Genomic DNA, 144,179 nt, shown 5'->3' with positions numbered 1-144,179 from the left:
TCTTACACCCATCAGTAGAATATATTTTAATCAGAAAAAAAAAGATAAGCACTGTGTACCGATAGGAAATAATCTCAAATATATTTTGAGGTAAAGGAATTAAAATGCAGAACAGAATGTATGGAATTGTGCCATTAGGTAGAAGGGGGAGATATACAGCTACCTGCATGTGGATAAAATGTCTCTGACCCAGGAAGCTGGTAACACTGGCTGTCTTTAGGAAGAGAATGAATGGCTGAGAAGCAGGCAGGCAGGACAATTCTCCCAGCTCCCCTTCCCTAGCTTTTGAATGTTGAGCCATGTAAATGCATGACCTACTCACAAAATTCCTAAATCATTTTGTAAAGACCTTCGTTGAAATTGACTTCCAGCATCCCCTACTCCTGCAGGAACTTGGGCACACACACACCCCATGAGCACAGCCCGGCTCTATGAGAAGCTCCGGGCTGCCATCTCATGCCTCTGTGGGTCGCATGTGAAGCCACCACGTCACAGCTGCCAGTAGCCCCCCTAAGGAGGTCACTTTCCTCTGAGCCTCTTCCCCACGTGGTCACTGCTCACGTGCCCTGCCCTCTGGCCTTGGGGTGGAGCTGCTGCCTTGATTCCATCTGACACAGCTGATTCCAGGCTTTCGGCTATTTCAAGATGTCGGGGAAGCCTTTGGCGTAACAGAGAGAACTGAGCATCTGCTTCTAGATTTGGGGGCCTCGGGGACCACAGACGCTGCCGAATGCTGCTCCCACCTCCACACCCAGGAGCCGCTCAGCCCACACCATGGGGGTGCACCCTGCACCATTGCACCACCAAGTCCAGGCCTGGCCTCCGAGGAAGCCCAGAGAGGGAACTCCTCAGTGGGAAGCCCACCTCTCCAGCCCTCACTTCCTCCCCAAGGTGGGCCTCTCCGTGGAGTAGTTACCACGGGTTTAGCCACTCCCTCTGGTGGCCTTGCCCCCTGGTCCCAGTAGGCCAGGAGCCCTGAAACCATCCAACAGCTGTGTGTCTGGCCGGTGTGCAAATGCACGAAGACTTACCTAGGAGGCTCTCTCCGACTCAGAGGAAGTGCAGCAAGGAGCGGGCAGACGCACCTGACAGACCAGGGCAGCAGGAGAAACCTTGGGACTCTTGCTGTAGGCTTGCCAAACCCAGCCTTGGCAGGGGTGAGACTCCCACTGAGAGAGAGTCTCTCGAAGACTCTGGTCCACCAAATTAATTTCAAGTGTTTGGGGAAATCAGAGAAAATTTGCTGAAGACAAATCCCAGACCTCCCATTGGGCAACTGCTCCCCTTACTCATTTCTCCCTTAAGTCTAGTTCTGATGCAGATGCACCCCCTGCCAGCCCCTCTCCTCCTGCCAGCCACTCCCCAACCCCGTGCTCAATCTCCCCTCCCTGCCAGGAGCATCCCCTGGAGGAGGTCTCCCCTGCCAGGCCTCAGACATGAAAAGCATGGCGGCCCCAGGCTGCCACCCTCCCCACGGGCAACAAGTGAGTTCCCGTATTTCCGTGGTGTGACCAGGTGTGGGATGGGTCTCCTTGGCCTGTGTGACTGCAGGGGTCCCAGCTAGGGGAGGCAAATACTGACTGCGTGCTGGGCACTGGGAAAAGGGCAGTGAACAGGACAAAATCCTCCCTTGTCATGAGACTGGAAGAGGAGACACACCACAGAAAACAAGTAAACAAGCAAGACTGATGAAGAGAATAATGACAAACTGTAATTCACTGAACCCTGGAGTCGCTCAAGAGGAGGCAGTGGAGGGAGTGGGCCAGAGCCGGGTCAGGTGGTGTGAGCAGAGGGCTGTTCCTGGGAGGAGATGACCTGAGGGCAGAGTGAAGGGAGGGTATACACAGGTCAGAGATGAAAATGAGCTGGAATGTTCCAGAAACTGGAACAACCCAGAGTACCTGAGGCAGAGTGAGCCAGGAGAGGAGCCCAAGAGGCTGGAGAGGTAGGGAGGGGCCAGGGTGGGATTGCGCTCTGATGGCAGTGGGGAGCCTGTGCAGGGGGGTTAGCCCAGGGACAACCTGGCCATCGGGGCAAGTGTGGGTGGAGGGAACCCAAACGGCATTCGAACTTAAAATTTCCAGTCATCAAAAATGTGAAAAGACAGGGCTTCCCTGGTGGCACAGTGGTTGAGAGTCCTCCTGCCGATGCAGGGGACACGGGTTCCTGCCCCGGTCCGGGAAGATCCCACATGCCGCGGAGCGGCTGGGCCCCGTGAGCCATGGCCGCTGGGCCTGCGCGTCCGGAGCCTGTGCTCCGCAACGGGAGAGGCCACAACAGTGAGAGGTCCGCGTACCGCAAAAAAAAAAAAAAAAGTGAAAAGACAGACCACAGATATCTGCATGCACATAACCAGCCAAGGCAGGGAATGATATACAAAAAGGTCTACAAGTCAGTCAAAAACAAGAGAAAACAAAACAACAGAAACAATCCGAAGAAAAGACTGTGAACAGGCTTTTCACAGAGGAAGAGACACCAGGAGACCACAAACATATACAAAGATGTTCTGCCTTGCAAATAACTGGGAGATGCAAATTTGATGCCCATGGGTTCCAGAAGTTGTGCAGGGCCTAAAGGAAGCACACATCCCATTAGCAATCAATTGCGGTTATTTAAGAATAAAATCAGAATATATTTTTTCAATTTGTATGTATTATTTCTTTCAGATGGCTACTAAGACGTTAGGACATAAATATGCATTAGGTCGTCTGGTCCTAATACTTAATGAACAGAAGTGTGAGGTGTTTCTTTTGGTTGAGAGGTGTGTGAGAAATTCCTGAGACACTAAGGGTGCCCTGAGCTGAGAAAGTACAGGGGGCTCTGGGTTAGAGAAGGTGGACCTTCCTGGAAAAAGGCCACGAGGCTGTCCCCCCAGGTAAAGAGAAGGCAGGACTCTGTGAGTCAGGAAGAGGGTTCTGCTAGGGGGTGTGATGCGAAAATTCCTTGGGGGCCATAATAGTTCCTGTAATGATTCCTGCAAATGGCATCCCACCCGTTCTTCAGGAAGGTGCAGGCACAGTGTGACTGGAGGTGTGACAGGCTCAGAGGCAATGGTCCAAGTCCTGTGTAGTGAGTTGAACGAAGTCCCCCCAAAAGATATGTTCCAGTCCTAACTTCCAGAACCTATGAATGGGACCTTACTTAGAATTAGGGGGCTTCACAGATAGAATTAAGTTGAGAATCTCCATATAAGGTCATCCTGGGTTTAGGGTGGGCCCCAAAAGGCAGAAGGAGATCGAAGGCCCAGAGAGGCCCAGAGGAGACAGATGACGTGCAAACCGAGATTAGAGTGATGCTGCCACAAGCCAAGGAATGCCAGGAGCCGCCATTCACTGGAAGAGCCAAGGAAGGTCCTCCCCGAGAGCCTTCTGAGGCAACACAGCCTCGATGACACCTTGATTTAGGACCTCTGGCCCCCCAGAACTGGGGGAAAACAAATTCCCATTGTTTTAAGCCGCCCAGCTGGTGGTAAGTTACTGTGGCAGCCCCGGGGAAATTAACACACCCTGTTGGGACACTGCAGAGGGTCAGCCAACACAGGACCCACCTACCAGCCAAAACTGGGGCATTCAGGATGGGGCTGTTGCATCATAACTACCAGCAAACCAACCAACCGGGTCCAGCCACGTCTCACGTACCATTAGCAACTCCGGCCTTGGCATAGCGGCCTTCCAATGTGGGCTCACTTATTATTATTATTATTATTACACACAGCCTTCCTAGGTATAAGGAGACAAAGAGCAGCAGGAGGGAGCCCTGTGCTGGTTCCCATCCTACCTTCACCATTCTGGGCTGTGTGGTCACTGATCTGTTGCTTCCCTCTCTGGGGGCCCATTGGCCCATGTGCCGGTGGCCTTGCAGAGAAATGAGTTAGCAATTAGACCCTTAAAATCCATCTGCGAAGGACCCTCGTATGTGCCTGTTAGCCACAGACCACCCTGAGTCTTGTTGCCATGGTGATGGCATCTCATCCCTGGGGGAGGCAGGGTGTTTTCAGCGTGTATCAGTCAGCTAGGGCTATTGCGTTGGCCAAAAAGTTCGTTTGGGTTTTTCCATAAGATGTTATACCAAAAGCCAAATGAACTTTTTGGCCAACCCAATACCACTCATTGAAGTAAACCAAGATGCATTGTCTCACAGCTCTGGAGGCCAGGGTCTTGTTTCCTTCCAAGGATGTGAGGGAAAATCTGTTTCTGCTTCTCTCCCAGCTTCTGGAAGCTTCAAGTGTTCCTTGGATTGTAGATGGTTTTCTCCCTGGGTCTTCACATCGTTTTCCTTCTATGGGTGTCTCTGTGTCCAGATTTCCCCCTTTATATCAGGATGAGGGGACCACCCTAAGGACCTCATTTTAACTCAGTTACCTCTGTAATGACTATCTCCGAAGAAGGTCACACTCTGAGATACTGGGGGTTAGGACTTCAACATGTCTTTTTAGGGGTGGGGGGAGAACATGAGTCAACCTATAACCCTGGGACAGCAACAACAACAATGTTAAAATGTGTTGATCTAGCTCCTCCTTACATCTAACCAACTAGAGGGTGCGGATCCTTCCAGAGGTCAGCCCACCATTTACCATGGGGGGTGGGACCGGAGTAAAGAGGAATCAAGGGTGGTATTTTCGGATCATCATGATGAGTGGTCAAGTGCACAGCCACACTGCCTGGGTTTGAATTCCAAGCTTCGTCCTTAAATAGCTCAGCGAACACAGGCAACTTTCCTAAATCCTGTGAGCCTCGGTTCCTTCCTCTGCCACATGAGAATTAGAGTTGTGGTCTCCGTCCTATAGGGTGACTATGAGAATCTAGAGGATGCTCTAAGCGCTCAGTGCTGTGCCAGCACATGCGGCCCCCTGGATGAACCGGAACTGTTACTACTGTTTGTGTCCCCAGTTTCTGGCATACTGGGGGGTTCCATTCGTGTGTGGGGAGTGCAAGAATCAGAGAATATATAAGTGTAAACCAATACATTGGCATAATTGTTTAAATTAATTTTTATTGGAGTATAGTTGCTTTACAATGTTGTGTTAGTTTCTGCTATCCAGCAAAGTGAATCGAAGCAGCTATACGTATACATATATCCCCTCTTGCAGAGACATGGATGGACCTAGAGACTGTCATACAGAGTGAAGTCAGAAAGAGAAAAACAAATATCGTATAACGTTGCTTATATGTGGAATCTAGAAAAATGATACAGATGAACTTATTTCCAAAGCAGAAATAGAGACATCGGCATAATTTTTACAGGCTTAGAAATGACCACTCACCTTGCTGATGGAAATAACAAATGTGCCTGGTGAGCTGGAAAGATCGCCAGTTGCCGGTGTGGGTTTCCACCAGGGGAGTCTTCCGAGGGAGACGCAGCTCCACGTTTCTCCCACTGTAGAGACTGGTAAATGTTTTATACTTATTTACAAGGCAGAGCAATTATGTATAATTATTCCATAATGCAAACACATTATGAATACTTACAGCGCCCCTTTCCCCCCTCCTCCTAAGGAATCTGGCTGAACTATGTGTGAAAGATATTTTGCGTAATTGAAATTTGGAACAGGTGTAGGAAGGAAAAAAGAGCCTTCCTGATGGAGGTGAAGGGAACTGCAATAAGATCTCTCGTTAAAATTAGAAAGCTATAGTAGGAAGGACTGGGGAGGGGCTCTGTCATGGAGGAATCCCACATATGAGAGCATCAAACACGATGGGCAGAGAAGTCGAGAGCTCCAAGGAAGATGTCTCATGGCCCCAGGCACAGCATGGTCACTCCTGAAAGTATCTTCATTTGCTCCCTTGTCCGTGGCCAACCTGCCCCACTGGAAGGGGAGAATTAGGGGTCTTGTTCACCAGTGTGTCCCTATAGCCACGGCACCCCAAAGAGGGCCGGGTACACAGTAGGCACTCAATAAATGCCTGTTAAATAAGCAAGGAAGCCATGAATACATCACTCGCTGGAGGGAAGCGGAAGGGGGAAGGAATTAGCATTAAATGAGCACTTACTGTGTGGGGCAGTTGCATGATTGGGTTCGTTCCTCACACACACTCTTGGGGTTTGGGGTTTGACTCCCAGTGCACAGGGGAGGATCCTGGGGCTGGAAAACACTAAGATCACACAGGTACAAAGCCGTGGAGACAAGAGCCTCCCTAAGGCCTGGGCTCCGTCCGCTGCACCCCGGACCCGTCTCCTACAGCTAATACCAACACCCTGAATAAAGGGGGCGTGATGTCTGGGCGCCCGGAACATCATAAACCCCCCAAATGAACAGCACCGCCATGATCAAAGGAGCAGTCAGAAACAAAAGCTGTTTTCAAAAAAGAAAAGGGGATCCGAGTAGCCAGGGGAGGCCGTTCGTCAGGGGAGCTCATTTTCCCGACAGCTGCATGGAAACTTGAACTTTGGCCTCTCAACCTGAACTTCGACTTGGCCTAATTCTATATCAAGCAACAACAGTTTGCCATCTGTCCTGGGTCTGGCCGGCAGAGGACCTCAAAGGGCAGATTTCATCTCACCTCGCTTGGCCTTGACATTCAAATCCTGTCTGTTCTTACTTAAGAAACAATAACGGCATTTATGTCCCAGCCCCTCACAGATGGCTGGACAGCCACCTGCTCCCTCATCTGCCCCTCCATCTGAGAGAGTCAGGAAGGGACGGTCACTTTCAACTGAGGATGAAGCCGACAAAAGCCCTCGTAGACAGAGAGCATTTTAATTAGGACGTGACAGATGAAACTCATGCACCTTTGCCCTAAGCGTCAACTGGAAAAGCCCCATGGAGAGAACATGGACTTGGGAATCAGGCTATTGTTGGACCCTGGCTCCCTCCATACTAGCTGTGTGACCCTAGACAAGATAATTTACTTCTCTGTTCAGCTGTCTTAGCTACAAAAATAACTCCTTCCCTGGAGTTACTGAAGATTTAATTTAATGGGATAATGTATGTAAATCACCTCAGATCAGACACAGAAGGAGCTTCTTAAACAGTAGGTATTATTGTTAGATTACTTAGGCTCTCAGCAAATGTGTCTTAAGCCAAAGAGGTCTCCAGGAACGCAGCTGCAAATCTTTTTCTTTGTTGAACTAAGCTCTTCCCAGAACTTGTCCAGAAAGTCAGTTCATCACAGGGTTGTGAGAGACCTTAGAAGCCAGTTGATATGCCCACTTTACAGACAGGGAAACCAAGGACCAGAGAAAAGTGTTGGCCAGGACCACCCAGTGAGACAATGGCAGAGCCAGGAGTGGAACCCCAGATCCCTGAGTTTTCCATCTTCACTTCCCCAGCTCTTTACATTCTGTATCAGTTACTGTTGCTGCATAACAAATATCTCCCAAATTTAGTGACATAAAACAACAACTGTGTTCTTATCTGTATTCATTTGCTGGGCTGCCAAAGCAAAATGCCACAGACTGGGTGGCTTAAACGACAGAGATTTATTTTCTCATAGTTCTGGAGGATGGAAGTCCAAGATCAAGGTGTCAACAAGTTTGTTTTCTCCTGAGGCCTCTCTCCTTGTCTTGCAGATGGCCACCTTCTCGCTGTGTCCCCTTGTGTTCTTTCCTCTGTGCACACACAGCCCTGGTGTCTCTTCCTCTTCTTATTAGGACACCAGTCATACTGGAATTAGGGCCCCACCCTTATGACCTCATTTAACCTTAATCACCTCTTTAAAGGCCTGATCTCCAAATACAATCGCATTCTAAGGTACTGGGGGTTAGGACTGTAGCATATAATTTGGAGGAGGTGGACACCGTTTAGCCCATGGCAGTATCTCTCACTGTTTCTTCAAGTCAGGAGTTTGGGAGGGCCCAGAGGGCAGTTCTGCTAAGGGTTTCTCATGCTATAGCGGTCAGATGGTGGCTGAGATAGAATGTTGGGGACTGGAGTATGTGAGGACTGGCGGGCATTTCTTTCTCTTCACATAGTCTCAGGGATTCTCCAGGGGGTCTCTCCAGGGGGATTAGTTTGGGTTTCCCCAGGCAGCAGGATGGTTTACATCGCAGCACAGGGCTCTGACTCAAGTGACCAGCCAACAAGCTGGCAGGTGTGCAGTCAGGCAGGGCATCACTTTCGCCCCCTTCTGTGGGTCACACGTCATGAGCTGTACCGGGTTGGAGAGTGTCCCCTCAAATCCATGTATGCCCAGAACCTCAGCATGTCACTTTATTTGGACATAGGGTCTGTGCAGGTGGTTAAAATGAGGTCCTACTGGAGTAGGGTGGGCTGTCAGTCCAGTATGATGGGTGTCTTTACAAGGAGAGGGGGATTCAGATCCAGAAACACGGAGGAGACTCAAGGGGAAAAGACCACGTGAAGACAGAGGCAGAGACTGGAAGAATACAGCCCCAAGGAACTCCAAGGATGGCCGGCCGCCACCAGAAACTAGGAAGAGGCAAAGAAGGAGTCTCCCCTAGAGCCTTCAGCGGGAGCATGGCCCTGCCAACACCTTGAGCCGTTGATGTTCCTGAATAACCAACAGGGGAATAAATTCTTGTTGTTTTAAGCCACCCAGTTTGGGTAATTTGTTACAGCAGCCCGAGGAAACCAAAGACACAAGCCCACCCAGATTCAAAGGGAAGGGAATCCGACTCCACCTCTGGAGGGAAAGTGGTGAAGTTCTAGAAGATCACAGAACTTGTAGTGATCACCTCTCAACAGTACAATCTGCCCCAGACTCTGAGTCGATTAGATGACTGTGACTTAAGTCACAGGCCTCCAGACCCACCTGAGCCAATCCAAGCTCTCTGGGGTGGACCACTCCCAGCCTAAGGAGCTCCTGAACCATTAACATGGTGGCAAGAATAGAGGCTGGCTCAGGTGGGCAGAGAAGCTGGGGAGGAATGGCCTCTGGACCAGCATGAAACAAGCCAACTCCCCTTGAAGCCTGAAAAGGGAGAGTTACCAGGCGATGCCAGGAGCTTAAGGAAGATCTCATCTTTCCAGGGCTGGCTGGGGCTAAAGAGGAGGGTCTTTCTGATTCTAGAGGTGCTCTGCCCACCTGGAGCTGTTCCAGGCTGCCAGCCCAAGCTGCTGTCCTGCCCTCTTACCACCACGCCCTTCACTGGGTCCAGCAGGACCTGCATTTTGATCTCAAATGCCAACCTTTAGGTTTCGGTGACGAGGGAGACCTCCAGCTTCCTAAGGCTATGTGCTGGGACCAGTGCCCAGCGGTCTCAGCAGTAAATCCTAACCATTCAATCAGCTGGGATGCTGAGGGCTGCAATAAACCAAAGCTCTCCCTTGAGCTGCCTCGATCTCAAAGGAAATGTTTCACTTCCTAAACGTGTAAGACCAGAAGTGGGGCAAACTTCAGGCATACTGTATTCGTTAAGGAAACCCTAGTGCAAGCAAAAGCAAACTCACAAGTGATTAATGGCTCCAGGTACCATAGAGGTTTATTTCTTATTCATGTAAAGCCCAAAGCAGGATTCTGACTGGCAGGTGTCTCTTCTTCAAGGTGTGATTCAGGGACCCAGGGTCCTTCCATCCCCTGGCTTCTGTATCTTTAACATGTGGCCTCCATTATCACCACGCTCGACTGCATAACTCTTGCAGAAAGGGAAAAAGTCATAAATGATAAATGATGAGCTCAAGGGTAGGGAGTTGCTTGCTTCCTGTCTCCCCAACAAGAATACAGGCTCCATGAGGGCAGAAAGTTGAGTCTGTTTTATGCTCTAATGTATCACCAGTGCCATGCAGTGCTTGGAACATTGCAGACCATCAATAAGTCTGTGTTGGACAAATGAATAAAAGGGCTACTAGGGCAATCAGGACTGCATGTCTCCTGACTCACACCCAGCAGGACAAGGAGAAGGGATTTTAAAAATAATGTCCCTCCAGCCATGGAATATAGGTTTTCCTTTTCTGGCTCTTGAATCTGGCCAGGCCAGTTTAGGAGGCATGCTGCCCCAAGACTAGGATCCACCACCCTCAGTGAGTGGGCTCTTGTTTTCAAGCTGATCCCTCATGGTTGCAAGATGGCTGCCACAGCCCCAAGCATTACAACTTCACACTATAGCATCCAAAGAAAGAAATAAAAAGGAGGATTCTAGCAAAAGGAGCTCCCCATATATACCTCTCTCTTCTTGCCAGAGAAGAAAATCTTTCCCAGAAGCTCTCCTGTGCACCTCATAATCCAGAATAGGAAGACGTGACCTTCCCTAGCTGCAAGGGAGCTGGGCAAAGGGAATATCAGGATTTTTGAGCCTCCAGCATGGAATGTGGGCAAGGGTGAGGGGTAGACATCCAGTAGGGTTTGCCACACAGCCTTAACTCAAGACCAGCTCAAAGTGTGGCCCTGTAGAAGCTGCATGGAGGAGGTATCCAGGCTATCCTGGGACAGGTGTCAGGCAAGGTCAGAACCAGCACAAGCCACACAATATTCCTAGTTAATTAACTGGGAAAGAGATGGGTTCTGTGCCCGAGTCTCCACCGCCCAGCCCAGCATCCTCCCCCTAGCTCCAGTAAGCCCCACTCACTCCATGGGAAGTGAGCAGGAAGGTCCTGGGAACAGCCCATGAGCAGGCTCAGAGGTACACCCCTCCCATAAGAAGAAGCACAAGAATGGAGATAAAACACTTTGCTGCTTTTGATCAAACCCTGCACACTGTAATGGCTCCAAGGCAGAAACGCCAAACATCACTGTTCACACACCTCATGGTATCCCTATGTCCTCCTGAAGCTGTTTTCCTCCTATTTAATTTCTCCCTCTTGGGGCCACTATAATATACAGTACAATATATTTCTTCCTGGAAAGGACAGCTATTCTGTCAGCATTACAAAGGCACCTTCAATTCGAATTCAACTTGTAACCACAGCTGAGGACGATCTCACTTTTAGTCACTATTATGTGGAATGTTATTCATTACTTCTTCTTACTTCCAGCAATATATTTTCTATTAATGTATATCTTTTGTGACTCTTTTTCTTTTAACACGATTGAATTCTTCTCTACCGCACTATTACGTGAGGAGAACACACGGGCTGAACTCCAGAGTGTCTTTGACTTCTTGGGAAAGAAAAAGCAAAACGTAATTGAATTGAGGCTCTTTTCCCAGGGCCCGTCCTCAGGACTGCCGAGACCCCGCTTCCTTCACCCCCTGACCTGCCTAATGAGTGTGGGGCTCCGAGGGGCCACAGGGCAGGGTTGGTCTTCCTGAGCGTCCCGAGCTTTGGGGCTCAGTGGGCCATGCAAGTACAAGTCTAAGACAGAGAGGAGTTTGGTGACCCTGGACACACCCCCATGGGAGGGATAGCCTGCTCTGGCCAAGGGAGCAGTTACAAGTGATGACAAGTGGAAGCTGCCTTGGCATGTGGGAGAGTCAGGCTGGGAGCAGAGCAGGAAAGCCACTGAGCCCAGGGAGCCCCCATGAGCCTCAGTGCTGGTCTCCTCAACGTGGGTTCATCCCCCAGGGCAGTGGGAAGGTCACAGTCTCCCCTGGTCACCGTGCATGGCCACCTCTGAAGGGCAGGGCTCTCTACCTGGGAGTCTTGGCTGGTCTTCAGAAGAAGCAGAACCTGCCAACAGGGGACGCTGCTCTCAGGACCTGATAGTTTGGGAAGGAAGAAAGGCAAGAAATGCCTCCTAACCTCAAGGCCTGGCCAATGCCACCTCCTCCAGGAAGCCTTCCTGATCCCTCCACCCCATCCCTGTTGCTCCTCTTACACTATGCACTGGGGGTCTGTGCGTCTCTGCCACACCCAAGCTTTTCTCATTCATCAGTGAAAGCCCAGAGCCTAATTTCTACCCAATGCTCAGAAAATACTAGCTGACTTGATTGAGACAGCCAGGGACGCAGACACAGGTAAACGTAAAGTTCAACAGCGCTGGCCTTGGCAGCAGCAAGTGGGTCTGGTGAGGGCTCCTTCAATACACAGCTCCTTGAAGAACTGATTTAGTGATTTAGAGGAAGGCAAGGCACATCAAGGGCCAGGTCATGGCCAAGTGGTCATTTGGAAAGCTGAATCCCATCATTTCCGCATCACATGGAGAGTCTGTAATTAACCAGCTCCTGGAAGGCACCTTGCCATTTACAAAGAGCTCTGGGGGACAGGAAGGAAAAATACATTTGAAATGCTTGTGCTAGCATTGGGTTAGTATCTAGAATGGGCACGAAACTCCTGCAAATCAGTAAGAAAAGGAGAGCAGACCTAATAGAAAAACGGACAAAAGAAACGAAACTGCAACATACAGAGGAAGAAAACCAAAGAACCAACAAGTAGGTGAAGAGGTGCCCAGGCACGTGAGTTTCAGGGAGATGCTACTTAAAACGAATCTCGCACCGCACACACAGTAGACTGGAAACAGCCAGAAAGCCGAGTTATGCCAAGTGTTGGCAATGATGTGGGCAATGGCAACAATTATTCAATTTAGATTTCTGAGACTCAAACAATCCCACTTCTGGGTTTACAGCCCCAAGGAATTCTTACCCTGACCCAGAAGGGACCTTGAGGGCGTTCACTGCAGCATTACAATGTTATTACAATGTTTCACTGAAACAAAGGCTCACTGAACCTTGAGAAGGACCAGTGTTTTATGTACATCCAAGAAAGGGAAAAAGATCTGCCAGTTAAACAAGGACAAAATGCTTTCTTAGCACTTAGAATTTTTATACTCATGAAAAGGGCTCTTTTTAGACTTGTTTAGATATAACTCTTCTTAAAAATTATTTTTCACTCTTAGGCACACGTAAAAAGGAAAACATACATGAAACTAATTGAATGAAGTCTTCCTAGCCTCCTTCGTGTCCAGAGCTCACCTATGACTCAGAGTTCTCGGTACCTGTCTCTTTCCAAACTGCGTTGCTTTCAGAGAACTGATCACCAAGCGTTTCTTAAATGAGTGCTCTGCTATTTTCTCCAGACTCTCTTCAGGCTTCAGTCACCCTTGCACGAGCTCCAGCTCTGGTCCTGAGGATGTTTGTGAGAGGCGAGCAGTGGCAACTACATCACACTGGCCAATAGCGAGTGCAAGAGACCACCCGATTTCAGAGACTTTAACTAAAAACGTGCATCTGAGAATCCCTGAAACTTGGTATCTGTGGACTTGGCAGTCATCTGGGAATGATGGGAGAGATGAGGTGGAGACTAGGCAGTGGCTAGAAGCACCGGGCAGGATGCACACACATGACTGTTTGTGTAAATCAAAACAATAATTCTCACTAAACCTATTGGGATGGTTGTCTACTGGAGGGAAAGATAAAGAAAGAGGGGAATGGGGAGAAAGTGGAGGAAGTAACTAAGTAATTAACAACAGGAACAACAGTGACAAAAACAAGAGAGGGGTCTTGAAAATATCAAAGAAAATATCAAATATCACATGTTCTGTTCATTTAATCCTCACAACTCTGACCACCTCCAGTTGGTGAAACTGAGGTTCTCAGAGAGTGGGATGGAGAAACAGGTCCAGGAAGAGGGAAAACTCCCATTTATTGGGCACTTATTGTATGCCAGGTGCTCATTTAGTCTCCTAACCATCTGCCCAGGTAGGCATGAATGTCCACACTCTATAGATGCAGAAACCGAGGTTCAGAGAGGGAAGCTTTCTTGCTTGGGGACATACAGCTCATAGGGACCAGGCTGAGATTTGAGCCTGGAGATGAGACTCCAAAACTTATGTCTCTCCTCAAGTTGCCTATTTCACTGCATGCCCATTAAAGGCTCAGGGCAGGAGAGGGAGGCAGAAAAAATTCTGAGGAATTGGAGCCCAAGGCCACATCTGCAGAGAGTAGAAGAGCTCTGCACATTGGAAGAGGACGGGGATGAGGAGCTCCAGCCAGCGGAGGAGACCAACCGCACATCACACTGTGAGACTACGAGGTCAGATGGCTTCATTCACAGGGGGTTAACCTGCAGACACATATGTGTGGCTGTAGCCACAGAGCAGGCTTGGTGGACAGACCACCGTGGGCGTCTCTGCCACATCCACACTCTGCCCGGAACTCCAGGCAAGTCTCAGAGTATCTGAGCCCCGTGCATCCTTGCTTCCAGCCGCCTTACACACACTTTTGCGCCCAGTCTTGGAGGCAGGTGGGGAGACTGGCACCCAAGGGACAGTTCCGATACAACGGGGTTAGTATTAAATTATGTGCAAGTTGAAAGTCAGGGGGGCTTCTTGGAAGAAGCAATCTTTGAGATGGTGGGAAAGAAGAGTGACAGCAGCTTGCCAAGGGATGTTGACGGAGAGTGAACACCAAACCCAAAGGGCTGTGCCAGCACTGTTCTTGCACAGCCGCCCTGTGCCACAGGGAAGGTGCTGCCTGCATCGCACTGGTGAGAGATTTGAGTCTCAGAGACACACAAGGACTCACTCTGTGTGCCTCTAAACCCTGCGCCCTTCCTGCTGTATCCCAACGCCCTGCAGATAGTCGAGGTAAAATAACCACTGGGGCACAGGTGCCCATCAAAAGGGAAGCAAGCTGGGGGGACCTCAAACAGCTGCCTGTAAGTGGAGCTGAAGGCTCCAATGGAGACAGTGGTCATGAGATGGGTTGGGGGGGTGGCAGGAGGCTTTGTTCAAAGCTCTGACAAGTCCTCCCCGACCCCCGCACATAAAATGCAGCCCCCATCCCCATCCTAGCATCCTCATTCCATTTCCAGCCAGGGAGGGAGACAAATCCCAGCTCACACCATGCAATCACATTCCAGTCAGGCAGCTTCACTGGCCCCTGGCCTTTCTTTCCTTCCAACGTACTAGCTAGTTTACTTATTTACTTGTACTGTTTCTCTCACAGGAGAAGGGATTTGGGTCTGCTCTCTTCTTTGCCACATCTCCTGGATCTAGAACAACGTTTGCATATAGGCAGCCTCAGTAAAAGCTTTATTGAATGAATGAAATCATGCCCGTCTTACACACATGCTAAGGTATTACGTAGTAGCTCCTTTCCCGAGGCCCCAGAGTGGCCAGTGGAGGGTCTGAGCAGGGCTGGGGCATGCTCAGATCTGCAGGAGTGGGCAATGGTTAGCAGCCAGGCTGCCAGGGTGTGACTCTTACCCCTGCAACAGGCCAGCCTTGTAATTTTGTGCAGGTCACTGAATCTTAGCTTCCTCATGTGCAAAATGGGGATGAAAATAATATGTCCTTCAGGGTGTTTTGTGAGCAAGAAATGAGTTAATACACGTGATGTTCACAACAGTGCCTGGCACTTAGTAAATGTTATAGAAGTGTTAGCTATGTACTTAGTAAATGTTATAGAAGTGTTAGCTATGTACTTAGTAAATGTTATAGAAGTGTTAGCTATGTATCAGTTAGTGTTTGCTGTGTAACAAACTACCCAAAGTAGTGACTTAAAACAGCAATCATTTATTTAACGCACAATTCTGTCCTTTGGCAATTTGGATGTTCCTCAACTGCAAGGTCCTTCTGCTGGTCTGACTGGGCTCACTGGTGTGTGTGCTGGCAATCAGTGACCTCACTCACATGTTGTGTAAAGGGTGACCTTGGTGTGTGTCTCACCTTCTGGAAGGCTTTTTCACGTGGTGTCTCAGGCTTTTTCATGTGGTGGCGGCCGTGGTGTTTCCAAGCTCCTGTTTGCATCATTTTGCTAATATCTTATTGGCCAAAGTATAGTCACCCCCATTTCAAGTAGAGGAAGAGACTGTACCTCTTGATGGGAGGGCAGGGATTTGTGGCTGTTCTTGAAATCCACCGCTGCCCTTACTTGTTCAGAAAGGCCAAAGGCATGGACAGGGAACTCAGAAAACCTCTGCCAACGGCCAGATTTGATAGAAGACTGGGAGCCCTCAGGGGTGTGAGAAATGGGAAAGTAGCCTGTCCTACTCCTTAAACTTACCTCCCAGTCCTCCGTCATAAAAACCAGTTATTTTTAGTGGTAAGTGAGCTAATGCCAGAAATTGATTTCTGCTCTGTCTCAAATGGTCCTTAAACTTTGGGGGATGGAGATGGGAATGGGGATGGGGATGGAGTGCAGGCTCAGAGCAGACCCTCTTTCAGGGGTGGTCCGCCTCTGCCTGAGCCATCCTTCTGAGGGCGGCACTCTCATCCTCAGTCTGCACGATCCAGGCTGTAAAAGCCCAATCTCAGTGCCTTCTCAAACAATAATTTGAAATCAATGAATTCTGCTCTAACGTACTCCTCCCCCATGATTACTGAGCTCTAGACATGGGGAAACAGACATTTCTCCACTGAGCCCTCGGTCCGTGATTACCATTATTGCATAATTGGGGACATCAAAGGCAACAGAGGGCTGCAAGCTGCCAGGCCCAAGCTCCCGCTCAAATGACACCCTGAGCTCAGCTGCTGGGAGATGGGGAAATGTTGGTAATTGAGGCTAAAGACTGTTCTGTGTTGCTTTCTAATTTTCTACAGTTAGTTCTTTTTCATTCTGCAGTTGGATCCTTTTGGTAATTGACTTTCATATACTACTGGTTATGTATTGCACTTAAATGGGAGTGTTTCTGGCAGGGCTGAGCTGCATGATGGATCTAGAAGTGAATTTCATTAGGTGAGTCAGCTCTGCAGATCTGGCCACCCCCAACAGTGCCCGCCACACGCCAGTGCTCAAACAACACGAGCCACCAGATACGTTCACACAATTATCAGTGGACAGAAACCATGGCATGATCCACCTGTGCGTATAGCAACCATGCACGTGATCACAGAATCCCCACGTCTTTTCTCTCACTTTACAAGATCTGGTGAGCTTAGAAGGACAAGAGATAAGTGAGGAAACTGAGACTCAGTTTCAAAGTTGGATCAGTCCTTCCCAATGCACTTTCTTGCACACCTACTGTATGTCAAGCAGGAAATACAGCCACGAATAAGGAAAGGTGTTCACAGCATGGGGGTGGGGTGGGGAGAGAGAACAAGCAAACAAATTGTAGTCATGCATTGGGAAAGTCTACATGACAGAGATTTATAGAAATGCAAGATGGGGCAGAGAGGAGAATAACTCTCCACGGGCACTGGGGAGGTAAAAGTCAAGTTAAGTCTTGAAGGATACCTAGGAATCAAGCTGGTGGAGAGGGAGTTAAGGCACCCCAGTTAGAGCAGCAAACAAATGTGCTGCCTATTTCAGGGAAGGGAAGAAATTCCCCAGGATGCATGTGCCACGAGCATGGCAGAGTGGACTGATCTCAAGTCCCTGGCCTTGGCAACATCCTCAGTTTTTGTGGGCGTCTGCTACCCAACTGTTTTGCAACTATGTCACCCACTTCCGTGTTTACATGGAACCTTTCATGACACCCTCTTGGGAAGCCACCTACTCATTTCATTGGGGCTGTCATCACTCCAACCTCATTTGGAGTCTTATTTTAGAATTGCCACTGGAGTCCATTTGTAAGCCATATAACGATTTTGTTTATACAGCAATACAATGTTTTTGATCCCAAGTGCTATATTCCTCAGCTCAACTATCCATTTTTTGCTAGATTTGGCTCCAAAGAATTCGGAACTATCTCCAAACATGAAATCCAGCCTCAAAAGTTGAGCATGGCCTCTGAACTGTGCATGCTCAAAGAAATGGGCAGGGGACCTGGTGCCCAAAGGCTGATGATTATGGGTGTCCATAAGTGTCTACATCATTCTGTGGGATTATTAAGCTGGCCCTGTCCCCACTCCCAACTTATTCACCCTTATCTAAACACACCCACTTTCACTTCCGATTCTTGTAGCTCAAGGTCAGCCAGAGGAACAAAAGACCCCAAGATTTGGATTGGGGGTTAAAGAGCTATAAGAGGTTATGCTTACTTTAGGAGAGAACATACCTATTAAGATACAAATAATACAGAATGTTTGTTTCCAAAAGTCTGATGAGTAATTAAAATCTACACCTCGTATGCAGACAATGCTGGGGAGGGTAGCAAAGCATTTTCCATTAAAAACGCTAGCAAAATCTGTTTCAAGGGCACACAGTCCTGAACCCAGATTCATGAACCCAGAGCCGTTTCCAGACCAACGTGAGAGGTGCAAGATTCCCCTCCTGTTGTCATGCATGGGGGCGCCTCCCCACACCAGGCTGGTGTGTGAGCCCCCAGCCCAGAATCACCACCCCAGGAGCATACTGCAGTTCTAGGACGCCACCTTGGCTCTCGGAATTACATGCTGTGAACTATTGAAAATAAAACCCTGGGACCACACAGAGCATCGGAAAGAAGGACTGGCATTTCCAGGCTGGGAATTCCAGATCGAGGCGCCTGGGTGGGGTCTGTGGTCCCCGCTCCCGAGGGCAACCGGGGCGGCTGGCTGCCCTGCTTTCCACGGGTGCTGACGAGCAGGATGACGCCGTCATTCACCAGGAAAAGTTCACTTCCCAAAATACCACACGCTGCAGGTAAACGGAAGAAAGGTCAGAGTGATGTAGGTGTGCATGTTATAAACCATCTCGTACATAAAAATTGCCTAATTACTGGGAAGATACGGAAGAGCACATACTACTCTGAACAGCGAAGCTTCAGGGCTGTGCAGGAGGGGAGAGCATCTTGGGATGTTGAGAACTTTAGACTTCCTCCAGCCGCAGAGAAGATGCCAAAATTCTTTATGCCCCCACCCCACTCCCACATTATTACATATAAAGCAACCTCTGTACAAATAGCAGGGAAACGTCATGTATATTTGAATCTTTTGTATTCATTTCATACTTAAGTGATGTGACTAATCATTGCTTCTTACTCTTTGCTCCTGGATTTTCATTATGAAGATTCAAAAGGTATAAATTTCATATATTAGGTTTGGAAGCATGTATAGCATGATACTTGGATGAATTACATTTTGTTGACTTCTGTCTATTTCAATCAGATTTTGAAATAAAATGGGTGAACACAGTGTTCCCCATCTCCTTTTATTTTGCTGGGTACCCAATCTCTCTGTGACCCAACTCAGCAAATATGGGTTCTTTACCATTCAATGATCAAATCCCTTCTGAAGCAATACAATTCTTCTTTTAAAAATAACTTCATAATTCATTTATCCCACCAAAAAATCATTTATTAAGTGTCTCTTATGTTCTAGACATTGGGCATCGTTCCAGTATTTCTGTGAGCTTTTTATAAAAAGACAACATATAGATATGTAATTATAAAAATAGTTGTTTATAAATGTAAAGCAGGGAGCAAATAGTAGGGACATCTAAGCCAGGTTGATGGGATCAGGGAAGGCTCCCTGGAGGAAGTGAAGCCAGACTCTTAAAGAATTAATAGGAATCAGTTAATTGCAAAAGACGAGAAAGGGCTTTGGGGGCAGCAGGAGTGTCCCATGCAAAGACACGGAGGTTAATGGTGGAGTAGAAGGACGTGCTCTCACTGCCTCTCGTGAGAACACCAGAATCACAACTAGCTGCTGGACAATCATCAACAGGAAGACACTGGAACTCACCAAAAAAGACACCCCACATCCAAAGACAAAGGGGAAGCCACAATGAGACGGTACGAGGGGCGCAATCACAGTAAAATCAAATCCCATAACTGCTCGGTGGGTGACTCACAGACTGGAGATCAATTATACCACAGAAGTCCACCCACTGGAGTGAAGGTTCTCAGCCCCACGTCAGGCTTCCCAACTTAGGGGTCCGGCAATGGGAGGAGGAATTCCTAGAGAATCAAACTTTGAAGCCTAGTGGGATTTGATTGCAGGACTTTGACAGGACTGGGGGAAACAGAGACTCCACTCTTGGAGGGCACACACGAAGTAGTGTGTGCATCGGGACCCAGGGGAAGGAACAGTGACCCCAGGGGAGACTGAACCAGACCTACCTGTTGGAGGGTCTCCTGCAGAGGCAAGAGGTGGCTGTGGCTCACCATGGGAACAAGGACACTGGCAGCAGAAGTTCTGGGAAGTGCTCCTTGGCATGAGCCCTCCCAGAGTCTGTCATTAGTCCCACCAAAGAGCCCAGGTAGGCTCCAGTGTTGGGTCACCTCAGGCCAAACAACCAACAGGGAGGGTACCCAGCCCCACCCATCAGCAGTCAAACGGATTAAAGTTTTACTGAGCTCTGCCCACCAGAGCAACAGTCAGCTCTACCCACCACCAGTCCCTCCCATCAAGCCTCTTAGATAGCCTCATCCACCAGAGGGCAGACAGCAGAAGCAAGAAGAACTACATTCCTGCAGCCTGTGGAACAAAAACCACATTCACAGAAAGACAGACAAGATGAAAAGGCAGAGGGCTATGTACCAGATGAAGGAACAAGATAAAACCCCAGAAAAACAACTAAATGAAGTGGAGATAGGCAACCTTCCAGAAAAATAATTCAGAATAATGATAGTAAAGATGATCCAGGACCTTGGGAAAAGAATGGAGGCAAAGATCGAGAAGATGCAAGTAATGTTTAACAAACACCTAGAAGAATTAAAGAACAAACAGAGATGAACAATACAATAACTGAAATGAAAACTACACTAGAAGGAATCAATAGCAGAATAACTGAGGCAGAAGAATGCATAAGTGACCTGGAAGACAGAAAGGTGGAATTCACTGCTGCGGAACAGACTAAAGAAAAAAGAATGAAAAGAAATGAGGACAGCCTAAGAGACCTCTGGGACAACATTAAACGCAACAACAGTCACATTATAGGGGTCCCAGAAGGAGAAGAGAGAGAGAAAGGACCCGAAAAAAAATTTGTAGAGATTATAGTTGAAAACTTCCCTAACATGGGAAAGGAAATAGCCACCCAAGTCCAGGAAGCACAGTGAGTCCCATACAGGATAAACCCAAGGAGAAACACGCTGAGACACAAAGTAATCAAACTGACAAAAATTAAAGACAAAGAAAAATTATTGAAAGCAGCAAGGGAAAAACGACAAATAACATACAAGGGAACTCCCATAAGGTTAACAGCTGATTTCTCAGCAGAAACTCTACAAGCCAGAAGGGAGTGGCATGATATACTTAAAGTGATGGAAGGGAAGAACCTACAACCAAGATTACTCTACCCGGCAAGGATCTCATTCAGATTTGATGGAGAAATCAAAAGCTTTACAGACAAGCAAAAGCTAAGAGAATTCAGCACCACCAAACCAGCTCTACAACAAATGCTAAAGGAACTTCTCTAAGTGGGAAACACAAGACAAGAAAAGGACCTACAAAAACAAACACAAAACAATTCAGAAAATGGTCATAGGAACATACATATCAATAATTACCTTAAACGTGAATGGATTAAATGCTCCAACCAAAAGACACAGGCTTGCTGAATGGATACAAAAACAAGACCCATATATATGCCTGTCTACAAGAGACCCACTTCAGACCTAGGGACACATACAGACTGAAAGTGAGGGGATGGAAAAAGATATTCCATGCAAATGGAAATCAAAAGAAAGCTGGAGTAGCAATATTCACATCAGATAAAATAGACTTTAAAATAAAGAATGTTACGAGAGACAAAGAAGGACACTACATAATGATCAAGGGATCAATCCAAGAAAAAGATATAACAATTATAAATATATATGCACCCAACATAGGAGCACCTCAATACATAAGGCAACTACTAACATCTATAAAAGAGGAAATCGATAGTAACACAATAATAGTGGGGGAATTTAACACCTCAATTACACCAATGGACAGATCATCCAAAATGAAAAAAAAATAAGAAAACACAAGTTTTAAATGACAAAATAGACCAGATAGATTTAATTGATATTTATAGGACATTCCATCCAACAACAGCAGATTACACTTTCTTCTCAAGTGCGCACGGAACATTCTCCAGAATAGATCACATCTTGGGTCACAAATCAAGCCTCAGTAAATTTAAGAAAATTAAAATCATATCAAGCATCTTTTCTGACCACAACGATATGAGATTAGAAATGAATTACAGGGAAAAAAACGTAAAAAACACAAACACATGAAGGCTAAACAACACGTTACTAAATAACCAAGAGATCACTGAAGAAATCAAAGAGGAAATCAAAAAATACCTACAGACAAATGACACTGAAAACACGATGATAGCTAGTGGGAAGCAGCCGCATGGCACAGGGATATTGGCTCGGTGCTCTGTGACAGCCTGGAGGGGTGGGATAGGGAGGGTGGGAGGGAGGGAGACGCAAGAGGGAAGACATATGGAACATATGTTTATGTATGACTGATTCACTTTGTTATAAAGCAGAAACTAACACACCATTGTAAAGCAATTATACCCCAATAAAGATGTTAAAAAAAAAAAGAAAACACGATGGTCCAAAACCTATGGGAGCGGCAAAAGCAGTTCTAAGAGGGAAGTTTATAGCTATACAAGCCTACCTCAAGAAACAAGAAAACTCTCAAATAAACAATCTAACCTTACACCTAAAGGAACTAGAGAAAGAAGAACAAACAAAACCCAACGTTAGCAGAAGGAAAGAAATCATAAAGATCAGAGCAGAAATAAATGAAATAGAAACAAAGAAAACAATAGCAAAGATCAATAAAACTAAAAGCTGGTTCTTTGAGAAGATAAACAAAATTGATAAACCATTAGCCAGACTCATCAAGAAAAAGAGGGAGAGGACTCAAATCAATAAAATTAGAAATGAAAAAGGAGAAGTTACAACAGACACTGCAGAAATACAAAGCATCCTAAGAGACTACTACAAGCAACTCTATGCCAATAAAATGGACAACCTGGAAGAAATGGACAAATTCTTAGAAAGGCATAACCTTCCAAGACTGAACCAGGAAGAAATAGAAGATATGAACAGACCAATCACAAGTAATGAAATTGAAACTGTGATTAAAATTCTTCCAACAAACTAAAGTCCAGAACCAGAATTCGCAGGTGAATTCTATCAAACATTTAGAGAAGAGCTAACACCCATCATTCTCAAACTCTTCCAAAAAATTTCAGAGGAAGGAACACTCCCAAACTCATCGTATGAGGCCACCATCACCCTGATACCAAAACCAGACAAAGATACTACAAGAAAGGAAAATTACAGACCAATATCACTGATGAATATAAATGCAAAAATCCTGAACAAAATACTAGCAAACAGAATCCAACAACACATTAAAAGGATCATACACCATGATCAAGTGGGATTTATCCCAGGGATGCAAGGATTCTTCAATATATGCAAATCAATAAATAAAATAATTTAGAATAAAAGCCATATGATCATCTCAATAGATGCAGGAAAAGCTTTTGACAAAATTCACCACCATTTATGATAAAAACTCTCCAGAAAATGGGCATAGAGGGAACCTACCTCAACATAATAAAGGCCATATACTACAAACCCACAGCAAACGTCATTCTCAATGGTGAAAAACTGAAAGCATTTCCTCTAATATCAGGAATAAGACAAGGATGTCCACTCTCACCACTATTATTCAACCTAGTTTTGGAAGTCCTAGCCACGGCAATCAGAGAAGAAAAAGAAATAAAAGGAATACAAATTGGAAAAGAAGAAGTAAAACTGTAACTGTTTGCAGATGACATGATACTATACATAGAGAATCCTAAGGATGCCACCAGAAAACTACTAGAGCTAATCAATGAATAGTAAAGTATCAGGATACAAAATTAATGCACAGAAATCTCTTCATTCCTATAAACTAAGGATGAAAAATCTGAAAGAGAAATTAAGGAAACACTCCCATTTACCATTGCAACAAAAAGAATAAAATACCTAGGAATAAACCTACCTAGGGAGACAAAAGACCTGTATGCAGAAAACTATAAGACACTGATGAAAGAAATTAAAGATGATACCAACAAATGGAGAGATATACCATGTTCTTGGATTGGAAGAATCAATATTGTGAAAATGACTCTACTACCCAAAGCAATCTACAGATTCAATGCAATCCCTATCAAATTACCAATGGCATTTTTTACAGAACTAGAACAAAAAATCTTAAAATTTGTATGGAGACACAAAAGACCCTGAATAGCCAAAGCAGTCTTGAGGGAAAAAAATGGAGTGGGAGGAATCAGACTCCCTGACTTCAGACTATACTACAAAGCTACAGTAATTAAGACAATATGGTACTGGCACAAAAATAGAAACATAGATCAATGGAACAAGATAGAAAGCCCAGAGATAAACCCATGCACCTATGCTGAACTAATCTATGACAAAGGAGGCAAGGATATACAATGTAGAAAAGATAGTCTCTTCAATAAGTGGTGCTGGGGAAACTGGACAGCTACATGTAAAAGAATGAAATTAGAACACTCCCTAACACCATACACAAAAATAAAACATAGGAAGAACACTCTTTGACATAAATCACAGCAAGATCTTTTTTGATCCACCTCCTAGAGTAATGGAAATAAAAACAAAAATAAACAAATGGGACCTAATGAAACTTAAAAGCTTTTGCACAGCAAAGGAAACCATAAACAAGACGAAAAGACAACCCTCAGAATGGGAGAAAATATTTGCAAATGAGTCAACGGACAAAGGATTAATCTCCAAAATATATAAACAGCTCATGCAGCTCAATATTAAAGAAACAAACAACCCAATCCAAAAATTGGTAGAAGACCTAAATAGACATTTCCCCAAAGAAGACATACAGATGGCCAAGAAGCACATGAAAAGCTGCTCAACATCACTAATTATTAGAGAAATGCAAATCAAAACTACAATGAGGTATCACCTCACACAAGTTAGAATGGGAATCATCAGAAAATCTACAAACAACAAATGCTGGAGAGGGTGTGGAGAAAAGGGAACCCTCTTGTACCGTTGGTGGGAATGTAAATTGATACAGCCACTATGGAGAACAGTATGGAGGTTCCTTAAAAAACTAAAAATAGAATGGGCTTCCCTGGTGGCGCAGTGGTTGAGAGTCCGCCTGCCGATGCAGGGGACACGGGTTCGTGCCCCGGTCCAGGAAGATCCCACATGCCGCGGAGCGGCTAGGCCCATGAGCCATGGCCGCTGAGCCTGCACGTCTGGAGCCTGTGCTCCGCAACGGGAGAGGCCACAACAGTGAGAGGCCCGCGTACCGCAAAAAAAAAACAAAAAACAAAAACAAAAAAAACAAAACTAAAAATAGAATTACTATATGATCCAGCAATCCCACTACTGGGCATATACTCAGAGAAAACCATAATTCAAAAGGACACATGCACCCCAATGTTCATTGCAGCACTATTTACAATAGCCAGGTCATGGAAGCAACCTAAATGTCCATCGAGAGATGAATGGATAAAGAAGTTGTGGTACATATATACAATGGAATATTACTCAGCCATAAAAAGGAACAAAATTGGGTCATTTGTTGAGACGTGGATGGATTTAGAGACTGTCATACAAAGTGAAGTAAGTCAGAAAGAGAAAAACAAATATCGTATATTAACGCATGTATGTGGAACCTAGAAAAATGGTACAGATGAACCGGTTTGCAGGGCAGAAGTTGAGACACAGATACAGAGAACAAACGTATGTACACCAAGGGGGGAAAGCCGCGGGGGCATGGGGATGGTGGTATGATGAATTGGGCGATTGGGATTGACATGTATACACTGATGTGTATAAAACTGATGACTAATAAGAACCTGTTGTATAAAAAAATAAAATTAAAAAAATTTTTAAAAAGACACGGAGGTTAGATGGAGCAGCTCATTTGAAGAACTGCTAGCCATTTAAGATGCATGACATCGCCATGAACTATGAGTGGGAAGCCCTTTCTGGTTAGTTTTTCCTATGCAATAAATAGAGCTCCTTCTTGAGTCTTTTTTCTTCTTCCCCTCAGGGTGTGATGATAAATCAGTGTCAAAAGTCTATACCATTTTTTAGGAAATAGCCACTATTAGAGAGAATACATAAGCCAGGGTAACAGAGATTTCTAGGGAGATGGATGGGATTTAGAGGACAAAGGGAAATGGGAAGCTCTTGGAAGAAGGGCTGGTGAAATGAGAATCCAGAGGCCACAGGAAGCGACCCCCTGACCATCACAGGAAAAATGGCAGATGCAAAATCCACCATGAAAAGGGGCTGGGTTCTGCAATCCCATCTCCCCAACATGTGTGAACACACACACACACACACACACACACACACACACATCTAGGGGTCACCTGGGATGGCTCTTGGGTCATTTGTTCAGGTAGAGGGTTGATTAGACCAGCAAAAGTGATTGTGTGCTTGGGGAAGGAACCCCAGAAATGAGGGCTACTCTGTCAGAAAGGAACACTTGCAGAGCAGAGACTGAGTTGTATACATGCCAGGACTCACCAGGATCCTAGTCACAGTATCAAGGGTATCCCCAAGATCCTATCTGTCCACTCAGGAATGAAAGTGTCGTGGCTATGGGTGAAGGGGACAACTTGACCTCTTGAGGACTTCTGGAAATGTTGACTCTATGTGATGCCCACCCACAGACCATGTCTTGCAAATACCATCCAAGGCTTTCCATTCACTGGAACTTCTTAACCTGGTGGTGACTTTGAGCTGTTTTCTTTTTTTTTTAAATATATTTATTTATTTTATTTTTATTTATTTTTGGCTGTGTTGGGTCTTTGTTGCTGCGCATGAGCTTTCTCTAGGTGCGGCAAGTTACTCTTCGTTGCAATGCACAGGCTTCTCATCACGGCGGCTTCTCTTGTTGCAGAGCACGGGCTCTAGAGCGCAGGCTCAGTAGTTGTGGCGCAGGGGCTTAGTTGCTCCGCAGCATGTGGGATCTTCCCGGACTAGGGCTCGAACCCGTGTCCCCTGCATTGGCAGGCGGATTCTTAACCACTGCGCCACCAGGGAAGCCCTGAACTGTTTTCTTAATTTCTAATATTCCCATTTACCCAAAGCAAAGGGAAGTATCACAACCAGAACTCTTCTGAAAGGTCAATCTAGCCAAGGGAAATTCCTTATCAAATGTTATCAATTATGCCCACACCCCACTCAAACCATCTCTCTCAGTGATGAGTGCTGGCGATGCTGCCTGCTGTGCGGATCACAGGAGAAACAGAGGGCCTGGGTCTGGTGCAAATGAACTCATCATCCCGGGTGGGGAAATGGGCTTTCACGTAGGAAACAGCAACACACAACACAATGCAGACAAGAGCCTGAGACGTGTGCTGAACTGGAGCCGTGGTCATCAGACCTTTACTGAAAGTTCACTTGATCACTGGTTCATCCAACTCTCCATTATCTGATGTTTGCCAAGCATCTTCCAGGTGCCAAGAACCATGGGGGATGCAAGGGTGAAGCAGAGTGAACTGCTTTTTGCTGATGAGGGGCAACAAGTGAGAAGACTTGCCCAACCCGCAGGATGGGGGCTTAGGACGGCTGCACCCCCCATGCTGTGGAAACTTAGAGGAAGGAGAGCACCAGCCCGCCCGCACCCCAGGCAACCCACGTATAATGACAGGGTGACACGGGGAAGGGCATACAGGGGAGCACAAAGGTTCGGGCCTCAGCCCGTTTGGGACTACCCTGCAAGGTAGGCCAGCTTCCCGGAGCTGCTGGGGCCTTTGTGTGACCGCAGCATTGTCTAACCTTACCCTCCGCCTCGCCTGGTTCCTTCACTCCCCACGGGCGCTGATGTGCTGGGGCTGATCCTGGGCACCTCTTCCCAAGTCTGCATCCAGTCACGTCAGGGCGACAGCTGGAAATCGGCCATGGGGGTAAATTTACACCATGGGAATTAGCAAGCTGCAGATCAGGATCCCTTCCCACCAGAAAGTTGTGGTTAAACTTGTACCTGCACATGTGCCCGACTGTCAGCCCCCACTCAGTGAACTTCCTGCAGCAAGACCCCGGTTCAGCTCAGGATCCCTTCCCCAGAGACCCGGCTTAAGTCACCAGGTGACCTTAGGTGGGGCAGCTGTGCAACCCAAACCTGACTCAACACAGGGACTTCAGGCATTTCACCTAATCACACCGAGCCTTCTTTCTGCTTCTGCAATGAGAGGCTCGGCCTAGATGGGTGCGTTTTAGGCTGTGTTACATGGAGCACGGGATGCCCAGTGTGTCTGCAAGGCGGTGGAAAGGACACCTAATCCCAGCGAGGCCTACCCCTAAGCCCCAGCGTCCCCATCTAGTAAATGGGGACGAGGCCCTCGGGTTGTTACAACAAATGGAGAAGACCAGCGCCCAGCCCAGGAGCGTCTCTCTGCACAGGAATGAAAGGCTCCCGGACAGTGCTCCCATGAGGATGGAATTCGTTATTCTCCCAGAATCCCGTGGCTCAAAAACATGCCAAGTGAGATGAAATAGCCGAGGCCCCTTCTCTGCAATGCAGCCCACAGCATAGAGAGAAACGGTAACCAACCAACCCAAATGCAAGACTTTCACTCCCAACTTTTTCTTCTCTGTTGCCGCTGTAAACAGAAGACAGAATTCTAGGAGAGGCTTTTAATGGCCAAAGAGGTCAATAAAACCATCCCTTTAGAAGCACTCTGGTTTGCTTCTCACTGTCAGGCTACTGGCTAGTGCAGTGGAAAGGCCTGTCTTGGGCTTTGGCAATCACACTCTTGCTTCAGAGAGGGGATTAGTTTTACCCCATTTATACGCATCCAGCTACAGTTGAGGGTTCATTGTTACCTTGCAGCGTGTTTGCTGCTGTGGCTCTCTTCTTGTGGAGGGTAATCAAGAGGATTTCTAGTAACCCAAGACGCAGTATCAGGCCTTCCTTGGAAGCAGATGAAAGCCATTTGTCTTTGGCATTCCGTTGTGCACCTGATTCCCAAATGATGTGTTTGGGAAGATGGTCTGAGACGTTGCTTCCGTGTGGCTGTTTGGCAGTGTGCCTTCCCAAGCTCTGTCTCACATAATTTGAAAATTAGCAGCAGTTGCATTTCAGGTGGGGTGTAGCAGAAACACAAGACACCCAGTTTCATTGGAACTTCAGATAAATAATGAATCATGTTTTTTGGAGAAGCACGTCCCAGGCAGTATTGGGGAGATATTTACACTAAGAAGTTATGTGTTATCTGAAATTCAAATATAACTGGGCATCTTGTATTTTATCTGGAAATCCTCATGTTAGGGAACTTTCAGAAATCAAAAAGAGTAAGAGAAATCTGTGAGGTTCAACTTGACACAGATGCAGCCAGTTTTCTGATTCCAGGTTATGGAAGATGTGCTTCATGTCCATTGTCTCCCCTGGTCAACACTAACTCCTTGTATGCAGTAGCTAGAGGAGGGCCATCTATGAGAGAAGGTGGAGCATGGCAACATTCTCATGACCTGAAATGAGAACCTCCTAGCTTAGAAACATCATGAACTTTAGAGGTATTGCTGGAGTAGTAGGGAGAAAGCAGAGGAAAGAGTCCTCCAGACTCCACACACATTGAACATGGCTTTGGCCATCTGGAATGTCTTCTAAGTGATTTTAATTACTGCCCTGTGAGCAATTCCCGCCACTCTGTCCATCATTGCCATGTTCTTCTGGAAACAGAGGGGAGCTATGAGTTAAGAACCTCTGCCCTTTTCTAAGTTGGTTTATTTCTGGATTTGGTGCTTGATTTCCAAACAAGGACAGTGTACCACGTTATACCTGAGAAGTCAGCAGTGGGGTAGGGGGTGGGAGGAAGGGGTAGAGGATAGTGAGAGCCAGAGCTAGAGAGATGGAGAGGGAAAGAGAGACAGAGGGGGGAGTGCAGAGAGAGATCTGAAACTGTGTGTAGCACAGGACTTGCCCTCAGCTATGGACAGAAGATGCTTGATGGATTCTCACCTGTACTCCTGGACCAACTACCAGAAGAGATGGCGGGGGGGCATCCAAAAGCTTCTATACTTCTGTTGACTATAGAAGCAGTGCTATCGTGGCTCACTTCTGCCACCAAGCCCTGCACCCAAGGGAGTTAATGACTGAGGCCGTTCTTGCAGCCCATTGGTAATTATAAAATAACAAAATCACTTTCCATAAGCTACACGGAAATTCAAGTCTCATTACTTAACATTGTTACCATTTAGGCCATGATCTGACACCAATAATTTGTTATTTTCAACTTCCTCCTGCTTAGGTATGAAAGCCATTCATGTTCCTCACCAAGTATTCCCAGTTCTTCTTCCCATTGCAACCTGGGTCATGGAACCTGGAAAAGAACAACAACAAAACTGTGGTTTTTAAGCCACTGAGATTTTAGAATTGTTTAGAGTTGTTTGTTACCTGGCCCACACTAACTGATACAATCAGGGTTGAAAATGTTTTGGAGGTGTGAGGGCCAGGTTGCAATGGCTGAGCACAGCACCGAGTTACCCTCAGAGATTGTGGCCACAGGGTACAGTGGCAAAAAGGGTGGCTTGGGAGGCAGACAAGTTTGGGCTCATATCACGTTGTATAACTCATTAACTGTGTGACTTTAGGCAAGTCATTTGACCTCTAAGCATCAGATTCCTGGAAAATCAGAGCAGCCTGATTTTCACTATGGTCACTTGTCACAAGGTCACTATGAAGATGAAATGAGATAATACATATAAAAGAGCACCATGCCTAGAACATAGTCAGCACTCAATAAATTAATAGTAAAATTTTATATTTATTATTACAAGATGGAGGCTCTAGGATAAGAACCCCACAACGATATTATTTAACAATCTCTCTCTCTCTCTCTTTTTGGCTGTAACACACAGCTTGTGGGATCTTAGTTCCCTGAAGAGGGATCTAACCCAGGCCCCCTGAAGTGAAAGGGCCAAGTCCTAACCACTGGACCACCAGGGAAGTCCCATATTTAGCAATCTCTGCTTGAAGCTTCCAGAGGTGAGGCGTTTACTGCCTCATTGGGGCTGCTGGCTCCCTTTGGATCTGAGAGCTATCAGTCGCTTCTCTGTGTGGTGCCGTCTCCCTTTAACTTCCACCTCATCCGGCCTGGTTCTGCCTTCTCCAGGGACTGCAGTGACTCTTATTCTTCTTCCACACGACAGATTTTCAAATATTTTAGACACCAACCTTCTCCACCACACTCCCCACACTCTTCTCCAAAATAAATCATCCCAGTTTTTTCAGTGTTTCCTGGTGTGACATGGTTTCTTAAGCATTCTCCACCCTTCCCACCCTCTTTGGAAGCACCTCACGTTGTCCAGGTCCATGCAAATGGGGCACCAAGATGTGGTCCGTTGTGTGCAGAGTGAATCAGCTGAGCAGCCTCGGTGTGGACATCACCTTCCTGGCCCAGAAGATGGTCATCAGCACAAGCCTCCTTCCTTTCCCCATGACCTGCTGCTGGGCCATGTCTTCATCCTGTTCTTGGGTAACTGATTCTTTTTTCCGAATATTAACACTTGGTGGATTAATTTCATTTCCCAGTTTTCCTCATCCTCTAGCCAGTCATTCATTCATTCAGCAAATATTTATCCCACATCAACCACGTGCCAGATGCTGCGCTTATTACTGAGGCTCAAAGACCAAGACAAGAGGTTCACAGGCTGCTGAGGGAGACTGATGATCAGAAAGACGACCAGACTGTCCTGACTCTTGCTATCATCCAAAGTATAAGCTGCTACGGCTAGTATATTATTTCATCTGTAGACATGATAAGCAGGTTTCTATGTCTTTATATAAAAGACAATGGAAATGTGGACAGAAGGACTGAGCATGACAGCAGGACAGAAGGGACTCCTCTGGGGGACCTCTGCCAGCCAGCTATGACTCCACCTGATTATACAATGCCCACCTTTTTTTTTTTTTAACAGGAACATAAACATTTAATCATATATATACTACAGAGCTTTTTAGGATACCCATATATACAAATATTTACTTCAAATGTACCCTTTTCTTTTGGGAGTGTGAATAGGTAACACATTTCTTTTTCTTATATATGGCACGTATATATTTTTATGAATAACTAAACATATTCATAATCTTAGACCTAAATTGTATATATATATTTTTTAATTTTATTTATTTTTTATACAGCAGGTTCTTCTTAGTCATCCATTTTATACACATCAGTGTATACATGTCAATCCCAATTGCCCAATTCATCACACCACCATCCCCACCCCCCAACGGCTTACCCCCCTTGGTATACATATGTTTGTTCTCTACATCTGTGTCTCAACTTCTACCCTGCAAACCGGTTCATCTGTACCATTTTTCTAGGTTCCACATATATGCGTTAATATACAATATTTGTTTTTCTCTTTCTGACTTACGTCACTCTGTATGAGTCTCTAGATCCATCCACGTCTCAACAAATGACCCAATTTTGTTCCGTTTTATGGCTGAGTAATATTCCATTGTACATATGTACCACAACTTCTTTATCCATTCGTCTGTCAATGGACATTTAGGTTGCTTCCATGACCTGGCTATTGTAAATAGTGCTACAATGAACATCAGGGTGCATGTGTCTTTTTGAATTATGGTTTTCTCAGGGTATATGCCCAGTAGTGGGATTGCTGGGTCGTATGGTAATTCTATTTTTAGTTTTTTAAGGAACCTCCATACTGTTCTCCATAGTGGCTGTATCAATTTACATTCCCACCAACAATGCAAGAGGGTTCCCTTTTCCCCACACCCTCTCCAGCATTTGTTGTTTGTAGGTTTTCTGACGATGCCCATTCTAATTGGTGTGAGGTGATACCTCACTGTAGTTTTGATTTGCATTTCTCTAATAATTAGTGATGTTGAGCAGCTTTTCATGTGCTTCTTGAATGCCCACATTTCTGCACATTCTCCAGGACCCTTTGCCTTAAAATAAAGTTTCACTCTTTTTATTCCTTCTAACTATTGGCAAAGTAAATATACAAGGGAGGGAGGGAGGGAGGGGGAAAGAAGGAAGGAAGGGAGGGAGGGAAGGGAGGAAGGAGGAGGAAGGAAAACTCAAAAATTAAAAAAAAAAAAGGTTTAGGTTAGCATCGTTTGTTTAAATAACTAAATCCAGAATATGGTGACAAATATGACATTTGAAGATTTGCCCATTCCCGGTCACCGGCATTTTTTACTTTTTTCATGATTACTCAAAAATCGTTTCCACTACCCATGCCAGCACATTCTGGTGTCCCCTAGGGTGCAGGAGGTCAGTGCTTGGACAACTGGATTCATATGCCGTGTACAACTATTCCTCCCAACTCCACACTTCTCTTGAGCTTTGAGCATCCCTTAGAGAAGTATTTTTCCTTTAATAGTTCTGCTTGTCCTTTCATCTGCCAACACTTACACAGTGCCTGGCAGACAGTGGGTACCCACTGACCTAGCAGAGCAGAGGAAGCCCCTGAAGGGCTTCCCTGAGCAGCACAGGGCTCCAGGTTCCTCGGGGAACTGGAGAGAGAGCTGCAGGGGCTGAAAACAAGGTAGCCCACTTGGACCCTAGCCTTCCTTCCCCACTCAGCATGGCCTAAATCATTTAAAATCATCTCTAAAAATGTTTAAGGATAAAATGAAGGAAACATCCCCAAAACTGGGATGAAATACATAAAGAAAAAACAGGAGAGGTCCAACAAGTAACTGCTAAGAGGTCCAAAAACATAAAACAGAGAAATTGGAGGGAAGGACATAATCAAAGAATACTTCTCAGAACTGAGAAACAAAGTCTTCTGGTAGGAAAGGGGCACAGAGCCCAAGCCACATCATGTGAAAATCTGAAACAGCTTCCTCAGTGGTCACCGCTGGTTTCTACTCTTGTTCCTCTGCAGCCTGTTCTCCCAGAACAGCTCAGGTGGTCTTTTAAAAGGGGAAAGTGGAGCCTATCACTCCTCTGTGTGTAACTTTCCAAGCGCTTCTCATTTCAAGTAGAATAAAATCCCGACTCCTTTCCATAGCCCTGTGTGATGTGGTATGGCTTCTGCTGAACTGTCCAACTTCATTTTTGCGTCTTTTGTCCACCACTCCAGCCACACTCTACCCCCTGCACCTCAGACGCACTGAGCTCAGGACCTTTACTCTTCCATTTGCCTCTATCTAGAACCGTCTTCTCCAGGTGGCCCCCTCCTTCTTGCCCTCCATGTCTCAGCTCTGACATCATCTCGTCAGAGGGATCTTCCCTGGTCACCCTGACTAACATAGCACCCGCTGTCCAACAGACTTTCTCCAAATTCATTTTTCTCTTGTATATTCTTCACTGTACTGTCATAATCTGAAATTATTGTAGTTATTTGTATATTTCTTATCTTTTTTTTCCCTACAAGATTATAAACTCTGGAAAACCTCATCTGTCTTATTCACGCAGAACCTTCAGAGTTTTGAACAGTGCCTGGAACAAACTGAATGTTCAATATTTGACAAATAATTGAGTTCCCAGTACAGCAAATGACAAGAAGCCTCGCCAAGGTATGAAATATTATAACGGCAAGGGGGGTAAAGAGAAGATCCTAAGAGTCTGAAAGAGAAAAGGGAATCAGAATTCATTGGAATTCCCCTAAGCAACACTAAATGCCAGGAGACAGTAGTGCAACATTTTAAAATATGGAAGGAAAAGACTTTTCAACCTAGGCTTCTATACCTAGCCAAACTATCAGATGTGAAGAGACATTAAAGGTATCTATTTTCAGACATGCAAGGATTAAAAAAATTAATAATAACCTCCATCACATGTTTTTAAAGAAGCTTCTGGAGGATGTACTAGTGCAAAGAGAGAAAATCAAGAAAGAAGCTATAGAAACCAGGAACAAGAGATTCAATACAACAAAGTGGTAGAGAAGTTCAGTATTACAATGAGGGGGAGCCCTAGGTGAAGAGCTCTGCAGGAACTCGGGGACTAACTAGTATTCAACGGAGCGAGAAGGAAGGCTCCAGGAGGCAGGCCTCTAATTAGAAAAAGAAAGAATTTGATAGATTTTTTTGATATGATTGAAATAAACAATACCTACCTAATTGAAATAATATAAACACTGACTACCAATTTATCTAAAAACATATAATTTTATTGAGATGATAGGAAAGAGTAGAAGAAAGCAAAGATCTCTCATTTTTTTAACCATAACAAGAACACAATACTTGAGTTTTAAAATTGATAACTAGTAAGTTCATTGATGTCACAAGATTCAAGATCAACACAAAAAACTTAATTACATTTCTTTATACTAACAATGAACCTGTGGAAACCAAAATTAAAAACACAACACCATTTACAATTGCTCCAGAGGAAATAAAATACTTAGGTATACACTTAACAAAATATGTAGAGGATCTGCGTACTGAAACTTAAATACTGATGAAAGAAATCAAAGACCTAAATAAATGGAGAGACATACTGTGTTCACAGGTAGGACGACTCAACGTAGTAAAGATGTTGATCCTCCCAAAATTAATCAAAGTTTTAATGTCACTTCTATTAAAATTCCAGCAAATTTTTTTCATAGACATGAGTTTATTCTAAAATTTATTATAGAAAGGCAAAGGTTCTAGAATAATTAAAACAACCTTGGGCTTCCCTGGTGGCGCAGTGGTTGAGAGTCCGCCTGCCGGTGCAGGGGACACGGGTTTGTGCCCCGGTCCAGGAGGATCCCACATGCTGCGGAGCGGCTGGGTCTGTGAGCCGTGGCCGCTGGGCCTGCGCGTCCAGAGCCTGTGCTCCATGGCGGGAGAGGCCACAACAGTGAGAGGCCCGTGTACCACAAAAAAAAATCTTAAAAATGCACAAAGTGGGAGGAATCATTCTACCTAACATTAAGGCTTACTATATCTTACAATAATCAAAACAGCACATTGTATTGACAGAAGGATGAACACAGAGATCAATGGAACAGAAAAGAAAATCCACAGATACACCCACTTAAAATATGTCCAACTAATTTTTGACAAAGGTGCAAAAGCAATTCAACAGAGGAGGGGCAGTCTTTTCAAGAAATGGTTCTGGAACAACTGGATATCTATAGGCAAAAAAACTGAATCTTGACTTAAAACTCAGACTTTACACAAAAATTAACTCAGAATGGATGACAGACAAATGTGAAACACAAAAATAAAACTTTAGGGAAAAGTAGAAAATCTAGGGCTAGGCTGAGTTCTTAGACTTGATACCAAAAGCACAATCCATACAAGGCAAAATCCACAGTGGATGGGTGTTATAGAATGTTTGCATTCCCCCAAATTCATTATGTTCAATTCATACCCTCAATATGATGGCATTAGGAGGTGGGACCTTGGGAAGGTAGTTAGGGTTAGATGAAGTCATGGGGATGGAGGCCTCATAAATAGGATTAGTGCCCTTATAAGAGTCCAAGGAAACTCACTTCCCCTCTCTGCTCTCCTCAATGTGAGGATAGAAGCAGCTGGTAGTCTGCAACCCAGAAGAGGGCCTTCATCAGAACCAGACCATGCTGGCACTCTGACCTCAGACTTCTAATCTATTTCTCCAGAACTCTGAGAAATAAGCCACCCAGTCTATGGTATCTTTATTATAAGCAGCCCAAGCTAAGACAATGGAGATCTCTTAAGTTTAGCATTCATAATTCAACTCTCTGGGCAAAAGAAACTTCTCTATGGAAATGGACTGGTCCAAGCAGAAAAAACCTTAGGATAATCACATGGTAGTGCATTGCTTCAAATCCTCTCTCATTCCAGCCCAAGCTGCAGTGACAGACTCCACACAGGCTTCCACCAGCTCGTGAGTGTAACCTGATGGCCTCTCTTATATTTCCTTCTTTGGGATTTGTATGAGATGCCTGCCAGGAAGAGCGGACCTTCCACATGTGCAACTCAGAAGTGTGGGAAGCTTCACACCCAAAGGAAGAGAGATGGGTTGGAGATTGTGAGATGCATTGCAATGGGCTCTTTGGAAGGTTCTGCAGGATGTGAGTGTCAGTCACTCTCAGGCGTAGACAACTTGATGATGCATCCCTGTAACTGTGCTCCCTCCTTCCCTGTTTCCATTCCCTTGTCCCTCACCTCTGCTCCCTGGGACCACATTCACAAATAAATTACCTTCACATAAGCCTTCATCTCAGGTGCAGTTTTCTGAAGGTCTCAGGGTAAGGATGGGGTTCTTCTAAAAATGGCCGATTCAAGTCGCTCTCCATGGAAGCCCCAAAATGCCAGCTCTAAGCCCCTCCCCCTCACACACACAGACTCGGAACTCCCATTCACCTTTTAATGGCTTGCACTTATATATAAATAGACAGCCAAGGAAGTGCCAGACATTCGAAGAAACCATCTAAAATAAAGTACAGGAACTTCCCTGGTGGTGCAGTGGTTGAGAATCCGCCTGCAAATGCAGGGCACACGGGTTCGAGCCCTGGTCCAGGAAGATCCTACATGCTGTTGAGCAACTAAGCCCATGTGCTACAACTACTGAGCCTGTGCTCTAGAGCCCATGAGTCACAACTACTGGGCCTGAGTGCCACAACTACTGAAGCCCGCATGCCTAGAGCCTGAGCTCTGCAACGAGAAGCCACCGCAATGAGAAACCCACACACCACAAGGAAGAGTAAGCTGCACTCACCGCAACTAGAGAAAGTCCTTGCGCAGCAACAAAGACCCAACAACAAAGACCCAATGTAGCCATAAATTAATTAAATAGATAAAATAAAATAAAGGACAAAGATCCAAACAAGATGGGGGAGTGGGAATGCAATTTGTAGAAACAGAGACTATGTAGGAACAAAAAAGCTTCCAAATACTCTAATGAAAATCCTCAGCCATATAAGGAGATCCTGCACGCATGAGAAAGGACACTTGGAGAACAAAAAGCTCTTGGAAATTAAAAATATGACAGCAGAAATTTTTAAAAATCCTAAGAGTTAGAAGAAAATATTGAGGAAACCTCCCAGGAAGTAGAGGGAAAAAGACAAAAGAGACAGAAAGTAAGTGGGGGGAGAAGGAAGAAAGCTTAGAAGATCAGCCTATGATTCCCAATATCTGAACAGAAGCTCCAGAAAGAGAGAACAGAGTAGCTTCAAGTGCGCTCAACAGCAACTCTGGAACTAGAAGGTTATCAGAGTAATGCCTTCGAAACGTTGAAGAAAAATTATTTCCAATCCATAATTCTGTACAAGTCAAACTATCAGCCAAGAGGAAAGGTAGAACAAAGACATCCTCAGACATGCAAGAATTCAAAAAACTTACCTCCCACACACCTTTTTCTCAGGGAACTAATGGAGGATGTCCTCCTCCCGATAAGAGGGGTAAACCAAGGAGAAACACACTGGGCCAGGTAACAGGTGATCCAACACGAAAGAGATGCAAAGAGGAAACCCCAGGGTCAGCGGGGAAGAAGCGACCCAGGAAGACTGCTGCGCAGGTGGGTGAAGCTTTGAAAACCTGGGCCCCAGGCCTGCACTGGGTTCTAGAGCCAGCCACTTGCCTTCAGCATAGACAGACAAAGCTGCAGTCTCTTCTACTGATGGAATCACTAAGAGATCTTCAAAAAGGATAATATAAAACCGACTGAATAATGAGATGATACACGCCCATTGTGAGCAGTTACATTAAAATAGGTGTTTGACCTCATAGCTTGGCTAGAGCCTTTATCCCAATAAACTGCAATATAGAAAAAATAAGAGTTTGCATTCTTTCTTTCCCCTTCCCCATCCCGCCCCCCTCCATTAATGGATATGCAGATTGTGGCTTTGGAAGGCTATCCAAACCTGTAACAGTTTTTATTTCTGGGGCGGGAACCTAGGGCTACGGAAAAGGAAAGGTTCTTAATTTTTTTGTCATGGATTCTTTCAGTTTTTCATGAAACAAAAACAGGATTATCTTCTATCCAGATTCCTTGGTGGTCCATAATCTTAAATTTAAGACTTCACCATTTACCTTTTTTGAATGAAAGTACTTTTATATATTCTTGATGCTGGAAGTTAATTTTTAGCATATATATTTAATATACATAATAGGTTCCCATATGTGATATGGTATGCTATTTTAAAATTTCTGCCAATTACTTTCTTTTTTCCCATCATCCTCTCTAGTTTTTTTTTTGCAGTTGATGTAAAATACTATATGTTACAGGTGTACAATATAATCACTATTTACCTTTGTTCCTACTGATTTTTGTATCATGTACCATACATGTATTACCTATGAGTATCTCCTAAAAATTAGTTTAAAATAAAGTATGGGTAGGTGAGGTCTAACATATATTGTAGACATTATCACTTAAAGCCCACAAAGGCCATCCATCAACAGCTAGAGGGTCCCCTGAAAAACCACGGTAGGGCTGTTCCTGCCTTCAGTCTTCATGGGAGAAACCACCAACCCTGACCTCTTAAGAGAGTCTGTGACCCGATTTTCACAGCCAGTTCTATCTTTATCAAAGGCCAACTCGTTACCTATACATTTTTAATAGTATATTAATTTCACTGCATATCATCTAACACTGGATAAAATGATCTTGACCTCTTCCATCAGCTTCTGACAGAGGACAAAAACCACCAGAGAGGCCCTCCAGCATTTCTGGTCCTTTGTTAAGACAGGTGAAGCTCTTCATCTCTGTCAAGGAGGCCACACTCTCACTGATGGCAACCCAGCCATTTAGCCAAAGGCTAGAGAAGCAAATCCAGACAAAAGATCATATGTGAATGTGAGCTACTAAACATATTTAAAATGGAAATATAATTATAACGAACCCTTGGGTTTCACTAGAATTTGTCTGCCAGGTGGCCTTCGGTAGGGAGGATAGCACCACCAAAGCTTACAGCTTGACAGCAGTTCTGAGTAAGAGAAAAGCTAACCAGAAGAATGGCCAGACACTGGGGCGTGGAAAGTATTCCAACCTGCCGCTTACTGCTTTAAAAATTAAGATTAAACTACAATTCCTAATATCTTCTGAATGGGGAAATAGAAAAAGCCACCATTTGGAGTTTAAGAAAAAAAAAAAAAAAGCCTGTATATTTTTGAGGCAGATAAACTCTTCATTTTAAAAGAGGACATCGGCAAATTCAACAGACTGGGGGTGGAGACGTTCTTCAGAGGCACTCAGCTGAGTCAGGGTGACAGGACCTATTTGCCTAGTAGTTTCTCTCCACATCTTCATTCCCGGGGTCCTGATGATTCAGAGAAAAAACCTCAACTGAACGTGCCTGCACCAGTCTAATTTCTTTTGACAGCCTGCTTCACAAATTCTAAAAAATTTTGAAATCAAGGATCTTTGAAAATGGAAAACAGACCCACTGTCCCAATATGGAGGGAGTGGGCACTCAATGAAGAAAGTAAAGTCTTGGCAAACCAATTTGCAAAGGGTTGGGGTGGGTGTGCGTGTCAGAGTTAGAAATGATCTGAATTAAAAACCACGAACAATGGGGACTATCAGTTAGGCACGAGGTCTGAGCCTATGTGCTGGCTCGTCTACAAATTTTTTTTTTTTTAACGTCTGGCAGAATGTTTTACAGACTTAAACCCAGCAAGACTACAATTCCACCAGAAGGTGCCTCAGATGGTTTTGCTAATAATTTTGATCAGCTGAAATGGAGAAAAACATCATTTCAATTATTCACTTTTCAAACCCGTCAACTTTAAGTTGGAATATTAAATGCCCCTCTGCCTCCCTGTACCGCCATCAACCAAATAAAACCAAACCCCAAAGAACCCTCACGGAGAGGAAAAGGCAGTTAGCAGTGACAGTTCTGGATATGTTCATGTACTAAAAATCTCGTTGATGTTAATTTCTTGCCCCTCAGGAAGTTGAGTTCAGCTTATGTGTAACTTTGGGGAGAGAAAGTTCCTTTAGAGAACTAGGGGGGAGGCTGGCATTGCTCCTGCTGCAAAGATGCAAGTGCGAACCACCATATATTGGCTTTTGTTTTAATAGCCTTTTAACCAACTTTGTTAATGGACTGAGTGCAATTTAGATATGGAACTTGGCTAAAACGTAGCTTCAACTGGCTATTAAAATTTAAGAGCCAACTAAGATAGCTAATTACAAAAAAGCTCCAGTGATAATGCTAAGCAGAATTAGTAATAGCAAATGACAGTCTGTCTGGTCTTATTCCCATAGGGAAAGAAACTCTTAACTGAAGTCAACCAGACACTGTGCAGCCAACCTAATTGCATTACTGGTATTATGGGATACAAATCCGGCAGCTCGCTGGGACAAAACAGAGAGGGAAGTCTGTCAGGCTCGAGGCAGAAAGCAACTGACCCTCTTTTCCATACCAGTTACAGCAGGTTCCGGGAAATTTTATTTTTATTCACAGTTGATGGGGAAGTGTTCTTTCCTGAGGAAACTCCCTGTAAAACCCTAGGGAGGAGTGAGGACGACAGGAAACAGACTCCAAAAAGCAGTTCAAAAGGAAAAGATCCTTCACCGACACAGGATGAGATTCTCCTGTTAGATATTTAGGTCTGAAAAAGACAACAATAAATATCAGACTGCTAAAAAGTTGAGCTTGTGGGGGGAAAATGTTTCACTTCTTTGCTTCATTACAGATACCCTCATTATGGCATCAGTGGAAGTGCAGGCTAGCTCTCCTGTGAAGATTTATCATGTGTGGTGGCCACTTTGAATCGGAGGTGCCGGAGTCTTTAACATTCCCTAGTCAAGTGTCTCCCTGCTGTGCCTGTAAATGTCAGTCCAGTTTTTTCACGGCTGTGCGCACAGATTAGAAACAGCAGGAGAGCTGGGGAGTATGACTACACCAGTCAGGACACTTGTCTTCCTGGCACTGCTCAAGTGATTCTTGGAATGCAGGACCCTGCTGTTTTCTAATATTTACACACAACTGGAGTCATCAAGAGCAGTAAATGCGGTCTAAAGGCATCTTGCTTCTTTTGTTAGGGACTATACATTCAAATAGGGATATCAACAATAATACCACAAAAAAAAAAAACCCGCGGTTTTAAAAAGTTTCATATTCCTCCCCCCACCTCCAATTTTGCTGCTAAAAGACCAACCAGGTATTATCATGACTGTTCATTTAGCTCTTCTGTGTACATCACACAGTTCATTGGGAACAGCAGGGGTTCCGGATTCCTGACCTCAAATTGTGATTCTGCAGGCTGTGGCTCCTCTGACCTCCACAGGAACAGACAGGGCCTTGGGAACCATTTTGATATAATTTCAGCCACCTCTGCTTTCTGAACACTTTGCATGACAAATCAAAGACTTATTTTGGGCCTGTAGCACCTGGAATACAGATGACTTCTTTTTCAAAAGCATAGTTAGGAAGTTTAACAAAAGGTGTGTCGGTGGGAAGCCCACTGTGACTGCATGTGTATCTTAAGAAATGTCTAAATGATCCTTCCTATTTTTTTTTTCTTTTTTTTGCGGTACGCGGGCCTCTCACTGCTGTGGCCTCTCCCGTTGCTGAGCACAGGCTCAGCGGCCATGGCTCACGGGCCCAGCCGCTCCGCAGCACGCGGGATCCGCCCGGACCGGGGCACGAACCCGCGTCCCCTGCATCGGCAGGTGGACTCTCAACCACTGCGCCACCAGGGAAGCCCTAAATGATCCTTCTTTAAATTATAAATTATAGGGTAAGTTACATATTTGTCTTAAGTTCTTAAACATCTGCCAAGGACTTTTACAGAAATTTGAGGGGTGCTATTCACCTTATTAAACCTATACAGTGATGTTTGTCAATTATTTCTCAATAAAACTGGAAAAAAAAAAAACTTCAGGGGGCTGGTAGGAGGTGATGGGGTGTTACACAGGGACCACATCACACACCTTTGCAACCAGTGTTAAGCAGGTTAGGATGTGCACAATACTTCTCCGGCTGGAGTGACTCATGCATCAGCCCCAAAATGTTCTACAAGAGTTAATGAAATAAACGAAGACAAAAAAACAAAAGCTCTTTTTTGGGGGGTTGGGGGGGAGAATTAAAATGTTTAGAACATGAAAGTTTTCTTAAGGATCTTAAAGGCACATTCCTCTATCTAGAAAAGTTCAAGACGGAAACCATGACTCTCTTGGCCAGGCAATCTAACAGAATCAACATGTACTTCCAATTGTAACCTTCCCTGGACACATACTGCCCTAGAACTCTCCAGCGTTCAGGCTTAGCAGACCCTTCAGTCGTTCAGAACTCTTTTAAGTTCATATCCGACCCTTATAAGGAAAGTGTGAGGTATCTCTCACATCTGAGAATTATACCGGGAAGGCGCACCATGAACTTCTGTACTGCGCTTTTTATGTCAAGGTCAGAAAAAAAAATTAAATACAGCAATTTTTTAGTTATTAAACAACCTGTAGTCCAGGTGTTATAAGGTCTTCATTTACATCACTGTGATCACTTTTCACTTGCTTCTAAAAGATACCAGAAGCAGAAAGACAACCTACAGAAAAATGGAAACAGATTTCAGACTACTGTCCCACTTCCTCCCCAGCCCCCCACCCAAGGCGGGATCCATGCCTTTAATATTCCTTCCTGCCTCTGTACTCCAGGCACAAAGATTATCTTATAGACCAACTCCACTGATAACTCAGACCCTTAAAAAACGGTTGACTTAACCAAGACAAAAAGAGGAAAGAGTGTTTTGAAGATCCTCTGCAGTGGTTCATAAATAAAACTGTACTTGCTTAATGGAGAAATTTTACAGGTAACTTCATGACGAGTCAAAATTACAAAAATTCAGGAACACTACTCATAAGTTGCAAAATACTACTGCTATAATAAAACTCACCAATATATGAATAACACATTCTTAGTACAATGAAAATAGTAAGCATTTTATTTGTAAAGTAACACCCAAGTGATAAAGAGAGCTACCTAAACCATCTGGTCAGCAGTATACTGCATAGAATCACTTCTTCAGTGCGTCTTGTATTCTTTATACCAGTAGAGCTTAATGAATCAGGGGTATATACAGAATAAACTGTGGAACTTTCAAAGACACACACACACAAAAGTTCACCAATGCAACTATTACAACTAGGAAAAATTATGTAAGCATGAAACAGGACTGAAAAATAACACAGCCAAAGGACAAGCGTTTGATTTTTGTGGTGGTGGTGAGATCATAAATGAATTTTCTCTTTCATTTTGATTTCTGTTAATGTGGTTTGGGCAGTAAATAAGAATTAATAAGTTAAATGGCACTAATTAAATCAGTGTGGTGCTGGCATAAGAACAGACAGACAGATCAATGAAATTGAACTGACAGAAACAGACCCTGGTATAAGAACTTAATCTGTAATAAAACAGGCAACACAAACCAGGATGGAAAGGGGCTGAGGAAGAGAATTTATTTAACAAATGGTAATGGAGCTACTGGTTAGCTATTTGGAAAAAAATCCACTGTGATCCTTACTTCATGGCATACATACACCACATTAAATTTCATATGGATTAAAAATTCAGAAGCATTAAAACACAAATCCTAGAAAAAGCCCTGGTAAATATTTCTGATATCAGGATGGGAAATATTTTAAAACAGTAGCAGAAATTACAGTGAAAGAGATCAACAGATTAAAGCGATAAGAATTAAATCGTCAACAAAAAATAAACTGGAAGAAGTCAGCAGCAAACATGACAGAGGTTAAGATCATTACTATACAAACAGTACAAACACACACATCAAAAAGCAAATAGAATGATTTGTTTAAAAATAAAAAATTGCTCAGGTTCACTAGCAATTAAAAAAAATTTACCTTATCAAATTATAAAAATTAGTAGCACTCAAGGTTGACAAAAATGTAAGTTGAGCACTGATTTCTGGGTAAAGTGTTAACTGACGGAGTTTTGCACAGCAAGTTGATAATGTGCACCAATAACCTTCCATTTTCATAGTCTTTCACCCAATGGTTCCCTTTTGAAAATCTAAGGAAATATTTGTACATGTAGACAAAGACTTATGCCCAATTTTATTCAAGAATATTGTTTATAATATCCCAATACTGAAAACAACTTAAACCTCCAACATTAGGTAAATGGTCATGAAAGTATCACGAATCCATAGGAAAAAATATTATAGAAACATAAAAACTATATTTATGAAGTATTTGTAATAACATGGAAAGTATTTAATGTTCACTTTAAAGAGCAGAATATAAAGCTTTTATAAAGTATGATATTTAAAGATAAAAATGCATAGAGAAGGCTGGAAAAAAACGTGTCAAAATGTTAACAGTGGTTGTCTGTGGGTGGTAGTAATATGGCTAGTGTGTCTTTTGACACTTTTCTGTATATTCTAAATTTTCTACAGTGATCAAGTACTATTAATACACTTTGATGACCAGATGAATATAGTTTTAAAGGATAAACAAGCACACATGCACACAAATACATATAATGTATTTATATTTCCACCACTAATTCATTGCTACGCAACTTAGCTCTTGATATGCACATTTAAGTTAGTAATTCAAAGAAATAATTGGGGTTTTGTTACCCTGGCCTATTAGCGTTTGATTTGTCTTAAAAGATCACTATTGAAGAACACCCAGAAGATATTTTACATCAGGGCTTAGATGGTTATCAAAGATTTACCAGCTGCTGTCTAGAAAATATAGCACACATGTAGCTCCCATTGTCTGAAGGACAGGAGCCTGCACAGGGGTGGGTCCTTGACAGACTAGAAACCCTCACTAAGGTTTCTGTCACTAAGGACATAAGAAAATGGCAGAGAAGGCAGGACACATGGGGCCAGGAACACGTCCATAAGGATGTTGGATTGTGAAGGGAGAATAAAGAAAAGCAAACCCACTGGATGCAGGGATTGGAAAGAAAACAAAAACAACACAAGATAAAAAACAGTAAGTATGGAACTGAAAAAGGCAAGGGAAAAAGCATAACTCTGGCGGACAAGGAGGTTATTAAACCACTTCTTTGAAATAAGGGGGGGGGGGTAAGAAAAACCAGAGCAAGGTAGGGAACAGAACAGCAGAACAAGGGGATAAGGGGATGCAGCCGATGAATCACACTGGCTACTATGGCTATTAGTTTTTCATTTCTGCAGCCCTGCCAATAGAGCAACATTTGAGAAAATGCCAGCACTTATTAAAAACAATATGTGAGGAAATGTTTGTTTTCTTAATATTTAACCAACAGGTTTTGCTATGTTTTTGTGTTTTGAAAAATAAAAAAGGCTAAGGCACATACACAAAAACACACCACACACATTTTATCCTATTTTAAGCATCAATGTGTTTGAAACAGAACTTGAGAGTTGATTTAGATGTTACAAATAACCTTGGGACCATAACACTGATGAGGACTAAAATCCAACATTCTACAGAAAACAGGAGGAGGCTCTGCCCAAAATCTAGTTCTCTATTCTGTAAAGTCACAGTGCCCTAGAACTTCAGGAGGCATTTAAAAGATTAACCTTCAAAGGAAAGTCGGCAGATGTGCTTTGCGTTTTTCAGTATCCGACCACTGCAGTGATAAATGCTTCGTGTGACAACTAAATACCACATCAGAGAGCCAAAAGGTAAAGTGTGTTGGTTCAGAGTTGCTCAAAATTGGTACAACTCTGACAGTTTCTGACATGTCTACATCCACCTGTACTATTATTTACTTAGTATTTTCTTCAAATCAACTTGCTTTTCTAAAAACTGAAATACCTACTTTAGGCTTGTCCTAAGCAATAGAGAAATCACCAGTTTAATGTGCTATTTATATTCTAAATACATATTAAATAAATGCTTACATATTTAAATAAAAGTGTACCTATACACCATCTAAAAACATTGTACAGGCTACAAGTGGTAAGGTGTACCACCCCTAGAAAATCCAGTCCAATCCCAATTTCTCTAACAAAGTAAATCTTGAAATTGTTCATGTTGAAATTCCAAGCTTTTGTTCCCAAGGCAACTATATAGTCTATATTTTAAAATTTCTAATCACTAAAACTCTAAAGTGCTTGGTTTACTGTACAAATATTATACCATACCAAAAAAAAAACTTGGAAGAAAAATAATCTCTTGTGAATGAATAAGCCAAATATATATATATATATATTTGACAGTATTTCCTTAAAGGAAGCCAGTCTAAAACAATCTTTGATCTGGCCACCACTTGATAATTGCCTGTTTTCTTACCATACAGCTTGCATACTTACATAATTCTCAAGTAATCTTTCAAATGCATGTATTTCATCTCTCACAGATAAACTTACTACTCCATTTCTTCTTTCATAATCTTTTCTCTTCTTTGTACCTCTCATTTCCTAGAGCAGGTGCTTAACAAATGCTTGTGGAACTGAGCAAAATCAATACAAAACAAATCTTATGCCCACAACAAATTTGTATCAAGCAAAAAGAGACCTTTATTTTAAGTTGTGTACTTCCTTAAAAGTAAGGATTTTGCCAAACATTTTATACACTGTAGGAAATATACAACGATTAGAAAAGTGCATGTCATAGTAATATTTCTTATACGTACCCCAGAACCTCAAACACACAGCATGGGACAGCTTCAAGGGTATAACCTTAATACTGTGAAATTTTATAAATTAGGCTTTAGTAAATTCTACAAAGTATTTAATAAAAAAAAGTCTGCTTTTCAAAGACATAGGTACTTCATTGTTTCCCCCACTCCACAAGACTCACATGAAAATAAAACACTTAATACAGAAAAAGAGGAAAAGTCAAATGAAAGAAGGAAAGAGTCAAATGAAAGGAAGAAAAGAAAAACTGGTTCACAGTATTTGATTTACTTCTGGACTCTCTTCCTGGTTCTTGAACCTTGAAGAGAAAACAAAGAGATTTAAATCACTAATCATTAACTTACAAAAGCAAAAGAACAGAAATATAAGTATTTCCATATATGGTTATTAATATTTAAAAATCTAATTGACTATGATGATTTGTGGAGACGAAACTGATACACAAGTTATAACTGTTAATACCCTAAAAATCTTAGGAAATTGTGTTAATTTTTTAGTGTGTCAAAAAATATGCTAACAAAGCCGACCTTCTAGTTTGAAGTTATACAGAATGCATCCGCTGGTAAAAACATACCCCATTTACACTGGTCCTGAACTATTTCTCCCCCAAATTTTTATTGTACAATTAAAAACATTATCTCCTAATGTAAACTATAGCAACAAGATAGGTACTCCATAAGCAACAAGGACCTACTGTATAGCACAGGGAAGTCTGCTCAATATCATGGGAAAAATATTTGAAAAAGAACAGATATCTGTATATGTATATATACAGATCACTTTTCTGTACACTTGAAACTAACACAATGTTGTTAATTACACTCCAATATAAAATAAAAAGTTAAAACAAAAAAAGATAGGTATTCCTTGGGGGGAAGCACTGAGGATATGCATATTGTGGAAAGCAAGGCATTTTTCTAACTGTGTTGCTTTTTAAAGCCTGCTCCCTCTACTCTTTAGGCAGAAGAGCACTGGGCTAATCCAAATGCAAAGTCTTGTCCACGAGGGATTAAACAGACCCCAGCTAAGTCGCCTTCTAGAAAAGTATCACATCTGATACTGGCCTAAGTGCCTTATGACAGTTCCTCTCCAACTATTCCTGCGCTGGAAGAATGCAGTGCTTCTCTACCGGGAGCAGGTGGATCCGCCTCCCCGAGGAGACTTTGTCTCCCACCCCACCCCAGGCCACCTCCACCGCGAGCACAGCAGAGTCAGAAGGACAAGCTTAGGCCCGATCACAACTGCCTGTGGTGGCAAGAGGAGCGTGTCTTCCATGGCCTCGGGCTTCCCTCTGCCAGGAGAGAGCAATGGTACCACGGTGAGGGCAGCGTGGGGCCCACGATCAATCAATAAACACACTGAACAGAAAAGAGATCAGTACTTCTCTTCTGAAACATACAAAACATTCTTTGAATCTGGGACAAAATATCTACCACACATGTCTAATCATAAACAGTTTCTAAAGGCTTTCTGACTACAGGTTTATTTAGGTACTTAATTGGAAGATCAGTTTGTTTGTTATTTTTCCAAGTTCTAGTTTTTATTCAATTGCCATACATTTCAATTCATGCAAACTTCAAAGTTATATGAGTATCTTCTTTTCTCTGCCACTCATAGTGCATGGCCTACACTATGGTGGGTTTAAACTTTTGAGTTTTTTCTTCAATTTTTGTGATATAGCCTTCTTTTAAAAATATTCCATGGTAGATTTTTAGGTTTTTACTTCAACAATTTTGAAATTAATTTTCCATAGAAAACTGAGAACGCTGTGATTGTCTGAAATTGGAATAACAGGATATCGCAAGATCAAGGTCTATAATCAATACTATAGTACATCTCCCTTTCAATAAAATTCGAATCTATAGTCACATTAAAAAGGACACTAGGGCTTCCCTGGTGGCGCAGTGGTTGAGAGTCCTTCTGCCGATGCAGGGGACGTGAGTTCGTGCCCCGGTCCGGGAAGATCCCACATGCCGCGGAGCGGCTGGGCCCATGAGCCATGGCCGCTGAGCCTGCGCGTCCGGAGCCTGTGCTCCGCAACGGGAGAGGCCGCAACAGTGAGAGGCCCGCGTACCGCAAAAAAAAAAAAGAAAAAGAAAAAAAAAAGGACACTAAAGTCAACGATTATCGCTATATTCTCATTAATGTCCTAATTTGACATTTTACTCTTAGATTAAATTCCGTTACTGCTTATCCCCATTCAATCTAGATTTAAAGTTTTTCACTGCAACTAAGAATGCCATCACCACCTGCAACTTATTATATAATCATATTATGCAACTTAGAGACTTTATCAGTTCAGTATTTTTCCTAATAATCAATTCTGACTGTTGCAGAAAAAAATCTATTTCTCCTCCCGTCCCATATATACTCATTTTCATAATACTTTACTAGTAAATATATACTCATTTTCATAATACTTTACTAGTGGCAAAAGGCCCAATCATAAGACTAATGTGTAAAACTTAATACTTGAAAAATAAAATATACAAGGTTGGGATACTCTTCTATGATTTTATAATGCAGAAGGAAAAAAACAAGTGGGAAATTTCTTTGTAGGGTGCCTTAAAAATATCTCTTTCTTGACTAGACCGCAACTATTCAAGGGGTAAACATAAGTCACGCTTTCCTCAAAGAATCCTCAAGAATGGTCCAAAATCCAAGGTACTTCAAAAACACCACCAAGAGTAGGCTGTTGAGTTCTGTCTGTTGTATGAACGGTAGGGACAAAGTATACTGGCCATAAATATCATGGCTGTATTAACTAATTTTTAGTACAGTTCTGAAATATTGGCCTGGTTTTGAAATGCCAGAATATGTGTAGTTTTTAAAGGTTTATCATTTTGTGGGGAAAAAATTACTTGGAGCAAATTACCAAATTTTCTCAATTGGTAAAAATCATGCCTTGCTTAAAACTACAAGGATTAGAGGCCTCTGTTCTTCTTGAAAACGACCCCTCACCCCTCTCTTTCTTTGAGAAGACCTACACAAGACACATTAGAAAGCTTTCAAAATGTGTTCTTACACAATAGACGCCCAGCTACTCAAAATGAGTTTAGGTGTATCGAGAAAATTATACACGTTTTTTAAATGGTCTAAATAGATATTAAAGGAAAGTTGTCCCCATTTTGCTAGGCACAGCATTCTGAGAGATCACACCGTGAGAAAAATCTCTTACCATATGTAAACCATAAATCGTGTTTGAAAATAAAATTGTTAATGAAGAAACTGACATTTCTAAAGCAGCTGTTAGAGGTGACCATTCTTGAAACATGTTTCTGACACAAAATCTTAAAGCTCTAAAACACAGAATTCACTGAATTATATATTTCTTTAAAAAACTTCAAATGTAATAATGTGCCTTCTCATTCAGGTTACTTTAAACTGATGAATACATAAACATACATTTTCATGAACCCTTGGATCGCTTTAGTTTTCTTTGCTAGAAGCAATAACATTTTACTACCTCAGGTAATATTTCTCTCATTTATGAATATTTAGATAGTAAAATACCTTAACTAGCCTTATACTTTAGGGGGGGAAAAAGAATTACAATTGGAACAGTATTTAATTAAAGCAATTTAGAGTTTATATGAATAAAAGAGAATTTGATTATTTTTTATCTTCATTTTTTAATATCAAAAAGAAATCTGGATTATTCTCTTTAAATTAGTGATGGGGTCTACTCTCTTCTTTTGTCATTAATAAATAAAACAAAAATACTAATATATTTTCTCACAGTAAAAACCATCAGTATAAGGACCTTAAATTAAAATTTTAGGTGTAAGAAACAGTTTTCGTAATTACAGTCAAATTTAAAATCACGTATGTATCAAAACAAATACCTCTGATGCTCACTAAGCAAAGTTCAGATAACAAATGACCTCTAGGCATGAGGAGACACATGAGTCTTCCCTATGCACAGCTGGAAACTGGCTTTGGTCTAAATGGGTATCAACTTTACTATAACAACGTAAGCCCTTTCTTAAACTAAAATCTCCCGTTTTAAAATGTAAGGGATTTGAGTAAGAATATTACTCTATCTTCATAAGCGCTCCTTAACTTTGCTCCCACTCACTGCCACAGCCGCTGCTGCTGCCTCTGGCTGAGACATGCTTTGATGTGCTGCTCCTTGGGACTCCCCACCTCCTAGTAACAGAATGAACAAGACAGGGGAGAAAGGGGAAAAACAACAAAAACAGGAGGGAATGGAAGATGGCAGCAGAAAAGTAAGAGGGACTATTTCAAAACCTTTAGCTTCCAGAGTGACGTTATACACTCGCTCTTCAGTTATCCCAAGGATTCTCTTGGGTAAATTCAGATAAACCTAAGGACGTACTATCCATAATATATAATGAAGAAAATGTTAATAAAAGCAGGGTGAAGATGATTCTCTTTGAAAGTCAATTTTTGCCTTCCGCAAACATGCATGGCTATCACTGTCAAAGGGAAGGTAAAAATACATCACTGGCCTAACTCTACTGGGCACTTACACTTTGATGAAATTTTTACCAAAAATAAGCCTCTTCTATTAGAAATCAGAAATATTTCAGGACCAATAAACTAATAAATAAATAAAAGGCAGACAGATAGAAGAGATATCTGGCGGGGGGTGGAAGTGGTACTGTAGCCAGCTCTGAATCTCTCCTCACTGAGGCAAGTAAACCATCTCTCATGAAACCTGGAACACATTTTCCCATCTTCTGAGCCCCACAGGTGTGCCTACACACCACAGACTGGCCATTTATTAACCAGACCAAAGTCCAACCTAGTCTTGCCCTTTGCAGATGCTGCCTTTGCTAATGTCACTTCTGGAACTACTCCATACTAAAAGTGCCTTCAGCACCAGTACATAAGCCATTGAAGAAATGACTTTATACCTTGCTTTTTGCTTTAAGACCTTTGGGAAGTGATGATTCGAGGCTTTAATTCCTTGCATCCCAACTTGCTGAGAGAAAAGAAGAGTTGGCAGACTCTGCAGTAAGCCACGTACTAACCACCTGACTCCTGACATTCCCTCTCACGCCCAGAGTTAGGCGGTAAGTGTGGAGAACCAGAGAGACAGTAGCCTGAGAGGTAAGAGTTCTGGTCTCTACGTCTAACCCTTTCACAACAGTTCTGTCATTTAAATGCTCTGTGTCTTGGGCTCCATATCTGCAAAATGAGAGTAACTCCTGGTCTCAACTTCATGATTGTAGACATGATTATAGTAAATAACACAATGTGAACAAAGGACATTGTGATACATACTGTATAAATATTAGATCTTCTCCTACATTTTTTAAATTATAAAATGAGAATGTTATGACCCAAATAGTTAACCCCTTATTCAGTGGGAGGAAATGAAATTTGTGTTTATTATATATAAGAAAAGAGCTAAGAGGCAAGACTGTTCAACTTACGGGTTTGTGTGGCCTCTTCTGTCTGTGTATCTGAGCATTCCATATCTTCGACACCAGGTTGTGTGCTCTGCTCTATTTCTTTCTTTCTCTTCTTACATATAAAAATTAAACAAAAAAAAAAAAAAAAAGAAAAAGATGTGGCATGATGGTCAATTAAGAAAATATACAGGGCTTCCCAGGTGGTGCAGTGGTTGAGAGTCTGCCTGCCGATGTAGGGGACATGGGTTCGTGTCCTGGTCCGGGAAGATCCCACGTGCCGCGGAGCGGCTGGGCCCGTGAGCCATGGCCACTGAGCCTGCACATCCGGAGTCTGTGCTCCGCAACGGGAGAGGCCACAACAGTGAGAGGCCCGTGTACCGCAAAAAAAAAAAAAAAGAAAATATACAAACTTATCAGATATTAGCATATATATATGAATCTATACAGGTGTGGGTATGTCAAAACATACAGGAAGAATACACACAACTTCCTGGTGGGGGTCACCTAAGGAAAGGGGCGGGGGGTGAAAGAAAAGGGGATTAAGGGAACCTTCAACTATACAGTTAGTCTGGAAGTGGGTATACTTCTTATATCCACCTCTAACTTTTTATGCCTCATATAATTTATTATTGAAAGCCATGTTTTAACCATCAGGACTGATCATACAGAAACTCTCTTTGAAAGCTGATACTTGCTCAGGCCAATGATACTTATTTTCCCCATTTTACGCTGCATGTGTGGGGTGGGGTAAATGTACTTGATAAATAGGAAAATATGTGCCTGGCCCATGTATCGCATCAGTGGTTATGCCCTCTAAACTGATGGGGAAATTCTGTGGATCAATGATGGCAAACTTCCAATAAATGTTTTATAATTTAAAGTTTAAGAGGGCCATAAACCTTACTGTAAAAGAAGAGTCTTAAAAGTACAAAGCGCTCCTAAAATCTCAAAAACAGGTTGGATTTTCCACCACTCTCTCAGGCCTTTCCTATTTTCTACATATTTTTCTAGTTGAGTGTTACTTAGGAGTTAATGCCTACGTTCTGTCACCATTCATTCTTCCCAAATGTTCATACAATTTCTTTTTCTTACTTTCTATCACTACATTTCCTAACTAGCTCAGTCCTGTGTAAAGTTTTAAAATACTTAACATCTCTATACGTAGGTATAACTATAGAAGGACATTAGTAAGGAACTGAAAACTTTGCACTTTTCATGCAACTTTATCCCATGTAATCTCAAATTTAAATGTGTTAAAATCTACATCAGAATTCATTACTTCTCTAGGTTGCCTAAAATAAGTCTGTAGCATTCAGGAAATCATCTGATACTTCCCAAATTTCACAGATTCACGACACATCAGAATGTCCTCTTATATATTTTCCTAACAATATTAAGTTAAACTTTGCCTAAGAATTTTCCTCACTTCAGGCCATTTTGTGTACAGCTATAAAAGGGTATAATGTCTGCTGACAGGACATTGTTCTTTTGCCTAATGGCAACCATGGGTTCTGTTCCAAAGAGAACTACACGGGAAAGCACAACTCTACTCAAGCCGCGTTATGTTAAAACCTCCGAATGGTCAGAACTGTTATTATCTATGTATTACAGTTAATCCCACTGTTTCAAAATATTCTTAACGGTGGCTGTGGAAAGATTAAACCTCAGAGATTCCCATCATGTCCTGAAGAAAATGCTTCACATATATAAACATAACATCTTGACTAAACCTTAAAAAACTTTCAAAGGCATTCATTTAGCAGATTTGTACATGGAGGTATTACTTCTCAAAAATAGCTGGAAGAGTGGCTGTAACTTCATATAACTGATGAGAGAAGGGGAGAGTGCCTTACATCTTTCTTTTCCAAAGTGTTGCTTCATGATTACTATCTAAACCCTGCTGGGCTGAACAGATTGGTTCGATAATTACATACAATAACTGCAGTGGGCAGGTAACCCTCAGCTGGCACAGGGCAGCTCCCCTGTGAGAACTTCCATATGCAAACTGCACTGATGGAGTGCATTAGGTACATCTTTCCTGCCGGTGCACAGGCCTGATTAACGCCAGCCAAGACTCCAAGGTTAGCATGTCAGCAGATTTGTGATGCATTAGGCAGGAATAAACACAGACACTTTTGTTCGTTCGGACCAAAATTAAGGAGGAATATTTCAGTACTATATTGCTTTCCATACAGGAGAGAATGCATTTTCCAGCTTTAGGAGGGCAGATTTTTAAATGCTCATTATAAAGGGAGCGATCCAATATGTTCTACCTAAGAGCCTAGTGCATTCATCTTGTTTTCAAGCTTATTTAATAAAAAGGAGCTTTCTTAATCTCCGTGCAGGTAAATTACATAGGAATGAAAATCAGACAGTATTCAACCAACAAAAGAAACACCTGTATTTCAGCAGTATGTACTGGGGAAAGCACTGAATTTCATTAATCCACACTTCAACTGGGTATCTCTTGCCCAACTTTTCTGACAATGTATATATCAATAGTGTGGATAGAAAGGACCAACAGTCTACAGACTAAGATCAATTAACAACAACCTTCAAGTTAAATATCTAAGTCTGTTATTCACTGCATAAGGCGATGAGTAAAATTCCAAACAATTTGCTGCCAGCTTCTTTCTACTGATATCACCAAATGCTTCATTTTGTTATTTGACAACTTTTTAGGCTTCAAATAGTACATAGTTTGGTTCTCTTTAAACAGAAAATGGCTTCACAAAGTGCATTAATCTCTGATTTTGTCATATGCCATACCAGGTCTCACAGGTGCCTTTATTTACATTTATAAATGAAATCAAAATATTGCATGACACACAAGAATAATTCATAAAGTTAGGACAGAGTTTTCTTTTAATTCAGCATGGCTAAAATATCTTTAAAAACTAGGTTTATTTTAAAGGGCATTAGTGTATATATTACACATTGTATTTTTGCAGTGCTCAGACTGCTAGGCTAAAACTTAGTTAAATTAGCAGCTTCTCACTTCCAATTTAGAAACAGGAAGACAAATCAGCGAGATGCATCGGACTGATAATTTACTAACCATCTAAACACTGACTGGAGATTAGTTATAGACTTAAAGCTGTTTTAATGGAAAAGAGAATAAAAGTCTTCAGAGACAAAAACCAAACACAATTCTTCACATCCCAACTCAAACATCCAAAGATACCCTCTAAATGCTTTCAACAGCATCTAAGAGAAGCCAATCAGATTCATGCTTGCATCAAAGGAGATGGGTACTGAAGAACTGTTGTTGGTTTTTTCCCCCTTATTACAAAAGTCATGAATGTTCATTATAGAAACTTAGAAGGTACAGCCTAAAATGTTTAAATGGTACTGCACGTGTGTGTGTCAAAGAACAAAGAACTCTAAACACAAACATGAGACTGCAATACGCAGTTAATCTTATTGGACTCATTTGATTAAGGCCACTGAAATCATCATGCAAATGTATACCCTTTAAAAATTACTATTACATTCCTTAATAGTAAGCAAAAATAGAATATGTTACTCAGTGTTTAACTAAAAAGAAAAAGGACATATCTTCTATGAAGGTAAAGAAACGTATGTGCTACACCACAATATTTACAAAACCAATGGATTTTAGTTAAACTGCCCTATGTAGACAGAAAAAACTGAGGCTGGGGACAAAAGAAAGCTGGGAGAAGCTGCTCAGTGTTTCTAGCTGGTGGTAGGGAGAAGACAAGAGCTAAGGGTTCTTGGTTCTTACTAGAACTTCTTTCCACAGAACCACGCTGCCCCCCACGGGACTTTTCGGTGTGAAGTGGCAGTTTCCAGCCGTGGTGCTTTCGTTGTAACAGATCGCTTCCTAGAGAGCTAGCGCAAACATACATACGTGTGTACTTGGCAAGCCCAGGGTCACACTCTACTTTTCGTCTCTCCCACCCTGGACACTCCTGGAGGGCAAGGACTGGGGTTTTCCCCACACGCTATTATGTACCTTACACATACACAAATATCTAGGGGTCTGCACCTGCTGAGCAACTAGTCCACTACTATTGTAGTAATAAAGAGCTGACTACGTGTTTTACCAAAAGCCCCTCAAAAACTGTGTAATGTTTAAATGGACATTAAGTAATTACAGAAATGTTTTGAGAAAAAGCAGGAAAAGGTCAGACACAACTGAAAAGAGAACAGATGAAAAGATGGGAAGTGGGTCAGAAAGTGAGTAAGTGACTTAAATGAGAGATGAATTTGAAGAATGGTCTAAAAAACTGTTATGATACACTGAAGTGATTTATTATTTTAAACAAGTTTCCATGGTAAGGGCTGTGATAAGAATAACGCACACTACAATTTCCTTCCACAGTAACCCTGATTCTATCGGAACAGAGGTAGGAATCCCATCATGTATTTTCTAAGCACCTACTGTGTGCTGGGCACTGATTCAGGCTTCATTCTCATGGAGAAAAACAGACACTAACAAATCGTTAAAGCAAAAGAGTAATTTTAGCTTTTATAAAAACATTAAGCACACACAAGTTACATTTCTAAAACTATTTGCATTTATGTAAGCCCTATAAGAAGTCATTTCAGAGTTCCATAAATGAGTCTTTTTGAGTAAGTGACCAATGTAATCCCACACACATGGGATTTCACTCTGTGAAATATCAATCCATCTGTAAATGTAACACAGGCATGAGTGCATGGCCAAACCCTGATTTTGTTTTTTGTTTAAATTTAGATATCTCTCCTGTCCACATATTTAATTATCTATTCTGAAGGTAGTTAATAATTAACATATTACTCGAGCAATTTTATCATTTATTAGCAGGTCTGGGGGTTTAGCAAAAAAAAAAGCATGACTAACAAAATGTGGAATACCTGTGTCCTTCACTAGTTCAAGCTTTCCCACTCTTATGCCATGAAGAATGAAGAATTTGCTGTAATTATCTGAAAATGGTGCACCAAAGATTATTGCTAACTCATGAGTTAGCAAATGATACCGATGCATTTGTATACTCTGTCAGAATAAATAAACAACTGAAAACACTGCACCTAGGTGGCAAGCAGAATCGACTGCTTGCTCCATGGGCAGCACACTTTTAGCAAAAGCACTGCTTTCACAAAGTACGCGTATTTGTCTACTTGCTTATCTGGAGCGAATGTGTGTCCCTTCTGAAGTTGGGCCTACTGAGGATCTAGAAACAAGCTGCTTCACAGCCCTACCGTCACCCATCCTCCTAGAAAAAACACAGCCACTGAGGAGATAATGAGCTGAAAGAAAAGCTGAACCTGGTCACATGATCTTCAGGAGCACTACATGACTGAGAACTGACTCTCATCGAATTTTCATGTAATAATGGCAATCACAAACTGGAACCGTCTCCCAACAGCACTTCTGAAAACAGTAAATCCACCTTCCAAAGTTGGCAACAATGGCCTTTCGTGACTCTAATATCATTCATATCACAAGGACCACGAAACTTCCAATACGATCAAACCTATAGTCACTTAACAACTGAGAGATGTTTCCAGAGATTCAATAAACAAAGGTCTAAAGACTAATGGGTCACTGCATTCTCTTCTATGTTGGAATTAATATGACACTTCTTCATGCTTATTTTCCTCTGAAGGTTCCATGACCTGCACCATTAATATCAAACTTTTTAGCAAAGTTAAGGTATTTCAAGGGCAACTTATGGGGAGAGGCAAATGGGTAGCTAGTTATGGTTTATTTGTCTTTAATATTTTACACCTAAAATCACTAGGAGATTTTTAAGTGCCTTGAGCTCCTCTGAGGAAAAAAGCTATGTAAATGCGTAATAATAATTAATGGTTGCATGGCCCTGGACAAGTCATCTAACCTCTTCTGAATTTCACTTTCATCATTTGTAAGCAGATGTATCTCATTCAGTGCTGTAAAGTATATGTAAAATAATTTAATATTGACAGATTACAAAATACTATCAATACATAAATGTTCAATGATAACCTAAAGTTTAAAGGGTTGATATTCTATTACCAGCACTGAGCACCATCAAGTCCCCTGGAGAATTTTCAAACTTAAGAATTAAAAGCACAAGACTCTGAAGCTATAACACTGCAAAATGAAGAGGCCAATATTTATAAAACTACATATTTCAATGAAAACGAAACCCTATGTATGTACTAGTGGGGAATTAAATGCTCTCAAGCCACACTTGAGCAAGTTTCTTACAAAATAAACCAAGCTACATTAGAGTTCCTATTAAAAACAGACTGCCTGACCTCCCCCCAATAAGGCTATGTCCACAAAATACATACTTCCTAAACTCATAGGGAGAAAACAGCGAACACAGAATTCTCTGGCACTCAGAAGTCCTCTGCTTAATGTCAACTACCTATGGTCCTTTAGTATCAATCAACAGCTTCAATGAAAAAAGTTAACTTCAAACTCATTAATGTGATTTATCCATTTTTAATATGAGTAAGTTATGGAGCTGCATTTTGGAACCTTTATTTCACAGTAATTACCATCTTGTCTTTGTTGCAAAATCAACTTTTACCAATTCCCCATCATTTACTATTCAAAACAATCAATTTGAACACACATACTCACCAAGTGAATGTAAGCCAGTCTTCATTCACATCTGCCCAATATACTCTATTTCATAAACTGAATTTTTAAGGATGTATGATCTTAGTTCAAAAGATTCAAATGAAAATGTTCTGCTATTTTCTTGACATCAAGAAACCAGAAAGACTTGAGAAAATGTAAAGTCAGTGAAACAACAGCATTAACAATAATATTGCAGTTAACATTTACTGATTACTTATTATGTGTTCAGCACTGTTCTAAGCACTTTCTAAATCTCATTTAACCCACACAACAATCTTATGAGCAAGATAGATAACATTATTTCCACAGAAAGACAGCTTTAAAAAAATGTATCCCTTATTAAACAGAAACTCACACAAATGTTTAACATAATTCCTAAAAACTAGTCATGATATCAAAGAAAAAGGGAATCCTGCTCTAATACTGTCCTTTGTGATCTAAGTTTTGAACATATCTTATAAGCATATCTTTTTGTTATGTCAAAAATAAATTCCCCTGGGTACCATTCAAGGCATTTATATGACGCCAAATTTCCTTCTATATCTCTTACAATAAAGATCGCAACATGGCGTGTGTGAATAATTGCCTACATACATACATTGGTCATGTGGCTGATAAGTACTATTATTTAAAGTCTTTTAGACTTAAATGCCCAATATCTGCTTTGCCTATTTGCAAAAGGGTTGTTTTCTACATAGAAGCTAGAATTCCAAGGTAACTCAAATTTTGGTTTGCAGTGGTTCTCAACGATGTCTGTACAAGGTAATCACCTAAAAATCCTGAGGCTCAGGTCCACCCCCAAAGTTTTTGATTTAATTGGTCTGGGGTGCAATCCAGACAATGGGATTTATAAAAGCTCCCAGGTGATTTTAATGTGCAGCCAAGGATGCCGCCCCTGCCTTTCATCTACATTAGAATCACCTGAGGCACTTGTGGTATGGTGCCCTCCCAGATCATAACATGCAAAAAACAGCTGAAGACTCCACTCTGAAAGAAAACACAGTCCTCCCCTCAAAAAGAAAATTTTATAAAATGCATTGGAGGCTTAAAAAAAAGATTTAAAAAATTGAGGAAATGAGAAATGATAATTTTTAAAAACCCAGAATAAACAAGGAAATGCAGAGCTAATAAATAGAAAAATAATCATTATAGAACTTACAAGTATACTAGAAACACTGAAAAACAGCAGACTGAGCTGACAACTAAATGACATGAAGGAAACGTGTGGGATGATTACAGATGATAAAAAGAAATTGACTAAGAATTAAGCAGTTAGACATGGAAGATGTATATGATCTCTATATAGTCAGAGACAACTACAAACATCACTGAGATAAATGAAAGAACCTATATAAATATAGGGGTATACCATATTCATGGAACAGAAAAGAATACTGTGAAGATGTCAGTTTTTCCCAAAACGACAGTCAGTACAATCTCAATCAAAATCCCAGAAGAATTTTTGTGGAAATTAATAAGCTGATTCTAAAATTTATATGTCAAGTCAAAGAGCCAAAAACAGCAAAGACAATCTTAAAGAAGAATAAAGTTGGAGAACTTATACTATCAAATATCATTATGAAGCCAGTAGTTCAAACAGTGTGGCACTGACCCAAATACAGATGAGCAGGCCAATGGCACAGAACAGAGTGTCCAGAAACAGACCCGAACACATATGGTTACCTGAAAACCAGTTGCATGCTGTGGGGACATTATAATCTTTTCAATAAATAGTTCAGATCAACTAGATATCCACAGGGGGTAAATAAACACCGACTCACACCATGCGCAAAATCAATTTCTGTTAAACTGTAGACCTAAATGAAAAAGATAAAATTTCTTGACAAAAGATTGTCTTCATGATCTTGAGGTAGACAAAATGTTCCTAAAATAGAATAAACAAAGCACTAGCCATAAACAAACAAAAACCTAATAAATTATGATTAATTAAAGTGAAGAACTTCTGTTCATCAAAAGATACCACACTAAGAGAGTGAAAAGATAAACCACAAGCTGTAAAAAAAATATGTGCAATACATATATTGCATATATATACAAAGTGCTTAACTCTGCAAATCAAAGGAAAGCAGACAACCCCAATTTTTTTTAATGGACAAAAGACTTGAAATGCACCTCACAAAAAAAGGATAATCAAGACTGACAGGCGGGCTTCCCTGGTGGCACAGTGGTTGAGAGTCCGCCTGCCGATGCAGGGGACATGGGTTCGTGCCCCGGTCCGGGAAGATCCCACATGCTGCGGAGCAGCTAGGCCTGTGAGCCATGGCCGCTGAGCCTGCGCGTCCGGAGCCTGTGCTCCGTAATGGGAGAGGCCACAACAGTGAGAGGCCCGCGTACCGCAGAAAAAAAAAAAGACTGACAGGCTATGAAAAGGTGTTCAAAATCAATATTCTCAAGGAGATCAAATTAAAACCATAAAGAAATACTAGTAAACATCTACCAAAATAGATAAAGTTAAACATAATGCAATAGCTAGTGTCAGTGAGCAACTGGAACTCTCATAAGCTGCTGTGGGAGAGTAAACTGGGCAAATTGCTTGGCGGTATCTACTAAAGCTACTAAGCATACGTAAACCCTACGCCCCAGGAATTCTACTATGTATACACCAAACTTGAAATAATTATATATGTTTCCCAAAAGAATTTGTAAGAGTGTTCTTAACAGCATTATTGCAATCACCAAAAACTGGAAACAATGCAAACATCCATCCACCAAGAGCAGAAGGGATAAATGAATCATGATATAGTCATATAATGGAGTACTACACAAGAATAAAAAAACAAAAGACTTTTGTTACTTGTGACAGCAAGGAAATTCAGAAATGCAAGGCAGAAATAGAGACACAGATGTAGAGAACAAATGTATGGACACCAAGGGGGGAAAGTGGCGGGGGAGGGGGTGGTGGAGTGATGAATTGGGAGACTGGGATTGACATGTATACATCAATATTTATAAAATAGATAACTAATAAGAACCTCCTGTTTAAAAAAATAAAATTCAAAAAGAAAAAAAGAAATACAAATGAATGAAAGACAGACACAAAAGTGTACAAAACGTATGGTGCTACTACTATGTTTTTCTTTAATAGCAAAACTAATTTATGGTGTTAGAAGTCATGAAATTGATTACTCTTACTGAAGGGGTAATAGCTGGGAGTAGGGCATGAGAAAGGTTTCTGGGGTTTCTGCAATGATCCGTATTTTGATTTGGGTGACGTCTAAATGCATACGTTCACTTTGTAAAGTTCAAATTCCACAATTATTTGTGCACTTTTCTGTACATATGTCATAATCTCACTCAAAAATTTAGGGAAAAAATTACTTGACAAAATCCAACCAAATAAGACAAGATTCAAAATAAAGAACTCAATAATGGGGTATCTAAGGAAAGAAATTCTTAGTAAACACTGAGTCCACTTAGATACAGAACTAAGGCTAAACTACCATTGAAAAACAGAAAGAAATGTATCAACTGCAACAATTTAAATTTACATAATTAAAATACAGTTTCTATCATTCTATAACACAAAAACAGCTAGATAGATCTTCACCAAATGTAGATGGTATATTTGGGGGCAATCTGACCTTAACTATAGGCTACATGGTATAAATTTAATACTACATTAGGTGTGATCATCTCAAAGAGATAGAAAGTTGTCCACCAGAGGAGCTGCAGGCCACTGATGTGCATTGGAAGACCTTTCTCTGCTCTTGTTCAACTCTTTGTACCATGTTCCAGGCTGAGTGCCAGCAGGAATTTATTTATTATTTACTTAATAATGATTTTTAAGGGCATGGTGATACTTAGTGTCTTTCTACTTCAGATTTATGTCATCCCCAAATTCTGTGCTTTAAATACTCCTCTTAGGTTATTGAGACTAAAACCAGGTCAAAGTGGATACATTCATATTTCAGGATAGTTTCCCAGTTTACTATACCATAATCAAGCACGGCTGTAAAAAAATGGATAGAAGGCTTGCTTCATTCCACTGTCGATCAATTCTTATAGGTTTTTTACCGTATCTCTTAGGAATATAAAGAGAAATATATATTGAATTGATTAAACTTATCCCTTTCAGAGATATGAGTGTCCTAAATACAAAGAACATATACTTTTATTTTAAAGTTTTAAAAAATTAAGACAGAGGAAAAGAAGGAGCAAGTATGCAATTATAAGGATTAATACAGTTTCTATGATGAAGCATTATATTCAGCTCTGAACTTCCTAGTAACCAGAGCAAAAAAGAATCTCAACTACATACTCCTTCCTAAAAAAGAGAAGGAATACTAATTTCTCAAAGAAGAGAGCTTTCTCTCGTGGGAGCCCCCAGACTGAAAAGCTGGATGGAGCTCTGCTCTTATCTGTTTTAGCTGTGGCGTATTTACAATTTATTTGAAGAAAATGTTCTGATGCTTTAAAAAGAAAAAGAAAGAAAACTTAAAAAAAAAAAACCTGCTCTGGTCCAACTCTTTCACTTTACAAACAAAAAACAAAAGGCCAACAAAATTAACAACTCACCTACAGTTACATGGTTATCAAGGAGCTTCATGATCTTACCTAATCTTAACTTTTATTAGTTTCTTTTTAATACAAAAACAATCCTATATCAGCTCTGAGGGGAAAAAAAGCAGCAAACTAATGAAGGAAATCTAACAGTTCAGCTTTTTATTCATTTCCTCCCCCTAAATGAAGCTTTATACATGTAGGGGATGATCTAACAAGAAATTTCCAGCTTTCTGAACTACCCAAGGACACAAGAGAATTATAAGGTCACAGATGTTAGCTCTGCAGCAGACTGACCTACTCAGCTGTAAAGTCAGCCAACCCGCAGACACCAAATTTTCTCTAGCATGTAGGTACAAACAACAGTGATTTGCAAAGGAAAGGGGAATGGTACAGGACAAGTTCTTACCTCAACAGAGATCTTTACTTTTCAATCAGCAAAATTTTAGAGAAAAACACTACAGAAGCCAGCTATAAATATTAACGTACAAAAATCTGTCCTGAGCAAGGAGATGCATGCTGTATGTTTATACGTGTATGCAAACTGTAAGTTTACCACCTTACTCAAAAATTCCACTCAGCCTTCCATTTATCCTCTTCACTTAAAGCTGGATATGGCTTTCCACACGGTTGTCGACCACAAAAACACAAAAATGGAGCAGATGAAATTAAGACAAAACTTACGAAAGCAAAAAGATGTAAATATAGATGCATATGTATAATTTCAGATTCTGTGATGAAATTACAAAGACATCTACTATTAGCCAAAAAAGTCAAATTCATGATCCAATGTCAAAATTCCTATCTCCTTTGTAAGTTCTTTTAATATGCTGCTTCTTATTTTAAAGGGAGAAAATCTGTTTTTAACTCTTTATCTCATAGTTTGGAATATAAGATTTCCAAAGGAATCTACTGGAATTTACAGAGTTAACAACAATTGAAACAGTCAAAAATGTAAAAAAATATTTTTCTTCTAAAAGCAGTTTTCCTTTCCCATGTAAAAGCAACTAGCACATTTTAGTAAACAATTTCAGATTGAAAAGGAAATTAAGGGCTTCCCTGGTGGCGCAGTGGTTGAGAGTCCGCCTGCCAATGCAGGGGACACGGGTTCATGCCCCGGTCCAGGAAGATCTCACATGTTGCGGAGCGGCTGGGCCCGTGAGCCATGGCCGCTGAGCCTGCGTGTCCGGAGCCTGTGCTCCGCAACGGGAGAGGCCACAACAGTGAGAGGCCCGTGTACCGCAAAAAAAAAAAAAAAGGAAATTAAGTTGATCAATAATTATTAAAAATAACCAATAAGCTGATGTATACCTGCAAAATCTAAATTTTAAAGTGATACCAGGAGTTATTTACATGCCTGTGCAATATTTCTACCATAAAGTTTATTATTTAACATTTCTTTCCAAAAAATTAATTCCCTTATATACAGATACACAGCTTTACATAATGACATTTCTGTAAAGAGCAAAATAATGTTCAAATGGGAAACACAACACGACAACAAACAAGGAAACTTTCAAATGGTAATTTTTCAAAAGCAATTTTCAAATAGTAAATACTTGGACCACACCAATGAACAAGGGAAAAGTGAAAGACAAGATCAACCCTAAGGGGTGACGTGGGAGAAAAGAACACACAGACTATGAATTGAGTGCCCCGCCCAAATCCCTCTGCCAGACATTAGTATCCTGAGTTAGAATCTCTTTAGGAATTTCCTAACTTGCTACTGGACATAAGAAACACATAAATACTCATTTTTCTACCACCCTCTACGTATTTTTCCATATCATAAAGAGTTTGCTTTTACATAATGATGAAAAATATTTAATTGCATAGCAATCTGTTATTATTTTCTTTACTGAGCTACTGGTTCTCTTACCTAAAATTAATACTTGTTGCAATTATAGTCACAGGACGCCCAAAGGAAAATTCAGTAACAAAACTCACCTTTGTTATTGTTTTTGCTTTCAAACTTCCATTCTCCACAACACTGAGGTCCAGCTTGCTGTCATCCTTACTTCCTATAGCTTTCAGTCCTTGCAAAAGAATATCTCGTAACTTTTGATAAAGAGGTTTTTCAGCATAATCCAGTAATTTCACTGTTTCCATGTACTTAGCAATTTCATCTAAAAGAATAACACAATTATTTTGTAATTTTTTGTCATAAATACAACATACTTTTCTAAGAAAATGATACATGGTTATACTAAAATTAGAATGCAAATGTATAGCTTGTTAAACATGTTTTTTTCAATCACTTCTTCAAAGGAAAGTATGCTTTTGAATTCAAGAATTGTCAGATAAGTCAAATAAAAAACGTATTTTGAGAAACAACGTAAAAAACGTTTTTTAATTGTGAGATAGTAAGACAGAAGACATGCTTAACATTTAAATATATACAAAAAATAAATGCTGCAGTTTTAAAGCTATTTTTTTAAAAGGACCTAGAGTAAAGATTATAAAGTAAAATGTGCTTAAGTATACAATAAATATCCTAGCCAGTATTTTTTTTTGCCACAAAAGCCATTAGTTCTACAGAAGACAGCTGTATTCTTTGCGTAAATAAGAAATAAAACATATGAAAAACAGGTTGAAAAAAAGAAAAAGAAGCAAGGCCTGGTTTTCCCATAAGAGAAAAATCGACTTCTGAATGATGAAAGGTTTACTGTACACTGAGGCAGAACCAAACCCATAAGAAGAAATCTTACTAGTCAAGATCAACACTTTTCAACATCCATCTAAAAATCCATCTTTAGGCTAATGACTCATACATGTTATATCCCCAGCCCAGCCTTTCCACTGCTCTCCAGACTTGTATATACACTGATTTCCACTGACTCATATCAAATCCCAACAAATGCAAATCCAAACTCCCGACCAACCCCTAAAACCTGTTCTCCCTGTGGTTTTCCCTGTCTTGGTTACTGAAAATTCCATCCTTCCAGCACCTCAAGCCAAGAATCCTCTTCCCACACCCCACATCCAATAAATTAAGAGATCATGTCAGTGCTACACACGCACACGTATATACACATTCATTCATTCAGGTATTCATTAAGCACCCATCACATGCCAGGCATGTTTCTAAATGCCTGGGTACATGAGAAAAAAGAAAAAAAAAATCCCTCCCTTCAACTTTCTTAATCTGAAAAAGGGGATCTATAGAAAACCTAAAGCAAACATTACCAAGTATGGTAAAATACTGAACACTTCCCTGATGAGAGAAGGAAATGGCAAGGAAGTCCACTTGCCCAGTTCCCATTCTGCCTGAAAGTCCTGTAGTTTTTAGCCAGTACAGTAAGGCAAGAAAAGAAACAGAAGGCATCACGAGTGGAATGGAAGATGTAAAACAGTTTATTCATGAACATGACAGTGGATGCAGAAAATCCTAAGGAATCTATAAGAAAACTTCTAGAACCAATATGTAAATTTAACAAGGTCACAGGATATAAGGTAAATATTTAGAAATCTATTTTACTTCTATATACTACCAACAAGCAATTAGAAAAATAAATTTTAATAAAAATATATCACTTAACAATAGCATCAAATACCTAGTAACAATTATAATGAAAGACGGGCAAGATTTTTTCCAGATTAAAACTATAAAACACAGGTAACACAGAAACTGAGACCAAATTAAACAGAAGACATAAAGTATCAATAGTATAAAGATGCCAATGCTCCCCAGTTAGTCCAGAGTCCATGCAATCCCACTCAGAATTCCAGCAAATTGCAGAGGGACAGGATGTGTGCAGAACTGACAAGGTGATTCTAAAATGTACACAGATATACAAATGATCAAGCAAAACAGAAAGTCAAGTATAAAGAAGAAACAGTGCTAGAGGACTTAAACTACCATGTATCAAGACTTAAAGCTACAGTAATTAAGACAGTGGGGCCCAAGAAGAGAAAAAAAGAACAATAAAAGAGCCCAGAAACAGACTCACAAATCCACACCTGATTTAACACAAAGGCAGCATCACAGGGAAAGGCTGGTCTTTTCAAGAAAGGCTGCTGTTAACTCTGTTAACTATGCAAGGTGATAGATGTGTTAAATTATGTCAATCTTGGTAATCATTCTCCAATGTGTATGTACAGACAGGCACACCTCAGAGACATTGCAGGTTCAGTTCCAGACCACCGCAATAAAGTATCACAATAAAGCAAGTCACTTTAATTTTTTTTGTTCCCCAGTGCACATAAAAGTTATGTTTACACTATACTGTAGCCTATTAAGTGTGAAATAACATGATGTCTAAGAAAATGTAGGTACCTTAATTAAAAAAACACTTTATTGCTAAAAAAATGCCAACAATCGTCTGAGTTTCAGCGAGTCATAATTTTTTTGCAATGGTAACATCAAAGATCACTGATCACAAATCACCATAATAAATAGAATAATAATGAAACAGTTTGAAATATTGTGAGAATTACCCAAATGTGACACAGATAGGAAGTGAGCAAATGCTGCTGGAAAAATGGCACCAACAGACGCTCGACCCAGGGCTGTCACAAACCTTCAATGTGTAAAAAACACAGTATCGACCAAGTGCAATAAAGTGAACAGCTATAAAACGAGGTATGCCTGTATATCAAATCATCATGTTATACAATTATATTTTCAGTTATTCCTCAATAAAGTTAAAAAGTAAATAAAAACATCCAAAAAATGCAACAGTGGGAATTAATTTCACAAATGCAATACTGAGTGAAAGACAAAGAACTCCAATAGAAACCAGAACGTTAAAAATCCCTGCCCTCGTGAAAGTATCTATTTTGTTCACGCTATGATTCCATTTCTATATAGTTCAAAAACAAATCCTTAGTGTTGGAAGTTAGGCTAGTGATTCATTAGGCCAGTGGGAGAGGCTCGTGATTGGCAGGAGGCACCAGGGCGTGTTTCTGAAAAAGCCTATAACATTCTATTTCTAGATGTGGTTGGTAGGTTGCAAGTTTAAAAGGCATAAGGTCAGGGTGGACCTCCTGAAAAGGAGATAACTGAGCAAAGGCTTGAAAAGACTTCTAAATATATCCACACCGACCACTCCTCACTACCTGCACTGCTACTTCCCTTGCTTGGATTATTGCAGTAGCCTCCTACCAGCTCCTGTTTATACCCGGCCTTGCTTCCCTAGCAGTCGATCTTCACAACAGGAGGTGGAGAGAGTTCCCTTAAAGACAGACAATTCACGTCCCTCTCCTCCAAACCTCACATGCTCCTGCTCAAAGTAAAAGCCAAAGCCCTATGATGGCTTAAAAGCAGGCATCCCTCAAGTACACCAGGCACTCACGTTCCTTCTGCCTGGAAACGCTCTTCTCCAGACTTCCCCAGAGCTCGCTCCCTATCTCCTTCCTACAACTATTCAATTGTCACCTCCTCAGTGAGGCCATCCCTGGCCACCCTATTTACAATTCCAATCCACCTCCTCGCTTCACTCCCCAACCCATCCCCACACCCCCTAACTCTACTCGCTGCTTTCTTCTTTCTGCCACAGTACTAACCATGCAATATACTGTGAAATTCACTCGTTTGTTTACTGTCTACCTTTCCCAACTAGAGCTTCATGAGGATAGGAAGTTTTATTTAATTTGTTCACTGGTGTATTCCTAGTGCCTAGAATGGTCCTTCTCACACAATAAAGCCTCAATAAAAAAAATAGTTGAATTACTGAATGAAATTCAGTTCCATTACTGAAAGCACTGAATGATAACTGAAGAAGGCCCACCTGTGGAAAGGTAAGTACCTGTTTCAGGAGAGCAGGCTGCAGTGGAATGATTACACTTAACAATGCCTAAGCTCCTACATTAAGGGATATTCCACAGACCTCAAGACTTTTTTTCTTGCAGAAAACAAGATTCCTAGGAACATTCAAGAAGTCTTTTCTTACCTGGCTTGTTCTTCTCAGGAAAACATTTGTCCATCAAACCTGCAATATTTTCTCTGTATCTGTTAAAAATTAAAGGCTGAGTCACTGTTTGAAACTTGATGCCATGGAAAATTATTAATATTTAATAACAGTAAAAAGCACATTAAGCAGCATTGTGCTACATCCTAAATATGCTTACGGACATTCTTCTAAAATAAATTCAACAAAAGACCAAGGAATCTCACTGTTTAACAAGTACTTTCTTATTTCTACACCAGTATCAGTTAAAACTATAGTCCCCATCAAGAAGTTCTGACTAAACATCTGCCTTATCATGATTTTGCCCCAAATAATTTATTATCAGTTTTCCTTTACCTAATTTTGGAATCTCTAACATAGTTGGGATCTTTCAAATTATCCTCCCAAGGAAGATGGCCACTAAGCCACTGGATCATGCAATAACCAAGGATTTCCAGGTCACCACGTCTTGATGGGGCTGTGAAACAAAAGAAGCAGACTCAGCACACTGAAACAATGTTTAAGGTAGAATTTCAGGTATATCTAAAGGAATAAGGTAAAAGGGTCAACTCTACAGTCTTGTTTTTCATCATCAAATCTTGACTCCATTTTGAAAAAAGCACCAAATACTGGGCAGTGTAAAAGAAATAATTTACCTCCAACTAATAATTTACTTTAAAACCCAAACTGGCAAACTCTACAGTTTCACACTGAGACTATTAGCCTAGGAAATAAATTATAAAACAATGACACGTTAAACAGTGCCCTTGGAAAATGTGAAGGTATTAAAAACGCTATAAGCTATCGAGAAGCCCAGAGAACTGGGGATTTTAGCTCCCCCACAGTGTTGGGTACAGAAGAAAAAGAAACGGAGCGCTGCAGAAACAGGCCAACTTAATAGGTGACAAAATAAAAGTTTACCTGTTACAAAGTTGTAGCTGCATAAGAACCTTACAGACTTTTAGGGGGAAAAACCCCCAACATTCCAATTAAGCTAAATAAAAGCAAAAGAAAGCCTTATTGCAGCTGACTGAACTACCTCCTCTACTGAAACCCTGGTGATCTTTGAAGGGTGGGAGGAAGACAGGGAGGAGACACAGGTGCCCTCACATTGCACAAATGTAGGAGCCTAAGCTCTCCCTTCTTCCCCCATCCTATCCTGCCTCTTCAATTCTGATTTACTTGTCTAAGTGTTTACTGCAGAAGAACTGTGTAGGAACTCAGTTGAAATTCAGCACTGGCAATGTATCTCTTGTTCAGGTGCCACTGACGTACCCACACCATTGTGCGCATCGATGCTGGTGAATTCAATCGTGCCATCGTGACATCTTTTGGGGTCTTCTTTGTATTCTTTATGAATTCCTTCTGGGCAGTACCGATAAGCAAGGCCATAATCTACCAAGTACACCTGTAAATGTCCAAACACCAAGACAAATTAAAGGCAAAATGACTACACATATACTCCCTTTAAAGCCCAGAAACAGAATACTGTCACTTGAGGGTAGATTCATCCACAAGGCCATACTATAGCACCCCAAACAAGTTAGATCCAACACGCAAACAACAGCAAGCACTTAATTCTGAAAGACTTTTTAAAGAAAAACGTTAAATGACCATGTAGCTATAGTGCAGATATCACCCGACTTCTTTAGACAAGTATGTGTTACACCTGTAAATAATCTTGTCTCCTCAATTTGAGCAAGGATTATAAATCTTATGCTTTTCCTTCCAGGATCTAAAACAAAACTGAGCACAGAGTAAACCATCAATACTTGTTGCAACACAACTGCTACACGCTGACTGTAAGACTCCTAACTTAGTTGACACATGTTAGTTATTCCCCTCTGTCTTCACTTAGAAAATAACCAAATATCAATTCACTTCATAAAGATATTTCACAGATTATAATAATGACCTGAAGACCTTTTAGATGAGGCTCTTAGCTACATTTAAATATTATATATTAAAGTCTTCATAATTAGAACTAAATTTTAGTATTATATATACACATATCTATGGGCATGTATGTGTATATCTGATTAGCATACAAAGCTAATAAATTTGGCTTTCCTCTATTCCAGAGCCACATATTACATCTCTAATTCTGGGTGACTGTCTCACAGATGTATGTATCTGGTCACAGGAGGGAACTGAAGTAAAAATTTGGGGCTGGATCTAACACACACATCTAATACTAGAAAAATTATCCCATCCAAAACATATGCCCAAAGGATAACCAAGCTGCAAAAATACTTCCATCTAAACAAAAGGCAGCATGTTTCAGTCAACTGCAAATGGAAATAAATTATATCTGTATTTATTACACAAGTGCCGTCTACTTCAACTAACAGCATCCTTCCCATTCAGGTCTCTAAGCTATGCTTTGTTTGTCTGCTTGCTTGCTTGCTTATTTTTAACCTAAACACATCTACAACAAGTTGCCTGGAAATTCTGTGATTGCCTTTAGGATTTCTCCATTAGCCTGCTCTAGACCAGAAACTTTCTTCTGTTCTGCGTATACAGATTCCTTAGAGCTACTGTAACAGAGATGGGGAAGGGGAGGCAAATATATGAGATGACAGGAAAACAAAGGGGAGCCAAAGGAAAAAGGGAAAACTAAGCAAGAGGAAGTCAAAGTTAGGTCTGAGACAAAGAAGAATAAAGTACGGCATATCGACATACACAGTTAAAATGCTTCAATATTCCTTTCTTATACAAGATCAAGTAAGAAGTGAGAACACACATGAAATGGATTAAATACAGTGGCCCAACTATGTCAACGAAACCTTACTTTTACCAAAATCATGGAATCAGCTTCAAGAAAATTACAAATCCCTCTACTCCAACTAAACTGACCCAAATAAAGGTATAATAACATTAGCTTTTCTCCTTTCCTTAAAAAGTGAAAATTACAAAGTGAAGGTAATAGGCTTTAAAAATGCACATTTGAGGGCTTCCCTGGTGGCACAGTGGTTGAGAGTCCGCCTGCCGATGCAGGGGACACGGGTTTGTGCCCCGGTCCGGGAAGATCCCACAAGCCACGGAGCAGCTGGGCCCGTGAGCCGTAGCCGCTGGGCCTGCGCGTCCAGAGCCTGTGCTTCGCAACGGGAGAGGCCACAACGGTGAGGGGCCCACGTACCGAAAAAAAAAAAAATGCACATTTGAATTCCAAACCCTACAAAATTTAGACAGCTAGGACATTTCCGTAAATCAACTGATTTCAATAATCAACATGTTAAAGACCAAATTCTCCAAGTAACAGAACACTTACATTTGATGGATTTCCTGAACAAAGGAAATTTTTAAAATGACAAAGCAGAAAGGCAAACATAATTCATTGGTGCACTATATAATTTTAAGCTTCCACCCTCAGATAGCTATTTGAAATTCATTTTGTATCACAAGTACTTCTTCTGAATATTATTTAGGGCAAAATAGCCAACTTGATAAAGTGCCAACAAATCGCATCAAAAATGTAGAATGTTAACTAGATAAAAGTGTCAAGAAGAAATATTATTATTACCATATCTACTTGAAAAAGTAAAACTTCTGCATGGGTTCAAAAGTTCATAGCGGGCTTCCCTGGTGGCGCAGTGGTTGAGAGTCCGCCTGCCGATGCAGAGGACACGGGTTCATGCCCCGGTCCGGGAAGATCCCACATGCCGCGGAGCGGCTGGGCCCATGAGCCATGGCCGCTGGGCCTGCGTGTCTGGAGACTGTGCTCCGCAACGGAAGAGGCCACAACAGTGAGAGGCCCGCGCACCGCAAAAAAAAAAAAAAAAAAGTTCATAGCAACCATATTTGTTTTCAAACAACAGGTTTTAAACAGTAAAAATTAAAGTTACAAAACTACCTGGTCAGGATTCTTGTAGCTGAGAAGAAGATTTGAGGCCTTGATATCTCCGTGTACGTACTCATGCTCGTGAATATATTCCAGAATATCCAGCTATAAAAGCATCATATAGAATAAATTAATGCAGTACCTAACACCAACCAGCAGAGGACCGAGCTTCAACACAACTAGCCTTTACTGGATTAAAAACGAGAAGAATGTAGCTCACATACAATTCTTAAGCTTAGCTGCAAGACAGTTTTCCGAGAAAACCTTTTGGCATTTGCTTCATATATTTTCTGAAGGTCACTCCCAAAGCGATCCATTATCATAAACCTGTAACTAAAGACAAACAAGAAAAGTCAATGAACAAAATGTAACTCAGGAAAACCTATTTTGCACTGAGTACTCTCCTTTCAAAGTAATTTTTTTCAAGGCAATGTTTACTAAGAAAGTAGAAAGACAAGGAAAGAAAGAAGGAAGGAAAGACAAACATTTGAAACAAGTTCTTCCAACTAGAAATCTCAAGAGCTGTGAGAGCTTTCCTGTCTTGACTTTTACTTTATGGGCCTCCTGGTCTCAGCAAGCTACATGAGACAATATTCAATGTAAGAAAACACCCACAGAGAAGAGACGACAGACACTTCAAGGTAAAGATAAAATAATCTGAGTAAGATTGATGTCACTAATTTTTGTCATAGTTAATGTTAATTTATGTTTCTGTATATTTGCTTCCCGCCTGTGACTGTTCTCTATTTTTTTTTTTTTTTTTTTTTTTTTGCGGTACGCGGGCCTCTCACTGTTGTGGCCTCTCCCGTTGCGGAGCACAGGCTCTGGAGGCGAAGGCTCAGTGGCCCTGGCTCATGGGCCCAGCCGCTCTGCGGCATGTGGGATCTTCCCGGACCGGGGCATGAACCCGTGTCCCCTGCATCGGCAGGCGGACTCTCAACCACTGCGCCACCAGGGGAAGCCCTGTTCTCTATTTTTAAGGCACATTTTAGCAGTATTAACATTCTGTTAAAATCAGGACTGTCAAGAGATGCTGTAACAGTAGCTAAATGCAATAAAACTGCTTAAATGGTATAAAAGAATTGTATACTAAGTACTCAACAAATAAGATTTGGGGAACAGTAAATATCCTGGAACAACATGAAGATTTTTGGTTTTGCCACAAACCAACTCTGTCACCTTGGCCAAGTCACGTTTCTTCTTTGGGCCCCAATTTCCATAGGTGTCAAATGAGAGGTAGGGCCTCATGCTTTCTAAGGTCTTTTCCAGCACCCAAATTCTAAGATTCAATAACCATGTGTTACATTTCAGTGTGTACTGAAAAACATCACCTAGTTGCAGTAACATGGTTCACCTTTTGCTCTGTGGACCACTTTTATCTTTATAGAGTTTTCCAGATTCTGAATTGTCTAGTTAAACCATTCAATAAATCAATAAAAACCAAGAACACACTCAAAATGTATCAAAATATCTTTTAATGGGGATAAGATTAATAACCATCATAACAACAACAGCTGGCATTTGCTGAAGCCTTGGTATGAGAACAGCACTATTCTAAGCACTTTAGATGTATCAGTGCATTTAAACCTCACATCACCCTTATGAGGTAGGAGGTCCCATGAGCCCCATTTTACAGCAGAAGAAAACTGATCATTAGTAGTTTGTCTTCTAGGAAGTGGTGGATCCATGCTTCTGACCACCACACCAAACACATCGAAATAAATGAACATAAGTAGGACCCAAAAACCCCATTTATATATTTTAGGTTTCTAAGATAAAAATACAATATGAAAAGTTCAGTAAGGAAGGAAGAGCTAACATTTAAAAGACAACACGCAAAATAAAAAATTCAAGATTCTACCTATTTTTGAAGTAGAAGAGAATTAGAGATCTGTCTAAACATCTTTTAATAAAATAATTAATGTCTATAGCAGTAAATTGATTTGTCCAAAGTCACAGAATTAGTCAGTGGCAAAATGTCTTCATTCTTGTACGATTTTCAGTACCCTGACCTCTAAAATATTAGAGGGAACAGTAATTTTGACTTCCTGATTTCCTCTGTACAACAGGTTTTGAGAGGTTGAGGGATGAGACCAAGGACAAATGTACACATTTGTTTTTACAAATAAGTGATGTGGTTGTGTAATTATTATGAAATAATATGTAGGTAACAAGAATACAATCTCTGCTGTTACTCTGAAAGGGAGCTAAAGCACACTTGGTTAATTCAACCAGAGATCTATTAATATATTACATGAAGTAGACCTTTGTTTTTATTCACAGATCACTCCACCACTGCTCTCAACAATCCCTTAATCGCCTCACCACGTCTAAATTATACACATCAAGTGAAGCATGATTCTGAATACTGCATATAAATTTTCACCACATTCTTCTGCAACAATATGTCTACCACTGAGTACTAAAAGGAAAGCTACTTTTAAGTAACTTTTCTGAAGTAAAACCTTCGATGTATACTTTCCTGGGGACTTGGATAAAACAATGCAAATAATGGGAATATATAAATCAGTATAAATGATTTAATAATGATAGCAGCTAACATTTTTATGAGCCTAACACTGTTCTAAGCGCTTATATTCATATCACTTCAGATGAGTTAGAGGGGAAAGTAAGGATTTCTGGCAGGGGAGGGGGGCTGGAAGGACAATCTTACTTTCTATTTTTTTACTTTTGTAAGAACTTAAATGAGGGAATTCCCTGGCAGTCCAGTGGTCAGGTCTTGGCACTTTCACTCATGGGGCCCCAGGTTCAATCCCTGGTCAGGGAACTAAGATCCCACAAGATGTGCAGCACAGCCAAAAAAAAAAAGAACTAAGAGAACTAAAATGATTATTTTTAAGAGCTTCAACCATAAGAAGTAAATCAATATCTTATAGGTGATCAATGTTCCCGTTTAGGAAATACTTCTAGGCACTCTGTGTTACAGAAGACACAGGCTGAGTTGTAAGGTCACCACAAGTCAATGGTGAGTCAGCTGTACCTCGAGGGTGTCTGTCCCTTTGTTCAAACACGTGCCACGTGCAGTAGCTTCCAACTACCTACTGCACACAGGCCCCAAAGAGCCCTTTCCTCCCCATCTTCATTACCTACCTCAGCCTCTTTCTCCAAGTTATTTCCTTCTTTCTCATGTGTGTGCAAGTCCCCCCTTTCTTTGTTAAAGAAAGATGGCCAATTATGCATAAAATAATGTCATGTCTGAAAAAAAAATTCATTAAAAAAAAAAAGAAAGATGGCCAAGAGGCCAGCCAGCAGGCCAGAAGCCTATTATGACCCTATGTTCATGTTACTCCCGACTTGAGATGCTATTCCTTCTCTACAGTGATTTTTTAAACCAGCAGTTCTTAATATTTAAGGGATTAAAGACCCCTTTGAGAGTAAAAGCTAACACACATATTCTAAGAGCTTTGCATTTAATACCCCTTATTATGTGGATAGGTGTTACTCTATTTCACAGATGACGAAACTGAGGCAAAAAGAAGTAACTTACCCAGTCACACACATTTTAAGGGGCAAAACACAGATTTGAAACCAAGTGTCTGCCTCTAGAATCCTTACTCTTAACTTAATCCTTGCTCTATACTATTTCTCCAGAAAATTTCTAAAAACTGTAGAAACTTGTCCCAGCAAAACCACATATAACAAAATGTTCTCTCGTCATTCCAGCGAGTTCCCACACTCCCTCAGAGGTGCCTGGGTTCCAGGATAAGAACTTCCTGGTGAACAACGCTGGCTGCCCCCCCAGCAGCTCCTCTGCTCTCCCTCTTCTCTGACAGAGCACCACTCTGGTTCAGGCTTTCCCCCCACTCATCACTGTGATCACTCTGCCCTTGCCAGTGGCTGGTTTAAGAATGAGCAGCGATAAAACTCTGACCAAGAAAACATGGGGGGAAGTCTGCCGCGAGACCCCTGGGAAAGGTTTCCCTGCCAGGAAAGTGAAACTCACAAGAAGCAATCCCATTTTCTGCTGTTGGGTACTATGTCTGCAGGTGAAGCCTAGAAATGGGCAGCCACCTTGAGACCATACAATGGAGAATTAATAGACAACAAAGCCAAGAGGGCAAAAGGGCAAGATAAAGGAAGCTGGGCACTTGACAATTACTTAAGAGAGCTGAGTCAGTTTTATCTTTACCTGCAGCTGAAAGCATCCTAACCAATATACCCCAGTTCCAACTAAATCTACTCTTCAAATCTCAGCTACCAGCATTGCTGAATGATGCTCCATTCATTCATTTAAATATTTTTAAAGTGTCAATTATGCATCAAAAGCATTGGAGGTTTTCTCCAACTCAACTCTGCCAGCAATATTCTCTCCATTCTGAACTCCTAAGACATGTTAAGAGTCAGAATCACACAAGTTGGCACTGAACTGGCGTCTGGTTGTCTCATACAGCTTTGTTTTTTCTCTTCAGCTAGACTGAAACCTCACAAAGGTGGGCAGATTATGTATCTAACAGAAAATGCCAAATTGAAGCCTGTGGGCTCCCTTTTACATAAATAACAAGGAATTTTCTGTTTGTTTGCTTATTCATTTTTAAGGGAAAAAAATAATGCAGGCAAGTTGGCTTTGTTCCTACTTGTCAGCTGGGTTCCAGGCAGCTGCTTCCACTCGGTACAAGTCCCCCAGACGAGAGAGAACACCTTGTTCGTCTCTGTTGAATACATTCCACACAACCCAGGTGAAGGCCAAGCAGTACTGTAGGTAGGTGCTCAGTACATAATTGTTGACTAAACAACTGAACTGCGAATGCTCAAAAAGGGAGGAGAAACACAAAACATGCATATTTTTACCTTTTTCCATTTTTTTCATGTAGACCAGACCCCCAATACTTAGGGACACCCAGGTACTTCAGTTTATGGGTACGAATCCATTTCTGAACTACAAATTAAAACACATGCTTGTGATTTCAATTTTGTTATACATCAGCAATTTTTCTCAGAAAAATCAAGAACAGAACGCCTAAGATATACATGCAATAAGATTTCACCTTTATTCATAAAAAAAGAAAGTGAACAATACATTGTACCCAACAAATGAACAGTACTTTACAATCAAATCATTTTTATTAACCCACAAAATTGTGTTATCCTGTCCTAAACATTGTCTTTAAAATGAAAAACCTGCAGAAAACATTTTTTAAAAAGTCAAACCACATGCAATTACAATTAATATCTCCAATTATGTAAATGTTTACTTGTTTCCACAGAAAGACTTACTTTTTACACCTATCTAAATGTTTTTTTACCTCATTCTAAAATCCTCAACCAGGAAACCAAGTTCGAGGAGAGAGAGAAGCCCCTCGAGAGATTCCCAAGCCTGATACCATCCTACCAGGAGATTCCGTGGATTTTTAGAGGGGACGGAAGGTGAGAAGGGGACTGGAGGACAGGAGGACAAGGATAGCTAGAAGAGGTCCTGCTCTCTCCCTTGATAGTCTTCTAGTTCATAAGTGATGGAATCCCTGCAGGTTATGGTCTCCAGAATTTAGAAAAACACTCAAAAAAAGATTTGGAGACCCTTGAGGCATACTCATGGATTAGGGTTAATTCTCAACTTTTAACAATATTTCCTAAATCATATATTATTTATAAACTCTATATTATCAATATAAGTGAAATCTTATCATAATACACCTGTTAAGAGATCAAAATTCTTTCATACAAATCTCATTTAAATAGAATTTATCTGTGAAGTAAAAAGTAACAAAACATCATAATATAAGATCCAATGTTCTAGTCTTGGCTTAAACAAAACAAAACCAGTGGTCACTTTAAAAGCGCAAACGTATGTGTATTGTATTTCTTACTTTGTTCTGGTTTGGCAGCTCGCTGGTAGAACTTTAATTCAGTAAAAAGAGGTCCATTGTCACTGGGTTCCTTAAAACAAAAGAGTTCATTAGCACAAGCAGTAGTTAAAATTACTGAGTAATTTTCAATGAACCTTCAAAAAAGATTAATAAATCAATTTTCTTTCCAAACAATACGATTTTGATACTTCAGTTTATAAAATACGTTTAAGATTAAGTAAAACTCTTCAAAAATATTTCAGATAGTCTCAGAAGAGTCCGTAAGTCTTATATTTCTCTCAAGTTCCATTTCTACATGTGATAAACTATACAAAATCAGATATACAGCTCAGTCTTTGCAGAAGTTTAAGAAAAACTGTTAACCTTATTTTCATCATTATTAAGCTTTCTCTTAAGTAAAGATCAGCAACCATGTTAACTGTTTCACCAAAGGGCTACAAGATATTTCTGAGATTTACTGAATAATAAAATTTCAATACCTGATTTAATCAATTAGTGGCAAAATCCCATTCCTTTCCTGTTTCTCGTTACAATTTTATCTATTATCAAAACTGGCAGAAAACCAACCTTATCACAAAGAAGAGTGTTCTGGAACTCCCAGAGCAAACAAGCACTGTCCATGTAACTGTATCCTTTCCTGACACGGATTCTCATGATTTTCAAACTAAGGAGCCCTACAATTTACTTCCCACATGATAATTTAAAGTCAAGAGGAAAATAAGGCTCAATAAGAATTGTTTTCCATCAACTTTACTAAACTACACTTGTTTCATATTCTTAAGGGATATTAACAGTTAAAATTATTTGCAAAGACTCTTATATTCACAAAAAGCTATTTGACAAGTGAGAAATATCAGCCTGTTGGGAGTTCTGCCTTGTTAAATAAATCTGGAGTGGTGAGAAAGATCTTATAATTTTGTGGACTTTTTATACAGCAAACTTTGTCTAAAACTGATTAATACTTGTTTGATATTTTATGCTGATATTATCTTGTTTATTGAGAATCTGAGAAAAATTTTGAAAAGTAGCAAAAACTCCAAATAAGGAAGCTAACATTTCTAAACTAATTTGGGGGCGGCTTTCCTTTTAGGAAGTACGGGAAGAAAGTTATTCTGGACAGAATATCGGTGTAACTGGAGTTCCAGGGTCAGTGATGCATTAGAAGTGATAAATGAGGTCTACTACCTTAACTGAGAGAAAATTTGTGAAAATATGTAGGCTTCTGCTACTGGAGATGCCTTTTGCAAATACATAAAATATGTTCACCTTTTTTTATTCAAGATACTCTCACTCTCATAGAAGTGAATTTTGCTCCTTAAGGTGTAAACAGAACTACTCTAAACGCACAGTTCTAATACCTCAGATTTCTTACAGTTCAGAAAAATAGGAATCCCTAGTTAAAGTACTTATAGGAAGATTGATTAGGCAATATGCAAAGAGTCAGGCCGCAGCCAGTTAAGAATACTGGACAGCAAAAGAGCAACGTATATAGCCCTGGGATCAGAACCTGAAAATAAGCTAGCCTTGTCTGTTACAAGTAAGTATACTTTACAGCCCAGCCTTGGAAGAGAATGGTATACAAGGGTTTGGCATGTCATTACCCCTTAGGAAGTAAAAACTAACCAATCTACTAAGGTATGCCAAATCTCTAATTTGTGGACTCATTACCTGGAGTTTCACCATAACCTGTGGTTCCTTTCCTTGCAGCAGTGGGAGCTAGACAGACACTTGTGAATGTTTAGAGCCCATGGCTGAGAACAGGCCTTCAGCAGGAGTAACAAACTCAGTGTAAGAATGAAAAAAGAAATGGAAATTCAGGAAAGGAATTTTGGTAAAGTTACTCTCCAAAGGCTAACTTTTAGAGTAGCTCATTAACACAATTCAGGTCTGAAAGGGGTTTTCTTAAGACTAATCCTGGCTTATTACCATCAGTATAAAAGTCTGATTTATTCAGTTTCAATCTATGTCATATCAACTTTAATTCTCAAGCTTTCCTTCAGGCAATAATTTATTAAACTTATAGTAATGAGAATCAACCTATATAAATCGGGCTATTATATTGAAAGCCCCATTACAATGAAGGCTCTTTGAGCTCATTTCATACTTTTTCTAATCCAATAAGATTCCATTATAACAAAATAAAGGAGCTACTTCCTTGGCATTGCACTCGAGCCAAAGCTAGCTATTTCTGTTAAAGAAAATACCTTAACTCATAACTAAAATTTTATTAACATATTTCAAATCTAAAATACTTTGCCAACTCTGTAATAGCCAAGATTTAGAAAAGAAATTGGGACTGACATTTTAACTGGAATATCACTAAACGTTTCTTTAAGACTTCTAAGTGTCAAAATGAAGATGACAACAGAAAAAAGATTAAAACGTGATATATTTCAATGGCACCATCTAAAAGCAACTGGCTGCCATTTAAAAATGAAGCTGTATAAAGTTTCTCCTTCCTACCAAAGAATTATGAGACATGAATTAAAAATTCAGGTCACTTCTCATAACATCAATGAGGGAAATTAAACATCAGTCTGCAAACTTTTTTCCAGAGAACTTCGGAACACAGATTTCTATCAGTACATGTTGGAAAAGGACTATGATATAAAGAACTGTTAGAATATAAGATCCAAAAGCCTGGCCTCCAATTCTGCTAGTAGCTCACTGGCATGACTGCAAAGGGTGATTGAAAGAACTAATTTATTATACAATCCATTAACCAGAAATCACAAGAGGAAATTTTTCTCCTTGCATTATCCAATATTATAATGATCAATTTACCATTTCTCTCTGCACATTTACTTTCCTGAACTAAAATACAGATAGTGTCTCCCAGTTATCCAGAGGCAGAGAATACAAGTTTGCCATCTCTTGTGACCCAGCACCACGACTCCAAGGCTGCTCCCGTAAAGCAGTAAGGATTAAGGCCCTAAACAAAACCAGACACAGTCATTCGGGAGGAGAGAAAATGTACTTAGTATGTACCGAAACACCTATCTTAAATATGTTAGTCTTAACTTCATTTCAAGACCAAATGTAAGAAATGTGTGGGTTAATATTTGGAGCTCTTTAACAGAGCAGATATCCGTATTAGAAGCAACCAAATGTTCTAACAAGTCTTCCACATTAACATGGAAGCCCTACCAGAAGCACAGGGTACTTGGTGCCGCTACTGAATAAAAGGATCCCCACACAAAGGTAAACATAAGCATGCGCACAGGAGTCCACTGAAAATAATTAAGGTGCTCTGTGCAACAGACTCTACCAGTGGTTCTCAACCTTGATGCACAAAAGAATCCCTTTAATGAGACTTTACTAAAAATACCAATAACCAGGCCCTGTACCAAGAGATTCTAATTATCCTGTAGAACCAGAGCTGAGAACCACTGTTTGATTTGATATGCTATTACACTATTAAGTCTAATTTCACATTAAAAATCAATTTGCCGGGGCTTCCCTGGTGGCGCAGTGGTTGAGAGTCCGCCTGCCGATGCAGGGGACGCGGGTTCGTGCCCCGGTCCGGGAGGATCACACACGCCGCGGAGCGGCTGGGCCCGTGAGCTATGGCCGCTGAGCCTGCGCATCCGGAGCCTGTGCTCCGCAATGGGAGAGGCCACAACAGTGAGAGGCCCGCGTACCGCAAAAAAAAAAAAATCAATTTGCCTTTGATTATTTCTTAAATAACATTTGCTGAGTTTTTTTCTTTCTCTAAAGATAAAATACGTGCTCACTTTAGAAAATATGAAAATATTTTGATATATTTTCTCCATATATAGCTATTTTATAAAATTACCTCTATACCATAAATAATTTTGTATCTTGCTTTTTTTTGGTAATTAATTATGAAATTTCCCCAAAGAGTAGTACATGTTCTTTGAAAACATGATATTTAATAGCTTCTGAGGTTAAAATGGCAAGTGTTTGTAAATAGTTCTGATTTTAATACTGGAAAGAAGTGATAATCATTTTATATATTTGGTGAACCATTTTGACTTTTAATACTACAAAGCTCTGAGAATATAAGAACTGCAGAATAGTAATGGACAGAGCTATGGCAATGCCTATCAGAAGCGAAGGTAAATCATGCATACAGGCCTGCACTAAAAGGCATAGACAAGAGGCAGAAGTAGGTGGCATCAGGAAGTTGCAAGGTGGTAAGCAATTATGCTTAAAAAGTTTTCAAAAGGATAACATAGGCATTAAGGGTGGCATAAAGAAAACAAAATTTAAAACAAGGTCCTTATCATCAAAAACTTAAAATCCAGGGCTTCCCTGGTGGCGCAGTGGTTGAGAGTCCGCCTGCCGATGCAGGGGACACGGGTTCATGCCCCGGTCCGGGACGACCCCACATGCCGCGGAGCGGCTGGGCCTGTGAGCCATGGCCGCTGAGCCTGCGCGTCCGGGGCCTGTGCTCCGCAACGGGAGAGGCCACAACAGTGAGAGGCCCGCATACTGCAAAAAAACAAAACAAAACAAAACAAAACAAAAATCTTAAAATCCAGTTAGGGAGATAAAATAAACACATAAACTAAAACAAGTAGTGGCCTGAAAGGATATTAGCAAGTGAAATTGTAAAATAAATGGAAATAGAATGAGTGCTACAGAGGTTTAAAGGAATTCAGAAAAGACAGGTATTAGGGAAGAAACAAGCAAACAGCAGTCACTAAACGGTCCCTTAGAGAGGAAAGAAAAAGTCAACATTGTTTTGTTTATGGCATTCTTCCAGGATCACAGACAAACCACAACCTTGAAAATGTTACTGAAATACTAAATGCAAAAGAGAAATCAACTGAATATTTATCATTGTCCTAATTACAAAGAGAAGGAGTAATATAGGCTAATGGAAACAGAACTAAATTAGGAGATGGGAGACACAGAGTACTGAACTAGGGTTGGTAACAACTGGTTTTAAACTTAGAAATGTAATTTGCTACCTTAAGCAGTTAGGAAATACTTCTTTCTACCCATTCTCTTTCATAACTCTGTAAGTGAAAAAGATCGTAGAAGTAAAGCTACATACATTGAATAACAAATAAAACACTTAGGATTACTCATAATGAAGAAGAATATTGTCATTCTAAATAGAACACAATTTAAAGAAGCTCAGGTTATACAGAAGAAAAAAGACATGCTGACACAGCAGCCCCACCTATGAGGCACGGCTCAGGCACACTTTCCTTCCACGACACAGAAATGACCAGTGCAGGGGAAGAAGCTGCCGTGTGGTCAGAGGGAGCTGTGTTTTCTGAACCTCATGAAGGTGAGAAGTCATAAGGGGACTTGCTTTCTCCTCACAATGGACACTATTTAAAGATCCTAAAAAGAAACTAATCTTACCCATAGATTTTAATATTTTAATATTGTCATATCAAAGACAAATGCAGATAATATTCCATGCAAATTCCATGCAAATGACCCAATTTAATAGTAAGAACTTTTGTTCCTCTGATATAGCAGCAAACTAAATATTTCAAAAGGAATGTTATTCACTACTTCATGAAAAGGCATGAAGAAAAGTGAAATAGCAGGAGAAACAAACCAATAACCCGCCCCCCTAAAGTTACCAGCGTTACTTCTACCTACAGGCATGTGGAATAGCCGGCATCCAATTAGCCCTCCTACTGTAAACAAATACAAAAATTGGACAAAATATAGGAAATCACTATTCTCATACATTAGACAAAATAGGCAGTATAGGACTGTGACTTCTAAAGACAGGAAACAAGCAAAGTGAGCCCCATGACAGGACACTTACGATGCTGTGTGGCCAGAAGGGGAGACCAAACCCAGTGCACCAAAAACCCTGACACCAACACCAAACAATGAGATGGGAAATGTTTTAATCTTCAGAATATTAGAAAAAAACTAAAGACCAATATCCCTCATGAACAAAAAATAACAATCCTTAACAAAATATTAGCAAATCAATTCCAGCATTATGTAAAAAGCATAATACATCATAACTAAGTGGAGTGTATGTTAAGAATACAAAGTTAGTTCACCGCTCAGGTATCAATCAATATAACTGCCACATTAACAGAATAAAGGAAGAACATCCTATGATCCACCTCAGTAGATGCAGAAAAAGTATTCAGAAAGTAAACAGGCAAACTACAAACTGGGAGAAACGATTTACAACATATATATCTAAGAAAGAACTTGTATCCAGAACAACTCTCTTACTACCAAATTATAAAAAGCAAAACAACCTAGTTATTAAAAAAAAAAGGGGGGGGGGGTTGGTCACAAAAGACTGAAGAAGCACTCCACAAAGGAAAATATATGAATGGCCAATAAGCATGATGAAAAAGTGCTCAAAATCAGTCATTAAGTAAATATAAACTAAAACTATGAGACACTACTGTACTTCTGATATCATGGCTAAAACAAACACACCCGACAGCTCCAAGTGTTGAGGGGAACACGGAGCACCCAGAACTCTCATACGTTATGTAAAATGGTAAAAACCACTTTGGAAATCTGTCTGGTACTTCTTATAAATTTATAAGGTATTGATCCAAGAAAAACAAAAATACTTGTACAAGAATGTTTATAGAAGCTCTATTCATAACAGCCAAAAACTGGAAACAATCCATATGTCTATCAACAGGAGATGGAAAACAAACTCTAGTATGGCTATGATATAATATTACTGAGCAGTAGAACTGACCAAGCAATTGAAATGCCAACAATATAAATGAGCCTTCAAAACACTATGTTGAATGTAAGTAATCAGAGACAAAACAGTAATGTACTGTATAAATACCATTTATATGACATTCTAGAACAGGAGTAACTAATCCACAGCAAAACAAAAACAAAAAAAAAACATAAAAAACCTCAGACAAACCGTTTCCTCCAAGGGTGTGGGAAATTAGGGGTTTGACCAGAAAAAGACAAAAGTAGTATTTTGGGGATGATGGAAATGCTCTATATTTTAATAGGGGTTGGGGTATACAGGTATATGCATTTGTCAAAAGTATTCAAATTGTGTTTATTTATTTCCTTGGAAAAACTATGCCTGAATAAAAAGTTGGTGAAAACAATCACTAAAACAATTCAGGCCCAAAAGAGTTATTAACTCCTAAGAGATCAAATATATTCTTTATTAAAAAGAGAGTAAAATAAAACAAATCAAACCAAAAGACCTTGGGGTGATTCTAATTCGAAAATCTGTAGCCTTTAGGAAAATAAAGCAGGGTGAGGGGACTTATGTGGTAATTTGCCCAAATAACAGACCCTGTTACCTCTTCTATTTAACAAAAACATGTTCTTCACATGTATTAAAGAACTGTGAAAGAGGGGACTTACAAATGTTGGCAAGCAAGAAGATGCATACTACCTTGCATCCTAACAAAAAAATAGTAGTTAAATTAACTACTAAAAATAGTAGTTAAAAAACATTAAAATGTTTAAATAGTAGTTAAAATATTTAGTGCACCAATATATAAATTGACCTGGCTATTCAGAGTATGCCTACGTTAGACAGGATACTGTCTACCTTCACTCATTACAAACTAATTTCAACGTCAGTATAGCAAAAAGAAGTTTCAAAGTGGCCACAAATAAATAATTTCATTTACTAAAATGAAAGGAGAGGAAAGATAATTGGAAATAAAAAGAAAAAATTGACCAAATGTAAGTTCAGAAGCAAATGCAAGATAAAATACAATAAAATTTCATTAAAGTAGTACAGTCTTGCAGGATATAAATATAAAAAGCATCTCATCTGTTGTAAATACAGCTGAAATAAAAAGAATGAGTTGAATATTTTTATTCCACATCTGCAAAACTCCAGGCTTTCATTCATTTTTTTCCACAGATACTAGTGCCACTCTAACTCAAAAGAGAGGGGAGAGAATTTTTGAACTCAAATTATTTAAAACTATAAAGCTACTTTTGTGTCTCATTTAGTATTTATGAAACATTAGTAAAAATGTAGTAACTTATGGTTTAATTAATTCTAGTTATCAAAAAGAATGTTTTACAAAATAAATACTACAACTAAATCAACAGCAAAGAAAACAATCAGCTGAAATATTTCCTTACCACTTTTACAACACAGGGTGCATCGCTGCCCACCGATTTTGAAGAATTCACATCAGCTGTTTGAAAAAGTGACATATGTAATATCAGAACAAGAAGTCGCATTATTATAAATAGCCTGTTACTAACCCTTTATTAGTATTTAGATCTGTGTATCTATAACCTCTTAATAGAATAAATTTCAGTTCCCAAATGTGTGTCTCAGGATATCATTACTGTATATTTCATCAATTTTAAAATTTTTCACGATTTAATATGTCTGAAATTGGAAGGCATCTTACAATTGCTATCTTCAACATGATCAATTAAGTATGAAAAACTGAGTTAAAGACTTCTTTAATTCAAAAGTACTCATGGCCTTTGATATGCTAATGTATGCTGTGAATTCCCAAAAGGATGATGACTGATACAATTTCTTAAATTTAACAAACTAGGGAATCCTTTTAAGGAGCATTAGGAAGGTAAGAAAAGAGGGAGCTAAAGCTCTAAAAAACATTCGTTTGGGAGAAAAAAATTCATCAAGATCAACAGTTCAGGATACTGGCACGAGAACTTTGAACTGCCATCCAGAATAATTTTAATGTGGTATCATTTTACTTCATGCAAATAAAGGAGCACAGTTGCCCTGAAATGCTGAGTTAGGAATATAAGGTTGCCCATATTCATTAAACACATATTTTTTACCAGATACCTACTACATGCCCGTTTCCAGGAAATGGATTTAGCAGTAAACAGGAAAAAACAATCTCTACCCTTATGAAACTAACATTTCAGTGGTAGGATACAGACAACAATTAAAATATAAAGTATGTTTGATGGGAGTAAGTGCTAGAGAGGAAAAATTAAGCAGGAAGGGAAGGTAGAGAGTGTTGCAAGTTAGTAAGAGAAACCTCACTGACAGGGTGTCATTGAAGCACTGGTCTGAAGACTGTGAGGGAATAAGCCACGTAAATATCTGCGAGAACATTCCAGGCCGACCAGCACAAAGGCCCTGATGTAGCTGGAGAAGAGTAAGTGAGGTGGAAAGTAACAGGGGTCAGAGATCAGAAAAGCAGCAGAGAACAAATACAATGAAATGGATAGGTGACCTAAAGCTGTTGCTATGATTGAGATGGCGAGTCACTGGAAGGGTTTAAGAGAGGAATGGTAAGCTCAGACTTTGATTTTCTAAAGAATTCTCCAGGCGGCTTTGTGGAGAATGGAGGGTGGAGGGCAAGGGCAGAAGCAGGGAGATCAGTTAGGCTACTACAACACTCTGGGTGAGAAATGGTGGTGGCTTGAACCAGAGTGGTAGCAGACAAGGCAGTGATAAGTGGTCAGATTGTGGATGTATTTTTAAAGGAGAGCCAACAAGAATTGCTCATGAATTAGTTATAGAGGATACGAGGGGAAAAAAGAGATAAGGATGACTCCAAGTTTTTGGCCTGAGCAACTGGAAAGAAAAAGTTGCTACTTACTAAGACAGAGAAAATTGCAGGAGGAGCTGGTGCTTTGGGGTGCCTTAAGTTTGAGATGCTTATTAAACATCCAAGTTCAGGTGTTAAATAGGCAGCTGACATACAAGTCTTGAGTTCAGAAAAGTGGTCCAAGTTGGAGAAAGAAATTTGAGAGTCATCAAGATAGAAATGCTATTCATTTAAAGCCATGAAAATGGAAGAACCCCTAGGGAATGAGTGCAGACAGAGAAAAGAAGAAATCCTAGGACTGAGCCCTAAGGCATTCTCACATTAGAAGCTGAAGAGATGAAGAGGGACAGGCAAAGGAAACCAAGAAACCACCAATCAGCTGGGAAGCAGCAGTATTGTGAAAAGGCTGAAGCTAAAATACTTCAGACTACAGAGGGAACACCAAGTCATAAAAATGGCTAAATGGGCAAATGAATAAGCCTGAGCTCCTTAAGGAACAGCCCCAAGGAACACATCACTTAGATACTGAATTAATAATAAAGCAAGGTTAAATTTTTTAAAATCAGCATTTAGTGCACAAAATATTAAAATAAGTATAGCATCCCAATAATACTGCACAATTCGAATGAGAAAAGGGGCAAAAGGGAAGTTCAATAGTTCATTCAAACAACACATACTGCAAAATATGCCAGGCACTAGGAAAACAATAAAAAGAAGAACTGTCTCACTGCCAAGGAGGACATGTTTATCCTGGAAGAAAGAAAAGTAATTCAGGGCAGCATGGAAAGTACTATGAAAGGGTTAACAGAGGGGTATTATACACAGATAGCACCTGCCCTAAGCTCAGCTTTGGAAAAATGAAGCAAAAGAAGAATCACACACAAAGATCAAGAGGCAAAGGGCAGCATGATAGTCAAAGAACAGATTTTTGAGGAAATAAAAGGGATGAAGAGAAAAGTTACATAGGCACCAAACTACGTGAAGGGTCTGGTATGCCATTCTCAAAGTTTGATACTTTATCCTAAGGGCACTGGGGAGCCATTAAAGAAGTTTAAAATAGACTAGATCACTCAAGCCACAGCGTGAATAATAGGATGCAAGGGGGCAAGGCTGAGCAGAGAAAATTCACAGCCATAGTGAGAATCCAGACAAGACATGAAAATGACCTGCACTAAGGCAGTATCAGCAGAGATAGAGAGAAATCAATGGATCTGAGAAGTCAGACAGTTAAAGCAACAGGACCAGATGAAGTACTGGGAACACGAGTGAAGCAATACTTGAGAATGCCTTCCCAGTCTGGCTTGAGAGGTGTCATTCATTCAGATACTCCTCTCCTGATCATAAGAGAATCACGAGATGAAAGAGGATGATATAAATTTTAGACATGCCTGTGGGTCATCCAAATAGAGATTCCTTATAGGCCACTCACTGGCTATGGGCTTGGACTCAGGGGATCACGTCCTTAGCCACAGATAAAAGATCTGGAAATCAGCAGTAAAGAGACAGTAACATAAGCCAAGAGACTCGATGAGATCACTCGGAGAGACTAGACAGAAGGAAAAGTGAGCCAAGGAAGGAAAGCTGGAGAACACAGAAGTACTTACCAAGATGACTTAGCATAGCCAGAGAGGTAGGAGAAAAACAGAGGTGAAAGTACTGTTATCATGAAAGGCAATGGAAGCAACTTTTATGTGAAAGAAAGATGAACAGTATCAAATGCTGCAGAAAGTATCTAAACAAAATTCAGAAGCAACCTTTCAGTAGAAAATTATCATTAGAAATTGCTGATGATCTTGAATACGGCTGTTTTGGTGTCAGTGGGCAGAGAGATAAAGTGGAGGCAGCAGTATTAAAGCAAATCCCTTCTCCAGGTTGATCGATCCAGGTTTTAAAAAGCAAAGTTTTGCCACAGAAATGTGTCAAACCATTAGATTTAAAAAATATTATTAGGTGGCACTTTCTGATGATAAATACAAACACAAATAAAACAGCTAGCACACATGCAAAGCAAGCTGCAACTCTGCCAAAGGTTACAAAAGCAAACTAACTAATAATACAAAATGAAGAATTTGCTTGCTTTAAGACAAGTTCCCATCCCTAATACAGGATGTCCTAAGTCCACACATTCTGTGGTAGGGAGAGCTTATATTATCTGCCATCTCTAAATCACAAGGTCAAAAATATATACCTGGCTAATATAGCCCTAACCTTTCATGATTTATGAGGGCTTTCAGTTTAAGTCAGATAGCCTTGTTCACTGGAATGGGTTTGGTTCCAAACAAAACTAAAGAATCAACAACTATTTCCCCAAAGACAGGTGCCACTAACCTAGAGAGATTATAAAATACAGTAAAGTGCTGGTTTTTAAACTATGTTTCATGAACATACCTCTAGAGACTGCAGCTAACCAACTACAGCCCATTGGTCCCGGTTGAGTCAGACACCTCTTGAGTAAGAGCTGCTGCTCTTTCATCTATGTCAGTGGTTCTCAAACTTTCCCAGGCATTTGAATCTCCTGGAGGGCTTGTTCAATCACATTTCCTACAGGTGGGGATTTGTAGGTCTGGGGTGGGACCCGAAAAAGTACAGCTCTACTAAGTTTTCACATGACGCTAATCTAGTATTAATATTAGTATTCTGAGTTAAGATGTTGCTTGAAAATAAAAAAGCATTCACTGCTAAAAATAAAATTTTATAAACCGCATGGCAGAAATCAAACAATTAAATCAAGATTAGAGGTGGAGTAAGAATATATAACGGAAAAGTTAGAAAGAAATATCAAAAGCAATCATGAAATGCACTGTGTCACTACGAACGTTCCTGGTGGAGCAGACAGCTTTAGAAGTCATCATGTAAAGTATGTTTTAAATCAACCAATTAGTTAACTTACAGAATCCCAGGGTTCCACAATGGGTCCCCCCAGATTTCAGGGTAAGTATGCTAATTAAATAGCACATTTCAGGCCTAATATGCAACTTCTAGGTCATTCTCCTAAATTCCACTATGATGACTATTAGGGTTGCATCAAAAGAGAAGGTAAATCCACACCTATTAAAGATCTGAAAATCTCCAAATTAAACCAAAACAAAGGGAATACATCCTAATTGGGTGGAGGTGGGGAAAGAAAGCTATGGCTTTCTTTGGGTCTCAAAGGAGATTAATATTATATAGAATATCTTAAAAATCTAAAGCCATATGCTCACTAATGACAATATTACAGATATTTCATCCTGTTTCTACTGTGATTAAATCAACTGTCTTCTCCACTCCCAGGTCACAGATGCATTTTTGCCTAATTATACAATATTTTGTTGACTGTAGATTATTAGAAACATCCTGTAAAAGTTTGCAACTAAGAAACTATCAATATTTTGATAACAAAGCATATACATCTTCGGACTGACAATTAGAAGTAGTCATACACTTACCAAGATATATACAACCAAAGCCACCTTGGCCAATGGATGATCCTAGTTTCCATTCCTTTTTGTTCATGTCAGTGATTATCTCCCCGGCTGCAAAATGTTCTGCAAGACGTCTCTTTGCAGGGCCCTGTCTTCCAGCTTGAGCTGCTTTTACACGAGGCATTTTCACTATAATACAAAACAAAGCAACATTCAATACTATAATCCTAGAAGTGCTAAAAACCTTTTCACTAAGGAAAGCTTCTGTGCAACAAAGATGCTATTCAAATTCCTACTTACTCCAAAACTTAAATAAAGGACATCTGTTAATTATAATTTATACGTGCTCAATCCTTTTGATTATCTCTTAACTTAGGAGAGGAAGCAATAAATAAAATGATCCATGCAATTACTTTCAAGAAAATATTTAAAGTTCCAGTGGTATAACATCATCTATGACTAAAAATGCTATTTAGCAACAACAAAAGAATTGCTCTATGAAGCTGAGGGGGAAAGGTACATCCAATTAGAATGCATACTCTATACAAATGCAATGAGGAGTTTACAAAGGTCAATGTTGATGGGATAAGAACACAATAGACACTGAAAACACAAGACAGTTAACATGAGAGGAAAGGGAAAGAGTATTTATGGCAAGACAGTAGATGCTTTACACATAGGCTTCCATCCATCCTCACGACTCCATGAAGATTACATTATCATCCCCATTTTACAGATGACAAAATTAAGGCTCAGCCAAGTTAAGCAACCTGTCCAAGGTCACATACCTACTAAGTGGCTGAACAATAGAAATCTGCACTGAGGATTCCCTGGCTCCAAAGCCTCACCAACATGACCCACAATTACAAAAGTCACCATAATGAAGGAGTGACCAGGAGAAATTACGGCTGTTTAGTCATTTGGGTTCACAGAAAAGGCAAAGCTGGTGATATCCAGCATCTGTATGTTTCCCTTCTCACCAACTATCCTTTTGGAGATGAATTCCTATTTACTTTACTTACTAACAGACAAGCTTAGCATAGCATTCATGGAGAGCAGTGTTTCACTGCGAAAAGAGCACAGGTCTATAACGAAAAGACCTAGATTCGAGTGTAGGTATGAGGCCAGTTTTGGGTGATCTTGAACAAGTCACTTCTCTCTGGGCTTTAAGTGCCCTTAGACATAACCTACTTCACTGAGTGAAGGAAGGGTGGGTCAGGAATGGTGACCAGCAAGGCTAGCAAGCTGTAGAGTAAGGGCCAAGTTCTTGGGCAAGGGTATGAACCCAGTGGCCCAGAAAAAAAGGAAGTAACACACTTAAGACTGAAGAAAAGAAAGCATGAACCAGACTGTGTGTATGTGTGGTGTGTGTGATTTCAAACTCTCAGATTAATCTATTTTAATCTATTAATTGAAAAAGATTTAAAACAAATAGTTTTTAGGATCCTGTAGTTCCCTACAGGATCTCCCTTAGAGATCCTCCCTTACTGTATCTCCCTTAGAGATACAGTAAAGAGGGTGATAAGAGCTGTAAGGCAGTCTGCAACATCTGAAATGGCTATTCAGCTGAAAGATGTCTGTTAAGATCCGACAATTTGCATAAGTAGTTTGGTTTTGAGCCTAGATATTCTAAATACATACGTACTACATTAGATTGGAAATTGTTTTAGCAAATATCCACCCATATCACTCCACATACACAACTCCGTTTATGCAAATGCTCTTTATTAATTTATTGGGGATTTTTAAATTTAACTTTTTCCTACAGAATACTGATGCATCTTCATTGTCTACATCTTCTCTAAGTTAACAAAAGAATCTTCAAAATGAGTGTGTCCGTTATTTCTTCATATCAACTAATTCTCTTAATATGTTTGTAATCATTATAAAACTTTCCTGAATGGAATTTCAGGTGTAACCATGACAGCCCAGACTCAAAACACCAAAAAAGGTGACTTTTAGCGCTACAGTAGATTGCGTAAAAGAAATAACTAAGCCACACAGTACTTCCAAATACTAAAATGAATGCCTTCTAAATTTTATCCAGCTTTATCAAATCATGAGAGTAATGTCCTATTTGATGAGTTCCTTATTGTAAGAAGGAACTGTCTTCCTTATTAAGACAGTTTAAATGCTTTAATTCAAAAAGACTTTCCTGAACTTACCAAAAAAAAAAGTGAAACCCCAAAGTGAAAGATCACACCACATACTAATCAACCCAGAATGACCAACACTAAGACGCAGCCTAGTCTAGTAAAATTACTGAACTTAATAGTAAAAGAAAATATTCTTTGTGCATGCAGGCCAAAAAACGATAGTTTATAAGGAAAGTAAAATCATATTGTCATCACTTTGACAGCGACATTTTATGCCAGAAAAAAAAAAAAGGAAGTAACATACTTAAGACTCAAGGAAAGAAAACCTGAACCAAAGAGTCTATACTCAGTTAAATTTCAAATCTAAAGACTTCAAAGTGTTATCAACACGGAAATGGGAAAAGGGAATAAGAATCTACTAGAGAACAAGCCTCAGATATCTAAAATCACTAAAGAAAAGCCACTATAAGAGCTGACAGTGAGCAGTAAATACTTATTTGTAGAACTGAGTTTCAACAAGGGTTATAAAGGAGAGGCTAGAATAGATAATGGGTATATGTTCTGACAATGTGGACATAGTACAATCGCAAAAAATGGGAAAACATGCAAAAAAAATCAACTTTTCAGTAATCATATTGTGGTGATACTTAGTTTTGTTAACTACAGCTATTGTGGTCACAGATGTGGAATAACGCAAATGAATAATTATGTGATGTTTTAATTCTATCATCACTGTCCTTAAAAATCAGGATTCAAATATGGAAGAAAAAGGATGCAGCTGAAAGAAGAGGTAGGATTATATTTGAAGTATTTTTTTAATTCAGAAGGTACGTTATCTTTTACAGAAACTATATACACACACACCTTTGTATTTCCTAGCCCCATTCACAAAAAAAAGCTTAGAAACAATAAACAACCCAATAGCAATGAGCATCCCTAGTACACAAACGGTATTCCTGAAATACCATTTCCTGTTAAAAGAAACCAGGTTCCTTGAAGAAATGACTGATTCCAGGTCTGGAGCTGGAAATGTACAAGATAAACCTGGAACACCTCGTCATTTCTAGATGTCAAGGAAGCTATCAAAAACTACTAGAGTTATGTCAAATATGTCTAAGGAGTCAACTTGAAAGATGTTCCCACTACCAAAGATGAGCCAATTTGAGTCAATAAATATAACCATAATGGACTGAAACACACAAAATGGGTAAAACCAAGAGTTCATAATAGTAAGAAAACTTAAGTGGTCATCTCTAGAGGATAACAGGAAATCACTCAATTTTGAAAACCAGTAAATAAAGGGAAAGAATCCAGGATCTATCCTTTCTTTCTTACATGAATTGTACCACTGGGTAACCAAATAGAAGATGAAGAGAAATTTCTCCTTACAGAAAAATTTCAGCTAATAAGTGAATAAGAATGGTTTTAGCTTAACACTAATTCCACCTCCTAATGCATTAATGGATCCAGACATTGCGCAATGATAGCTACTAACATCAAAATATGAGATATCCAGACATTATATGCCTCCTGATAAAAAAACACGCCACTACCCATAAAGTAATCCTGCGAAATAAGAAATAAAAAATAAACGGACCCTGAATATGATTTAGCCTATCAAGTCACTGGATATGAAGGGAACAGAAGAATATGATAAACTAACACAGGAATGCAATTGGCAAAATCCTAACTGTGGGAAGCCCTACAGTGCATATAACACCATTTCTTCAACAAATAAAGGGGGAAAAGAAGAGATGAGGGAGAAGAAAACTAGATTTAAAAAGACTTCAAACAGGGCTTCCCTGGTGGCGCAGTGGTTGAGAGTCCGCCTGCCGATGCAGGGGACACGGGTTCGTGCCCCGGTCCGGGAGGATCCCACATGCCACGGAGCGGCTGGGCCCGTGAGCCATGGCTGCTGAGCCTGCACGTCCGGAGCCTATGCTCCGCAACGGGAGAGGCCACGACAGTGAGAGGCCTGCGTACCGCAAAAAAAAAAAGACTTAAAAACAACATATCTAACAAAATCTGGCAAATCTAAACCACAGTGTTTAGGGATGCATATCTGAGTGCTAAAACTATAAAGAAAACGATTACCATAAAAGCTAGAACTTACTTTGGGGGAGCATAAGAAAGTTGTGATTAAGATGGGGCACATGGTGGGCTCCGTAATATCCCTTGACATAGGTGGTGGTTATAAAAGTACCTTCTAATTCATTTGGTCTATATTTGTTTAATAAGATTTTCTGTATTGTGAAATATTTTATGGTTTTTAAACATTAAAAAATTACTGCTCCTATAATTAACAATCTCCAAAGGATCAAAACTGGAAATCTTTTCATACTCCATGAGCTTGTCCAATCACACACATCCACAAAAAAGAAAGAAAGAAAAGTCTCCAAAGTAAAATCTGTACTTCATTTCCTGTGAACTATTAAGAGCCTTTTGCTTTTTTATTTATAGGCACTTCTTATATATTCTATATATATTAAAGAAATTAGCTCTTTACATTGCAAATACTTCTTCCAATTTATTTATCTTTTAATACTGTTTATTTTTAGCTTTTGGGTTTTATGTCATCCTTAAAAGACCTCTCCCAGTCAAATTTCTTTTTTCAAACATCTCCATGTTTTCCTTTAGTTATTTTACGGTTTCATAAAATTTCTTGGTAAATTTTTTATCTGTCTACACTTATACTGGTATAAAACACGAGGTCGGAATCCAGCTTTTTTTCCTTTTAGTCAGCCTTCCATACACATTAGGGAGATCCACAAGTGTTTGAGGAACTTAAATATATCAAACCAACCCAAGTAAACTAAGTACAGAAAAAGTTCATATAAACTTGTACAATGTAAGTCCTAGATTACGTTTCTTTGGAATGGAATGGAATGGAATGGAATGGACTGTTGGTTTACTAATTACTACTTGAAACTAACTTTATGCTTGGGTTAAAACTTCCCTCACACTTCTATCTACTCCACATGAACGTGAAGAAGTCATTGAAATATACTCTGCTGCTCTGGTAGAAAGGGGCCGCTACAACACAAAATTTTCTTTAAAATGCCCCTAAATGAAACTCCCTTCCTCCCTTTGCACAAGTGGCTTCTTGTGGAAAAAAGATGCGGAGGCCTCCCTTCTGCCAGCCCTACAATTTTAGGCTGGCCACAGACAACCGACAGCTCAGAGGCTGGCTTCTGCTGGATGCAAGGGGGTGGCAATGGCAGTGGATTAATAAATAAGCATTTGGTCAATAACTCATCTTTTAAAATGTAGAGAGACACAAAAGACTTAAACAAATGCAGCTGGAACACCACACAGTTATGCAGGGCAACTTAACATGATAACCACCCTTTAAAAAAACATACTACCTAATTAAGGTTATGATTCTTAGAGTGTGCTGCTGGATTCTATTTACTAATATTTTATTTAGGAACAAAATTGATATTCATAAGTAAGACTGGTCTGTAGTTTGCTTTTTTCTAACATATTTATTTGTTTTGATATCAATATTATGCTCACTTCATAAAAACACTTTTGAAGTTTTTCTTCTCTTACCACAATATAAAGAGTTTACACAGCATTGGAATTACCTATCCCCTAGAAGTTGTGAAGATCTCAAGCCCGAGAGGCTGACGCACTGAGCGCTGGTAAGGGGGTGGAGCAAGTGGAGTTCTCACACATGGGCCAGTGCTTCAGCCATTCTGAAATCTGTTCTGCAGCAGCTGCTACCTGACCCAACAATTCCTCTTCTATGTATATACCTGAGAGAAATGAAAACATGTCCACCAAAAGGATAACAGCACCTTTACTCAAAATAGCGAAACACTGGAAACCCACATGTCCATCAACAGGAAAATGGACATAATAAAATAGATGAACCTCCCAATGCTAAGTTCAAAAAAAGAAGCCAGACACAAGACGAGACACTCATGATTCCATTGCACTAATCTGTGCCGAAAGAAGTCAAACAGCAGAAACCACTGGGAGGAGGAAATGACTATGAGTTGGAAGAAGAAGGTTTCTGGGGATCTGGTCGTGTTCCATACCCCAGTCTGGGTGATATCTGAACTGTATGTTCACGTCATTAAAATTAATCAAGTTATACACTTATGATTTATTTCATTCTATTTTTTCAGTTATGTAAAATTAACACGGTAAATTACACAAACATTAAGTGTTGTAACAGGGTCCAATCAGGAGAAAAAGAAAATGCACAAGTAACTTAAACAAGAACGCTTAATATAAAAAACTATTAATTTCTAAAAGGTGGTTGACTACTAAAAGGAGAACTCTAAGGAATAGAAAAGGGAGGGAGCAGATACTATCTACAAGGTTAAGGGAGAGAACACAGAAATGAACTCTTCACTGGAAAGGCTGTAGCTACAGCCCACCGGGTGGCAGAGTTCTCTAGGGTGCCAGCTGGTCCATAGGAATCCACCCGCTGGGGTCCTGGTGGAAGCAAGATACTGCCTACCAGGGTCCTAAAGAAAAGTCACAGAGTAAGCATGCTGGCATCCATACCTTAAGAGAGGAAAAAAAAAAAAAAGCACACTACAACAGCAAGAGAATCCCCTTCCCCACTCTGCCTGGCAGTGTCTGTCCCTCACCCTCTACTGACTAACCTAACCTTGTGCTGGAGAAGAAAACATGTTTACAGGGTCTAGTTCAAGTATCACCAACAGAGCAAAAACAAGTGTATTTGGAGTTGAGAAGCAATAAATTGATAACCTGCACAAATGTATACACAGGTTGACAAACGTTTGCACATGCATACACACTTGAGAACCAACCACACTGATCAAGATACAGAACATTTCATCATGCCATCAAGTGTCCTAGGGCCCTTTTCTGCCAACACCCATTCCTGTTCTTCCCAACAAAGGCCAGTGGTTGTGCCCCTCGGGGTGGGCCACTTCCTTTGGAGAACCCTGCTCTGCCAGTTTTGTCTGAGATGGGTCTCAGACCTGAGAGGGCCACCTTTCAACATCCTCCCACAACCCCATCTGACCTTCACTGCACTTGGCAGCCCCTCTTATTTTCTGGTTCAGAGTAAAAGAAGTCTCCGAGTTTCAGAGAATATGAAATCGATGTGTCTCAAATCTCCTTGTTCCTTTTCAGAGGATTTCTGAAAAGAAGAAAGGAAAATTATTTAAAACCAGAAGTCCTTGCTCAAAAACTATAATAAATAACATGACCATAAACATTTACCTCAGTAAAGAACTTAAAATACTCATTGGAATTAAACAATTGCTTTAGTACATTATAGGTTTCTCCTAATAATGAAACCAATACCTACATTAAGGTTTCTATTAAAGAATAAAACGGAGGGCACAAACCTCTACCAAATTAAATCTTTCTGCATAATTTCTGCCCACCTGGAGCAAAGCAGGTTATGACGGCCAATCCAACAGAGAGATTTCAAAGAAAAGGAAGTTTACCGTCACTGACCATTACATAAACTGACCACTTCTTTTCTCACTGATATTAAATGAAATTCAGATGCAAGTGAAAAGCACATGAAAATGCAAATCAACACTGCCCTTTACTGAAATCACTTGCTGGTATATCCCATATTAGCATATTCACCAAAATTTAATTGTAAACAGAGTAATTATGGTACTGAAGTTATTAAATACACAAAGCAAGCTTGGAACTATACATATTCAAATAGAATTTCAGTGGCAGATCAACTTTTATATCTGAAACAATACCCTAATTAATAGTCAGCTCTGGTAATAAAATGGTCCTCTGTTTTTCAGATAACATTCCAAAAAAAGTTCTGCTGTGAATATTAAAAGTTTTGTGAAAAGAGTCTTAAAATTCCAATAGCTATATTTATCACAATATGGTACTGTATTTAGACAACTGGCATTTTCCAAGTCCTGGATTCAAGTTTGGAATATTTTTTTTAATCTTCTGCTGAGGAGAGAAAAAAGCTTGAATGAATCAAATAATTCCACTTACACTTAATGAGCTCTATGAATTCATCATACCCAAACTGGGAAATTACAATGCTGTATAAATCCTGTCACATACTGGATGACTAGTCATAAATTTTCCCTAAAACAGGTACGCACGTAAGTTCCTTTGAGGGGGTCATATATTTTTATGAAATTTTCTTTAAAGTCATAAGCTTCTCTGATGTTTTAAAACTGTATAGAGACACAGTGATTCAAGGATAATTTTCACCATGCCATTAACATGGTACCAGCATATTCTCAGCTCCACTCTTTGTAGTAGAAAGCACTTTCTCACCCTCCCCTATCTACACTTGGTGAAATCTTTTCCATATGCAAAGATCTAGCTCTTTTTTTTTTTAACATCTTTATTGGAGTATAATTGCTTTACAATGGTGTATTAGTTTCTGCTTTATAACGAAGTGAATCAGTTATACATATACATATGTCCTCCTATCTCTTCCCTCTTGCATCTCTCTCCCTCCCACCCTCCCTATCCCACCCCTCTAGGTTGTCACAAAGCACCGAGCTGATCTCCCTGTGCTATGTGGCTGCTTCCCCAAAAAAAATAGTCATGAAGAACCTAGGGGCAAGATGGGAATAAAGATGCAGACCTACTAGAGAATGGACTTGAGGATACGGGGAGAGGGAAGGGTAAGCTGGGACAAAGTGAGAGAGTGGCACGGACATATATACACTACCAAACGTAAGATCTAGCTCTTCTACAGTCAGATATGACCTCTGAAGCTTCAGCACTGTTCTTACCTCTTACTGCATTTGATAAATGTTCCCTTAAGTTTATGAACTCACTAGGTAAGAGAGCTGTCTTACAATACACTGCACTTGGTAGGATTTCAATAAAAGCGTAAAATTATACAGCAGAAAGGTTAAGTTTCTTTTCCTCAAGTACCTGACATCTAACTTTATCCTTAATATATAATGCCATTCCTTTTAAAAGCCCAGCAATTGAAATCCATGTTGAACCCTATTTATTCTCCTCAAAACTGTAATTCCCCCTCATAACTCTCAACAGATGACCTCATCTGCTGCTTTAGAGAAAAAAGCCACAAACTTCAAGTGGAAATTCCTTTTATCTTTCCAAGACTCAAACCTACAAACCACCTGCACCCACTTCAGGCCTAACTTTACAACCATCCTATCCTCCTTCTGTGATCACAATTTAGGGAAGCCCTCCTCCTCCATCAAACATCAGCTCCTTCTTCACCTGCATCCCATCCCCTCCGACGTCCTGACATAAACTATTAATTAACCCCTCTGTCAAATGTTCAACATCTCCCTCAACTAGATCCTTCCCATCAGCTTTTAAATATGCTCATGGCTTGCCCATTGGGGGAAAAAAAAAATGTTTTTTAACCCCCCTGCACTATCATCCTAACTCTCTCCTCCCTTTCAGCACAAAACCTGTACTTATGAACACGTCCTTTCTCCTCACCCTCCCCACAACTCACTCCATCCGGACTCTCCCTTCACAAGCCCACTCAAACTACTCTTGCTCAGGGCACTGAACCCGATGACTCGAGGAAGCATCTCATTTGTTCCGCTCATTACCCAGCAGTGCTCAACACTGTTGTTAATTCTTTCTTTCTTGAAACGTTCTTTCCTTTTGCTTTCACAACACAACACTCTACTGGTTTTCACTCTACTGTTTCCGGCCACTCACAGTCTAGGTATTTTGGGAGACACAACAGTGAGTAACACCTCATTCTTTCAAGGATTTTGTTCCACTTTTTGATGTATAGTTTTCCAGGATTGTATCATGCTAAAAAAGCAGACCACTGTACATGGTCTTACACCAAATACATCAAAATACAAATCCTATAAGAATAAATTACATAAAATAAAAATATGCCATTAAATAAAATTAAGACCTCTGGAAATAAAATTAATAGCTTTAAAATTAAGATGGAGGCATATACAAAAAATATAATTGATTGATATGAATATTCTTTAAGCTAACAGATCTGAAAAGAGTTGATAGTGTCGAAGAGATATCTGCACACCCATGTTCAGAGCAGCACTATTCACAACCACCAAAATGTGGAAGCAACCTAGGTGTCCGCCCACAGGCAAATGGATAAACAAAATGTGGTACAGATGTACAACACAGTATTATGCAGCCTTAAAAAAGGAAGGAAATTCTGACTCATAACATGGAGGTACAAATACAAGTGGTATTATTTCAAAGACTGTTCTTATACATGCTAATTACATAAATCTACATGTTTTCACAGCAGTAAATAAAGGTTAACTGTGAATTATGTGAACTTATGAAGAAGAGTAATGATTTGTTCATACATTCACTCAACAAACATTTATTGATAATCTGCCACAGGCCAAGCACTTGTTCTAGGCACTTGCTATACTTCAAGGAACAAAACAAAGGTCCTACCATTTAACACTTATATTCTAGAAAAGACAGATAATAAAAGCTAACATAATGGGTAAGTTTTAGAGAATGGGTAATATTTTAGAGAATGTAGATGCTATGTTTCAAAAAAGAATAAAGTAGAGCAGGTTGGGAGGAGGGGATAGAGGACGGGGAGTGCAAGGTGACCGGGGGCAGCATGCAGTATTAACGGAGAGGTCATGGTCAGCCCCACTGAGGAGGTGAGATCTGAGCAAAGATGGGAAGGAGGCCACGTGAGTATCTGGGGCAGATATCCTAGGCAGAGGGATGAGTGGTGCAAAGACCCTAAGTTAGGAGCCTGTCCCGCAACCAGAGAAGAGTAAGGATGCCAGTGTGACTGGTGTGGACTGAGCAAGGGGAAAGAAGGAGGAGAAGTCAGAGAGGGAACACGGGAGCAACAGATCAAATGGAGCCCCGGGAGCCACCATAAGGACTCTGACTTTAGCAAAAGGGTAAACATAATATTTGGAACGGGTTTACACTTGCATTTTAATTCACAGTCCTTCAAATGAATCAAAATGAAAATCATACTCTGAACACTCAAGAAGAATTCTCCCACTGACCAATTTCTCACCAAAATTTTTACTTTTTTTTTATATTTCTGGTTAACATGTATTATTCCATCCTCAAAATCCATTTCATCTGTAGGCTAAACTTGATATCATGATTACCAAAATCTTAAGTGCCATTGTCACTAAAGTCACCTCAAGGTAGGAATGGTTTTATAATGGATCAACTTCCATTTCTCAAAAGTACGGGACAGGACTAGGCCCTATTCTCCCTTTAACTTAAACTAAGTTATTTGGTAGTGCTACTTGAGTAGATGGTTGCAACTTTTTGACAAGAAATATAAAACTTTTACCATTCTATGCCTCCTTTAAAATTTAAAATAAAAATAACACTCAAGGGCTTCCCTGGTGGCGCAGTGGTTGAGAGTCCGCCTGCCGATGCTGGGGACATGGGTTCGTGCCCCGGTCCGGGAAGATCCCACATGCCGCGGAGCGGCTGGGCCCGTGAGCCATGGCCGCTGGGCCTGCGCGTCTGGAGCCTGTGCTCCGCAACGGGAGAGGCCACAACAGTGAGAGGCCCGCGTACCACAAAAAAATAATAATAAATAATAGTAATACTCAAATCCACAGAATTCTATATTATTACAAGTCATAGTGTCTGCTTCATTAACTCATTTACTCAACAAATATTTATTGAGCACATACTCTGTGCCAGGAACTGTCTAGAAGATGGGAATAAAGCAGTGAACAAATCAGACAAAAATCTCTGCCCTCGTTGAGCTAATATTTTGTTTAGGAGAGACAGATAATTTTTTTCAAAATTAAAACATGAGCTACATCCAATGGTAATAAGTGCTAAAGGAAAAAAATAAAGCAGGGACATGGCGGGGGGTGGGGGGGCAGAGATGAAACCGAAAAGATGATCTGGTAAAGCGTCACAAGAAAGTGACATTTAAGCAAAGACCTGTAAATAAAGTGAGTGAAGTCAGCCATGCAGTGATCTAGAGGAAGAGCACCCCACACTGAGGGAGCAGCGAGTGCAAAGGCCGAAGGCCAGGACATGCCCAGCCTGTCCTAGCAGCAGCAAGGTGGCTGGTGCATCTGGCAGAGAATGAGCTCAGGGAGAACACTAGCTGGTGTCAGAGACATAAAAGGGCAAGGTGTGGCCATCACGTCCAACATGGAGGCCCCTGTAAGGACACTGACTTTGAATCTAAGTCAGATGGGAAATCACGGGAAGGTCTGGAGCAGAGAAGTGGCATGCTCTGACTTAGGTTTTCAAAAGATCACTCTGGTTGATGCGTCAAACAGACTGGAAGGGGGCAAGGCAGAACACCTACCAGTTATTACAATGGCGTTGCTACTGGAATAACCTCTGACTGCATTCATCCTTACTGAATAGTAAGGATGTCAACTTTTTACAAACTGACCTGATTTTAAGCAGCTGAAGAGAGGGGTACAGAAGAATGTAAGAGGTTTTTTAACTTTACACAAGCTACCCACCCCCAGAAAAACAAGTCTACAGTACCAAGTAGAAACAATCAATATTAGTGACAGATGGTCTAGGAAACATGCTAATCATCTCATATTCTAGATTTTCTAAGTTCTACCTTTATGGCAATTTAGTTCACCAGGAAATTAAACATTTGAACTAATTTATTCCAAAGGCATTTATAAAACACCTCCAGAATATGTGCTGGAAACTGTGCTAGGGACTGGAAATATAAAACCAAATAAAATGCAACCTTTGGCTTCAAGAAGCTGCACTTAGCTTCATGCAAAAACACCATCACACAGTTATGATTTAATATTACACCATCAGCTTCAAACAAGGATCAATAAAAAGCCCTCCAGGTAAAGAATGTTTCTGAATCCTTTGATAAAACTATTTATTAAAGACAGTGAGCAGTTGTACACATCAACTCTATTAGTTTCAGGGTGGGAAAAAAGTGCCTCTTCCAGTGATGCAACTTTTTAAGATATTAAGAGCTATGAAACTCCTGTTTCCCCTTTTTCAGTGGGTGCCTGGAAGTTCAGAGCAAAAGTATAAACTCGATTACATAACTATTCATTGTCAGAGGCAGTAATTCTCAATCCTGGCTATACATCATGGTTACCAGTGGAACTCTGAAACAGTAAAGGCCCTACTCCACAAGAGCCCCAGCATCTTCTATTTTAATCCTGCACAGGGGGTTGTGATGCACAGACTGGACCACTGGTCTAGATATAGTCATCCCTCATTATCCTCAGGGGACTGGTTCCTAGATCCCCTTGGATACCAAAATCCACTCAAGTCCCTTATATAAAATGGCATAGTATTTGCATATATTCTACGCACATCCTTCCATATACTTTAAATACTATCTAGATTACTTATAATACCTAACACAATGTAAATGCTATGTAAATAATTGTCCATGTGGCAAATACAAGTTTTGCTTTGGGGAATTTTCTGGAAATTTTTTCTCAAGTATTTTTTTTTTTTTTTTTTTGCCGTACGCGGGCCTCTCACTGTTGTGGCCTCTCCCGTTGCGTAGCACAGGCTCCAGACGCACAGGCTCAGTGGCCATGGCTCACGGGCCCAGCCGCTCCGCGGCACGTGGGATCTTCCCGTACCGGGGCACGAACCCGTGTCCCCTGCATCGGCAGGCGGACTCTCAACCAGTGCGCCACCAGGGAAGCCCTCAAGTATTTCTGATCTGCAGTCAGCTGAATTCACAGTTGATTGAACCTGTGGATGCAGAACCCACAGATATAGAGGCCAACTGTATTCTGGTACATCTTCCTTTCTTCATTAAGTCATTCATTTTCAATGTAAGGGCTCTATTACATACAACTCTATTGTATTAGAGGATTTTAGAAGTTGGGTAAAAAATATAAAATAGTGAATGAACGATTCAGAAGGAGCCTCCCCAAAAAACACCCTTTTCCCATCCCATCATATCCCAGGCCAAAAACATTTATCCATATTTCAAACTTATTTGAAATTAAGAAGTAATTACAGGGCTTCCCTGGTGGCAGAGTGGTTAAGAATCCACCTGCCAATGCAGGGGACATGGGTTCGAGCCCTGGTCCGGGAAGATCCCACTTGCCGCGGAGCAACTAAGTCTGTGCGCCACAACCACTGAGCCTGTGCTCTAGAGCCCGCGAGCCACAACTACTGAGCCCACGTGCCACAACTACTGAAGCCCGCGTGCCTAGAGCTCGTGCTCTGCAACAAGAGAAGCCACTGCAATGAGAAGCCCACACACCGCAACAAACAGTAGCCCCCGCTCGTCACAACTAGAGAAAAGCCTGCATGCAGCAACGAAGACCCAACGCAGCCAAAATTAAATAAATTAAATAAATAAATTTTAAAAAAAGAATTACATATTTTGGTGTAAATGGCTTCCTGCCAATCTACAGTAAGTCAAAGAATAAAATCAAATAGGAGATAATCAGTCAATAAAGAACTTCATCACCTCTTTTGCTAAATTACATTGTGAACAATTTGAAAGCAATACATCTAAGGACAGTCCTCTTACAAATGAGCCAGTTAATCAGAAGTTGATTAATGCATTGGTTTAGTGCTAAGAAATCATATGCAAAATAAAATACAGAATCTTGAGTTTTTATAGCCACTTCACAACAATACACAGGGTCTTCTTCATATATTTACTTTTGTCCCCACAAATCCTACAGTTGAGACAGAACTATAAGGATGACCACAGGAATAAAAGTAGAGTTACTACCAATACCATTTAACACAAACAACTGAGACACAGGAAGGTTAACTCAGTTCTGTTAGGGACACCCAATCAGTCCCCTGGTTTCACTCAGAGAACCAGGCATATCAATAAAAGTATGAAAAACATTCACAGCTGTATGGTACCCTTAGTAACACTAACAAAATAAGAGTCAAATGTAACACAATGAGAATTTAGAAGTGAACCTCCAGAGATAATGATCCCATCAATTCATAGATTTATTTCTGAAAAACATTAAGCTAAACTCAAACTGTGATACAATCTTTAGAAGCAATTGTCACACTAGTCATGTTTTCACACTTAAGCTGGAAAGAACTAGGTGAAGACTCGAACTTCTAACTTGGAAAAATGAAGTGGATATCTTCACAGGAGAAAAATTTCTTCCTAGTCAGATTTTTTAAACTTGTATTAAAAAAATGATTAACATTAGATTATAAAAAGTTTTGGTATAGTGAATAAAATGTTTAAAATACAGTATCAAATGTACTTCTTCAACTTTTATTTCCTTTAAATGATTTCCAGAAGTTCTAAAAGAGGAAGACTAACTGCAGAATTAATTTTTAACTGAGAACACATAGTATGGTACAATTTCAAACACAATCCCGAGATACCTCACTGCCACCACTTGCCCCCAAAAAGGAACGATGTCATGAAGTTTTTGCTGTGCACTTCTTCTGACTTTTGATGCAGTGATTAAAACATCCATCCATGGAGTCCTAACAGGTCTCCACGAACCAACCATGAATAAGACACTACAGTAATATTTAGAAAACTTCCTGCTCTGCCCAGGCAAAGGCATCAAATCTAAGAGAAGAACAAGCTTGAAGATGCCAACCTCAAAGGGAGGTGGGTGCCTAGCTCCTTGACCCATAAGCCCTACAAAAAGAGCTGAAAGGAACGCTTTTTTTTTTTTAATTAAATTTATTTATTTTTGGCTGTGCTGGGTCTTTGTGGCTGCCGTGCAGGCTTTCTCTAGTTGCGATGAGCGGAGGCTACTCTTCATTGCGGTGCACAGGCTTCTCATTGCAGTGGCTTCTCTTGTTGCGGAGCATGGGCTCTAGGCACGCGGGCTCAGTAGTTGTGGCCTGCAGGCTCTAGAGCGCAGGCTCACTAGTTGTGGCGCACAGGCTTAGTTGCTCCGCGGCATGTGGGATCTTCCTGGACCAGGGCTCGAACCCGTGTCCCCTGCACTGGCAGGCGGATTCTTAACCACTGCACCACCAGGGAAGTCCCAGAACACTTCTTTATGTAAAGCAATCACAGGAACTTTTCTAAAATTAGAAATTTTGAACTATATTGCTAATATTTTTTATAACATTTAGCACACTTTGCCAATCCTGTAAATGACAGCTTTCCCATTAGTTCTCCTATTTGGGGGGTGGGGGGGCGGGTTGCAAAATTAACTACCAAACGTTGCTCGTGGTTAATTCTCCGGGTGTTCTGTATTAAATCTCTGCAAGATAGCTGCTGAACAACATCTCTCCTCATATATTCTTGCAGCAGGGCTCAAAGGAAGACTATTTCTAAATACTCTAAAGGAAATTAGGGTGACCAGATAATCGAAGTAAATCAGAAGAGTACTATAGACGTAAAAAATTCTGCATGAAAACAAAAGAACTTTGCAGAATCTCAGAAACAAGAAGGGTTTTCTAAGCAACACATAAAATAAAACACATAAGGCCTAAAGAAAACTGATAAATTTGACAAAAATTCTCCACAGGTTAAAAAATACCATAAACAAATTCAAAAGACAAATAAAAAATACCTACAAGACATATGACAAAAGGCTAATTTTCTCAGTACATATTCAAGAATCCTTTAAATTATAAGAAACAAAAGACAGAAGCCCAACAGAAAAATGGGAAAGTGACATAGAGAGGCAAATTCATGGAAAAAGAAATAAAAATGACCTAAAAAAAAAACCTTATTAGAGGAATTTTCAAATGCATACAAAGTAGAGATGTGATATAATGAACTCCCATGTACACGTCACCCAGCTTCAACAATTATCCACACATCGCCAGTTTGTTTCCTCTGTATAAACAATCCACTAGCCCCTCCCAAGACTAGTTTAAAGCTCACCTCAAACATCATATAATTTCATATGTAAATTTTTCTAACAGGGACTTTTTAAAAATACACTCACCATATATCATTGTCACACCTAATAAAATTAACAATTCCTTAATATCACCTAATAAGTGTTCAAATCGCCCCAACTTTTTTTTTTTTTTAAAGTCTTAGAGTTGATTTTTTAGTCACTGTAACTGGCTGATGTGTCTTTGAATCTCTTTAACAGACAAGTGCCACCTCTCTCTTTAATTTTTTTTCCTTCCCCTTGTCATTTGTCCTGTAAAATTTCCCACACTTTGAATTTTGCTGATTATCTTAAAATTGTCACGTAACCTTTTCTCCTATATTTTTTGTTATTGCAGTTGCTCAAAGTGTCCTATCTCTGGTGTCTGCCTTTCAGCAATAGACCACCAGGAACAAACCTGTAGTTAAATAAATTGGGAGAACACACACCACAGGAACAGTGGGGCATCTCATAAGAGAATGTTGTAAAGAATCTATGATAGGATTTGGGCTTTGGTTGGGTAATTTGGGGGAGGGCTAGGGAAGCAGGAATTTCTCTAGTTTCTTTTGGATGTGGTTAGAAAGTGGGGTAATTCTATGCCGGGTATCTCAATAAATCTTATCTGAGGGGAGACTAGAACCAAGATAAAGCAGTAATTGGTAAAGAAGCTGCGGTCACTCATTCTGGCCAAGTATTTTGTGGGTGGCAGCAACCTTGCTCTTGTTTGTGCTCTGTCTCATTTTTCCGTGCTCTCAGAGAAACTTTGAGGCATTCTGTGAGATTGTTTATGTTTAAATGGAGAACAGCGTGGTCTAGCGGTGACACCAGGCCAGCTTCTGAGTGCCAGGGCCGCTCTTCTCCTTTTTCTTTTGCACTAGACAATGAAGCCCTTCAAGTTGACCACCGTGTCCCTCTTACTCGACCCCAATAGTGCTGGGTATTTTCCTTGCCTCACAACCATTGACAGGTAAGTTAACAGGGCCAAGATTCAAAAAATATGTATGGCAAGTGTAATTTTTGCAAAAATGCCTTTTTTGCTAATTAACTTCAAAGTACTGAGAGTGTGCATACTGCAGAATCATTTGCAAAATGAAACGTCTTAAAGTGGTAAAATATTTGCTTTAATGACTAATAATGTAAATGTCATAAAAAGAGTATAAAAGACAAAACAGAAACATATTCAATGTTACTATAAATACACAGCCTAACTATTAAATAAAAAGAAGGATGACTTCCAGTGATCAAGAGGACAAAATAATGAAATAAATAACTGATGTAAAGCTCTTCAGAAAAAAGTTTTTAGTTCTTGTTTTACTAATACAAAACGTTGACAAAAATTCAGTTGAAAAACCTTGATGTGATAAACTACTGCAGAATATATGAAAAAATAGTTAGAAAATAATGTATAAAAATAGTACCATTATGAGACTACAAAAGGATCTATTCTAATAACGAGCAGATGTACATTTTCCCGTCTAAGGTATTCCACAGTTACATATTTTGCCAATGGAGGCTGTTGCCAAGAGAATGCAAAAGGGCTTGAGAGCACTCTCAACCCTCCTGCTCATTATAGAAAGAATGAATGGTCCCTGAACAAAACGGAAAAAAAAAAAAGGAAGGAAAACCAAGGAAAAACATGTTTCTAGTTGAAAATAAATCAAAGTGAACATTAAAAGGTTAATGAACTCAATAATAAAAAGGCAACCCAATTTAAAAACGGACAAAGGATCTGAACAGACACTTCTCAAAACAGATAAACAACTGGCCGATAAGCACACAAAAATATGCTCGACCTCACTGGTCATTAAGAGAAATAGAGATCAAAACCGCAAAGAGATACCACTTCACACACACTACCATGGGTATAAACAAAAAGACAGAAAATCACAAGTACTGGTGAAGATTTGGAGAGATCTTCATTGCTACTGAAAATGCAAAATGGTGCAGCCACTTTGGAAAACAGTTTGGCAGTTCCTAAAGAAAAGTTAAACACAGAGTTACCACATGACCCAGCAATTCCACTGGTACGTATATACTCAAGAGAAATGAAAACATATGTCCACACAAAAACTTGTGCATAAATGTTCACAGACAGCAGCATTACTCATAATAGTCCAAAAGTGGAAACAACTCAAATGTCCTTCAAAGGATGAATGGATAAATAAAATGTGACATACCCATACGCTGGGATTTTAGTCAGCAATAAAAAGAAATGAAGCACTGATTCATGGTACAACATGGATGAACCTTAAAAACATACTAAGTGAAAGAAGCTAGTCACAAAAGACCACATATTGTATGACTCCAATTATGTAAAATTTCGAGAATAGGTAAATTTATAGAGACAAAAGCAGATAAGTGGTTTCTTAGGGCTCTGGGGGCCGGGCGGCAGTGGGTGATGGCAGAAAATGGAGAGTGACTGCTACTTGGTAGGGGAGTTCTCTTAGGGTTGATGAAAATATTCTAAAATTAGATTATGGTTACAGTCCTGTGAAAATACAAACACTGAACAATACCTTTTAAATGAGTGAATTGTATGATAACTGAACTGTATCTCAATGAAGCTTACTTTTTAAAAAAAGATTAATGAGAGGGAAAATGTGATACCAATGACAAAGGAAGGAACAATAGCTATCCTGAAGTTATGACATTCTGTGTAAAAAAACTATACCTTCTGAAAGAAGGGTAGATATCACCCCAACGCAGGCTACTAAGAACACAGAGGAGCCAGCAAAGGGTACACTTTGTTATGTCACCAGTGTGGTTCACTGACTACTCCATTGAAGAGCACAAGTATAGTATGCAGCTATTCGGAGGATATGCCACCTTCCAGAGCACACATGCAACATGAGAGAGAGAATTCACTGAGACCAGAACTCATTTGATCATGAATGACTTCTGCTGATTCCTGAAACTCTGCATTGTTATCTGTGATTCTCAGAAGTTCAAGTAGGAAACTGAAGGAAAGGACAAGCGAAATGAATAGTATATGTATATGACATTCAAAAATGGAATTGGCGTCCTGAGCCATGGCTTACTAAAACAGAATGATGAGCTCCTGGCAAGGGACAGAGAATAACAACAAGATCAGAAGAACAGGTGCGGGGGCGAGGACTTACCACCGTGATCAAGAAAGCTCTTTCCTCAGTAGCTTAGATGACAATCTAGATGGCATACTCATCATAACTGGTGATAACATAAAGCTGGGAGATATCAAGAACACATCAGATAACAGAAACGAGTTCCAAGAATATTCTGATAGGCCTAAATAAAACTGTAAACTAGGGAGAATAATCTAGCAAACTACAGCCAGGATGAAAATCAGAAAACATTTCATTCAAATCCTTCATTTTGCAGGTGAAGCTGAGGCAACAAGGGTTTAATAACATGCCCAAATTCAGACGGTGCATTAAAGGTAGATTAAGGCTGAGAATACAGGAACCCTAACTCCCAGACTGGTGTTCACCTGACCCAATGCTACCTGCTACTACTCATATAGATTAGCATATAGGGAAAAAGAGAACCTTGACCCTTACCTCACAACACACAAAAATCAACTCCTGAAAACTGAGACCTAAATGTGAAAGGTAAGATGATAAAACGTCTTGAAGATAACATAGGAAAATATCTTCATGACCACAGAGTAGCAAAAACTTTTTAAACAAGACACAGAAAACACTAGCCATAAAGGAAAAGATGGGTAAACTGAAATTGATTAAAATTTAGAATTTCAGCTCATCAACAAGACACAAGAGTGAAATGGCAAGTCATAGATGGAAAGGGATTTTTACAATTAATATTTTCAACAAAGGATTCATATCCAGAATATACAAAACTCCAACATTTCAATAAGAAAAAAGACAACCCAGTTTGTTAATAATTGGTAAAAGCCTTGGAACAGGCACTTTACAACACAGGATACCTAAAAGGCTAATAGCATATGAAAAGGTGCTCAAGTCACTAGTTATCAGGGAAATGCCAATTAAACCACAATGAAATCAACACAACCACAGAATGGTTAAAAAAATTTTTTTAATGTTTAAATGACAGTACCAAGTGGAAGTGAAGTTGCAGAGCAATGGGAACTCTCAGTTTGCTGGTAGGAGTATGAATTGGTACAATCATTTTGGACAACTGTTTGGGAGTAACTACCTATTAAAGCTAAAGATACATATGCCCTATGACTAGCAACTCTACTCTTAGATCTACACTCAACTAAAATGAATAAACATATGAAGCAAGAAATATGAACAAGAATGTTTACAACAGCATTATTCATCAATTGCTCCAAAGTAGAAACTATTCAAATATCCATCTACAACAGAATGGATCAATTGTGGTCTATAATTTGAGGTAGTTTTAAAAAATGGTCACAAATTTTCTGACACACCTTCCATAAAGATGTGAGGTCTAAGTTCCCTCCCCTTGAATCCAGGCAGGGTTGTGTCTATTTCAACCAACAGAGTATAGTGGAAGTGATGTTATGTGACTTCCAAGGATAAGTCACTCTCAGGAAGCTTCCTCTGGGAACCCAGCCAACGTGTTTGAAGAGCCAAAGCCTCGTGGAGAATCTGCAACCAGGGCACACCCACCTTTATAGCAACCACCATACTAGTGATAAGGTGATAAAACTTAGTCCCAAAACAGAAGAGGAAGAATATGCACTGAAGAAAATAAATATAACACCAACCTAAGCCCCTACACATGCAATGTCCAATTTAAGCTTGGTTTCTTATTACAAGGGCCCAGAATGAGGATGCAGGAGCTCATCTCCAAATTGCTGTGATTTTATCCAATACCAGAGAGACTGTGCTCACTGGATATTTCCTAAATCTCCTCTCCTTCTCAAAGGAATCTCTGCTTCTGGAAACAAACATTGACCTTCCTCTTGTTATATATGATCATCAACCCCACTACAGCCTTTTCAGCAGCAAAATCTGAACACTATCCAAAGAGTACACCACGGACTCAAAAGTTGCAAAGAAGCAAAGCAAGTTTCAAGTAGAAGTTTCTGACTCCATTCAAACTGTTTTAGATATACCGCTGGAAAAATAGCCACTTTCCAAAAAAAAAACCAACAAATTAGGTGCTCTGATCAACAATCCCAGATGAGGATTTCTCCGGTGGCGCAGTGGTTAAGAGTCCGCCTGCCAATGCAGGTGACACAGGTTCAAGCCCTGGTCCGGGAAGATCCCACATGCTGTGGAGTAACTAAGCCCATGCGTCACAACTACTGAGCCTGTGCTCTAGAGCCCGCAAGCCACAACTACTGAGCCCACGTGCCGCAACTACTGAAGCCTGCTCGCCTAGAGCCCGTGCTCCACAAGAGAAGCCACCGCAACGAGAAGCCCGTGCAGCAACGAAGAGCCAACGCAGTCAAAAATAAATAAATAAATTTATAAAAAATAAAAAATTAATATGGTTGTTGTTTAACCCCAACTAAGTTTGGAGTGCTGTGTTATGTAGTAATCGATAACCAAAACTAATGTATTATGCAATAACAGATAACCAGAACTACCGAGCTATTAAAAAAAAAACACAACATACTATATATGCAACAACATGGATGAATCTCAGATACAATGTTGAATAAAAGAAGCTTGGTTAAAAGGAGTACGTAATATAATTCCATGTACATGTAAGTTCAAAACCAGGCAAAACTAAGCTATAGTTATAGAAGTCAGAAGAGTGGTTACCAGGGTGGGAATAATTACTAGAAAGGGACACAACAGAGACTTCTGGAGTGCTAGAATAGCAAATGTCTTGATCTTGGTGGTAATTATAGTGTGTTCACTATGTTAAAAAAAAAAGAAAAAAAATCATTGAGCTAGCTAAGATTTATGCACTCTTCCCACTATGTATTGTTTTGAATCAGTAGAACTTGGTAACCTAACAGTTAAGGGTATGAAGGCAAAATAAAGAATGACTCTAAGTTTTCAGGCATAATTGACTAGGTAATGCCATTAACTGAACAGTTAAACCATGGGGCAAATAAAAACAGAAGCAGAAAGCAGAGACAATGTCCTATTCATTTTGTATTCAAGTACCTACCCCAGTACTCAATACACAGTCACTCTGGCTTCCAAGATACTCTTCTCATTTCTATCCTACCTTTCTGCCCACCCCTTCTTGGTCTCCTTTGTTGCCTCCTTTGTGTCCAGCTGCCTCTTAATATTGGGATTCCTCAGCCTTCCGTCCCCAATTCCCCTTTCACAGACGTGCACACGCACAAACGCACACACCTTTCTCCTGTATTTTCAATTTCAGTTGACAGCATCATCATCACCTACTTGTTCTTTTGAACTAGAAACTTCAGAGTTGACCAAGAATTGGGATTGCAGTTAGCTAAATTAAAAAAGAAAAATTTAACAGGATAAACGTAAGTTCTCATGCTTGAGCACCAAAACCAATGCATAAAAACAGAATGAAGAAGATATGGCTTAAACAGATCTAGGGGTTTAATTCAACTCTAGGTTCAACCATGATGTGGTTATCAAAAAGATATAGCTGATAATAAAAATGTAGTATGTAGAAGAAAGGCAGTATTTTTTCCTAGCCTAATAGAAGAAAAGTGTTGTGTCTAAAACCAGAGATGCAACTCAATTTTTTACTAATCAAGCCCTGCCTGGAGTACTGTATTCAATTTTAAGCAGTACAGTTTAAACAGGGGATTAAATCAAAGGAAAGTCACCAATGTGGTGAAGTGACATGAAATCATGCCTTGTAAGGAACAGTTAATGAACTAGATGGAGGTGTTTCAACTCAAAAAGACTGAGGAGACTAGATGACGGTCTTTGAGTATTTGAAAAACCATTACGTGGAACAGGAATTCAGCTTGTCCTACATGTCTCCAAAAGACAGAATTGGGTGGGAGAAATAAGAAAGTAGACTTCCACTCAATCTAAGAAAGAATTTACTAACAGCCAAAACTTTATGAAAAACAGGGACAATTTTGCCTCCCTGGCCAGGGATGCTAAACACCCAACAATTCAGAGAACAATCCCCTACAACAAAGAGCGACCCATCTAAATGTCACCAGTCACATGGTTGAAAAACCCTGTTCTAGAAGTAGTGAGCTCCCTGCCATCGGAGGCATTCCATTATAGACCAGACAATGTGATGATATCCAATACATGACTTTCAAGAATGGTGGGAAATGAGTGGAATAAAGATTTTCTGTTTCGATAACTCTCCAGAGAAAAATACCCTCAGGCATGTTACAGTGATGATGATATGGTGATGATGATAAACACTTACTGAACACATACAGTGGACCAGACATGATACCAAGTGATTCATTGTACATATTTCACAGGTCATTCTCAAAACCACCTATGAAATAGCTACTATTTCACCTTGATGTGATGGTAAAATTAGGTTGCCCTGATATCATACAGCTGTCAATCTTGGAATTCAGATCTACCTGACTCCAACTATGTACATCACTGTCCCAACCATAAATACTAATGACTTCAAAGCTTTCGTACTCTAGAAAACAAATGAAACAGCACGTATTCTAGAAGTATTGGGACAATGTCTGAACAGGTTTGTACTCACTGCAAACCTAGTTGGCTGGGAGAAAGAGTAAAGGATTATTTGAAGTAGTCCAGTGATGAAGGAGAGATCAATTATACTGACTGTCCCCAACTGCCTACTTTTGTAAGAGCCAAGAAGCTCTTATATACCCATGGAATCTCAGTCAGAAGCTGAGATTAATGATGACATCCCTTTATCCATAGGCGTGAAAGCTCAGGATGGACAGACGTTTGAACATCCCCGACTGGGAATCCTGCCCTTAACAAATACACTAGATGCAGATACATGGTTTCTTGGCTGCCTCTACGCAAGCCCATCTGTCAGGATGGCAGTGTGCCTGCTCACATGTTGGTCAAACTGTCACTAGGGCATAGGTGCCAAGCAATGATAGTTTTAAATGGGCAGCTTGCATAGCACTGTAAGAGCTTGCTCTTCTGCAGGGGAAAAAAAAACAAAAAACAAAAAACTCCGCTTTAATACTGAAGGGTTGCAATCACAAGTAAAACAGTCTTGGTCAATCTGAACATTTCAGTGGAAAAAAGATCCAGACTTGTGGAAAAGAGTCAGACTAAGGAAATTAAATCAAACAGAAAAAGTGCTTTGAAGGCAAATAAGTGATTGCACTAAAGCTTTTCACATTGCCAACCTTTCATTAATACACGTCACGGTAATCTCTTATGCAGTAAAATCCTTTGCTCAACAAGTCATCATCGATGTTTTATAAAAATGGAATGATATGGCTTCCCATGTTCTAATTAAAAAGTAGAAATGCATATGGATATTTAGCAGTTTGACGTTAAATAAGTTCTATTTGTTAAGTGGCTATTTTTTAAATGACAGAAGTTTAATCCACATCCAAGATAATCTTTTAAATGCACAAAAGAAGGCAGAAACCAAATGAGTTTCCCAAAGGTGAACAGAAAAAGAAATATAATTTCTTCGGGGAAAGAATCAAGAACAGGAAGTGGATGTTAAAACAGAAACTGAGTATTTTGGGTCACAAGTTAATAAATTAGGACTCGGGGGCTGTCACGTATCACATCCCCCTAACTATAAGGGGGATGGAATAGGTTTAGAGATAGAAGAGGTTCCTATTCTATCTCTAAAGATCCTTTGGATCACTGGCATGAAGTATCTAACATTCTTATTGCTTGGAAATTCTTCCCTCAGACTAAAACTCTAATGCTGCAGTTTGAGCTGTGTGTCCTTGTTCAGTCCTCGGTGATTTTGAAGAACAGCTGGTCATCATCATTCTCCATGTGGTTCTTCATATACAAGTATCAGGACATACTGATTAAATAACCCCTAAGTCTCCTCTTAGCCATGATAAATAAAAGTGATTCCATTAACTTTTCCTCACTGGACCAATTTATCAACTCTTTACGTTTTTATCATTTCAGTTGCTCACCCCTTGGACCCTTTTTAGGTCTGATAAGAAATGTCACCCACATCAACAATGAGCCAACATGTACAATTTACTAAAAGAAGCATTAAAATGAAGGAGTTTGAAAGTCCAGCGGAGTTCCCAGTATCCATCACTGAGGACAGTGGCAAAAGTCTGAAATCTACTATTATTCTTCTAGGAAATACAAAGGACATTGTTATAAAGTGACACCACTGTTTTGGTTTTGTGGTAGACGTCTGTAACACAAAGTACTAAGTCAAGTTCAGGGTCCTGGCTATAACCTGTTCTTCCTACCAACCTATTACTGTACTGCTATACGTGCCCCTAAAACAACTTCTCTTGAAGACCATCTCTCCCATATCATTTTTCCTGCTCAAGAACCCACAGTACATTCTAGTGGCCAATGAAACTGATTATAAACTGGCCAGCAGTTTTCTAGACTCATGAACCAACTATCCTCCCCTTCACTCCCATGACTCCCCAGAACAGCCAGTTCTTACCTATTTTCTCTAGGACCTAACTTTGCTCATGCTATTCTCTAAAATGTGTTCCCACTTCCTCTCAAATCTATACATAAATTTTTTTCAAGACTTAAGGCATGAGTCTCCATACCTTCATACACCTTCATAAATCTGTATTAATTTTCAACCTTCTTGCTTACTCATTTCCTCCTATCTTCATTTTGTATGCAGTTTACAGTGTACAGCCAGCTGATTTTTGATAAAGGTTAAAAAAAATGATTCAATGGAGAAAGGGTAGTCTTTTCAACAAATGGTTTGTCACAGTTGGACATCCATAGACAAAAGAAAAAAAAAAAAAAAAGAACCAAGACCTAAACGTCAAACCCTCTGCAAAAATTAACCCAAAACGAATTCATTGATCAAAATGTAAGACATAAAATTGTAAAACAGAAGAAAACTTGGAACATCTACTTGACCTAGGGTTTGGTAAAGCGTTCTGAGACATGCACGACACCAAAAACGATCCATACATTGGTAAGTTGAACTTCATCAAAATTAAAAACTTTTGTGCTGCAGGAGACACTGTAAGAGAATGAAAAAACAAGCCACAGACTGAGAGAATATATATGCAAATCACATATCTGGCAAAGGACTTGTATTCAGAATATATAAAGGATACTCTAACCTCAACAATAAGAAAACAAATTAGAAAATGGGCAAAAGATTTCAACAGACAAATCACCAAATAAGATATGAATGTGTGGGAGTGAAAAAAAATTTTTCCACTACTCTTCTAGGTTCTTTTGGCTGGTATATTAATTAAATTGACATATGACAGATTAGCAGGAGAAAAACAAATTTAATTACCTCCATAAAAATATGGGACCCAAGGGTAAGTTGGGCAGTTGAGGCTAATATACCATCCTGAGCTAAGGAAGGGGACAGGGGCCTGGGACTTCAAAGGGGAGGAAGGTAACTCAGACAATAAGATCAGGTGTTTTGTTATTAGATGCCAAACAGAGAGGGCTTTCAGATAAAAGTTAGCTCTGGTAATAGCTCTCTCTGAGCCAGGCTCCCTATCTAAATTCATTTGGCAGTTGAAGTGGAGGTAAAAAGCTCTTGAGTCTTGGGTCTCCACTGTCTTTGGCTTAAGGTAATCTGCATGCCATAACGGCACATTTGGGGGAGGCTTTTTCTGAAACCCTTCAAATGGCAAATAAGCACATGTAAAGATGTTCAACATCATTAGCCATTAGGAAAATGCAAATTAAAGCCATTATGGAATACCAATACACACCTATTAAAATGGCTAACATAAAAAATACTGCTAACACCAAATGCTGGTAAAGATGTGGAGAAATTGATCTCTCTTGTAGTGATGATAAGACTGTAAAATGGTACACCTCTGGGAAAGTTTGCAGTTTAAATACACACTTACCCCTACAACCCAACAGTTGCACTGGAGTATTTATCCTAGAAAAGTGAAAACTTATATTCATACTTAAACCAGTACATGAGTGCTCACAGCAGCTTTATTTGTAATAGCCAAAAACTAGACAAACCACAACCTTCAATGGATGAATATTATGTGGCAAAGCCATACAAAGGATGAGCATAATACAATGATCAAAACTAGGAAACTGACATTGATAGTGTTAGTAATAAAAGTACTTACTCAAATTTTAGTTTTTACACTGTGTGTGTGTGTGTGTGTGTGTGTGTGTGTGTGTGAGTGCACATACACACACGTGTATGGTCCTGTGACATTTCATCACCTATAGAGATTCTTATAACCGTCACAATAAACAGGACATACAACTGTTCAATCACCCCAAAGAAACTGCCTCATGCTCCCCCTCTATAGTCACACCATACCCCAAGCCCTCACCTTAGCAAAACTGATCTCTTCTCCATTTCTATAATTTTATCATTTTGAGAATACTATATAATGGAATTCTAATCACACAACCTTTTGAGGTTGGCTTTTTTCACTCAGTACTATGCCCTTAAGCTCTATCCAAATTGTTGCTTGTGTCAATAGTTTGCTCCTTTTTGTTATGAGTAGTGCTCCATTATATGGCTATACCACATTTTATTTGACCATTTACCCACCGAAGGACGGAAGGACGCGTTGGGTTGTCTCTGAGTTTTGGCTATTATAAACAAAGCCGCTAGGAACATTCACATACAGGTCTTTGTATGAACATAAGTTTCTATTTTCCGAGGATAAAGGCCCAGGGGTGCAACTGCTGGGTCATGTGTTTGAAGTATATTTAACTTTTTAAGACACTGCCAAACGAATTCCCAGAGTGGCTGTACCATTTCACATGGGCAGCAACATATGAGGTAATGAAAATTTGAAAGTCACAATTTCTACAATGCTTTCTAAAAGCCTGTAAAACAAGTAAGATTAAGTCTCTTAAATGTTATAATCTGACCTTAGTATTTTTTAAATGGATTTTTAAAACTTTTTTCCTGATTCCCACAAAAAGACTTCTTCTTTATTACCGCTAATGAAGAATGTATAATCAGATATAATCTGTATGTTGACAGCTCTGTTGCTGTATTATATAAGCTGCAATAAGAAGTGGAACAAAAGCAACATTGCCAACAGAAACAGCAAGTTTGTTTCTCTGTGTTCCTGACGCAGTCTATGAAGACTAAAGGCCTAACAGCACTTTCTAACACACAATGTGATCACAGTCCATTTATACACAGTATCAACAACGGCAGTTTGTTCAGCTGTTACTTGGTAAGACAATTTGAGGAAAGCAACTAATCTGAAATAAGGCTGTAGTTATCTTAGCTATAAGATTCCTAACTTCATGACTTTTTAAAAAATTTTGGATATAATTGACAATTAGGTAGATAATGGAGTCTCTCTGGGATTCCTGAAACAAGGAGCTAGATCTGAAGCAGACATATCTATCCCAAATGTAAACAGCAATAAGTCTGCCAGTCTGCAGAGAAAACAAAATAAATGCACAGAAAGAAACTACAAAGCCGTGAAAAGAGTGGGATGGTGCTGCCCTTGTGCCCACCGACTTTCCAGTTCTCATCAGTCCCTTTCACGACCAACTATGTAATTCTGGATATTGAGCTCCGAGACAAATGTGTCCTTACAATATGACAGAACGTTGTCAAATCTCAAATTAATAACCTTGCAACTTAATTACATGACTTCCATCTAGTGTATCTTCCCACTTAATATATGTGGCTTATTGATAAACATTTTAGTATGTATATATATTTAATATTCATCCTAAATATTGGCCAGTGTGGACAGCATCTATATAATTTTCAAATCTGAGAGTACTGGCTTCTATCCCTTGGAGAGAGAGGAGTTATTGCAAAGAATCATCAAAATCCATGTACCTACACTAAGACTAAATAAATAATACAATTCAAACCAAGCTGACAAAAATGTTGTGGCTAATAAAATTCCCTTTTTTTTTTTTTTTGGCCTCACCGCACAGCATGCAGAACTTCCCTGACCAGGGATCGAACCTGTGCCCCCTGCATTGGAAACATGGAGTCTTAACCCCTGGGCCACCAGGGAAGTCCCTAAAATTCTTAATAAATTTACTCACCGATATTACTAGAAGTAGTTTCTTGTCATTAGTATATACTGGTGAATATTAAAAATCAAATTCTAATTATGGGGGGAAGGGCAGACTTAATACCTCTCCAGACTCTCTAGAGAGCTTTTCTTTCATCAAGTGTCCATATGTCATCCAGAAAAGAAGAGCAGAATGTGCTTGAGTTTGAGTGCAAAGATTTAAGATGACATTGGGAGAGATGGAGCAGGAATAATTGGGCAAGTGCATGAAATTATTTCCAAACAACCACCTCAAAATGTTAGGTACTTAAATATCATTCAGAAGCTAAGGGGACAAGATATTAAAGGGCACAGCCCTCTTTATAGCTTTATAATGGCACGTACGAACATATTCACAGGAATTCGGATCAAAAGGGCCAAACATGCCCTAGAGTATAAAGACATCTTGGTTACACCACCTAGCTAAATGCTTTGTCAGGATTCTATCACCTTTCTAAATTAATACTACACCCTTATTCCATATTTTCTACATTTTATCACTAAGAGTATAGTTTTCCAAACGTGCCATACACATTTGACTCCTTGTGTGGTGGTGGCTAGACAACCGAAGTCAAAAAGAATGACCTCTATTAATCTAAAAGAACACTTGCTTCGACAAAACACGATAGCAAGAAGAGACTCTGCACCCAGCACAATTCCTGACATACAGTAGCCACATGACATCTGGTGAATAAATGAGTCCACCTCTGCTTACTCTGAAAAATAACCTTGGCAAACATGTAAAACGTCCTACCAGTCTGAAAAATATTCTCCAGGCCTATTCAGTTACCCATCATTCTTAAAACCCATCAAGACCAATTTCCATGAAAGCCTCACTCACACACAGAGGCAGCATTTACTTTCCATTAGGTTCAGTGCCTGATACATGGAGATATCAACATTTGCACACTTGCATAAATTCAGGAGTCATCCTTCTTCTTCATTTCATATAAGGTAAATTTTTAAGCTTTGCCTCATTTCCAGTAAGTTTTATTTATCAAATCAAAAATACTTTCAAAGTTTCATTTTTTAAATCAAAATTCTATTCATAGCACATTATATCTTCTTAGGGATGGTTTTAAGGGGAAAAAAACATAGCTGTCAAAATAAAAATCTTGTTTTTCTTTCCTAGACATCTGGGACATTCACTTATGTATTTATTATTATTTCACATTAGTTCTCAAATTTAAAAAAAAAAAGCTGGCTTATTTAAGAAATTTAATTTTAGGATCTGTCAACATTTTGAATGCACTACTGTTATTTTTAAAATATACACTTGCATCCTGGAATAAAACTTAGCATAAGCTTTCCATATAACCATTTCCTGGGCACTAACTAACTTACTATATGCCAGGTTCTGTGCTTGACACATTCCTCCATTTTCTCATTTGTTTAACAAATATCCTCTCGCGTTTTTTGCAGCGCTGAACATTAAGAAGCCATTACACTCTAAACCTGATATTTGCACTAGATACTAGTACTAAACGGACAGTAATGCTTAACACAAGTTTACTGTCATTGGATTCAAGTTGTGTTACCATATTAACTCAGAATCTGATCAGCAATGATGAGATGCACAGAGAATAGCACCTGTGGCAGCTTCGGCAGAAGCTAGCGTTAAGTGACAACTTAAGTTGCATTCCCTTCCACAGGTAGCTGATCAACATCACCCTACCCACCCAGAAATTTAATTCCAATTGCTACAGGCCATTCTGAACAGCACAAACATAATTTGAATAAGATGATTATATAAAGAACCCCTGCCCCCCCTCTGAAACTACTTTAAAATTGTAGATTAAATTCTCCCCAGAAGTAACACACTCAGCATGTCATGGAAAATAAGGGGCCTTTATTCTTAACTCTTAAAAACAAATGCTGCCCTACATTTTTTTAAAACTCTTGCAAATTTCAGACTCCACAGATGGGCAACTGCAGTTTAAAAAAAAGAAAAGAAAAAATAATAATTAATGAGACTCTTTGACAGTTCCCTGAAACCGCCACCCTCCCAAGAGCAAAACTGGTATTTCCAAGTTGTTCCAAGAAGGCGAGACGGGGGAGGGAAAGGAAGAGTCAATACAAAGCATCGGGGGGAAAAATGGGTGACTTGATAGAAAACAAGTTAGAAAAATGGGTGGCCTCAGTAGGAACCCAGTGGCTGCTTCCCCTTCCTCGCTCTCTCAACCCAGCGACGCTGGTGCTGTTCGTCGAATTTAAATAAATCACCTATGAGTTTTAAGACCGGAGCCAAAAATTATTTCGACAGAAGGAAAAACTATTTGCTGCCCTTGAATACAGCTGCATCAGCAAAGGGAGCCAGCCTGCAGCTACGGAGAGACAACAAAGGACAACCGTCAGAAGGACGCGAAAATCCCTCGTATAACTCCCCATGGAGCTCCACCGCCTTGAACCCTGCGGTTAAGTGCAAGCTCTCACCCGGCCTCAGTCGGATTCTGCCAGGTTAGAAAGGCCTGGAACGCTATCCTCCGGGGAGCGGGCTCCTTCCCCCAACTCGGATCTCAAGACCAACGTCACCTCTCCTGAGATGCCCTCCCTCAATCCCACCACTGTGGCCCACAGTCGCCTGTCCTCATTTTAAGGGAGCTTTTCAGCATCTGCAAAATGTCATATTTGCTTCCATTCAGTTTCCTCTGAAAAGGGTGAGCTCCAAGACGGCGTAGGGAGCCCGGCGGTCTAGGCTGGCCTACAGAGGTCATCTCCCAGACCCAGCCCGAGCAACCAGGAGGCGGTGCAAGTATGACCAGCCTACATGCCGTCCAGAACCGGGAACTGAACCTGGGGGACCAGCCTGGCCGGTGCAGGCAGCCCAGGGCCGCAGCGGGGCCTGAGGGAGCCCCGGCGGGAGAGGACGCCAGCGGCGCGCCGTCCGCAGCCCACTGCGCCGCCCAAGGTCACGGCCGCCCCGCGCCGGCCCAGTCCCCGGCCTCCCCCTCCACGGCGCCCTCTCGGCGCTGGCGCTCTCGGACCGCTCGGCGCATGGCCGCCCTACCCCGAGCTGCAGACCCGTCGCCTTCCGCTCAATACGAACTTCCCGCCGGTTTCGCCGACTCGCAACTCTTCAGCTGCTCCGGCCCCTTCACACCCCGCAGTATGCGGCCTTCCCATTGGCTCAGGCGAGCGTGAGAGGCGGGGCGAGCGGGAACGCGCGGAGCGGGGCGGAGCCCGAGATGGCCCCGCCCCCTCCCCAGAAACGCCTGGAGCCGCGGGCCGGCGCTACCACTGCATGCTGGGAAATGGAGTCTTTTACTGGCAAAGCGAGATCCCGGTCCCTCTGCCCCCGTGGGCTTCTGGGAAATGTGGTCTACAGCCTCGGAGTCCGTCCTTCTGGTCAGATGCTGTACCCGGCAAAGCTGTAGGAATTGAAATAATTGTTGCCAGTGTTCGCAGTAGCTTTATTTATTAAATTATAATAATAAGTGTGTTGACAAAGAGTTGGATGTAAAAGAAGTCCTACGTTCTCCTTTGGCCGAGTGTCCCCTCTGCCTACAGGCGCTTGCGTTTTCCCACCTTCTGGTCCACACCCTGAAGCTCATCCCACAGCAGCTTGGTTCAGTATGCTGTGGCCTGGCTCTGGAAGCAAACAGCTCGCGATCAGATACTAGCTCTTCCACTCTGTAGCTTTGTGACCTAAATGACTTAACCTCTGTCTCATTTTCCTGTTTCTGTCGTGATTAAATGAGTGCCTTGTACGTAGAGACAGTGCTTTGTATGTAGTAGATGCTAAATAAATCGTAGAGTATTAATATTATTCTGTCCATTCACAGCCATGAGTCTAAATCCTACCTGTCTGTCAAAGCCTATGTCAATGCCTACCTAACCTTCTGTAGTATTCCATCTGTAATTCTCTTATGTCACAGTTTGCTTTGTAATTCTAATCAGTTGTCCACGCCTCCATTACCCACGAGACTGTAAGCTTATTGAGGGCTGGGATGCTGTTCTAGGTCAGAATCACCAAAGCCATAGGCAGAGGGAGATTTACAATGAAACTACAGTAATGAAGTTTAAGCACAGGTCTCTTCCAAAGCCTTCTGTTAATAGCTTTGGGGTTTTTTTATTTGCCAAGGTAAGATATTTTTGTATGATTTTCTTTGAGTGGACCCCAAAATTGTGTGAACTCTGTCCATTGGACAGTGCAGTATTGTGCCTGATGACCCACATTTGCACCTCCAGATACCCCCACGTGCTCCAGATGCTCCTCCAGCCTGCCCTCAACCCCAGGAGGCTGAGCTGTACAAACCACTTCCAGGTTCCTGTGCCCCTGGCTTCTGGTGGATTTGGCCAGTAGAGAACCCCACAGAGAAGCGGAAGGGAAGAGAGTAGTTGCTGAAGGTAAGGATTTTCCTGGATCCTTGTTGGCAAGGTCACCTCCCGTTGGCTGGGGCCCTCGGCTGAAGGCCACTGCTGCCTGGCCCTCTCCTCCAGCTTGCAATGACAGCTCCCTCCCTTCGTGCCTCAGACCTGCAACTGATAACACCACAGCTGCTGCTGAGATAAGGTTACTGCCCCATTCTCGTGGTTCCCACCCTCACACTTTGGCAATACTCTCATTACAAATAAACTCTCTTCAAATAAACCCTGTTTCAAACATGTCGTCTGCTTCTTGTTGAGACCCTGATGGAAACACATGCACAAGGTGAGCACCTGATGATTAATTGTCGGCAAAGAGGTCTCAAGGTTCACACATCTCACAGGTGTGGATTCCCCAGCAAGAATCTGTGGCCAGAATCCATTGAGAGAAAGATATTCTTCACACACACACACACACACACACTAAGAAGACTTGGAACAAGACTTATCTGTCGCATAGTGACCATGTTCCCCTAACTTCACCATACACGTGCAGAAGAAATGTCCCTGACTCCACACTGGGTTGACAATTGGCTGGCTTTGAAAGACACTTAAATCAGCAACAGTGTCTGGAGTTTTCCAAGGTGAGAATGGAATGTATTGATTCTGGAACTCATGGCTCCCTCATCCTAACTCAGATGACTTACTGTTAAACGATGCTTAAATGCAACCATGTCCCAAGGCAATTGCCAACTTCTCTGGCACCATGCACACGTGCTGAGATGTCCTACCAGTGCAGAGCATGGCAGGACATTATTCCAAGCTGCTGTCACAGAGACTGTGTATCTGAGGTGCTGTAGGTGGGGATACAGCGCTGGGACACAGGAGGCCCTCGATGAATGTTTATGAGTTGATAGCTTGGTATCAACATCAGGATTCTGCAGAAGATTGACCCGTGAGGACTTGCTGGGGCTGGGCTTTAGAATTTAAGAATTGAACTTGGGAGGAAATATTCACGAGTATAGTCCTGCCATATATTCAAAAATATCTATACAGTCCAAACAAATGTTTACTGAGCACTTACTGTGAGCCAGGGATTGGGCTAACCTCTGGGAAATCTGGGGGTTCTGGTTTAACGAATGTTTAAAGAGGCCTTGCTATGTATTACACACTGTGCTTTTTCACATACGATATCTCAGTTCTTAAACAGGAAAAAAATTCAAAAAGTTTAAATGATTCCAGGCCCTCAAATCTACTTCCAAATGTTGTTTTTACTGGCTCGCTATGCACAGCCTCAGTACGTGAGGATACTTAGAGCGTAATAATGTCAATACTGTGATAGAGATTTGTGCAAGATTCTGGCATAGTCAGGTAAAGGGATTCTGTGACAAAGGACTATCATGGATAAAGCAGTGTGGACCATGACTGGGTTCAGCCCAATTAATAAATATTGTTCCTGCTGCCCATCAAGGGCAGACCAGCTGAGGATCTATGCGTGGGATCTGTATTGATCTGCCACATAGGCCCCGGAGTGTCCTCTTTTACTTCCAGGAACTCTCCAACCCGAGTATAAAGGCACAGAATGGGAACCGTAATGCAGGGCACTTTGGAAAAGGGAGAGGAGGTTGGTAGTAGCTAGACCATGGCAGAAACTCAGTCTGGGAAATTCAAACAAGCACGATAGTCACTAGGAAGCGACACTGCCCAGGCAGTCTTCAGCAGACGCTGGATCTACCAGTGAGTCAGTTCATGAGTCCTTGTCCTTTTCATCTGTAGAATGGGCGCAGTCATCCTGGACCAACAAGTTCTGCGCCTCCCAAGGCTGATGGGGGAGGTAGATGAGGTCGTGTCTGAGAAGGGCTTTGATCCTCCTGGAACAAAGCTGCTAGGGTGTCGTTGCTCAGTGTACGCATCGTAACAACAACCCAAGGAATTATTACCTCTTGGGAGGAGGGGAGAGAGAGAGGAATGAGGAACAGAATATGTTCAGAAGTCTTCCGAGTACACTGATCCTGGTTCCTACTCATCCATTCCCTTTTGATGTCTCATCTCATTCCAGGGGCCCAGAGCCCCTATTTCCATTTTAGCAAGGGCTTTTGAGCACTTATTATGTGCCAGTCACAGTGTCCTTACGGATTCATAATCCAGTGGGAGAGCCAGACGTGTTCACAAATTCTAGTAACTATGATTTTTATGAGCATTTATTTATTATGTGTTGGGAAAACCATTTCATGTAACCCTGAGAGGTGGGTAATATAATCCCCAGTGTCCAGATGAGGATACAAAATCCCAGAGAAGTGAAATGATTTGCTCAAGGTCGTACTGCTAGTGGTGGCCGATGGAGCTGGCTGACTCCAAACCCATCCTGATATCAATCACAGCTGCTGACTCTTGGAAAATGTAATGAGATAATATGGTAGCACTTAGACTCCGTGCAGTGAGAATGCAGGAAGCAGAACAAATTGTTCTGCCAGGCCTCATAGACAAGGTAACACTGACCTAGTTACTCTGCTGAACTTATCTAGTGACTTCCACAATAGTAGAGATAGGTTCTTTTGGATTTAATGATACAATAATTAATGATTATAGATTGTTCTGAGGTCAGAAGTGGATGAAAGAGGTTTTAAAGTCCTAGGCAAATGCTTCCTGCTTGTCCTTTTCTTTGTCCTGATGATGATGATGATGATGGTGATGATGACAGCTTTCATTTATTAAGTTTTAAGCACTTTTTAGGAATTTACTAATAATTTGCAAACAACATTTCAAGAAATCTTCACAATAACCCTTGGCATTTGATATTATCCCTCTCCTGACTACAGAGATAAGGAAATTGAAGCTCAGAGAAGGTAAGTAACTGATCCAAGTCACATAGCTACTAAGTGATACATTTGGGCTTTAAGTCAAGGTTTAGGCTAAGTCAGAAGACCAAACACTTAACCACTCTCCATGCAGTGCACCAACCATTCATTTCATGTGTTTATATCTCCTGAGCATGTTTTCAGGATGCCATCGTTATTTGTCTTCCCCAAGATTTGAGAGATTAATGGTACAGAAAAATTTAATGTGCGAGCCTCCAAGAATGACTGAAATGTTTCACAGTGTACTGGTGAAACTCCCTGAGCTGAGGAGGACGTGAGCTGCCAGCGGATGGGTTGCTTTCTGCCCACTTGTCGAGAGGAGTGGCAGATACGGTCTACTGACACTCACACACATTTCTACTGCCTTCTATTGTCATTTCCTGCTGCAGAGGCTACAAAGCTAAAACCTGCATTTGCCAGGCACCCTAATGCTTAGGACTCTGGATGCAAATTAGGTTCCACCAGTGAGATTCCTCAAGGAAGATTTGGAGGCAAAGTGAGGTGTCAACACAGTAATGAAGGCTTGGGATTTTTCTGCAGCAGTGTTCCAGTGCCATTTGTCTAATGCCATCAGTGTCAGAAAGCAGTTGTGTTGGTGGCAGCAGGAGCTTCCTGATCCCTGGGTGGCACGTACAGTTGTGAGTTTGTGTAGTAAAGAATTTAACCTTGCCCAAGAAGGGCTCTGGTCTTCGTTCTCAGCAAGGTGATCTCCAAGACCTTGGAATGTCAGATAGGAGTGTCTTTGTTTCCAACAATATGACACAGGGTAGACGCTGGCCGTGCTGGAAGGACCAACAATGCAATTTATGATCGGTGCTTTGGGTCACACAGTATAAGTCAAACTCCACAGGGACTGGAGACTGAGATCAGCATGTGGGCGATGAATCATACTTTTGCAGTGGAGTCCCAGTAAAAACGCTAGACACTGAGGCTTAAGTGACTGGTTGGCAATTACTCCACATGTATTATCACAGACTGATGCTGGGAAGGTAGCACTGTCCTAACTCCATGGGCAGCGGAGCTCCACATCCTAAACCCTCCTGGCCTCTGCTTCTGCCCTTGCAATTTTAATCTGCATCCTTTCCCCATAATAAAATATATCCGTGGGTATAACAGCTTTCAGTGAGTTCTGTGAGTTCTTCTAGCAAGTTGTCAAAACTGAGGGTGGTTTGGGGAACCCTCTACTAAATCTGCAATTGGTGTCAGAAGTGAGAGTGGTGGTCTGTGTTCCCTCTGACTGTGCAAGTGACGAGAATTCCTAACCTCTCTAGTCCCAACGGCAGTCTCCTCATTTCTTCCCCCTTTTGATGGTGGCAGAGCTAGTGGCTTCCTAGGTAAGGCAGTTCTGTGTTGCTCTCACTAGTGCCTGCTAGTCTAGCCCTTCAGTGACTTTACAAGTACCTAACTCCCTATATTAAATCCCTTTGTACTTAAAATAGCTAGAACGGTCATTGTGTCCTGCATTAAACTTCAGCTAATACAGGAGAGGACCTGGCCTTGCTAAATGACATAGCAATTCGAACATGCAAGCTTTTTCACATTTTAGTGTCTCTGAAATCAGAGTATGTCTTATAACCAATGCCAGTTGTAATTGGTGATTTATTTTTTCTTTATTAGTAGCACATAAAATAATGGGGCATCTTACAACTGATGGAGTCTTAGAATTTATTAAATTCTAGGATACCTGGTGCTTGCTTCCTCAGAACTTCTCTCTGGATCATCTCTCCCCTTCATTCCGCTCCCCACATTGCACACTGGATCTGACCCTCTCAAACACCCAAGGATGTGGAGCCTTCCTCCTTTTTCCCACTCCACACTTTTTGAAAGTGAAGACAAACGTCCTTAGAGAAAGAGGGAAGCAGTGTGGTAATGTGATAGGAGACAGACCTGAGTCTGGAACCTCCCTCTGCCATTTAATTGCTGTGTGACCTTGGTTAAATTATTAACCTCACTGAGCTTCTGCCCTCATCAGTAAAGGCTAGCAGTTGTTGGGATTGAATGAGATAGCATGTGTGAAATTCCTGGCCCCTGGTAGGCACTCAGTAAAGTTTTTGCCTCCCCCTTCCGTTCATACCTCTCTTATTTTCCTCCTTCCAAACACCATGAGGTCCACTTCTCATGTCACTCCGTCTCCAGGAGCCAAGCTACAAGCAGCTGTCATCATGTATTGTCAGTGGTTTGCCATAGACCCAGGTCAAATACAAACACATACGTGTTCACAACCAGCTGCCAGGTTGTAAACTACGAAAAGAAGGAGAGCTTTTCCAAAAACAAAAGCAAATTGTTGCTTTTATCTTTGCAACCATCCAACTCGTGTTATGTTTTGATTTCAGGGCTGCTCCAAGATTCTGGGACAAAAGGCACTATATATAAGCATTATTATGAGACTCAAAGGGGCTCTGAGCAAAACAGAATCCTTTTATCACAAGAGAATTGGAGAGAATTGTTGCCAAATATAGTCACTGTGTGGAAGATGCATTTTTCCTTTATTCCACACATCCTCACCATCACTAACCCCTTGCTTTAACTAAACCCATAGCCTATCAATTAGTCTATAGGCAAATATTTTAAAATAATAGCAACCAACATATTTTGGCAGTTACCATGGGCCAGACATGGTCCCAAGTACTTTACATCTAGAATCTCCTTTGGTTTTCCCGGCCGCTCTATGACCATCATTAGCTCATTTTACAGGTGAGGAAATTAAGTCTTAGGGAACTTAGGCAACTTGCCCAAAATCATACAGCCAGTAAGTGGTGGAGGCAGGATTTGAACTCAGCTCTATGATGTCAATGATTATGGGCTTCCTTGATGTCAAAAGGAATGTGGGATGTTACACAATGAAGAATGCACATGGCCCCAGATCTTCAGAAATCTGGGATCTGATCATGAGATAAGTGTCGAGCTCAAGTGTAGATTAACAGAATTCCTAGAAAATAGCAAAAGGGGACTGGAATGAAAAAGCAAATCTATTATGGGAAGGCTTGAGAGGACAGTGACTTATTTAATCCTCATTATCAACCTGGAAAGGCAGGTCTGATTATCATTACCTAACAGGTGAGAACAGGAGCTTTAACTGTGGTGGTGACTCGTTAGTGACAGAATGCGGTTTTATACCCAGGACTGTCTGACTCCAAAGCCATGATAACTCCACACTGCCTCCTAAAACTAGATCAGTGGACGTTTTTTACCCTCTTTTCTGCCTATTTGTCTCTGGTGAATACCTTGAGAGAGAATGAATAATCAGGCTGTTGATAAATTATACGCACGTCAAGCAAATAAGTCAATTGTTTTGCCTCTAACAGGTGTGTCTTGATTGCAAACCATTAGTGACCATTAATAAAAGAAACCCAGGTTGTAATTTCCCAGGATTTGCATTTCACACCAGGGAGCTGAGCTCAGCCAATATTTTCATAAGCTAACACCTGCAGCAGAGGCAGAAAGCATGACCTGAGGTAACATTTATCTTTGAGAATTAAAATGTAAGCCACAGGACAATTTGTGAACTTGATCATTCTTTCCCCTGACTGTCATTGGTCTTAGCTTAGCATAGAGATAAGGCCTCAGGTGTTTAAAAAATCTGTTGAGCAGCTTTGAGAGGATTCAGGACCTAGTGCAGAGCCCTTCGAGGCATCCGCTAGTTTAAACTGAAGTTTATTCATTTACTGTTTAACAAAGGTTTACTGAACACCTACTAAGGCCCGGGCGCTGCGCTAGGTTCTCAGGATAGGAATAAACAAGACAAGATTTCTGTTCCACCGTTGCCCATTCTCTCTCCTTAAAGCACTTTCTCCTCCTGGCCTCTATAACACTATTCTGCCCAAGGTTGTCTTTCCTTTTCTGAATGCTCCTTTGCGGTGCTTCCTGCCAGCACTTCTTCTTTGGCTCCAACTTCTAGGTCTTCAAGGCCCTTTTCTCTACCTTTATGTTCACATCTACACAGATTTCAGAGGGTGGAGAGAAAAGCTCGGGAATCATCAGCATATAGTCAGCTTGTTGTTAGAAATGAGAATGGATTATCCAAGAGACAGATGAACTAACCCAAGGACCAAGTGTGGACTAAAAAAAGACATCAGAGCATTCTGGTGGTGATGGTGGAATTGCTTATTCATACTCACCTCCCACAGGACAGTAGCCAACAGCAGGCAGAAACTGAAGGGGATTTGACCCTTGAAAACAAGAAGCCACCCTGCAGGAGATCCATGTTTATCTGACTTTTCCACTGAGGACACTCCCCAGTCCACAGGCCACAGGGTGGCTAGAACTCAAAAAGAAAGCCACAGTCCTTTTAGCCTGAAGAGTCAGAGGGTGGAGTCTGAACAAACTGGAAATTGGGGAGGGGCCGAGGATCTCAGAATGGAGAGAGCCACAGGGCAGCCCTAAAGCTCCTATATAAACACCCCTAAAATCTTTGGCTGATCAATGGATCGCACCTGCACGAGCAAAACTCCAAGGCTGCCCAAAAGGGAAACAATAATTGGAAGGTTAGAAGAGCAGGCGGAGATTTCAGCTGCTAACCACTGCAAGGGAGTTTGGAGTCTGAGCCCTACCAAGTCAGAGGAGGTTGGTTAATTTCTAGTTAATTTCAGGCTGTCCAATGAAACCCAAAATGTACCAGGCCTGAAGAAGAGGGCTATGTCTAAGGATTAGGGAACTAAGAAAGGGAGACCCAACAATGTCAGTAGCTTATTTTAGGCATACAGGTAATGAGTGGCAGTGCTGGGATTCAAATCCAAGGGCTCTGCCTCCAGAGCCCATGCCCTCAACCACTGCATTCAAATTCACCTCTCTCAGCACCCTGCATCCTTCGTTTAAAGCACTCACCACCAAAGTCAACAACCAACGTCATTGCACATTCAGCTGTTTGTCTCCCGCACTAGAAAGATTCCTAAGAGCAGAGGGCTTGCACAGTGCCTGGTACACAGTCCAATAAAAATTTGTTGAATGAACAAATGAATCATTTGGGATGGCTGACTCACCAAAGCCTATGCGTGTATAATTTATTAATATATTTTCTATTAGTAAACGTATATCATTAAATATGCGTTCCTGCCATATAACTTCACCCCCTGTTATCCTGGATGGAATTAAATCACCAATAATCACTCCAGTTTGTAGTTGGGTTTATTTGTACATATCTGTTACTGACTGTTTTTAAGCACGATCAGGAATTTCTAAGTGTAATATGAATGACTCAGTATTTTGATTAATCAGCTCAGTAGGGGAAATTTCCATGGTTAATCAGACTGAACATAAAGATAGGGCACATGCTGAGAATGAATAGAGGGGAGGGGAAAGACAGAGAGAGAGAAAGACAGAGATGAGAATTTTCTTATAGTCAGAAAGGCAGTTTTGGGCTTCCCTGGTGGTGCGGTGGTTGAGAGTCTGCCTGCCGATGCAGGGGACGCGGGTTCGTGCCCCGGTCCGGGAAGATCCCACATGCCGCGGAGCGGCTGGACCCGTGAGCCATGGTCGCTGAGCCTGCGTGTCCGGAGCCTGTGCTCCGCAACGGGAGAGGCCGCAACAGTGAGAGGCCCGTGTACCGCAAAAAGAAAAAAAAAAAAAAAAAAAAAGAAAGGCAGTTTGAGTCAACACCACAGGACTTACAAAGTTTCTGTTTTCTCATAAACTTTGGTTGGTAGCTGTATTAGTTTCCTGTGGCTGCCACAACAAATTGCCACAAATTGTGACTTAAAAGAACAGAAATGTATTCGCTCATAGGTCTGAAGACCAGAAGTCCAAAATCGAAGTGTCAGCAGGGTCAGAAACTAGGGGAGAATCTTTCCTTGCCTCTTCCAGCTTCTGGTGGCTCCAGGCATTTCTTTTTTTTGTTTGTTTTGTTTTGTTTTGCGGTACGTGGACCTCTCACTGTTGTGGCCTCTCCCGTTGCAGAGCACAGGCTCCGGACGCACAGGCTCAGCGGCCATGGCTCACGGCCCCAGCCGCTCTGCGGCATGTGGGATCTTCCCGGACCGGGGCATGAACCCGCGTCCCCTGCATCGGCAGGCGGACTCTCAACCACTGCGCCACCAGGGAAGCCCTCCAGGCACTTCTTGGTGCTCCTTGGCTTGTGGCAGCATCACTCTAATCTCTGCCTCTGTCTTCACATGGCCTTCTTTGTGTGCATCAAGTTTCCCCCTCCTTTCTCTTTTAAGGACACCAGTCATTGGATTTAGGCCCCACCCTAAATGATCTCATCTCAAAATCTTCAACTTGATTACAGCTGCAAAGACCCTATTTCCAAATAATGTTACATTCGCAGGTATGGGGGTTAGGACTTGGACATATCTTGTTGGGGACAGGATTCAGCCCACAACACCAGAGATAGCAACGTCACTGTTGTAATTTCCTCTGATACGATACAGAGAGGGGGCTGTGCCGACAATTTCCCACTGACCCCAGGTGTTGCTGGGCATGTCCCCTGCTGTCACGTGCCCTCCCAAATTGGAGCCTGCTCTGGCCCAAGCACAGCCACTCTGAACGATCCCCACTCTCCAGAGATGGAAACAGAGGCTGAAAACATTAGACCAGCTGCTCAAGGTCACACACACGGAGGAGTCAAGATCTGAACCCAGGTGTGTCTTCTCCAGAGCCAGACATGTGGCCATCCCCCACTGCCTGAAACACTCCCATTATTAGAGAGCCACTGTACTCTTTCAACTCCTTTGTTAAAATACAAACTCTTCCTGAGGGGGGTTAGCCAAGCCTTCACGGAAACCCTGATTTTGGAGGAATGTATTAGATGACCTTCTAGAACACAAGAGATCCCAGGGGTATCTATGGGGAGAGAAGCAATAAGGAGGAACTTGATATCAGGGTAAATTCACACATTGAGAAATCAGTGCCCAGAGAGGTTAAGTGATCTGACCAAGAGTACACAGCAAATCAGTAGCATAATCAGAAATCACACCTGAGGTTCCTGACTCTGCATAAGGAAACTTGGAAGGTATCAGTCACCCTGAAATACCCTAAATTGGCTGGGCCAAAGGGTTGCTGTCAGCGGAAGCAAGTATAAACAGCAAAGCCCTAACCAGACATTGAGAAGAGGCTCCCTTGGGTCAACCCTTCCCAGGAGGCCTCCCTAGCTGCATAGTTCAAAGAGGAGAGTTCAAGAGCATGGAGCTGAGGGTAAGAGACCTGAATTTTCATGGTAGGCCTGCTACTGAAGACTCAGGAGACCTTGAGTAAGTCACTTCTCCCCTCTGAGCCTCCGTCGCTTTAACTTGAAGGAAAAACATTGGATTTAATCATCACAAAAGTGCCTCTGGCACGAAGCATTTATTATTCATAAGCTTCTAGAGTTTGAGCAAGCCTCAGGGCCAGCTAGAACTAGTTCTAACCCCAAACGGATATCTGTTGTTTCCTCTGCCCCACATCCTCTCCCCCTTCCTCTATCAGCAGCTTCCCACAATTCCAAAGGGAACCATCCTCTATAACTTTTACTTCACAGTTGGAAGGCGCTGACACCACTCCCTGCTTCTGCTCTAGGTTGTCATGTAACCCAGGCCTGGCCAATTAGTGTAGCTGTACCTGAAAACTGTGATTGGCTCAGGAATAGACACGTGATCCAATCCTAGCCTAATGAGATTCAATCCAGGGGCTTTGGTTGGAAATTCTGGGAGAAAGAAGTTCTCCTCCTACTGACTTGGCCAAGCCGCCAGAATGTGAACCTGGGGCAAAGGGAGGGAGCATGACTGACCCCAATGTCAAGAGACAGAGGGGAACCAAGTCCTGGTAACATTGCTGGATACACCCATGCCTGAACCTAGAACACTCCTGAGATTCGTAGTGACGTGAGCCAAAACAGTCACTTTTTTTTTTTTTTTTTGCTTAAGCCACTTTGAGTTCTCACTTGCAACTAAAAGTTTCCTGATTGATTCAAAAGCCCTCATTTTAATGATGAGGGAATGGAAACCAAGAGTGGGAAAATGGCTTTTCCATGTAATCTGACAGCAGGAAGCACCTTGGAGCCCATCAAGTCCAATTCTTACTATTTACGGGTAAGGAAACTGGTGTCCAAAATGAGATGGAACTTCTTATGTGTATACAACACACACACACACACACACACAAAGCAGTGTGAGTTGTCTTACTGCAGTGCTGAGAAACTCTGTTTATCATCAAACATTTCATACATCCTATTACACGTGAGAGAATAATTATCTAGCCTGGTGCCGTGAAATGCTTTTTCCCATAATGGAATTTTACTCTGGAAGTGTATTTTGGTATTAAAAGGTTCCACTTTATAATGTCGATGGTTCAATCTGTGATCTAAAAGGCACTTAAATGCTTTGAACAAGAGGCATAAAAAGCTTTTATTGCAAAAGCCTTGCTGGATCTACCAATTTTGCCATTGATCCTTTTCCCCAGAAGCCTTCTCTGGAAGCAGCCCAGGCAACAGCTAATCCCACGGTGGGGCTGGACCTCCAGCTAGTGAGTAAGACATGTTTCAGAGGGCTGCACTTTCCATACACCCATTTGCAGATATTGAAACCATTTCTGATTGGACTGCAACAAGCCTCTTCAGGCATGTGACTCAAGCAAAGACATCCAAGCCATCCAGAATTTAGAATTAAGCCCAAGGAGCTTAATTCTAACTCCCTTTGTTACTCCCAGTGTGGGTCCTTGGTTGTACTTCAACAAAGTACAACCCTGGTTGTACTTCATCTGTGACATAAGTTCCATAATATTAGTTCCCAGTGTTCTTGGGAGTGGCTGACTTATTACAGTTGCCAAGAAGCCTAATACATGGAGGTGCTCGGTGAACACAGGTTCCCTGTCCCTGGTTGACCAGATTCTTCAATAACTGAGGGATTTGGGTCCCACTGAGAGCAGTGGAGCAGTGGAAGAAGCCCACACTTAGAGCACAGAGACCACTGATCTCTCGGCTTTACCCTGGGCAAGCCATTCACTTCTTGAACTCTCCACTTCCTCATTGTAAAGGGACATTTGAATACGTCACAGAACTGTCATGGTAAGATGCTCAACATCGCTACGCATCAGGGAAATGCAGATCAAAACCACAATGAGATATCACCTCACACTTGTCAGAATGGCTATCCTCAAAAAGAACACAAATAACGAATATTGGTGAGGTTGTGGAGAAAGAGGAACCCTCCTACACCATTGGTGGGAATGTAAGTTGGTGCAGCCACTATGGAGAACAGTATGGAGGTTGCTCAAAAAACTAAAAATAGAATTACCAAATGATCCAGCAATCCCACTCCTGGGTATATACCTGAAAAAACGAATTTGAAAAGATACCTGCACCCCAATATTCATAGCAACATTATTTACAATTGCCAAGATAGGTAAGCAACCTAAGTGTCCATCAACAGATGAATGGATAAAGAAGAAGTGGTCTATATACATAATGGAATACTACTTAGCCATAAAAAGAAGAAAATGTTGCCATTTACAGCAACATGAATGGACTTAGAGAGTATTATGCTAAGAGAAATAAGTCAGACAAGAGAAAGACAAATACTGTATATCACTTATATGTGGAATCTAGAAAATACAACAAACTAGTGAACATAACAAAAAAAGAAGACGACTTACAGACATAGAGAACAAACCAGTGGTTACCAGTGGGGAGGGGGGAGGAAGAGTACAGAGGTAGGGGATTAAGAAGTACAAACTATTGTGTATAAAATAAGCTACAAGGATATATTGAACAGCATGGGGACTACAGCCAATATTTTATAATAACCATAAATGAAGTATAACCTTTAAAAATTATGAACCACTATATTGTACACCTCTAACTTATGTAATATAGTTCATCACTATACTTCAATTTTTTAAAACAGGGGAAAAAAAGAACTGTCATGGTCACTTATGTTGTGCTTGAACCCATATGATTGTCTCCATCCCCAATTCCATGTGACCTCGCAGCTCAGTCACCTGCCGTGGAAAAGAGCATATCATGGGCACCTCTTGGTAACTGACAATTGCCAATAGCTGGGTCCTGGGACATTTGGTCCCCTGCCGGGTGGTCAGGAGCTAAATGCAGGAGTATCCCCTGAAAAGGGCTGTGGCAGAGCATCAATGGGAAGCTGGGATAATAAAACAAACTTCCCAGAGTGTGTACCATGGACCAGTGGTCCTAGTACGGTTCCAGAGTAAAGTAAGTTTGGGAAACATGGCATCCTGTACTTTCTGTTAGGAGGTTTTCAATGCCCATCAGTGCATTTTATTCAATCTTGGGCTTCCCAAACTTATTCCACCACTGAACATCTTTCCCACAAGCAGCACCTATCCTCATTCCACGCCACTAGTGGGAGGCAGAACACACCTGGAAAGCAGAGCTCCAAGATTCCAGAGGCTGAAACAGACTTTTCAGCTATTTCTTAGCTCTGATGCTTCATATGCTATCACTCTGAACTTCTAACATGAAGCCATTCCTCAGGCCACACCATCCACCTGTTCTCAAAGCATTAATTCCTACACCCATTCCACATTGACAGAATGCACACTGCTTCCAGGTCCTCTCCCAGGCAAAGACAACCCCCTCAGAAATACGGCTCCTGATTGCAAGGAGCTCATCGTCTAAAAGGGAGGAAGGACGCCTGAACAGATGGTTACCATGCAGAGTGACAAGGTGCATAAGAAAAAGGTGCACCTTGTAGGGTGGGATGGGGTGGGGTGGATGTCAGAGAAGCTTCGTCTGAAAGATGAGCTGCTGCCAGAGGAAATCGACCGAGGAGCAGGCATGGTACGGAGGCAGCACATGCAAAGGCCCTGAAGGAAGACAAGGGGATTTCTGGAATTACAAGTACACTTGGCCCTTTGTATCTGCAGGTTCCAAGATGATTGAATTCGTGGATCTAGAACCCATGGATATGGAGGGCCGACTGCACTAGGCCATTATATAAAAGGGCCTTGAGCACGTGAGATTTGGTATTCACAGTGAGCGTGGGGGCCTAAGACCAATTCCCCCTGTGGATATGGAAGGACCAGTGTAATTAAATCAGGATGGAGAACAGGGGTTGAGGGAGAGGAGTAGAAAGGTAAGTAGAAACCAGGTCATGCAGAACTTACAGAGCCATGAGTGCCAAGAGCTTAGGTATCCTTCAGAGGCGATTGAGGAGCTCCGTATTTGTGAGTGTGTGTGTGCGTGTGTGTGCATGTGTGCGTGGGTGTGTGCAAGGGGCAGGAGAATGACGTGGTTAGATCTGTGGTTAAGAAAGGTAGTTCTGAGACCCCGAGGAGAAGGGCTTGCAGAGACCACCTGGAGCTTTGGTCAACGGCTGACAGGCAGGATGAGTTTTAAAGCTTAAATGTGGCTGCAAATTCTGTCAATCTTCCGACAGAGAGGTGGAGTTTGTTTCCCTTCCTCTTGAATCAAGACTGGCCTTAGAGACTTGCTCGGCCAATACAGTGTGGGAGAAGGGACACCGTGAATTCCAAGTCTAGGTAATAAGAACCCTTGGAGTTTCTGCCTAGCCCTGGAATATTCACTCTGGAAGGGGGCCAGCTGTTCAATTCACCTAGGACCACCATGCCGTAAGGAAGCCCAAGCTAGCCACTTGGAGGTATGTACTGAGAGCAAGATGCCTAGCCAGGCAGCCCCAGCTGTTCTAGTCATCCCAGCCTAGTCATCAGACACGTGAGTGCAAATGCCCTCTTGGATAATACAGTCCTAGCAAACACAAGGTGGAGAAGCATCAGGGAACACAGCCAGCAGCCGGGACCAAGCCCCCAGAGATGCAGACTTGGTGGAGCGGCTCAGTGACCTCTGATTGTTCAAGTCATCTGAGCTGAGGCCAACGCATCGTGCAGCAGAGGTGTCTCACATTCCTGCCCCCCTTCCTAAACTCACAAAATTGTGCATATAATGAAACGGCTGTTGTCTTATGCCACTAAATTTTGGGGTGGTTTAGTGCCCAGCAAGCGATACACAGAACACTGGACAAGCTCAGAGCGTCAGATGGAGTAAAAAAAATAACCTGTGAAAAGATAGGAAGCAGTGTGTGCGCACACACGTGTACACACACACACACACACACACACACACACTTTTCAGGCTCGTCTCCTGGTTCACAGTTCATTCTCACCCTGTCTCCTGCCCCAGCAGGTGTCACTTCATTTAGCCACAATTCTGAAGTCACAGGAACAGTGGCCCATTTGAGGAAGAACACAGCATAAATATGAAGAACAGGTGGGTTTCGTTAATTAATGAAACTTCATGCAACTCCAGGAGCCAAGCAATAACGCCATGTCAGTTGGTCTTTCGTTCCCATGGCAAGATCATCTCTGTGGCAAGTCTTTATGTTCCTGAGTTAAATCCAAGACATCATGGCAAAGCCAGCAAAAATCTCCCTTTGAGGAAGGCATTCGGGGAATTTCAAGCCATTCATCTCCCAGGGCTCAGAGTCTGCCTGGTACAGCTAAAGGTGAAGCTTGGCCTCCCCTTCACTTTCTGACTGGATGTGCCAGGGCTGAGAGGCCTTGGGGAGGGGAGCCCATTCCCCAGACGGAGAAAGAGAGTCCTGGAGGCCTAGTGTGAACATCCTCACCAGGCCACTCCTGGAGAGGCCCGGGCCCTGCTCGGGGAGGGGAGACTGGCACTCAGATCCTGGTTCTGAATCTAAGAGTCTCTGCAACGTGTGGCTATCTGTCTCAGGGTGGGTGTGGGGTCATAGTGACCTTGCAAACTAGTCTGTTAGGTCTGGGAGAAGGAACCTTGAGACCAGCTTTCTAAACAGTTGCTATGGGTTGAATTGGGTCTCCCCAAAATTCATGTTTAAGTCCTAACTCCCCGTACCTGGAAAGATGGCCATATTTGGAAATGGGCTCATTGTAGACGGAATTTAAGTTAAGATGAGGTCCTACTGGAGCAGGGTGGGCCTCTGCTCCAGTGTGACTGGTGTCCTTATAAAAAGGGGAAATTTGGGGCTTCCCTGGTGGTGCAGTGGTTGAGAGTCCGCCTGCCGATGCAGGGGACATAGGTTCGTGCCCCGGTCCGGGAAGATCCCACATGCCAAGGAGCGGCTGGGCCCGTGAGCCATGGCCGCTGAGCCTGCGTGTCCGGAGCCTGTGCTCCACAATGGGAGAGGCCACAACAGTGAGAGGCCCGTGTACCGCTAAAAAAAAAAAAAAAAAAAAAAAAAAAAAAAAGGGGAAATTTGGACACAAACATGCACATAGGGAGAACATCATGTGAAGAGTGGAGTTCTGTGACCACAGCCAAGGAACAACCAGCAGCCGGGAGAGAAGCTTGGAACCTATACTTCCCTAGAGGCTTCAGAGAGAGCACGGCCCTTCTGACACCTTGACTCCAGACTTCTGGCCTCCAGAACCGTGACAACAACTTTCTGTTGTAAACCACCCAGTTTGTGGTACTTTGCTACGGCAGCTGTCGGAAGGTAAGACAAGAGGTCATTTGTTTAACAAACATGCATCCATCAAGATCCTTCTATATCCTGGGCCTTATACACAGAGGTGAGTAAGACACAGTCTTTCCTTGCACTCAAGAGCCTTCTTGAGAGAAAAACTCATTACAAAGCAATGTGCTAAGTTCAAAACAATGGCAGTGCAACAGTGCAGAGAAGAGGCTCCTAACCCAGTCCAGGGAATCAGGGAAGGCTTCTGAGAAGAAGTGACATCTAAGATTTGGGTGATCCCCGGGGCTGTGAGGGACCAGGTTCCCATTTGATAAGGGCCACGGTTGTGTCTCACCCGGAGGATTTGGGCACTTGACTCCTTCTCTCCACTTAAGATAAAACCCCAAACGGCTGGATGTGGCCAAGATAAGAATCCTTTTTCCACATGGGGGTTCTTGTTAGCATAAGAACAGCTAAAACCATTGGAGAAAGTCAGTGAGGGCTTCCTGTGTCTTCACAATTCTGTATGAATTCCATGGGACAGGGAAGGTTTGTAATTTCATGGACTCCAAACCCAGCAGGGTCCAGATAAGAGCCTGGCACCTGGTAGGTTCCCTGAAAGTGCTCATTGAATGGAAAGGAGACGGGACTATACCCCAGCCCAGCCCATGCCTGGGGTCACACTGACAGCTGTGACCACCTGCTCCTTCACATCTGGCAGTGGACCTACTCATCAAGTCCACACTTCTGTGGCCAATGCCATGGGTAGGAGGTGAAAGGAAGGAAGTCGCATCATACAAAACGGCAGCCAATTGGGCATCTGATTGGATGTCTGACCCAAGGTGAGCTAATAAATTCCTCCCTCCAAGGGTTTTGAATTGAAAGATGGGGAAAAGAGATGATGAAAGAGAGACAGGTGGACACCAAGAGAGCCTGAGACAGAGAGTGAGACAGAACGAGAAAGAGAGATGGAGAGAGAATTTAAATGGTCTCTGTCCTTGGTACTAGCCCCTGAGGCTGGCAAAGTTCACCTGTAAGAGACAGGAGATGGGGATTCCTTTTATCTCTACCTCCAATCCCATTGGCTCCTCTAAGGAAGACTATGAAGAATGCCTACCACCAGGTGCCTTGGTGGGTTATTTGATAATAACACAACGAAAACCAAGAGAAATCTTGGCAAACTTTAAAGAAAATACAGTTAATTGCCACTGACATTCTCCCTTTAGTTTCCCAAGCAGGCCCTGGGTTTAATCACATGCATTATTTTAATCAGCCTGCCAATCACATTTTGAAATCTTTCATTTTTAACATAATTACAGTAGAATACCCACAACCCATCAATAATATGGATAAGGCAAGATTGATATTGTGTTTCCAAATGGGGCCTGACAAAGCCATCACTGCTTTTGTTCAGAGGAAGAAAGGTAGGCTGGCTAGCATCTCCCTCTGCCGTCAGGACTGGGTTGAGTGTACCTGTCTAGCTCGTCACTCACAAGAGGCTAGAAAACCTCACTCGTCGGAACTGTAATTGGGAATTTTCAGTTATTCAAGCCTCACACGTGTGATTCTCATTGAGTAACAAATTCAAACGAGTGCTCAAACCAGGGGCCTTTTTGCATCAGTACAGTCTGGTATTGTGAAATGGAGGCCTATTATGACTCTCTGTTTTATGTTAATTTGCCTCATTTTACTTATTAGTTCCTTGCTGTAGATCAGTTTATCCGCATCCACTACTCTCAACAGATAAAACACGAGCACTAGAAACTGTAAACTTTGAACCTGCGACTTTTCCAGGTAATTCGCTCATATGACCACCTTCCCCCTTGCCCACCTTTTGGGTCTTGTCTTTTCAAGGTAGAGCCTTGCCTTTATTCCCAACAATGAGTGTTAGAAGCTCTGGACAAATTGGCAGACAAATTGTTAAAAGAAGGACTTTTTTTTTGCATACAGAGT

The 144,179-nt window shown here is 41.1% G+C and overlaps 1 protein-coding gene across 9 annotated transcripts; it reads right to left on the bottom strand.

The window, feature by feature from the left end:
* Positions 1-46,889: 46,889 nt before the first annotated feature.
* On the bottom strand, positions 46,890-124,858 carry VRK1 (VRK serine/threonine kinase 1). Of its 9 annotated transcripts, none has more exons than XM_030883416.2 (15): positions 124,743-124,857; positions 99,027-99,143; positions 97,609-97,779; positions 91,950-92,114; positions 87,119-87,174; positions 79,067-79,136; positions 78,051-78,138; positions 73,466-73,574; positions 73,254-73,346; positions 70,676-70,808; positions 69,758-69,878; positions 69,404-69,462; positions 65,460-65,638; positions 52,436-52,526; positions 46,890-47,331 (listed from the first exon to the last, which is right to left on the bottom strand). In XM_030883416.2, exons 4-15 carry the CDS (start codon positions 92,107-92,109, stop codon positions 47,300-47,302), a joined length of 1,191 nt encoding a protein of 396 aa, XP_030739276.1. In that variant the 5' UTR covers positions 92,110-92,114; positions 97,609-97,779; positions 99,027-99,143; positions 124,743-124,857; the 3' UTR covers positions 46,890-47,299. The 9 variants fall into 9 exon arrangements, with proteins under 9 accessions (XP_030739276.1, XP_060151243.1, XP_060151244.1 ...); XM_060295260.1 differs by having other exon boundaries at positions 52,436-52,523; XM_060295256.1 differs by lacking the exon at positions 46,890-47,331 and adding an exon at positions 47,340-49,060.
* Between the last annotated feature and the right edge of the window lie 19,321 nt (positions 124,859-144,179).

This window comes from Globicephala melas, chromosome 2 (assembly GCF_963455315.2).
Source record: "Globicephala melas chromosome 2, mGloMel1.2, whole genome shotgun sequence".
Lineage (NCBI taxonomy): Eukaryota > Metazoa > Chordata > Mammalia > Artiodactyla > Delphinidae > Globicephala > Globicephala melas.
Note: the sequence above shows the minus strand (reverse complement) of the source record. Positions and strands in the feature narration are given on the sequence as shown.

Bases quoted from the DNA above. Each gene is read 5' to 3' on its own strand.
- VRK1 (XM_060295258.1), bottom strand. From the start codon at position 92,109: ATGCCTCGTGTAAAAGCAGCTCAAGCTGGAAGACAGGGCCCTGCAAAG. The intron at 73,347-73,465 runs GTATGTGAGCTA...ATGCTTTTATAG, and splicing joins TGCAGCTAAGCTTAAGAATT to CTGGATATTCTGGAATATAT. The intron at 52,527-65,459 runs GTGAGTTTTGTT...TTTATATGTAAG, and splicing joins AAGCAAAAACAATAACAAAG to AAGAGAAAGAAAGAAATAGA.